The sequence below is a fragment of the Ziziphus jujuba genome, chromosome 9, assembly GCF_031755915.1.
Source record: "Ziziphus jujuba cultivar Dongzao chromosome 9, ASM3175591v1".
Classification (NCBI taxonomy): domain Eukaryota; kingdom Viridiplantae; phylum Streptophyta; class Magnoliopsida; order Rosales; family Rhamnaceae; genus Ziziphus; species Ziziphus jujuba.
The window spans coordinates 19,914,526-20,055,992 of NC_083387.1; the positions used below are offsets into that span (position 1 = coordinate 19,914,526).

The 141,467-nt window shown below is 31.7% G+C and overlaps 9 protein-coding genes and 1 pseudogene across 27 annotated transcripts; 6 read left to right on the forward strand and 4 right to left on the reverse strand.

Annotated features, from left to right (window-relative positions):
• Positions 1–1,898: 1,898 nt before the first annotated feature.
• LOC107427215 (EC protein I/II-like) lies at positions 1,899–3,071 on the forward strand. The gene is made up of 2 exons (XM_016037583.4): positions 1,899–2,073; positions 2,650–3,071. Exons 1-2 carry the CDS (start codon positions 1,991–1,993, stop codon positions 2,819–2,821), a joined length of 255 nt encoding a protein of 84 aa, XP_015893069.1. The 5' UTR covers positions 1,899–1,990; the 3' UTR covers positions 2,822–3,071.
• Positions 3,072–4,963: 1,892 nt separating this feature from the next.
• On the forward strand, positions 4,964–14,349 carry LOC125418334 (midasin-like). Of its 5 annotated transcripts, XR_009640784.1 has the most exons (6): positions 4,968–5,397; positions 5,470–5,529; positions 6,112–6,135; positions 6,472–6,564; positions 13,975–14,099; positions 14,214–14,334. XR_009640784.1 is itself a non-coding variant. In XM_060820174.1 (5 exons), the coding sequence occupies exons 1-5, from the start codon at positions 5,323–5,325 to the stop codon at positions 14,038–14,040; spliced, it is 318 nt and encodes a 105-aa protein (XP_060676157.1). In that variant the 5' UTR covers positions 4,969–5,322; the 3' UTR covers positions 14,041–14,349. The 5 variants fall into 5 exon arrangements, 3 of the variants coding, with proteins under 3 accessions (XP_060676157.1, XP_060676158.1, XP_060676159.1); XR_009640785.1 differs by lacking the exon at positions 6,112–6,135 and adding an exon at positions 6,680–12,766 and having other exon boundaries at positions 4,964–5,397; positions 13,975–14,349; XM_060820174.1 differs by having other exon boundaries at positions 4,969–5,397; positions 13,975–14,349.
• Positions 14,350–26,234: 11,885 nt separating this feature from the next.
• On the reverse strand, positions 26,235–30,472 carry LOC107427221 (pentatricopeptide repeat-containing protein At1g03100, mitochondrial). Of its 9 annotated transcripts, XM_025077804.3 has the most exons (5): positions 30,282–30,472; positions 27,440–29,983; positions 27,064–27,141; positions 26,590–26,882; positions 26,235–26,486 (listed from the first exon to the last, which is right to left on the reverse strand). In XM_025077804.3, exon 2 carries the CDS (start codon positions 29,889–29,891, stop codon positions 27,516–27,518), a length of 2,376 nt encoding a protein of 791 aa, XP_024933572.3. In that variant the 5' UTR covers positions 29,892–29,983; positions 30,282–30,472; the 3' UTR covers positions 26,235–26,486; positions 26,590–26,882; positions 27,064–27,141; positions 27,440–27,515. The 9 variants fall into 9 exon arrangements, with proteins under 9 accessions (XP_024933572.3, XP_048337247.2, XP_024933573.3 ...); XM_048481290.2 differs by lacking the exon at positions 27,064–27,141 and having other exon boundaries at positions 26,590–26,820; XM_025077805.3 differs by lacking the exon at positions 27,064–27,141.
• Positions 30,473–34,806: 4,334 nt separating this feature from the next.
• LOC107427220 (uncharacterized) lies at positions 34,807–39,539 on the reverse strand. The gene is made up of 6 exons (XM_016037589.4): positions 39,369–39,539; positions 39,158–39,283; positions 37,059–37,579; positions 36,729–36,954; positions 35,567–35,913; positions 34,807–35,484 (listed from the first exon to the last, which is right to left on the reverse strand). Exons 3-6 carry the CDS (start codon positions 37,575–37,577, stop codon positions 34,951–34,953), a joined length of 1,626 nt encoding a protein of 541 aa, XP_015893075.2. The 5' UTR covers positions 37,578–37,579; positions 39,158–39,283; positions 39,369–39,539; the 3' UTR covers positions 34,807–34,950.
• A 458-nt stretch (positions 39,540–39,997) lies between these two features.
• Positions 39,998–43,332, reverse strand: LOC107427218 (uncharacterized). Of its 3 annotated transcripts, XM_048480722.2 has the most exons (6): positions 43,052–43,330; positions 42,861–42,950; positions 42,461–42,644; positions 41,068–41,274; positions 40,465–40,659; positions 39,998–40,390 (listed from the first exon to the last, which is right to left on the reverse strand). In XM_048480722.2, exons 2-6 carry the CDS (start codon positions 42,941–42,943, stop codon positions 40,256–40,258), a joined length of 804 nt encoding a protein of 267 aa, XP_048336679.2. In that variant the 5' UTR covers positions 42,944–42,950; positions 43,052–43,330; the 3' UTR covers positions 39,998–40,255. The 3 variants fall into 3 exon arrangements, with proteins under 3 accessions (XP_048336679.2, XP_015893071.3, XP_048336680.2); XM_016037585.4 differs by having other exon boundaries at positions 42,861–43,329; XM_048480723.2 differs by having other exon boundaries at positions 40,265–40,408; positions 42,861–43,332.
• Positions 43,333–45,953: 2,621 nt separating this feature from the next.
• Positions 45,954–52,943, forward strand: LOC107427211 (uncharacterized). The gene is made up of 9 exons (XM_048480822.2): positions 45,954–46,543; positions 47,221–47,254; positions 47,376–47,457; positions 47,549–47,594; positions 47,697–47,795; positions 50,442–50,510; positions 50,599–50,956; positions 51,065–51,219; positions 51,587–52,943. The coding sequence occupies exons 1-9, from the start codon at positions 46,046–46,048 to the stop codon at positions 52,607–52,609; spliced, it is 2,364 nt and encodes a 787-aa protein (XP_048336779.2). The 5' UTR covers positions 45,954–46,045; the 3' UTR covers positions 52,610–52,943.
• A 23,542-nt stretch (positions 52,944–76,485) lies between these two features.
• LOC107427219 (probable serine/threonine-protein kinase PIX13) lies at positions 76,486–80,004 on the forward strand. Its single transcript, XM_048461732.2, has 6 exons — positions 76,486–76,991; positions 77,389–77,711; positions 78,368–78,503; positions 78,632–78,774; positions 78,993–79,116; positions 79,217–80,004. Exons 1-6 carry the CDS (start codon positions 76,922–76,924, stop codon positions 79,693–79,695), a joined length of 1,275 nt encoding a protein of 424 aa, XP_048317689.2. The 5' UTR covers positions 76,486–76,921; the 3' UTR covers positions 79,696–80,004.
• A 3,362-nt stretch (positions 80,005–83,366) lies between these two features.
• On the reverse strand, positions 83,367–84,171 carry LOC125424191 (uncharacterized protein At2g29880-like). The gene is made up of 2 exons (XM_048481002.2): positions 83,833–84,171; positions 83,367–83,651 (listed from the first exon to the last, which is right to left on the reverse strand). Exons 1-2 carry the CDS (start codon positions 84,169–84,171, stop codon positions 83,367–83,369), a joined length of 624 nt encoding a protein of 207 aa, XP_048336959.2.
• A 1,010-nt stretch (positions 84,172–85,181) lies between these two features.
• LOC107427213 (probable ribose-5-phosphate isomerase 3, chloroplastic) lies at positions 85,182–88,469 on the forward strand (annotated as a pseudogene).
• A 2,380-nt stretch (positions 88,470–90,849) lies between these two features.
• LOC107427228 (uncharacterized) lies at positions 90,850–116,405 on the forward strand. Of its 5 annotated transcripts, none has more exons than XM_048481328.2 (40): positions 90,851–91,357; positions 91,446–91,527; positions 92,171–92,247; positions 92,845–92,944; positions 93,039–93,146; positions 94,365–94,481; positions 95,226–95,376; positions 97,673–97,920; positions 98,097–98,285; positions 99,838–99,914; positions 100,005–100,122; positions 101,525–101,608; positions 102,123–102,218; positions 102,328–102,429; positions 102,671–102,739; positions 104,561–104,656; positions 104,782–104,889; positions 105,973–106,086; positions 106,240–106,323; positions 107,408–107,536; positions 108,503–108,701; positions 108,803–108,943; positions 109,076–109,119; positions 109,326–109,409; positions 109,533–109,601; positions 109,687–109,763; positions 110,005–110,074; positions 110,414–110,563; positions 111,910–111,975; positions 112,144–112,288; positions 112,407–112,471; positions 112,571–112,636; positions 113,352–113,445; positions 113,975–114,011; positions 114,130–114,187; positions 114,410–114,520; positions 114,859–114,926; positions 115,488–115,554; positions 115,693–115,761; positions 116,136–116,405. In XM_048481328.2, the coding sequence occupies exons 2-40, from the start codon at positions 91,483–91,485 to the stop codon at positions 116,214–116,216; spliced, it is 3,873 nt and encodes a 1,290-aa protein (XP_048337285.2). In that variant the 5' UTR covers positions 90,851–91,357; positions 91,446–91,482; the 3' UTR covers positions 116,217–116,405. The 5 variants fall into 5 exon arrangements, with proteins under 5 accessions (XP_060676138.1, XP_048337285.2, XP_060676137.1 ...); XM_060820154.1 differs by having other exon boundaries at positions 90,851–91,276; XM_060820155.1 differs by lacking the exon at positions 111,910–111,975 and having other exon boundaries at positions 90,850–91,357.
• The last annotated feature ends 25,062 nt before the right edge of the window (positions 116,406–141,467 follow it).

The window sequence follows — 141,467 nt, forward strand, 5'->3', positions numbered from 1 at the left end:
CTTTGAAGTTTTTTACAATCAAAAGATTTGCAAGTATTTTATTAAAAATGAAATCACTTTCCTTTCAGGAAAAAAAGAAAAAAAGAGAAAAAGAAAAAAAAAAAAAAGAAGAGAAAAAGTATGTACTTCAAAAGGTAGAGTAGTCATGCAACATATTCCTTAAAACTCAAATTAATATATTTTAAAAAATTATATTTTATTAACAATTTTTTAGTACTTGACAGATTTTAAAAAGAAAAATGTTTTCATTTCCATAACTTTTCAAATTTTTTTTTGGAAACTGTGTAGATTTTTATTATTTTTCCAAAGAAACAAATTGGCCACATTAGAAGTGTAAAATATTTAAGCTATTATAATTTTTGACAATTTATTTTAAAGAGTATATCTTATTAAAATAATATTGAAAGCATCAAGAAATAAGATAATTGGAATACTAGATGAAAGAAATAATTTTGACTATTGATTTACTTAGAAAGTTTCTAACAATAAATATAGATTGTTATCTATTGATATTATTTAAATTTTGATGGCATAAATATATAATCAATTTTAAAACTATTGTTTAATGATAATATATAAAATTATTTATATCTGTAATATAATTACATATATTTTATTAATTTTAAAAAAAAAAAACTTTAAAAAAATTTCATAATATCTCATAAACTCTCCAAAATATTTTCACATGTTTATTTTTTTTTACTACATCAACTTGATAGATTAGTTAGACAAATGATGGGATAATTTCTTTAAAGCGGCTGTTTATTTTCTAAGATGACTGTTTATTTTCTTATATGAAAAAAAAAAAAATGTTAAGAATGGACAAAATTATTGGTCATGCTATTACAATATCTCACTGGATTATAAAAAGCTTAGAAGGTTAGGTTAGAAGAAGATTTAGATCAAATTATATAATGCTATATTGTTTAGCTAACTATTTAATGCCCCTAACGTTATTGAAAAAATAAAAATAAAGTTAGAGACTCTAAAATAAATTCTGCAATTTCGCCCAAACAAAAGTATTCATGTTAAAGAGCATTTATCCTGTATTTTTAAGTTTGCTCTCTATCCATGTCCTTTTTCCGTTTGTTGTTTTTTTTTTTTTAACACTTGTGATTCCTTCATTTTTGTTTCATCTTGCTGTATATTTGGATTTCCAAATTATATACTATACTATTGTTTTATTCATGTAAGTTAATTATTATATTTTTTTAACCATTTACAATAATGTTCTTTATTTCAATGTTTCAAATCTATGAATTTTTTAAGCATGGATATAAATGACTTATTAACTAAGCTACTCACACTTGACAATAATATAATATCTAAATTGAGTTAGATCAACATAAAGGGTAATAATAATTAAATAATTTAGCTCAATTGGTATGCTTCTCAAATTTATATTTATAAATCAGTTTTAAATATCATAATGGAGAGAATTGTTGTAAATTATAAAAAACAAATATATATATATATATATAATACCAGTTTAATTTTTTCCGAATTGGGCAACCAAACTTTAGTTTCTGCTTTTAATATATTAGATATATTATATTATATTATATATATATATATATATATATATTTTATTTTGGTGGAAAAAAAAGAAAAAAAAAAGAAAAATTGTTTAGAATATATGCAAACAGGAAAATCTAACCCTTGACCCGATAAAAGCAAAACTAAAAAATCCAGGTCCCACCGATTTGAAAGCATACGTGGTGCAACAAAAATATTTGCATGAAAATCTATCGCCACCTGGCTTGAAACAAATTTCCAGCTGTTGATATCCTTAAAATCTAAGTGCCATTTGGCAGCACCAAAACTCTTTGAAGCTCTACTATTTAAAGATGAGAAGCGGTTTCCAAACTCTGTATCCATAAAAATACACATCAAAATTATTGTCTCCTTTCTTTTTTTTTAAAAAGAAAAAAAAAAAAAGGAAAGAAAGAAGAGAAAAGAGCACCAAAAAAAGGAAAAAAAAAGAAAGAAAATGACTGATAGATTGGGAGGTATCAAGACCTGCGACGACACTTGCGGTTGTCCTTCTCCTTGCCCCGGCGGCTTGGCTTGCAGGTCTATATATTTATCTATATCACATATATATATATATATATATATATATAAATATACACACACACACACACACACACACACATCTAACTCATTTCTCTTCCATTAATATTTTTCTTTGTTTTTGCTAAATTTGCTTTTAATAAATCCCTTAGTCTAGTCTTTCAGGATTTGGAAAAGTCACTTAAGCTATTATATATGATTTCCTAAGGGTCACTGCAATTCTCTTCCTTTATATAATTTCGTTATCCATCATATTTTTATCTATATATGTATAAGAGCTCAGTGGCTTGGCTAATTTATGGTAATAAAGCGATATATATTCCACCAATTTTGCTTAGACCCATGCATCCTGCAAATTTTTAATATTACATTTCAAAAAAATTAGATCCCTTAGTGGATGAATATTATATATATATATATATAAGTGTTTTTTCTCATCTGATTGATTTGATAACCAATCGTATTGATTTTTTTAACTATTGTCTTTTGAATATGCACACACACACACATATATACACCTATATATATATATATATATATATTTCTCTTTGATTACTTACAAGACTATGCATGCAGGTGCACCAGCAGCGATGTGACAGCGAGTGGAGAAGAGCACAGGAAGTGTTCGTGCGGTGAGCACTGTGGGTGCAACCCATGCACATGTTCAAAGAGTGCTACGACTGCTGGTGTTGGAAAAGCCCATTGCAAGTGTGGTAGTGGCTGCACCTGTGTTACCTGCGGAGCCTGAGCCTAAGCCTTAATGATCATAATCATGACCATAATAATGACCATGAAATAATTGAAGTAGAATACATATGTTCTAGTACTAGTACAACAAAACAACTACTACTAGTAGCTAGTGAAAGAAGAAATCTTTGTTTTTCGTTGATCGTTTGAGTTAATTACATATGTACGTAGTAGTTCTGTAAAAACCAAAGTGTGGTTTTTGCTTTCTTTGATATCCTAGTAAATAAATGACACATGGGCTTTTTTTTTTTTTTTTTTCTTTTCTTTTTTGTTATGTGGTCTTTTTCAATGAGATAATTTTTAAAGGCTTCCATCAGAAAATTATAATTATTATTATATGTATATATGTATGTTCGAGCTATCTCATAGCTAGCTTTAATTTAATAGAACTTGAAATTGCTAAGTTTCAATTTGTTGCATTTTTGGGTATCAACAAATTTTTGGTATTGTCGCAAACGGCATGAAATATCAATTTGTTGCATTTTTTGGTATCGTAGCAATCGGCATGAACTAAAATGTAAACTTTTTAAACTAAGTTTTAATTTGCATCAAACGAAAATTAAATTCCAACAAATAAAACCTGGATTTAATCCATATATTCTATTGAACAGAAGTTCCAAATTCTCCTGATTCTCCTGTTTCGGCAGGTGATATGAAGAAGATACGCTGTATTATCGTGTACAGTTTTCATCCCTTCCATCCCTTTATAAAACCTTTTTTGGTTTGGAGAAAAAATTGTTAGATATTTTTTGTGTGAACTAGCCATAATCATGTAAGTTACAATTAAGTAACTTACTTACAGATTTGTTTATATTAATAACCAATAATAAGACTAGTTTGTTTATTAACTTTTTTAGTCTCTCTATAATACTTTAGGTGGTCATTGGATTGAAAGACGTATTCTCTGTAGATCTATTATCTCTATAAGCCCAATTGATTTAACTACAAGAAAATGATCATTTAGCGATGAAATTTTTGCCGACGAAAATCAACTTTGTCACGAAAGAGATCATTTACCGGCAAAAAAACCATTTCTTGGTAAAAGTTATTCTTTTAGCGATGAAAAATAAAAATCATCGGCAAATGTTACATTTTTACCAACGAAAACACAAATTTGTCAGTAATGGACTAACTTTTACAGATAACCCCTTAATATTGTCGGCAAAAACATTAACTATTACCGATGAAATTACAATTCATCGGTAAAAGTTAAAAATTTTACCGACAACTTTAAATATTGTTGGTAAAAAGATAACATTTAGTTGGAAAAAGTGAACCTTAATTTTTTCATCTTTGTTTTGGGTTCTTGTTACATGTATGTGTAAATTTTTTATGTTGGAAAAAAAATTATATACACTGTTACCGGTTAGCATTATAATTATATATAACTATATATATATATACACATTTATAGTATTATTAGTAGTTAGTAGTGGTAGCATTATTAAAAAATGTGTAAGATTTAAATTCAATTGAATGTGCACAAGTATAAGCTACTTTCTATCTTAACTTGCAATTTAATTTATTAGTGTACTTTATACTTTTGCCAACAAGTGTATAAATTTCCTCCGCAAATGTTACTTTTGCCCACGAAATTTAATAATTTTGTCAACAAAAGTTGTGGATTTTTTTTTCCAAAAATTGTATCATTTGGAAAAATCTTGTATATTTAATTTGTCCATCTTCTCCATAGGATTTTTATGACATATGTGTACATTTTTATATTAAAAACAAATAAATACAATACTTAATAGTTAGTATCATAATAATATGTAACTATATATATAGTATTATTATTGTTATTATTAATAGCAATATTATTTTAGAATTCATAAGTTATAAATTAAATTGTCAACATGTTTATAAATTACTTTTTATCTTAGCTTACAATTAATTTTGTAAATTAGTTACATCCTATGCTACATGCTAGTGGTGGAGAGCACTATATTTGTTTCATTTTATGTATATAATTTTTTAAAACACTAGTAAACATTTGTTGATGAAATTTATAATTTATTTACTTGGCAAAGTATTGCTTTTTTTATGTTGTTATTTACATTTTTTTATTACAGAGAAATCCAACAAAGATGTTGTTGGTTCAAAGAGAGATGCAATAAAGGAAAAAAAAATAAAAATATATATATATATAGAACATAACTTCAGAAAAATAAAATAAAAGGGCTATGTTTGCCGACGAAATATGCCTGTCCTTGGTAAAATTACTATTTGCGATGAAACTAATTTCCTCGGTAAATAGGCTATACCAACAAAATTATAAAATTCCTCGGTAGATAGTGCAATTTTTGGGGAGAATTTGAACAAATTCGTCTGCACTAGTTTTGGTGCCCCCAATCCCACCACACGGTCCCGCCAGTCCTCAAATGGGAAAATAAATGAAAATACAATTATTTTTCTCCTTTCTCTTCATTTTTCATCTCTTTATTTTTCTTTTGCAATACTTTGGGGTTTTCGACTTTCTCGGTGACCTTTCTCTTCACCTTTATGGGTTTGCATATGCTTCACCTTTCTCTTTATTTCCACCGCAAGTCAAAACAGCAGCTCTTTGCATCTCCAAAGGTTGAAGCAAATCATTGCTCTCTTTAAATTTCTCTTCGAATTTCTCTTTGATTTTCTTTCTTTTTCCTACAGGTAGTCAATCTTCTGGACGTTTGTACCGTTCTGGTTGTTGCCGTTCGGGTCGCCTATCAGGTTGGTTTAATATTTTTTTTTTTTTGCCCTTCTGTTATTCTCTCTCAGTCTATCTTTGAATTTTTGCCGTTCTGTGTTGGTCATTGTCGTTGGAAAGAAATGTTGCATTGTTTTGTCAAAATGTGAGGATTTTGGAAACTTGGTGTTGCTTTAATATGTTCTTCATACACGTAGCCTGTGCTATGATTTTTCTAGGTGTTGATGATGTTATATTTTAATGACCATATACTGTTTGTTGAAATTACTATGTGAATGTTAGTCTTAGTAGTTTGGCTCGGATTAGATGGAGAGTGATAGTATTAGATTATTCATTTGAGAAACTGAAGAGGTTGAAGCATGCTGAAGAGGTTTGTTTATTAAGAATGCCAGCTTGCTGAGGTCACATCAAAACTACAATTTCGGTTGAAATAACATGACCACACCAATAATTGACCTCCATGCCTACAAAGCTCTTAGCTTGGTGACTAATAGGACCACTCACAACCTACAACTCGTTAAGACCCTTTCTAGCCTTTTCTTTTTATGCATATTCATCTCAGACCCTGCTAACATTGTAAGATCATGGATGGTTACGGCTGCTAGGATGCAAGAGAGGAGGAACAAATGGTGAGCCATTTTATGTAGTTTTTTTTTCCTTTTTTATTTATTTATTTTGGTGTGGATCCCTTCTACATTGAGAAAGGTAATTATGTTGTAGCTGATCTTAATAGATCTTAATAGAGTTTTCTGTTTGAGGATTTCTTATTCTCTCCTTTAGCTTTTGTATTGATTTGCTATCAATGAAAGGTTGTTTCTTTAAAAAAAAGAAAAGTAGTTTTAATTGATATGGGAGTACTCTACCTTTTTGACTTTTGCTTTATTGCGTAGATAGCTAGTAGTGATTTTGGCTATGTGTAGAGGTTGTGAAAATCGTTTTTGGTTACTTCGACTATGTCTTTGTAGGTTGTGAAAATTGCAAGGATGGAGAATTTTTTGCACCAACTACCTACAAAAATGCATTGCGGGTGCTGCATGCTATGCAGCTTCCAGAGCCTGGTATGCTTTCATGTTGTTGCTTCTTTTGTATGGTTTTAATTGGCTCAAAATTTTGCTGGTTATATATTCTTGAATCTCAATATTTGACTCCCTTAATTTTGCTCATGCATTCCAGTTCTATTGGAAGGTAGCCCAGGTGTTGGGAAAACTAGTTTAGTTGTTGCATTAGGCAAGTTTTCTGGTCATAAGGTTGTAAGGATAAACTTGTCTGAGCGGGTTTGTAATTTCCATTATTTGAACCATACAACATGAAATCTGGGTCCGACCGGGAGCTGGCTCAGAAGTTAGAGATGCAGAAAGAGAGTGAGAGTGAGGGATCACAAATGATGATGTAGTCTTCTTCACTTTCCTTTTGGGACTGGGATGCCTTTTGGGACTTGTGAAGCCAAGATCCTTCAACTGGGTTCAACCCAAATGGATGGTTCTTGGGATAACACTAACAATGCTTGGTGTAAGAGTCACACACACCTCTGCATTTTGATTGTAAATACCAAGCCAAATTCATCCAGGCTCAATAGTCAAGCCCATGGTCACTTGCTTGGATTTTTAGCTTTTGTTATACGAAATAGTACTATTATGATTCCTCGTATATTTTAATGTATTCTTGTCAGAATCAAAATGGCTAAATAAGCTCTTTAGAGGGGGTGGCTAGTCGGTGAGTTGTTGGGCTAGACCACTAGCATAGGTGAGAAATTTTAATAGTATACTTGTAAACCTCTCTTCTGTTCTCTCCATTGGGACTGAATAAAATGAACGCATTTCCATTCAATTGTGTTGTTGCCTAGTTTGCTTTTCCTTTTTCTAATCATTGTGATTACATGCTTTATTGCTTACTTGGTACTTGCACAATACTAATATCATGTGCGTTATTTGCTTATGAGGGACATTAATGGTTAGCTTACTACCTGCGAGGGGCGAGTAAGCACTGCACGGCCCCGTTGCACACCTAGAATGGTGGGACCGTGACAGTTGGTATTAGAGCAGGGTTGGGAGTCACTCGCACAAGATACCAAAGCTGACAAACGAAATGCGATTCGATACCATCAATCAGCAACTCGGGGAGCTTGCTGGCGTGGTAGATGCACATATCAAAGGCCACAACTAGCAGGAGGTCTTTGAAAAGATGGAGACAATCGATGACATAGCTAGTCGAGTGAGTGCACTCGAGAGGAAACAAACCCCATGGGGGAATACTGGCCCTTCGAGCTCTGCTGAGGGTGAGCGAGATGGAGTCGTGGAAGAGGCCATAGATAGCCTAATGGGTATGGTGAACGACTTGAAGGAGGACTTTCGAGCCACTGTGGAAGCATGAAAATGGAAATGGGGTGAATAAATACAAAGCTCGCCCTGACCATGCGGGCAGTAGAAAATCGACCACTGCCTCGATTGGGGGGGGGGGGGAATACGGGCAAATCAAAGTGCTTGAGCCTCGGGCGTACGGAGGGGCGCGCGATGCAAAGGAGCTTGGAAACTTTTTGTTTGAGATGGAGCAATATTTTCAAGCGATAAAACTGGATTCGGAGGAAATAAATGTGACCATGGCTACAAGGTATCTAATTAATGATGCAAAACTGTGGTGTCGATCCAAATACGAAGATATCAAAAACAACATATGCATCATTGACACATAGGATCAATTACAAAAGGAACTCAAAAATCAATTCATTCCCGAGAACGTAGACTACATTGCCCGTCGACAACTAAGAGAACTGAGACAAACTGGAAATGTAAGGGATTATGTGAAAGCATTCTCGGCCCTTATGCTTGATATCCGTGACATGTCAGAGAAGGATAAACTCTTTTATTTCCTGGAAGGTTTGAAACCTTGGGCCAGGACCGAGCTCCAACGCAAAGGGTGAAAGATCTAGCCTCAGCTCTAGGGGCAGCAAAGCACCTAATGCACTACTCAACAGAAAGCCCCAGCAATAGAAGGCCTTAACCACCTTCCCCGAATGACAATAGTGGTAGGTTCTTTAGGCCTACCAATCTCACAAGACTTGGGGGAGGTGACAACAAGAAATCTTCGAGCACAAGAGACCTTTCACCGTAGAACCCTAATGCATTCGGGTTTAGACCCGGACCTATGACATGTTTCTTATGTAATGGTCCCCACAGAGTTGCCAAATGCCCTCATAGGACTACTCTTAATGCTTTACAAGCATCTATTCGCTCCCAAGAGCAGGAGGGCGGGCGAGAAGAGGCAGTAAAAGAGCGAGAAGATTGCGCCTAAGTGGGGGCGTTGAGATTCTTGAATGCCCTTAATGGACAGGTCGTTCAGGCCAAGAAGACCAATTAGAAATGTCTTATGTTCGTGGACGTAGCAATAAATGGGAAGGCTGCAAAGAGTGTGATGGTGGACACGGGTGCCACCAATAACTTTTGCTTAGAAAATGAAGCTCGAAGGTTAAGCTTACGCTTGCAAGGGGATGCAGGGTAAATGAAAGCGGTAAACTCCAAAGCCTTACCTACGGTGGGCCTAGCGAAGCAAGTGCCTCTCAAGTTAGGAACTTGGGAGGACCGGGTGGATTTGATTGTAGTACCAATGGATGACTTTGATGTCATCTTGGGACTGGACTTCCTAGTGAAGAAGAAGGCAATCCCAACTCTCGCCGCTAACAGCCTGTTGATGATGGGGGAACAAACATGAGTAGTTCCCGTACAGAGGAAGCAATTGAATAACTCCAAATTTCTATCGGCTCTCTAATTCAAGAAAGAGGTGAGACGCAAAAAACCCTCTTACATAGCATTGGTGATGGCAAATGAGGGTGAAGATGATGAAACAACCCCATCTATGTTGCTAGATGCCTTGAAACCTTTTGAAGATGTGATGCCAGACAACTTACCGAAGAACCTACCTCCTCGAGATATCTACCATAAAATCAAACTAATACTGGGAGCAAAACCTCCAGCAAAAGCGCCCTATCCAATGGCCCCGCCTGAGCTGACAGAACTACGGAAGCAACTCATGGAGCTTTTGGAAGCAGGGTTCCTAAGACCCTCGAAGGCACTTTATGGCACTCCAATATTATTCCAAAAGAAGAAAGATGGAAATTTGCACCTATGCGTAGATTACTGAGCACTGAACAAGGTCACGGTGCGAAACAAATACCCGATCCCTTTAATAGCCGACTTGTTCGACCAGCTAAGTGGAACCAAATTCTTCACCAAATTCGATTTGAGATCAGGGTACTACCAGGTGAGGATTGCTGAGGGAGACAAAGAGAAAACCACCTGCCTCACGTGGTATGGAGCTTTCGAATTCCTAGTGATGCCTTTTAGGTTGAAGAATGCACCGGTAACATTTTGCACTTTTATGAAGCAGGTATTCCGAGACTTCCTTGACAAATTTATGGTGGTGTACCTAGATGACCTTGTAATCTTTAGCCCTACCTTGGAAGAACATGTTGAACACATTTTAATGGTATTTAAGAGACTTCGAGAAAATCAATTATTTGTGAAGAATGAAAAATGTGCATTTGGCAAGAGACGAATTAAATTTATAGGACATATCATCGAGGAGGGGAAGATCCGTATAGACATGGAGAAGGTAAAAGCCATCCAAGAATGAAAAACTCCCTCTAATGTGAAAGAACTTAGATCATTTCTGGGATTGGAAAATTACTATCGTCGCTTCGTCAAAGGGTACTCAAAGAAAGCAACTCCCTTAACAGAATTGCTAAAGAAGGATGTGCCTTGGGAGTGGAAGAAGGAATGCAAGGGCGCATTTAAGAGTCTAAAAGAAGCTATGATGAATGACCCGGTACTGACCCTTCTAGACATCATAAAACCCTTTGAAGTCCAAACCAATGCATCTGACTTCGCTTTAGGTGGAGTCCTACTACAAGATGGTCATCCTGTCGCCTACGAAAGCAGGAAGTTATCAGTGGCCGAAAGAAACTACAAGGCTCAAGAAAAGGAGATGCTTGCCGCGATGCATTGTCTAAGAACTTGGAGATACTATTTATTGGTGTCAAGTTTTGTAGTAAAGATTGCTAACTCAGTTGTCAGTCACTTTCTCACACAACCAAAACTAACCCCAAAACAAGCTCTTTGGCAGGAATTCATTGCGGAATTTGACCTTCATTTCGAGCACAAAGGAGGGGTAAAAAACCAGGCGACAGATGCCCTAAGTCGTAAGATGGAGCTCGCGGCATTAAGGGTGTTGGCCAACATGGCTGCGAGTACTATCACGACTACGATGCGAGAACTGATAAAGCAGCATCGAGGGGGAGCAATGTGCACAGAATATCCTCAAACTGTGCAAGGAGGGAAAAACCTGTTAATTTTGGGAGGAGGATGGCTTGCTGTGGACAAAAGGAAATAGGTTATTTGTTCCAAAGATCGGAGACCTAAGTAATATGTTAATGCGAGAATGCCATGACACGCTGTGGGCTGAACATCTGGGGTGGCAAAGGACATATGCCTTAATCAAACAGGGATACTATTGGCCATAGATGCGCGATGATATTATGGATTACATCCGAACCTGTCTTGTGTGCCAGCAGGACAAAGTTGAGAGGCAGAAACCACCAAGGTTGCTGGAACCTCTATTCATCCTGACCCACCCATGGTAGAGCGTGTCGATCGATTTCATCACCGATCTTCCAAACATAGGAGATCTCTCGAATATTTTGGTTATTATGGATTGATTCTCAAAATATGCAACCTTCATCCCAGTCTAGAAATATTGTACGGCCAAGGAGACTGCTCAGTTATTCTTCAAATTTATGGTGAAGTATTGGGGTGTGCCCCGACACATTATCAGCGATAGAGATGCAAAGTTTATAGGGTCTTTCTGGGTGGAACTATTCAAACTTTTTGGGTCCCAACTTAACATCTCCTCCAGTTATCATCCGTAAACGGTAGGGCAGACGGAAGGATTCAACAGCATGTTGGAGGAATACCTACGACATTTTTTTAGTGCAAACCAGAAGAATTGGGTGCAACTCCTTGATGTAGCTCAATTTTGTTTCAACGCCCAAAAAGGATCTCCCACGAGTAAGTGCCCATTTGAAATAGTTAATGGCCAGAGGCCCTTACTTCCACACACAGTCGATGAGTATCAAGGCAAGAACCCAAGGGCTTCCAACTTCACTAAGGAGTGGAAGAACAACATGGAGATAGTCAGGCCTACTTGGAGAAGGCGGCAAATCGAATGAAAAAATGGGTAGACAAAGAACAGAGACTCTTGGAGTTCAATGTGGGAGATATGGTGATGGTCAACCTAACGCGAGAGCAATTTCGCTAGCTGAGGGATAGAGAACCCAGATTGATGAAAAAGTATGAGGGACCAATGCCGATTATTGCCAAAGTAGGGAGGGCGTCATATAATGTGGTTACCCTAGGATGGATGAGAGTGCATCCAGTGTTCCACGTTAGCAATCTTAAGCCATACTACGCAGACAAGAAGGATCCAACGTGCAACATTCCACCAAAAGCCGAAGTCAAAACCAAACTGCCGAAGACAACGAAGGAAGTGGAGGAGATCCTTGCAGAAAGAACCAGACACATGCATCGATAGCCAGTACGAGAATACCTCATCAAGTGGAAGGGGCTAGGAGAAGAAGAAACAAGTTGGGAGAAGGAAGTCAACTTGGCACCCTACAAGCAGCAAATCAAGGAGTTCAAAGCAGTTGAGTCGTCGACGGCATCGATAAAATGACCGGGGGAGGATGTAAGAGTCACACATATACCTCTGCATTTTAATTGTAAATACCAAGCTAAGTTCATCCAGAGTCATTAGTCAAGCCCATGGTCGCTTGGATTTCTAGCTTTTGTTATACGAAATAGTGCCATTATAATTCCTCGCATATTTCGGTGTATATTCCTGTCAGAATCAAAATGACTAAATAAGCTCTTTATAAGGGGGTGGCTAGCTGGCGAGTTGTTGGGCTAGACCACTAGCATAGGTGAGAACTTTTAATAGCATGCTTGTAAACCTCTCTGCTGTTCTCTCCATCGAGACCGAATAAAACAAATGCATTTCCATTCAATTGTGTTGTTGCCTTGTTTGCTTTCCCTTTTTCTAATGATTGTGACTACATATTGTAATGCTTGCTTGGTGCTTGCACAATACTAATATCGTGTGGGTTATTTCCTTGCGAGGGACATTAACGGTTGGCTTACTAACCGCGAGGGGTGAGTAAGCACCACACGGCCCCGTTGCATACCTAGAATGGTGGGACCGTGACACTTGGCATGGGTATGACCCTTACTTTCAATGACCTTTGCGGTGCTTTAGCTATGCCTAAGGAATTAGCATCTAGTTCTTTTCTCCAGTATTCGATGAGTTTCATTTGTTGGGTCAAATTGTTCACTGATTTTGTTCTATCTCTTTACTGTTAATGCTAATTTTGATCATTTTAAAAGTCAAAACATGTTGGCTTTATGCCCATTGACATCTCTTTGACTATTTTGAACTTAAAGCATATGAAATTTGTGGACTTCACATTTAATTGCAATTAGAAATTGACTCAAGATTTAGTTTGTTGATCCTTCTTAGTTAGCCTCTGTATTGTAGGTTTCTGAAGCTTGATTTGGATTTTGTTATCTTTCCAGCTTTTATTTAGCAATTAGAAGAGTTTTTGTTTCCTTAAAGTAGAAGATAGGTTATATGAGCTACAATTTGGACATATTCATAGAAGGTGTCAAGTTGATAATTCACAATTTTGAACTCCTTTTCATATATTATATTTCTTCAAGCATTAGAATTTGGATAATGATAAATGGAGATTTGGATAATGATAAATGGAGATTTGGATAATGATAAATGGAGGCTATTCTTATTTTCCAATCCTCCTCAGCAATGTTATATTTCATCACACTTGGTGAATATGCTATCTATGATAGCCTTCTCTTGCTCATGCTCTTGAGTCTCTTCATAATGTTATTTGATAGCATCATATCCCTTAACTCTAGGTTGGACATCTATAGGCAACCACTACTTTATTTTTATGCATTTGCTACCATAGGTTCAAAAAGAAAAGAAAAGAAAAAAAAAAACTTTAACAGTTACTTGGCCAGTTAAGGAAGCCATACCTTTCTGAATGCTGAATGTTAAATGTTGATTATGTGTCATTACTATTGCTAATAAAAAGGAAAATGTTTATTTTCTTTTTTGGAAAATTTGCTTCTAATTAAAGTATAATAGTGATTTGGGTGCAAGTGATGCCAATATCAGGATTTCTTATTAGCAAGCTTCTAAATTTGCCATCCCATTATGCAGCTGGTTTAATATTGGTTGGGTGCTGCCCGAGCATTGGGTCTGCTAATCATTTTTGACATACCTTCTAATACATTTTTCAAGCCTCTTTATTTATTACTGTTTTGACTTGATGGCTGCAGGCACATCTAGTAACATCGTGACATATATTTTTTTGATCATAAGATCTGATGACTTTATTTTTTCAGTGGAAATGCAGCACTCTCAGTTTTAATGATGGCAGTAAGCACTTTAGCAGCTGCAAATGTGTGTGATTGCTAATGTTTGTCCAGATACTGTTGATGAAGCTTTTGCTCTAATCCCATCCTTGAAGGTCCGTATTGAAGTCTATCAAAATGGAATCAAATTACTTTGTTGCTTTCACATTATATAATTAAGACAACAACGATAGCATCTTAAAATGGTATGTATGTTTTCGATTGAACAGCAGAAGATAGGCTTTTTCACAAATCATAGCCTAGCAAAGTACTGGATACCTATCTTAATATGCTCTGCAAAATCTTCTAGTATATTTCATTTTCCTCCATCTCCATCAGCTGCTTGTTGATTGTTGACATTTTTTATTTTATTGTAGTAAATTTATAAAATTTAGTAACACATATGTTCATATTTACTATTAATGATATGGACTATCTCTTTTGTTTAATTATTTTTATACAATATGAATATTTTTATAATATTTGTATTAGTAAAAACAACTGAAAAAAATTACAGGGAAATACAATTAGAATAAAATTTACAAAATTAGATTATTTGCAATATTTTTAAGAAAATTAAAAAAAAAATTAAAATGACCTTTGCTGGAAAAACTTAGTTTTGTCGTAAAAATATAATTACCAACCAATAAATTCCTCGGTAAAAGCTTTGATATTTACCAAGAACTATTGTTGACAAGAAAATTTCATCGCTAAAAGTTGAACACTTTGTTGAAAAACTTGTTGCCGACAAAGCCATTTTGCTGCCAAAAAATCCTTTGCCGACAATTTTTACTTTTGACGGAAAAGTATTTATTACTGACAAGATACATTCATCGCTAATTAAATTTTTACCAACATAAAAAATAGTTTTCCAAATGCTCTATTTTGTCGCCAAAATCTTTTACTAACAATTTTGTATTTGATGGAAATAGGTTTTGGCAAGGAAATTAAATTTTTTGTTGGCAAAAGTATTAGCCGAGAAAAATTAAAAATTTATCGGTAAATACAATTGCAGGAGGCATAGGCGACGGAATTGCCGACAATTTTTTTTTTTGTCAGTAAGTGTCTTACCGACGAATTTTATTTTTTTCCAACAAAACAGTTTTGTCGGTAAAAGGTAAATTTCTTGTAGTCTTTTCTGTTTTATTATTATATTATATTATATTACTTTTATTATTTATTAATTATTTTATATATATATATATATATAGATATATATATATATATATATATATATATGTATAAATAAATTGGGAATGAGATACTAGTGATAATATATGATACACATATTGAATGATTAGGGTTTTGAGGTGTCTATGATACGTGAAAACCTAAGGGAGAAAGGCTAGAAAGGAGTGTGTTCATTTGGCACTAATCCTATGTTACTCCTGTGTTTTGTTTTGGAGTTAGATTTAAAGACTGATAAATCAATAGCTGTGCTTGAAGGTTAGTATATCATATTCTAAATACAGTTATAATTTATGTGTAGATCTATTGAATTTGGTAGTGTTTTAGTTGCTCATGCTATGATTGTACTAACAATTGGTATCAGAGCCAAGATACACAAATTCATAAACTGTATTTTTTTTATGTGTATTTTATGTGTTTTGTATTGTGGAAGCATTGGGACTCTATGTAACACCCCGTCCCAAAGTACAACGGAAGTTTTCCAACTTTGACCGAGGTTGACCGTTGACCGTTGACCAAAGGGGGTCAAAGTTGACTTTTTGACTCGGATGGAATTATAGGTTGACTGAGGTACCTTTACGAAGTACACGTTGGCACGAGTTCGTAGACTAGTAGCACGTTGAAAATGGAGCTACGGTTTGAAAGTTATGAGCAAAACAAGTTGGGGTCCAAATTGTCCAAGGGTGCCGGAGTTGACTTTTTATTCATGCAAAGTTGAGCTTTGACTCATGCATGGTTGTGAAGTACTCATCGATATGAATCTGTAGACTAGTGGCACATCCGATTTGGACATGTGGTTTGAAAGTTATGGACTTGTAGAGTTTTTCAAATACTGTATTATTTTAATATTATTTTTAAACGTGTAACGATGTGACACGTGTGACTTAATAAATGTGACCATGTGTCACCATGTTGAGATGCCACATGTCAACCATGCTTAATACCAAATTATTATTTTATTGTTATTTTATATAATAATATTAATTTTAATATTATTTAATTAATTTTAAATTTATTTCCTTTTATTTCTTTTTCTTTCTTTTTCTTTTTTTTCTTTTCCCCCACGTGGGAAAAAAGGGGACCCAGCCCGATTCCTCTTCTTCTTCCTTCTTCTTCTTCTTCTCTTTTCTTTTCTTCTCTCCCTCGGGTCCACCGGCCTTCACAAATTCCGGCCACCCATTGCCCACACGCGCCGGCCAGTGATGAGCGGAGGGAGGAGGCGAGCTCGGCCGTAAAATTTCACCGTCACCGCCCGCCGAACGAGCCCAGATCGAGTCGGAGAAGCCGCCGACCGAAAAATTTTCTCTCTCCTCTTTTTTTGTGTTTTCCGGCCAGCCCAGTCCAAATTGCCACCCCTCTCTCCCTATTTTGGGTCCTCTGAGTTCAAATATGGCTTCCAATTTTCAAAATTCGAAGCGGTTTGCGAGATACGAGGAGATCAAAATCGGCCAAAGCTTTCCGGCCAAATTCCGGCCATCACCGGCGGAATTGGGGTCAATGGAGACCGGTAATGCGTTCCTCATTCCACAAGCTTCGATTCGGTATATTATTCGACAATTTTGGTTAACGTTTGTGTTTGACCCCCCCCCCCCCCGGGTACCGGGTATTATTTATCCGAATAAAATATTAATTTATTTGACTGTGTGTGAATTGTGTTCTAGGAGCACGAGTGAGTTGTGGAATTGATCCCATGGTGGATCGTGGTTTAATTGCGTGCTCCAGGTGAGTGACCCACCTTCAAATTAATTTCGGGAATTAAATTTGTGAATATTTGGTGTGAATTGAATATTTGAAAATTATATTCTATGTGTCAAATATTTAATTCATTATTGTGGAAATTATTGGTGGATTTATTTTGATTAAAGAAAATATGCTTTATACAAATTTATGCCATGTGAAAATTATTTTATGGTATTGAGAATCTTGGAATTTAATTATATATGAAATTCTTGTGGTTTTAACATTATTTGGGTATGATTTGATTTTTAAATATTTCAAGGAAAATATTTGTTTATGTTGGTGACTTCAATTTTTATAAGTATGCCCCTGGAATATTATGTGATTTAATTTATGATATTTCAAAAATATTTATGCTATTGGGAAAAATTGAATATTTAAATTGGTGGATTTGAGAGCTGTTGGATTTGAAAATTATGGAATTTATGCGATGAATTTATGACGATGATTATAAAAGAATTGTGGAAAATTTACGGGGTTTAATTGGATGGAATAAGCCCGGTATGTTATGGAAAATTTGAGATTTTGAGATATAAAATAAATGTGTTGATTTATGATTTTTAGATGCACCATACACGTACTGGTGTTCTGTTTATATGTGATATGGTTAGTGTGCACACGGATGTGATTAGCGCGCGGGTGGGTGTGAGTAGTGCGCAGGTGATTTTATGGGGTTGTCCTGTGTTTGCCATTGGATGAGGGTAGGCCGCCCTTCCATGGCCGGGACACCTGTTTGCAGCGGCGCGGTGGGATGCCACGCGACCGTATGCCGGTTTCTCTCTATAACCTCCTGTCTGGCGGTACCGTGGGACGCTGGGGACTGTTGGCGCCACTGGTATATAGTGGGTGCATCAAGTGATTTTCAGAACTGGGATTTTAAAATAAATATTTTGGAATTAAAAATAATTAATATTGCTTTTGGTATTTGTTCGAGTGGGGATTTTAAATTGGTTTAATTTTTCCTTTACTTAATTATTCAATAAATTAATTTCTTTTAATTATAATTTTTGGATTCTTGACTTATTATATTTTATTTGATATTTAGTTGAATAAATTGATTCCTTGGTTTTCGGGGATTACGAATAAAGGGTTTTGTGAAAAGGTTTTAAAAGGGGAACTTTTCCAACCGAGAGAATTGTAAGGATTTTGAGAGAAATTATTATTTCCAATTAATTATCATTTATCTACTTTATTACCGTGGTATTATAATTGTATAGTAGATAGGGTTACTCACTGAGATGATTAGCATCTCACGTTTTTAAATTTCGTTCCCCTAGGTCCAGGTTGGGAGACGTTGATTGTCCTGGGCGAGCCCAACGTCTCAGTTCGTTGCCGAAAGTCCAAGAAGTATTTCTTCCCTTTTTCCTCTCCATCTTGTATTGTTTCCTTATCTGTCATTTTATTAATTCCACATGTAATTGTATAATGCTCTGTATACTGTATTGGACATGTAGTTATTATTTATGCACTGAGTTGCTGTTATTCTTTGAAGTGCTGTAAATTTGTGGAATCAATTTGTAGTATTGTGGGAGGAATAAGGGGATGAATATAGAAGTGTGTTTTCAGTGTAGGAAATTTTTGGTTAGTCCTACCCTTAGGGGAGGTGCTGCCGGATTTTCCGTTGGAAGGTTCGGTGGTATTTCCATGGGATCAGGGCTTGTCTAGGGTTCCGGGGAGGAATTCTGGACGGGTCTTGACATTTTATTTCTACATATATGATCGATATTGTTTGATCAAAATTAAATTTTTGATTTTATATACTTATTAATATTTAATTTGTGCGAAACTTGTGATTTGCTTTTAATTTTTTTTTGGTAAAACTTGTGCAAAATCTGATTCCGAGGCCAATATATTGTATTTTTGCAAAATTTTTGAAAAATTCTTTTGTGCATGAATTTATAACCTGGGCTGTGCTTGAAATTATTTTTTGAGTTGAATGGAGTGATTTAGAGGTTCCAATTTGGCTTGAAACCATGTGAAATACGACAACACTATGAAATTCTTGACCAAAGAATGGATGTGTTGAAGCATTGGCATACTGGCGATTATAGGCTGGTTTGACACTGAAATCCAACCATTGGAGCTTGGACGAACCGAACGATGCAAGAATCGCCATGAAAGGTTACCAGAATGTGGAGTATTCGGCAGGTCAAAGATGCGAGTCATGCAACCTATTTATCTGGAAAATGGGTCAAAACCGACCCAGCTGAAGAAAGAGGATGGCCTAAACAATAGGACGCTTTGTGTCGTTTGCTGATGTCAGTGTGATGACATCAGCACGAAGTGTCATATGCTGACAACATGCTGAGGTCGACAGCCAAATTAGAAAAAACCTAATTTATTTTTACTTATTTATCTTATGTATGGTTTTATTCATATATTTATTTATTGTTGTTTTATGTGAAATTATCCCTATTATTAGTTTATTAATTAAAATTTTCAAGATTTAAATTAAATATTGTTGGCCAACTTTCCCATTTAAAAAAAAAAAATTATGCTATGATTGACATAGTGGTGAGGATTGGCTAAGTGCTTGCCTATCGCAAGATTTGGTATATCCGAACCATGAATTATCATGAGGCTTAATGCCTATAATTTTATGCACTCACCTATAATGAGATTTTGTTTGTGTTATTTATGGGTGTCAACTTGGAGTTGGCATAGTGGATAGGATGGTGAGTATATACCTATCGTAAAACTTAGCTTACCCATTTCATAAAATTGTCAAATGTAATTATTTCTCTCCCACTTATGAACCAGTGTCCATACGAATGATTAGGCTACCCTGTCAGTGGTTTGATTACTTGGTAGGATGGTTGGAATGACAGTGGAAGTTGATTGAATACCATGAATCGCAAGTTCTGAGTTACCCTCTCGGTGACTTAGTTCAATATATTTGATTGTGGTGATTTGGTTGACTATACCTGATCTGTGTATGGGTATCCCTTATGCTACGAGGACCCTAGCGATATTATATGTGTTGGATAGTCTTTGTGATGTATTGCATTTTTGTTATTTGTTATTTCACAGCTGGGAGCACCCTTAATAGTCTGCATATGAATGCCATGATAGAATTGAACAGATTAATTATTAGAAGTAGCAAAAGATTTTGATAATATTTGACTCTTATAAAGCTAGATATGATTTTGGAAATTGCACTACCGAAGATACCAAATAGTTATAATACTGTCAAGGTTAAATGTTGTATAAGGACCTCAAGCACTTGTATAAGTGCTATGTGATAGTTATGGAGAATCATATGCATGATTCTATATATTTTATATATAATGTTATATAAATATTGCTCATAAGCTCTTTGAGATTAGTAGAAAATTTATCAATTTTAGTAAACTGAGAAACAGGACTATTTGGATTTCTTGAATTTTATTGTGTATGATGAAGTTAGTGGTGTGAATGAGCTTATCGTGAAACTTTCTATTTATTATATCGATCTCATGGACCTTAATAAGAATTTTTGGTAAGGAGTATCTCTTACCATAGTGAGGAGCTTTACATCTTTTTTGACAATATTGGATCAAACCTCATTACATTAAAAGTTTTGGATCTATTTTGAAGAAGTTAACTATTATTCCTTTAAATGAGAAGGATGACGTCAAACTAAATAAGTTTATGCTTTTTGTTATGGTAACTAATGAAACGGACTAATTCAAGAAGATTTTTGTAATGACAACAAATATCTAAAGGCTAATGAGAATAAGAGTTTTGTTGTCAAGTTTTTTATTGGTACAAAAGGTGCTTTATTATCGGTAGGTGGTAGGAAAGAATCTTTTCCTAAATGGTGCAACTTTTTATTACAATTTAGTCAACTGTTAAAAATTGATGGCTTAATAGGAAATGACAAGGAATGATAAGTTACTATAGACTTTATGTGGTGTTTTGTGGTAATTTGGCTTATAAGTTGTTGCTTGTATTAATTTCCTTGTTTTGTTGTTGTTACTCCTATAATCACACCAGTATGCGCCAGAATTCATGTATATGTATGCCATACGCTTTGAGAAGCTGTAGATATTTTATTACCTATATTAATAACTTCTCCTATTATGGATATGTGAAGATTATTGGTGAGAAGTTAGTCTTCTTGGTTATCTTTAAGTAGTTCAAGATGAAAATAAAGCTTTAAAAGAATAAGAAGTTAAAGGCTATAATGTCTAACAGGGTGATAAATATTATGGTAGACATAATGAGATTGGGTAGAACCCAATCTCTTTCGTAATTTATTTTTTTGAGTGTGGCATTGTGTGTAGTTTAGAACACTTGGCACTCTTTAGCAAATGACACAATTGAAAGAAGGAACTACACTTTTATGGATATAATGCGTTTTGTGTTGGCAAATTTTTAATTTGCCATTGTCTAGTAAGTGACAAGTTATGCCTAGTTAACACATATTCTTGTATACGAGATTGTATTGTTGATTTTATGATGTATAATTTCAATATTAAGAAGTTAGACCCTAAAACCTAAAACCTTTAATGGTTATTTTGTTGGTTCTTGTAAAAGGATATGGGGTTCTGGATTTCATTGTTCATCTTATACCATCAGGGTCATTGAGCCAAACATGGCTATTTATTTTGAGGAAGTTTCAATTTTGATGAGAGTAAAGGTTCAAAGGTGCTTGTTTCTTTAGAAAAGAAGTTGTATTGATTCCCACTATTGATGTTCCTGTCAAAAATTTTGTTATTCAATAATTAAGGAACTAGTAGTCAATCAGGATTGAACCCATTGAGATAAAATAAGATATTTTGATTGCAATTGATACTGATATGTGCCTTTTGAGAAGGTCACAGAGGGTTCAAAAATCTCTTATACCTGACGACTATGAGGTTTATTTGTAGGAACATGAGTTTAACAGAAGTGATGAATTTGATCTAGTCACTTATGAGGAAGCCAATAAGCAGTTCAATGTCTATTTTCGTTTAGTTGCAAACTTATTGCAATATAGCAAATTTATTGAATACAAATGGGTCTATAAGAGAAACTACAATGGTTAAGTAAACAAGTATAAGTTAGACTTGTTATCAAAGTTTAGTCAGAAGGAAAAAATTGACTATAAAGAGACATTCCCTCATGTATCCACAGAAGATTCTTTTAGAATCATTAAGGAAATTATGACTAATTTGTTTTGGAGTTATATTATATGGATGTTAGAACTGCTTTGTTAAATGGAATTTTGTAAATGTATATATATATATATATATATATGATCCAACCAGTTGGCTTCCAATCGGTGGGGAATGAAAATTTGCTTTGTAAACTTAAGATGTCTATTTATGAACTTAAATAAGCCTCATGGTAGTGGTATTTTAATTTTTGATGAAGTTGTCATCTAAAATGGTTTTCAAGAAGATGTTAATTTATGCACATATTTCGGGGTCAGTGTGAGTAATTTAATATTTATAGTATTGTATATTAAAAGTATACTATTAGATTTCATTGATATTGACTAAGATTAAATTGTTATTGTGTAACCATTTTAATGTGAAGGATCTTAAAGTGGTTTCATTGGTATTAGAAATAAAGATTTTTTGAGATAAAGCTAATTGTATATTGTAATTGTCTTAGTTAGAGCCTATATTGATAATATTGTATTGAGTTTTAATATGTGCAATATTCTTGTAATATGGTAACAGTGGTAAAGGTAATAAACTCTTTAGGGATTTGTGTCCTAAGAATGAGAGAATGATAAAAGGGACAAATTAAAATAGTTCTATATTCTTTTGCATTTATTAGTTTATTGTTCACTCAAGACTGCACACCATTGGATATTATGTTGTGGATATGTTTTGGTAAATGCTTGAGTATCCTGTGGATCATTATAATGTGATGTTTGTTACACATATTGTTGCTCCTTATGCTATAGTATGTCTGTTTGATATTTTAATCTCTATGTATATGTATACATTGATCCACAGGCACCATGGTGAGTCTCTACAGCTTAGTTTGAGTGTGTTGTTGTACCTTGTTGATATGCAATGTGCTTGAATGAAATAGTATCATGTGTTGGGGGATTACACGTGGTAAGGTAAATCCCTATTATCTAGATTGAGTTTATGGCATGCAAAATGCTCAGTTGAAATGGTATCTAGTTTTTTGAGAAATTTATTGAGAGAATTTCTACTATCTAGTTTGGTATATTGTTGTGTCCTATCAGCATGCCAAATGCTTGGATGAAATGGTATTTTGTTTTGAGAGATTTTGTAGTAAGTGAGTTCGTCATTATTTGTGATGATTATGCAGCCCAAGAAATAGACTGTTAGATATTCTTTATATGGATTAGCCATAATTATGTAACTCACTTACAGGGCTTGTCTATACCAGTAATGGAATTTACTTGTTTATTAACTTTTTTAGTAGAGTCCTTAGGCACACATTCTCTGTAATACTTCAGTTGATCTATTGGATTGAAGGATCTATTTTCTCTAGAATCCAATTGACTTATTCTCTATTTTATTATTATATTATTATTATTACTATTATTATTAATTAATTATTAATTATTTTGTATATATATATATATATATATAAATAAATTAGGAATGAGTCACTAATGATAATATACGATGCACATTCTAAATTATGTTGAAATGTACTACTAGTTTTCAAAACCATGTTAGTAAAAAATCAATGGGCATTTCCAAATATATTTGTCAAAAAAAGCAACATAATATGCCTGATCAATTGGAATTAAGAAAATTCTATCCCTTCTGTTATAAACATACGAGTCACAGTGAAATAAAGAAATAGCATGAACCGATCACTTTTGTGCCAGCTTTTCAATCCAAAGAAGGTGAAAAACAACATATTATATATAATATAACCATTTCTATAACATATATTAAATATATAAACAAATCCTATTGAAATGAATCCTACTTATTAATTAATTCTAAATTGTTTTTTATCTTTTTTGTTTTGATCCTATCGAAATAGGAGTAGGATTTTTGAGATAAGGAATAAACAAACCATGGATAAATCCAAGTGATCTTTGCATAGGGGTTTGCCCTCGATTCAACCAGGGGATCAAATTGATTATCAAAATATGGGTTTAATTAGTTAATTTATTACTGAACAAGGAAAAATATTATCTAGACAGGTGAATTAATTGACTTTAAAACAACAACAATTACCATCGCTATAAAACAACCTAGTATTTTATCTTTTTACCTTTTTTTAATAATGAGAAACAATTTGAAATAAGCGAGTCAACCACTCAAACTGCTAATCTGAGAACTAAAAATAAATAACTCTTCAATTGAATCAAAATCAAATTCCAATCCGCACTCAACGTGAATTTATGTTTTTTTGAAAACTTTGAAAATCTAGGTTTGATTATCGTATTGTAAGAAAAGAATAATTGGGAAAAAGAATAAATCTTTTTTTATTAACATTTTGAAAACTTTCTTATAGGATGATATTTTATCATACTAATTTCTCTACCTTCCCTAAGTTCATTATCTAAGGGACTCCATTTAAAACATTACAATGAATTCCTTCCAATCTCTTTATTTTATGATTTCATTAGAAATCATATAAAAATAATTCCCATTTAATATAGCTATTTATGCAAGTATTTTATGATTAAATAGCAACTGCCCTTCGTATAGATTGTATATTAGTCTACCGTAACTATGGTATACATTATTATCTTGACTTACTGCATTTATCTGAGTGACCCACAACCATCAGAAATCTCTCTTTTGCCTATCTCTATCCTAATGAGCTACAACTAAAGCTCTTATCTTCTGCTAAGTAATAGTCCGAGTAAGTCTTGAATGAGCTCCATGAAAGCTTGAAACAAATAAATGAATTTTCATTCTATGTCTTCGAGCAATATACCGCCTTCTAATTCTAGTCATTGAATAAATAAAACTTTAATGAATAACTAATTGATTTTTTATGTTTCTGTTATTTTCTTCCCCTTTCCTAGTTTATTAATAACAAAACGGATTCTTCCAATGTATAAAACAAAATTTCAATGGCTTTTGCTTCTATAACCTTCCCAACCATGATTTTTTTATAGGCTTTCATCTCAAAATAAGAAATTTTTTTGATACTAGATTATTAAAAAAAATAGTAAATTAAAAGCAATAAATATAAACAGATATAGTGGGTTCCATTGTTTCTATGGCTTCTTTGTAAACGGTGGAGCCCCCTCTATACATCAGAGCCCCTTCTTTCATTTAATGAATGTTGTTCTTCTTAACTTGTACAGTTCACACTCTTTGGCTCTATCCATAATTATCCAGTAAGAGGTCTTCAAAACAAAATCCAACCCAACAATACAGTGACAGTATTTAATTATGAAGATTAGTTGAGTGCATGACCCTATTAGTCCATTCTTACAAGAGTCAAGAATAAGGACGTAACCTTTTCACCTGTCAAATCGGATTTCCCTGCTTAATGGATACCATCTTCTACTAACGGGGAATTCTTTTACTTCGTAAATTAAAAATTGAAATAATTGGGCTTGGCACCAATGAAATCATGAATTTGATAACACAATAGAAAGATTTGATAGATCTTTTGTTATTTTTAGATTTACCTTTTTAGTTTTAGATAGTAAATGGGCTTCTTTTATTCTATCCTATTTCATTGGTCCAAATGGCCAATATTGGATCAATTGTTTTATTTCTTTTGGCGGACCACATTATCTGAACGAGTTGCATATACACCCTCCTCCATGTTTTTAAATCTAAAGGGTCTAAATTAAAACATGAGCGTTTTAACTACGGCAAATTTGATTTTTAATACTGGTATTGGTGATTGTCAAAAACAAAAAAGTGGTTGTGGAAAAAAAAAAAAAAATGCAATTGGACCTTGATTGTCTAAGTGCAACTATCCTGAACTAAAAATGTATTAAAGTGCAATTAATCCCTTAATGATTTTATCATCTACTAAAATGTAATTAGTCCTAATTACAATGCATTTTGATTTTACCATCTACTTTCACTAGGAGTTAAATAGTAATCTAGAGTCGAGCTGTAAACCATGAACATGTTTAATTGCTTAAATTAAAATTTTCCTTAAACAACAAACTGGCCCTGTTACAACAAACTGGCCCTGTTATCTTATTCCACAGAAATCCCTTGACAAATTTACCCAGTAGAACAGCTATAAAAGCACGTTAAGCCCAAATTCTCTTTGGATGCATAAAACATGTAACTCAGTTCCCTCAAACTTTGTTTTTCCTTCTTGAGACCTATAAAATTCCCAGACTACAAGAGGCCAATAGATTTCCTATGAACTGTGCTCAAATATAACGAGCATAGGAAAGGTTAGTACACACTAAACAAAAGGACAATTCAAAATGAAAACAATGCTATAGAGAAGTAACAGAATAACATTAGATAGCAGCAAAATGCACCCCACAGGTTTGGGACTAGTTCAGCAGTAAAAGATGTAGATTGATAACCATTTCATCCAAAACAACAAAAGGATAGCAACATCTTGAATCTATCTACAAAAGCTCTGAGACTACATGACATGGTGGGGATATCAACAAGAAAATTATCCTGCCTATGCAACAATTTTTGCTGGACAGTATCTCAGTACAGTAAGCCCTGGAATGACGTAAAAAAGTAATCAATAATTGATGTGAAAGTCAAATATACCAATAAAGTGGAAATGCCAAGCATATATTTATAGATTACATGAAATGTTTACCTGCTATGGCATCTCCACCACCTCTTTGATGCAGTGCATTACAAATTTCTTCAATCCATTCTGGAGGTAGTACTGAGTCTTTATCTATGCCATATAGTACATCATTCAAACATTTTCCTCCCACGTGAAACAATAACCTTAGGCCTTTGCCAGCTTGACTGGTTGCGACAAGAACATGTATTTATGCTAAATAATCAACATTAGGAACTCAAGAAACCTCTTCATATGCTCCTAAAACAATGAAAACCAAATCCTTAAGGCTTCGTTTTGGATCAAAGAAGCTCAGCTATATTCTGTGGCAAAAGGCAGGAATATTAAAATAAGTATAAATGCTATTCGAGTAAGCACCTTTATACTGAATGTCAAAACAAACATCATCAATCAACACAGGATTCTTGTCCCAAACCAAACAGAAAAGCCACAGCAACTTTTGAAACAGGCTTACAAGAACTTATCCTGAAATACGATCCTTACTTTGGGGTCTTTTGAACTTATGTCTTCATTATCTCCTTCCTAAACAGAGGAAGAGCCGTTGTTTCTTAAAGAATAAACCTAATTGCAGGGAGAAAAAAAAAATTTGTAATAATAAACCAAATGATGGAAGGTTTCCTAGTAAAGGCATAAGATCTTTTTAGCCGTTTACTTTTATAAGAATTTATGAAAAAAAGGGGGAAAAAAAATTGCAGAAGCTGCCCATTAAAAGCTCTCTCCAGAAGCACCAACTGAAACTACTAAAATATTGACACAACTGCCCATTGACAAACTAAAATGCATATTGAATAATAGTTGTTGAGCAACAAGAAGTTCAAATGATGCTCGGTAAAATGAACTGGAGGCCATCAAATCTTACCTCATCAATTAGAAAGGTAGCTAGCATGTTGGGTATTTTTCATATTGGGCAAGTGGCATTATATTCCTTCACTTTTTCAACTCAATCCTACCCATTTCTTAAAAGCCAATGCAGCTTCTCTCTTTTTCAGTTGGGCTTCTGTCTGGAATTTGGGAGCCTTGCCCTTATAAAGAGTTTTATGGTACTTCAAGAATAGGGTCCGGTATTTATACTTGTCAACAAACATTTTCCCTTTCTCCATCATCTCCACCACTTCATTTGCTCTATTGAAAAATGCACCCCTCACAAATGTGTAAAGTACAGAATCCAAGAGTTCCTGATCAAACTTCATAGAGGTGGAAGAAGCCAGAGATTTCATCTCACCCCATAGTTCTGTTACCTCTATATATTTTCCCCCAACAGCAGCATATCCAGTGACCATGGAATGAAAAGTTTGAGCATTTGGAGCATGCCCAAGACTTCTCATCTTCTTCAAAGCCTTCTCAGCATCATGCATCAACCTCTTCCTACAGAAAAAGTGGATTACATTGTTCCAATCATGAACTCCAGAATCCACCTTCTGCCCTTCCTTGATTTCCTGCAAGAGCTTCGCCATCAAACTGGCTTCACTACCCTCTCCACATCCTTTAACCAACTTCTCAAATACTGGATGGCCAGCTTTTGGTATCTTAGCCTCTTTCATTTCTTTGAACAGATGCAGGGCTCCCTGCGTATCTCTTTGCAGCACCTTTGATTGGATCAATGCCTCATAACTGCTTGAGTCAAGCTGGATACCTGCCCTACGAGCATCCCGTAAAAGTGATGCAATCTCTCCCGCTCGATTTGCTTGACAGTATGCTTTCAATAGCGAGGCATATACAGAAGAAGCAGTTTTAACACCAGCCAAACGCATCTCATCAAGAAGGTCATGTGCCTGATCTAACCAACCAAGTGATATGCACGCATTAATGACATGAACCAAGGCAGAATCATCGTTGGAAGCTGGAGAACCTTCTTTTTCGGCCTTGATGAGAAATTCTACCAAACTTTTGGTGTTGCCAGATTCCAGAAATGCCTTAACCAATTTCACAAAAAGTTTATCAGTTGGTTGGATAATACCGCGTTCAGTTGTTAACAATTCAACTTGGGACTGTATTTTAGCTAACAAATTACCAAACACATTCTTTGCCTCGGTCTCAAGTTTCAGGAAACTTTGGTCTCTGGAATATTCTTCATAAGATAACATAGGAATATTATTCATTGTGTTATTTTGTGCACCGTCAAATTTTCTATGGCTCGGTCCAGGCCCAGAACCCAGTGCAGGAAGGGACTTACTGTCCTTTCGAACTACATCAGCTACCAGTGTTTCTGCGGCAAGAGAATTTCTTGCTACTTTTGCTTTCCGAAGCATTTCCAGAACCATGTTCGATGCAGAATCCAGATCCCCAAACTTCAAATGGCATGCCAGTAGACAATTATAGAACTGCCGAAACTGAGTATCACTTAGGTTGTGGGCTTCATCTATATATCTTTGAAGTTTCTCAAGCTCTTCTTTTCTTCCATTTCTCTCATGTATATGTGCCATTATTATCAATAAGTTAGCATCAGATTTGACACCAACTCTTGGCATCATGTCAAGGAGCTGTTCAGCTTTCCTAGTCGTCCCAAACAATAAACACCCAGCCAGAGCAATATTAAAAGCAGTAGTATTAGGCTTCATAGCAATCAGAGGTGCATTACTCTTTTTCCGTGGATCCACCCTTCCATCTTGAAACAAATAACCTATCTCAAGAATCAACTCAGCGGCAAGGTATGCACCAGAAGCTGTATGTGAGATATGGGCCATAATTGCAGACCAAGCAGCAACAGGAGGAAATTGCTCCATAGCTACCAGCCTTCTTAGAGTAGTCGATGCAGGAACTGGAAAACCAGCTTTGGCTAGAGCAAATGAGAGATAAATAAGTGTCTCTTTCTGTAACAAGTTCTGTTTTCCCCCCTCAAAAATTTTTTCTACCAACCCATAAGCCTCCTGAAGCCACTGAACATCAAGACTTTCTGCAAAAGTTGAAAGAAGTTTATTCACAACAGATTTTCTAGGGAACCCATCCATCAGCATATGCTGCTCATACAACTTCCATGAATCATTAAGTCTATGCTCATCAAGTGCATCCTGTATTTCCACACTTAGTTTAGCAGGGTCTCGAGCCTGAGCCAAAATTGTTCCCGCCATAGTTGAGAAAAAAGAATTTTGCCATGTGATTTCATTTTGTAATCTCAAAAATACAGCTTGCTCATTTGAGTTTGTCAAACAAGAGCCAATAAACCCACAAGTCAACCTGTGACTCGAATATGCCCGAAGCTGGCATCCAGAAACCCGAACTACATTGTATTTACCATCACCAAGTATGACATACAGGAAGGATAAGGAAACTGCATTGAACCGATTGGCGAGTCTCCTCATAAAGTGCATCATCTAGTCAGAAGAGAAAATGCCCAACACTAAACGAATCAAGATCCGTGCAATTTAGAAACAACAGGATTCACCTCCAACCTAAAACTGAAAATCTGGGACCAAAAAAAGCCATGCTTAAACATCCAGAAAGTTTATTATCAAGACAAAATGATCTTCCCTTAAAAATAATGAGGAAAATAGTTTATCAGAACTCTTCTAACAGTAAGCAGTGGATTAATGGAAGGAGCAAAAGAATTTATGCAGCTTCTTTCTAACCAAAACAATTAATCAAGTGCAAAAAACTCGAATAATGGTCATAAGCTTTCGGTGAGACATTTTATCAAACGTCTGATAAGCAAACTGAGCTCAAGTGGAAGGAATGGATAGCAGAGGAAGAAAATTAGTGCTTACCACTAATTAGACAACGCTAATACCCAATGAACCATTGAGCCAATGAGCCATTGAAGTTCGTCGTCGTCAAACTCCCGCAGAAGACAGATCGTATAAAGGTTTCAGAGAAGCCAAAGGGAAATTTTCGAAAACGACGATTACTTGAAGACCGTTTTTACCAATGGAAAATTATAAATTGATCCCTTTCATTTTAAATTAATTTTGTAAAAAAAAAAATATATATATATATATATATATATTTTCTTAATTAGCAATGACTCGCATTTTTTAATTTTTATTTCTTTGGCTTTATTCTTTTTTTTCTTTTCTTTTTTTTTTTGGGGGTAAATGGCTTTATCCTTTTTCATTCAAAAAAAAAAAAAATTTGAATTAAAGTGTATAGTTTGTACTAAGAGAAAATGATAAATTGCAATGATCACTATATGTAATAAACTAAAATGGAATTAATAAATCTGCAAAAATTTAAAACTGTAAGGAAAGTTAACGCAATATTCTATTTTATTAGGCAAAAAAAAAGTTATCCATTTAAGTTTTTAATTAAAATGGGATTACCATTTTTATTTTATTTTAGTTTTTGAAATAGTAATAATTAAAACAAATTTTTTTTTTTTTTGTGGATAAAATTTTGTAATATTTTTATTTTTTTCAATAGTAATTTTATTAAAAAAAATAAATTGTATTTTGATGGTGGTTTGTTTTGCGCCAATAATAGGCTTTTTTTTTTTTTTTTTTTCTGTTCAAAGATACGAATAAGCAAGGACGTTTTAATGTTACTTAGTCCAGATTCTTTACAAGTCAGGGCTAAATGCTGGCTACTTTCAGGCTTTCAGCTCCAAGCGGCCCTTAATCGAAATATTAGAATAAATTACCAATCAAATCTGAACTTGAATCATTATACAAATAAGTTTCTTCTTACATCTGAGTGCTCAAACTGTTCATATTTGAAACTGAAAATGCAAACTACACCATCAAGGTTCTGCATAAATATTAATAATAAATAATAAAGAATCTGCTTAATTTGCTGAAAACATGGATAAGAAAAAGTTAGGCCTACAAATTGCAATCGAGCAAAGGACAAAAAGCAACCGAAACCCAAAAAAAAAAAAAGAAAAAAAAATTTGATGACAAAGAATTTGTTCCAATTGCTGATAGTGTTTGGGTTTTAGAAATTTCCTTAGAGTGCTCAGGCTGATTTGAATTGAATGCAAACGGCAATTCAGGTCTACCAATAACCATTAACCAAAAAAAGTTTACCCATAACCTGAAAAAAAAAAAAAAAAAAAAAGCCATTGAAATTTTAAATATTTTTAATATAATTAATATTAATTAATATATGTTTATAATATATACTTGAGGATGTTTTCCTTTCCATTAAAAACATTGTTTTGCTTTCTTCGATTATACATAGTAATGATGTTTTGCCTTAAATAAGCTCATCCGTGTTACTTTTATTCTTTTAGAGAAAAATCTCTCTTTGATTGCTTATAAGATTTTAATTACCAGAAAAAGAATAAACTAAAAAAAAATTATAGTGATTTATTCTCAACGTGAGAGCTACATTCACTTTGTTGCCAAATATGTTTTTTCACTATACAATCAAATGAGAAGATTACAGAATATTGTTTTTGTTTTTTTTTTTTTAAATAAAAAAATAAACCTTCTGATGGTTATCATCGATTTAGAAACTATTTGGATCAACATAATATTAGCTCGTTTTTACCATCTTATGGAAGTCAAGACTAACAATATGAAGCCTTTGTAGCCCCTCTCAACTGGCTGCGATTTGAGCATATTGGCATACACACGAGGCGCTTAGGGGACTTGTTAGAGATCAAACAAGCAGCTTTTCAAACTTGCAAGCCGATTAGTTGTTTGGGTTCCTTCCACTTACTCTACCACCCTGTGCTTACATGATCTTGTTTCTTGATTAACAAGCAACCAAGGAAAACTATATCTATAGTTCAATATATGTTTCTTGGAAACTTCGATCCAGCTTGATCATAGGCTGTTGTTGTTTCTTCAAATCTTTACTAGTGCGACGATGAAGAAGATGGTGTTGCGACTTGGAGAATACTTCCATAAAGTGGGACTTCAACATGGCAACCCAAGCAACCTGTCTTTGTAACAATAATGGAATATCATTGGCTTTTGTTTCAATATCGCTGCCATTATTGAGATCTTTGATGATAATTAATGTCTGAATAATTAAACTCATGCTTCAGAGACAAGCCTATTCGACTTAATAATGGATTTTGGTCACCAACATTTACATAGTAGCAAGGTGACCACACCACATGGCAACCTAATTTCCTTTCCAGGTTCAAGATTATGGTTGAACTCTACGCTTCTTTGCAGCTAATCTAAAGCACGTCTTGCAGCTTCTTTGTCTCTTTTTCTCCTCTTCTTCTTCCCAGCCCTCACACTTATCATGAACTTCTTCACTCTTCTTCTCCATACCTACTAGCTCAATGCAAAAATGCAAGAATACGTACCCTTCTATTATTTCTTTCCCCTTCTCTCTCTAGACACCAGATCAAGGGCACACTTGCTTTTTAATATTTATATTATTAAAAGAATTTTATTAGTGACATAAGTCTGGATTTTTCAAACAAATAGAATTATATATTAGCAATTAATTTTTGTTAAGATCTCTAATAATGTTTAGATTTCTTAGCTTATATAACATTTTTTTATTATTTAAGAATCAATTTAAATTTAATTTATTTTGTTCATCTTCCATATCCTTTGTTTTATATGGTAATTGTATCATAAGTGGGAAACTCTGTCATTTTTCATACATATTATTTCAGTTTCAGAGGCCCAGAAAAATTGAAAAATTATTATATTTAGAAAATTATATACTATGTAAATTTAAAAAAGAAATTAAAAAATCTAAGGTTTTAATTGTTGTAGAATTACCAGTAAAAAGAGGAACACACTGGCCTAACATGGTCGCATCTTGCAATACAGAGGAACCTTATTATAATTACTTTGGTAAATCATTTATTTTATCATTTTTGGCAAATCATTTAATGCTATTCTAATGTATGTCCCTTCTAGAACTATGACAAATTATTCATTTAAAAGGTTATTAATTTATCGATAAATAAATATTTATTAATTTAAAAAAAGTTATACTATTTTTGTGAAATAATTTTACTAATTATAATACATATATATAAATATATATATATATATATATATTTATTTAAAGGAAAAGGTCAATTTGATCAAATATCACTAGATTGATCAAGAATTTCATTATACAAAGAAGTATACAAATAGAAGGAATTCCACTAATAAATTTAAAGAAGACCATTATTGAGTTGGCTAATTAATGAAATGTCTACTTATGAAAAATTGTGGATCAATTGATCAATTTTTATTTCAAATCCCTTTTTTTTTTTTTTCCCCTATACATCATGAAAAATGTAAAAAAAAATTAGGTACATATTTTTTTTTTTTTGGGGGGGGGGGGGGTGGAAGAGCTAATTGAAAAAAAAATAAAAATAAAAGCTGATTAGAAAAAAAAAATTTATTATGTAAAGTAAATATTTATATATATTATTTATTTATTACAAGTTTAGTCAATTATTAATGTATATATTTAAAAAAAAATTATTATCTTATACATTTAACGAATTTATTTATTTAGTAGCAATTTCATTAATTTAGCGAGATTAGTCATCTATTGAGGTGTTACCATATTCGCAATTCCTTGCATAAAAAATAACAAATAAACTTGTTTGAATTTTTTTTTATTAAAGAAATGGACCTTTAACAAGATATGCACTTAAAATTAATAAATAAAATTGGGACTTTTTTATTAAGGAAAAAAAGAAAAAGAAAAAAAAGGGACCATTAACAACATATGCACTGAGTTATAAACTTGTAATTTATTAGTTTTATGTAATATGAGGTGTAAAATATGAAAACCATCATTTTAACTCTTGAAAAATTTTAGGTTAAGTTTTTTCCTTTCTAACCCAATGCTCGGAAGGAAAGCTTCTGTTTTTCTATACTTGCATATTCTCAAGCCTGTCTCCAGAATTTGCTGAATTTAAAGCTCTTGCTGGGGCTGTGGATTATGCTGAACGAACTGGCTCAAGATATTGACTCTAAGAAGCATCCCCGCGATGTTGACTCTGAGAAGGATCCCCTGCAAATGGGAAAGTTATAACCATGTCCCACCAAAGATAGATTGGCTAATACTCCTATAGTCAATCTTATCTTTATTCTAATGACTGTTTTGATTTTGAAACTTCTCAGTAAGGGCCAGTACCCTTGTCAATGCTAAACCAACTGCTGCTGGATAAAGATTCCCTGTAATGCCTCATGCTACTGAATTTTCTTTTCTTTTTCTTCTTTCCATTTTTTTTTTTTTTTTTTTTGGCTTTTATACACCCTTTATTACAAACCGTCAAACTAATATCCATGCACAATCCAAACATTTATGTAATATAATATATACATATATATACTCTTAACCACAAATCAATCCAAATTGAACTACCAATAAACAAAATTCACTATCAAGACACCAGAAACATAATTCATAACATTATAATCAACATACTACAAAGCGGACAAAGTTTAAACGTACCATTTATACCTACAACCTAACCTAGTACATAATTAAATTTCTAATGGGCATGGCTACACAATTCTCTCAATCACCCCTGATTTGTTTAAGTAGTTTCTTAACAAATCTCTCTTTAAGATCACCTTTAAGAGACTTGAATGTTGATACATATTGAGGTTTATCTATTATTGTTTGAAAAACATCAAGATGGTCATCTTCAGATAAACCCATCGTACTCAACTCAGCTGAAATGTCAGAGCGGTCTTCATTCCCTTTCACAAGCTTTTCAGTAATTACACTTAAGTGCTCGATACTTTTTTCAAACATTTGTTGAAATGATGCCATTGCAATGTCATCAATATTGTCAGCTGATCTATTTCTCTTCTTAGTATGAGACGAGGTGGCAGTTGACCTGTTTTGATTATGAACAGACACTGGTGAACTCTCATCACCATCATTCATATTTTCCTTCATATTTTCCTCTTCCCGGTCAAGCTCTTTAGCCATTTCAACCGGAGTTTCTGCTCCTCTACCGGTTGCTCTGTCTTTTCCAAGTATGTTAGCCAGCCGATCAAAGATAGGGAAAGGCTTCCCCCTCCATCCCCTAGCATCCTTATTGTGCTACAACAAAAATGAGAGACATTAACAATATTATTTGAATATTTAAAAAGAAACAAATAATTTCATTGGTAAAGTATTAAACCTGGACATAAGTTAGCCATGCCTCCTCACTGTCAACTTCAATACATTTTCTAACATCGTTCCATACAAAACCACTCCTGTTCATCATGTCACATATGAGTCCATAATATTTCTTCCATTTCCTCATCTTTGAATCTATGTGAGGAGTAGCTTTTAATCCAGAATTAGGACATGATTCTTGTAATGCTTTCTCTATCTGATTTATGGTTCCAGGTTTAAAAGAACCATTGTCACATTTACCACCACGTGACACTACATCTTCAAGAATTGTTAATAATGCCTCTTCTTCAATCTTGTTCCATGATCTCCTTGTTCCTTTCAATTGAGTATTTTGTTCAATATCCATTCCTAAATACGCATATTAACAAAAATAAATAAATAAATAAATATTTAAATACATAATAAAAAGATTAACAATAGAAATGCTTATTAATTAAAAAAATACTTAACCACATAATTAAGAGATTAACAATAGAACTGAAATTCAACCAGTAGCTCAACATACATTAACATAATAAAAGTTGTCAACAAATGACAGCAAATACTAAACTACATTGTCATGGTCAAAATACCAACAAACTAATACAAATAAAATGTCTCAAATTTATCAAACAATTCTAATGATGCCTATTGCGCTCGCCACTCATCATACATTTGGATTGCTAAATTATCCCTCCAAATAGCCCATTGGTCCGATGAATCAGTTGAGTCCATGAAATCAACTTCTTGGTTTATTTGATTATCATCCAAATTATCTACTTCATGCTCCAATGGATCAACATGCATTTCTTCTCTAATAAGGTTATGCAGTAAGCAACAAGCAGTAATAATTCGACAATGTGTTTTAATGGGATAAAAAGATGGACTTCTCAAAATAGCCCACCGCATCTTAAGCAATCCAAAACATCTTTCTATCACATTCCTTGCTGAAGCATGTTTCATATTAAAGTATTCCTCATGATTAGAAGGTTGACTTCCATCTCTCCACTCTGATAAGTGATATCGTGTTCCTCTATATGGTGCAAGAAATCCCTCCCCATTTGTGTACCCACCATCCACAAGGTAATAATTTCCTATAAATTCAAAAAACATTTTAAATTCTCATAAGTAGGATGATTTCCAAAAACCATTAATATAATTAGCATATAAAGTCTTTATATTACCTGTGGGAACTTTAAATCCATTTGGCCTAGTTATTGCATCTTGAAGTACTATAGAATCAGATGCAGACCCCTCCCACCCCGGTAACACAAATATAAACTTCATGTCACGTGAACAAACACCCAAGACATTGGTTGCAATTTCTCCATTACCAGTTCGATATCTTGGTTTGTCACTTTCAAACACACGGACCTTAATATAAGTACCATTCAATGCTCCTAAGCAATTCTACTTTGTTGAAAGTATAATAATTGAAAGAAAAAAAATTAGTGTATTGAAAATAAATAATGTAAGACTACATAAATCTATTTTCTAAATTTTTGTTGACTCACCTTAAAGCATTTCCATCTATCGTCAGTACAATTGTCTGAAACAGGTTCTGGCACAAGGAGTAGTCTACCATGCAGTCTTAGCACACCATGTAAAACAGAATTAAAATATCTACTAATTGTTTCTCCCGACCTCTTAAATCTAGAATTAATTGTACGATTTTTTACATGGTGGGTAAGAATATGCAAAAATATACATACTTGCTCCTCCAATCGTACTAAACCATCATTTTTCACTCTTCCATCCGTATGAAGTAGCTCACATAATATTCCAAAAGTTCTTCTATCCATTCCCAGTTGATTAATACATTCAACATCACTATTGCCTATTATATTATCTAAATAACTAAGTCGAGTCTCATGCCTATCAAAAGTTCGATTCCTAAGCAAATACCTTCTAGTATGCCTTCTCCTATTACGCTTTCTCCTAATCATCCACAACATCATCATCAAGAACAATCCCATCATATGCAAGTGCCAGGTCCTTATGATTATGTATGCCATAAGCTTTCTTTGATCCATATCTACTCATAAAAGATATCAACAAACAATATTAACAAACCAAAAATATACATGGAAAAAACCAATTAAAATAAAAGAAACAATCATGCCAAAATATTTATACAAAAAAGGAAAATAAAAGCATCCAAGTACTCCAAAACAAGACCAACAGACCAAATCAGAAGATGTATTCTCATAAACAATCTTAGATCAACAGAAAGGAAAGCATCCAAGTGCTCCAAAACAGCAGTTAGAAAGAACAGACCAAATAAGGACAAAATGTCTAACAAAAGAGGGAAGATCAAGAAAGCCACTCTGAAATTATTGTGCTGCCAAAAAATCCCTCTATTGCTCTAATAACTGTTTTTTTCTTACTAATTTTGAGTTTTAAGCTTCTAGTTACTTTAGCTAAATGCATTCTCTCCCACGTTAGCTTCTAGTCATGAATGAATCAATTTAGTACCAATCCAATTCATCTTTACAACAACAGGACATGAACGAATCAATTTAGTACCAATCCAATTCATCTTTACAACAACAGGACATGAACAACTCAATTTAGTACCAATCCAATCCATCTTTACAACTTTTTCTCCATAGTCAAGAAAAAGGTATATGTGGACAAGAATCACAAACCCAAAAGATAAATAAATAAATAAACAAAAATCAGTGAGGGTAGCAAGAAGCCATGGGCACGGTGACTAACCAAAGGCTAGTTGGATGCCCCTAACCCCTGTGAAATTGAATTGGCTTTGTTTGTTTTTGAATATACATATATATACACATATATATAAACCCTTGATGATTTCAACTATAATGAGAATTAGCTAAATGAGATTGATGAAAATACTAAAATAGGGATGGACAACCATCATATATCCTTGATGATTTCAACTGTAATGAGTATTAGCTAAATGGGATTGATGAAAATACTAAAACAGGGATGGACAGCAATCGTCCAATAAAAGCACTCAAGATAACATTGAAGAGAACTAAATTACTAATTCACCCAACACTGTAACATGAACTGAGGTAGCCATATCCAAATTTAAGTGCACATTTGTAATTTAAAAACCAATATCCCTCAGCGGCTTATATCTATACAACCCCAATACTAATTTCTTCAATGGCAGATAACAGAAAACATAATTCCCACTTCCAAACTAGTCAAGAAGAGCATTTGGTATAACTAAAGTTTAGCTTATGACTATAGAACAAATAGATAAACACTTCAATACCAATATAACAGAGAATATACAAGTTTCAGAAATATGAAACAGGAAAACAGAAAAACAAAATCAAGATCAAAAAGAAAAAACGAATTTTATATATATATACATATATATACATATATTACAAGCAAAAAAAAAAAGAAAGAAAAATGGTATAGACTTTGAACAGTGAATAATATATATATATATATATATATATATATATATAGATATATAAATAAAATAAAATAGAGACACAAAATAGTCAGTCCAGCAATTTTAAGTTACTCAGTCGACAAAATGATCAATATGTATACATATGGTATTTGATATAGCTCAGTTCTTAAGCAAAATCCAGCAATTTTCATGGAGTAAAGTTAGGGTAAATACCTGACAGCAGTGTCCAGAGCGTCCAGAGAAAGGTTTTTGCAGAAAGAGACTGTTGCTTTGGGGGTTGTAGTCCTCGGAGAAGAAGACGAATTGAGGGTGCGTGTGTGTGTGTTTGAAAAAGAAACCCTAGTTTGAAAGAAGAATGAGATAGATCTGTAAAAATGGAATGTAAAATACAAAAAAAAGAGAAAAAGATTGTGGTTGCTCAGACCTGTTTGGAGAAGACTTCCGCAGAAGATAGGGTCGTAAATGGTGGTTTCGGAGAAAAGGGGAAAGTTTAGAACACCACCATTGTTTCCATACCGCTTCACCGTATTCCCTTCTCGGGTTCCTACATTTTTTTTTCGAGGAAAGGGAATAAATTTTTTTTTTATTATTTATTATTATTATTTTTTGACGAGGGGAAAATTATAAATTGATTCTTCATTTTCAAATTAATTTGGGATAATTATTATAAAAATTCCCAAAAAAAAAAACCAACAAATATAATAAATAATAATAATAAAGATTTTTTTCTTTTTTATTGGTGATATTCTCTCATAAATTGGTAATGAATTGAATAACCTTTGAATTAAATTGTATATTTTGGGGTAGAGAGGGGTAAATTGCAATTGAAAATAATAATAATAATAATAATATATGTAATAAATAAAAGTTGAATGATAACTCTGCAAAAATTTAAAACTATAACGAAATTTAATGCAGTTATCTATTTAAGTTATTGAGGAAGAAAAATATTATCCATTTAAATTTTAATTAAAATGAGATCATCGTTTGAAAAAAGGTAAATCCAGAGTGAAAATATTTTTTTTATCAAAATTTAACATTTTAAAATTAATATATTTTGCAACATCAAGAGTTCATTATTGTCAAAAATATTTTCCTTATTATTATTATTATTTTGCGAACTATTTCTAAAAACAAAAATAAAAATATAGCCAAAAAGGCCCTCAGTTTCAGCAATAATACATATACATGCATGTTTTCAAGGTCCTAACATTTTAGGAAGTTTCTAATTTCCTTGTCTTGAGAGTATTCTATACAAATTATAGTGCTATAAATAAAAAATGCAAGGGCATTTTTTCCCACCATAACTGTTTAATTCCTCTCCTCTATCCTGTAAATGACAGTTTGTTCCTTCCACTCTTCATTCTCCAGATACTTCTCATAAAAGCTTACTTCACCGTTCGTTTTCACAGACACCGCAGAAGTGCTTCTGGTGCCATAATGTCCCTATGCATAAGAGAAAGCCTTGAGAAGCTTTAACAATGTAAATGATAATATAGAGATCAATAACACAAACTTACCAATGGATTTGTTTCTTCATCAACAAATATGGAACTTAAGTAATATTCCCGTGACGGTGAATAGATGTGAGGTAAAGGGCTTTCTTCATCTTTGGTTGTGTCTGTCATTAGTTTTTCAATCATCTCTTTTATGGGAAATTCGCCATCGCCATACTTATGCACTAGCTCTTTGAAATTGTCACGTAGTCGCTGAGCCTAAAAAAAAAAGAAAAAAGAAAAAAGATGATCCAATATTGTTTTGCAAGATGAATGGAAAGCGTAACAGATATTCTACCAGCAAATTTATACAGAATTTTGCAAGTGTTGACAACATAACAAACACTACCACATAGACAGCTTAAATGCCTAACTTTTTCTCCCAAAATAACTTTTAGAGGTAAAACAAATTCAATTAAATGATAAAAGTGCGTGTCTCAGCTATCATCTTTGATGCACCTTAATTAACTACCAAATTAGAAGCACCTCTATAGGTAATGAAATGAAATTGAAAAGTTTACCTCTGCATGTACATTGAGTAGTTATTTTTCGATGTACTTGAACCAGTTACGAAGTGTTGTTTACAAGATTATATGTATTTGTAAAGGGGAAAACATGTGTTCTCACCTTAGGCCAAGGAGAATCTAGCCTCGCATTTGTCAACACATGAATTCCAGGTAGAACATCAGCCACAAGCTTCTCACCTTCTTTTTGTCTATTGGTTGTATAAACCATGGTCTTCGCACATAGATCAGCTAAAATAAGGTTAAATCCGTTGTATTGATCTGCATCTTTCACAACTTCCTCAGCAAACTCCATAGGACTTTTTTTGCTCTGCAATCATCGAAAACTATAAGAATCAGCAAGGGCTTTTAAGATATTATTTCTAGTAAAAAGGAAGCCTTTAAAACTGAGAATTTTCATGTCTCAACACGCTACTAAAGCAAATGCGAAAACTTTATCACTTTGATTTTGTAAACAATGTTCAAAGAAGGCATTACAGAACCCATAGCCTTGGCAAACAAGTTATCCCCCTGTTTTCCCATAAAGGAAAAGAAAGAAGAAGATTTCCTCTCTCCAATTCCCTCCCTAACCCAGATAAAAAGAAAAAGAAAATAATTATAAGAAAACAGTAGCTACTAATAAACTGTTCTTTGATGACTGATGAATCAGTTAAAAGAACCAAGATAATAAAGGAGGAACTGCACATGAATCTGTGTGAGGATGAAACCACCCTTTTCCGATATAATTAAAGAGGTGGCTAACAATGGAACCATGATTAAGAAGTCAAGGTTTTAAATGACAAACTAATCTCGATCAGTCTAACGAAGCTACTAAATGACAAATTAGACTAATGAAGCTATTAAATGACAAATTACACATTATCTTTAGTAATTGATAGAATTCCTCTAGTAACTTCATTGTTAACTTGTATGGAAATTCAAGACCTTAGTTTACATAATATTCAGTGACAACTTAAGTGCATAAAAGTCCAGTGGAATCCAAACTCCCTTTACAGTAGCAAATTTTAGTCCCATGACTTGGATTCTGTGCCTGCGTTTCAAAGTTCCATTCTCATAGCCCTTGAAAGGCAAACCTATAGGAGAAAGCTATCAAAATTCCACCTTCCATATATTATTTTCTTTGACACTAAATTTCTGTACAAGCTAAATATTTTTCTAACTTATTAGACAATAACACAGTGGTCCATCTTCCATGTAGTTTCTTAACATAATTGGTAACTTTCTTGATGAGTCTCAAAGATTCTGAACATGCACACTAAATCATATGAGTAACATGCACTATAAAAATCTTCCATGTAGTTTCTTAGAAATTGCGGAATAGATAATATCACCAACTAAATTGATAACCCTATAATCAGTCAGGTGTTCCTAAGGCACAAAAACACTCCCAGAGGAAATTGTTTTAATGGTTTCAAATCAATCAAAATCCAAAAAGCCATTCAAGAAAAATAAATAAATAAGTGATTGATTTTTGCATCAAAGAAATCAAAATTTACCTTCAAGAAAAGGACTGGGATGTCCCCTCTGGTCTTAGCTTGTGGAATCAACTGAACTTCCCTGACATTTGTGAGAAAAGCCAACCTACCATCTCTACTACAAGCTAACCAAGTCCCACCTGCCAAGCCATCTCTTCCCCCCAATATTTCCCCTCCGTCCCACCATGCCAGTGGCTCAGTCGGACTTCCAAATTGCAAAACCAAAAAGAAAACGAAAACCCGACAAAGAAAAAAAAAGAAAAAAGAAAAAAGAAAAAACGTTATTCATTTCCATTTAGACAGTACCCAAAAACCCAACTCACATCCATTTTCAGCGCAAAAAAAGAAAACGTAAAAACAACAAAAACAGAGACAGAAACAAAAACAAAAACAAAAAGACCCAGGAAAGAATCAAGCTCACCGGCTGTGATATTCGTCCCTGTTGAGCAAGAGAAGAAAAGGGTATACTGGGTGAGCCCGCCATAGAAACACTGCTATACACATTGAATCTCTGTCCAAATGGGTCGCACAAAATTCCCTAAGTCTCTATCATTTCTTTAGGTCTCCAAAATCCGTGATTAATTAATTGACTACTTTATAAAGAAGACGAACCAAATTTACCGAACTTGTTTGTCAGTTTTGCATTGGGGTTTCGGTCGGTCGGAGGGTCTAATATTTTGGGAGTTGGTGAGGAGGAGGTAACGTGGTCGAAGACGACAACTGGGTCAACCAGTGCAGTAATGCAAACCAACTGCCCACCCACAAGAAATCAAATATGGCCCCAACAAATCCATGTTCCAAGTGCCTTTCTCTGACCGTTGTTTTCAGAAATCACAGAGAATGTTTCCCATTGTTCTATGGGAATGTTGATAATTTTCTTTGTTTTTTTTTTTTTTTTAATCGTTACAATAATTTATAATTAAATCAATATTTTGCTTTTTGCTTTTTTTTTTTCATTGTGATTAAGAAATTGAATTACAGATAAAAACAGAATAATTAAAAACCTACCTGATTATATTTAATTCCATTCAACTTTTTTTTTTTCTTTTGTAACTATTCACCAAAAACACTTACAATAATTTAAATCTTTTATGCGTGCAATTAAAGCTAATTCACTTGGTTTTTTGCTAAGTGAACCCTTTTGTGTAAATTAAATGGTAAAATGTAAAAAGTTCCCTTATAGTTATTATTAGCTAATTACAATTAAACTTAGACAAATGGAAGTAAAATGCAAAATATAAGGATTATTTCACATATGGATCTATTTGGATAAATTTTGTTTTTTTTGCTGTTGCTTTTTATATTATCTAAAAATCTTATATAAATAAATAAATAAAAAATTGTCAAATACTCTGATAATTTGATGTTAAACCTTAAAGGACATAGCAATAAGAGTCAAAAACAACATTTTAAAGGACATACCAATAAGAACGTTACCATTTTCAGCAAATTTTCAAATGGACAAATTTCTAAGAACTATCCAAAATAGAATTATGTTTGCAAATCCAACTAAATTATAGGTCATTCATTTTGCACTATCATACTAATTCCTTACACAATCGAAGATTTATTAGTGTTTGTGCTGGCTATTATCTTTAGATTAGTCAAAAAATTATGTGATCAAGCAATTTTAGAATATCTAACCATAATTTTTTCAAAAATCACTTTTTACAATGTATTTTATTTATCAATTTAAAAAAATATATTTATCATATTTAATATATATCTAGATATATATTTTCATCACTAATATACTGATATATTATTTAAAAGATAAATAAGGTGGTAAACAAATTTCATAAAGTTAGCATTACTCAAAAATCTAACCCATAATTTGATTTCATTTCACTTCATCAGTGCAAAAACTTAAAGATTTTCAGGGAAAAAAAAAAAAAAAAGGTACAAAAATATAAAAGAAACCCACTAAACAATCAATCTCATTCTCACACCAAGCGTGATCTTTGCCCAATTTCTTGTTCCTGTCACTCTTTGTCGTTCATGCTGGGGAGGGTCCCATTGGCTCGCCTGTCAAAGTAACCGATGTTGCTGCTCAATTTGTCTGATTGCCTCAATGGCTATGTGCTTCCCTTGGCACCAAGACAATCGTGAAGCAAATCCACTGTTCACTGCCAATGGGTTTTTATATGGCTATAATATTTTATTTTCCTTTACTTATATATATATATATATATATATATATATATATATATATATATATATATATATAGTAATTTTATAGTGGTGTATGATCCGTATGCGGATTTTCAAAATCGATATATTTTAAAAAAAACATCAATTTTACTGTATATATATACAGCATATATAGTAAAGCTGAACCAATATTTTTTTTTTAAATCATCAACTTTAAATACAGTATGCATATAGATAAATGTACCGTGCAGATCGTATTCAAAATTAACGTATTTTAAAAAAAATATTAATTTTACTATATATGTATACACAGTATACATAGTAAAGTTGAATCATTTATTTTTTTTTTTAAATATCAATTTTAAATGCGGTCTGGATACAGATGAATGCACCGTAAAATCTATATATATATATATGTTCATTTTATAGAAAACCATGCTAGTTTTTATTTTTATTTTTAGTTTTGATAAAACTATGCTCTTACCGTGTGTGTGCATGTAAAACATACACGATGTCCATGTTATATTTTGGTAAGAGCAACATTTATAATGTTTTTTACTAGGTCACTTCAATTATTTATTTTTAAAAAATGTTAAAATTCTTTTTCTTTTGAGTTTTATTTAGAAAAAGAAGAAGAAGCAATCTTGCAGTCATATTTTATTTTCATTTAAAACAAAAACATGTCTATTTGAATTAACCTTGTTATTAAGTCATTTTCAATCCTTGCATTGTGCTAGCCCTACTCTATTATTTAAATAATCGAAATATAAATAAATAAATAAAACAAAAAGTCAGCCAACTAAAAGTAAGAAAATAAAAAAGAAAAAAAAAATTCAAAGCGACCGTTTGAAAAACCAATCGGCAATTTTTGCAAATTATTCAAAAAAGTAAAAAAAAAATATATATATATATATATATATAAGATTTAATTTTAATGACAACAACAAACAAAAGAAAAAAGAAAAAGAAAAAGAAAACATAGATTTAAAAGATGAAAAATCTTTGCTCAAAAAAAAAAAAAAAAAAAAAGATGAAAAATCTTAAGATTTTCGAAGTGGGACGGAAAAATCGTACTTCTCAAGCTCCGAGATGCTGCCACGTAACTCGAATCAAGTAGAGACAAAAAAAAAGAAACCGTGTCTTTTTTTTGGTAATTAAAGAAACTGTGTCCGTTTTTCAGAAAAATGAAAAACTTGAACACGTGTCAACTTACCATGCGAAAATCGTGTAAAGATCACGTGCGTGGCATGCCGCTCCAAACCTAAAAGTCATAAAAACCCGTACGACGCTTGAAAATAAAAATAAGAATAAAAAATATATATAAATATTTTTTAAAATTTTAATTTTTTTTATTTTTTTTTTGAAAATTAACACCCTGTTTGTTTTTTTTGTCTCCCTAGAGAGAGAGAGAGAGAGAGAGAAGAGGGAGGGGGAGAGAGAGAGGGGGCACCAAAAATGGGTAAGGTAGTGGAGAAGAAGAAGAAGAAAGGAAGGCCCTCTCTTTTAGATCTCCAAAAACGGAACCTTAAACAACAACAACAGCAACAACAACAAAATCAACAACAAAAGCGAAACAGCAACTCTGCCCCTCATTCCACAGCTAATTACAAGACTGCCCCTGCATCTACCACCACTCACATCCGCCGATCTACTCGCCGGAACCCTAACCCCGATGCTTCCTCCTCGCCTCAAAAGCTACATGCCGAAGAGGATGATGTTGACGGTGATGGTGGTGAGGAGGAAGAGGAGGAATTGGATGGGAAACGACGTGAGAAGAAGTTTAAGCTCGTTCTCCGATTGCCTCCGAACCAGAAATCGTCTTTGAATTCTGGGTCGTTGAATTCGTACGGTTCGGATTCGAATGCCGAGGAAGATAACGCGGCGTCGGAGGGTAACAAGAAGAGGAAAATCAACGCGATCGGGGATGGATCTGGGGTCGGAGATTCGAAGAAGGTAAATTGAATTTTTTTTCTTTTTTGAGTGGAAAAAAAAAGTTTGCATTTTCATTTGGGGGTTTTCGATTTTCGCGGTTTTGGAAGCGCCAAATCGATTTTATTCTTTTTTCTGTTTTTTTTTGGATTTTTGGGGGTCATCATATACGTTGACATTATTTGAAAATTCCTTGAATTTCGCACCTTTTTGAACTGTGTCTTTTTCTTTTGGTTTTTTTTTTTTTCCACTAGATTTTTCAGTATATGGGTTGACTCAGTCCGGCTTTTGGAATTCCTGTATTGAATTTTGCAGAGCTGAGCATGCAACATATATAGACCTTTTTTATTTTTAAATTTTTTTTTTTAATTTCACAGAATTTGATAACAATTTTATTTTAGAATTATTTGCATTAAAACTGTCTCTTTTTTCATCAGCTAACAATGATTTGGCTGTCATATCTGATAAAAAAGTCTAAATTTGTCTTTTCTCTCTTTTTTTTTAAAAATAATTATTATTTCACAGTTCTGAACTGTATTTTCCCTTTTTTGGTGCTTTGAATGCCTGCCCACTTTCCTTTTCGTAGCTACTTTGGTTGTAGTTCTTCACTTATAATAGAAATAAATACTCATTTATAGTTGATGCTTGTTTCGTTGTCTGACCGTTTAATTCTTTTTTTTTTTTCTCTTTTTTTTTTTCAGGTTGACAAGTCCAGTTCTGGTACAATCCTCAAAGGTTTGTTATAAATTTCTTCCACCACTTGCTAATAAGAAAGAGAAAAGGAAAAAAAAAAAAATTCACTCTCTGATTAGGGAGTTGTATAGTTTAAAATTTTTAAGCATAAAATCATGTGCAGGAGCGACAAAGTTGGATTCTGGACCCTCAACGCCTTTACCGGACAAAAAGCTGCTACTGTTTATTCTCGACAGGCTACAAAAGTGTGTTATATTGGGTTCTTGGATTGTACTTTGATCTCTTTGCCGTTGCTTTTGTATCTCAGTTTGATGAGGTATTTTAATTTAATTTCAGGAAGGACACCTATAGTGTGTTTTCTGAACCTGTGGACCCCGAAGAGGTTAGTTTTTAAATAATGATAATGATGACCCATTTAGCTTCCGGGACTTTACATGAAAGGTTCTAATTCTTTCTATATCTTTAATATTTTTGGTATATGCAGCTCCCAGACTACCACGAAGTGATAGAGCATCCTATGGATTTCAGTACTGTCAGGAAGAAGCTTACTGGTGGAAGTTATACCTCTCTGGAGGAGTTTGAGGTTGTTTACCACTCTTTGGTTTGACATTATTAAAATCTTTTTCTCTTGCATGACATCAGCTATCTTTGATTTTAACATTCTGTATTTGAAATTAGCTTATTGTGTCAGACTGCTTTTCTTAAAGCTTGTGTTTTTGAAGTTGGCCATGCTGACTGAATGTTCTGTGCCGCTTCGGGAATAAATTTTCTTCTCTTTTCCAAGTATTGTGCTATACCTTACCATAGTGGCTCTATCCAAAACAAGAGGAAGAGTCTAACCATAACAGCTTATGTGTTAATGTCTTGTATATGCTAGTTATAGAGCTCATTTCATTTGCAATTAGGTGGATGTAATGGTCATTCATTCCTTTTTTGGCAGGATCTAGTAAGTCAGATCCACTTAGTACTTTTCTTCTCCACAATGATATCTTCTTTGCAAAGACCATAGATCTGGGCTTTTATTGTTGGTTTTGGGTTTTGTACGTATTGTGAAGAAAAGGTGTCTTTTTTTTTTCCCCACCTTATTGTCGTTTCTGCAACTTAATGGGAATTCATCTTTTGCATAATATGCAAATAAAGATGGGGGATTTATTCAATGCAACATATGGGCTGCATGCCACAGAGTATAATCAGTAAAAAAACGTTTGAGGATGGGGGGAGGTCTAGTAAGTTAGTTCCGCTTAGTACTTTGTGCTCTACACAATAATATCTATATTGCAAAGGTGACAGATCTCAGCTATGTTGTGGGTTTTGTCCTTTTGCAAAGTTATCGTTTCTGTGACTTAGCATAATATGCAAATAAAGGTGGGAGATTTATTTAATTCAACATATGGGCCACATACCACAAAGTATAATCAGTAAAAAGATGTTTGGGGATGGGGGGACGTCTAGTAAGTTAGTTCCACTTAGTACTTAGCTCTCTTAACAATAATATCTTTATTGCAAAGATGACAGATCTCAGCTATATTGTGGGTTTTGTCCTTTTGCAAAGAAATGCTTTTTCCCCATGGTTACTTTTTGCAACTTGCCAGGGCTTCATTTTTTGCATGCTATGTGAATACAGATTGGAACTTCAATTCAACATATAGGAAACCACTAATCCCATTGTAGAATTACTAATAAATCTAAAATTTGGGAAAAAATTAAGAAAGGAAGGGGAATGCTGGCAGGATTTTGATCTATGTTCGTTGGAATCGAGTATGAGCATCTGATTTGTGTACATGTTCAAGGGTTGCATCTGTCTGTTTTCAGAGTTTTTCCCTGTAATTGGAGTCTCCAACAGTCATACCCCTTATCAGTGTCTAGTATCCAACATGGGTATGGTGGGATAAAGTGAAGAGTCCAACTAATGCAGCTTAGTTGCTGTTATACATATCTTTAATTTTCTGAACTTAATGCCCTATTGAGGTATGCCAGAGCTTAATATTCCTATTCATTACTTAATGGATAGCAACAGTTAACATCACTGAAGGGACCTAACTAAGATTTGAATTTTAAATGCCAAATGTAGCTTGATGGATCATTGCTTTACATGTTTACATAATTATTCAAGGTAGTTCCACTGGCTTGGCTACTTAATGAATATTTTCCTTTTTCTGATAATTAATGAATATTTCCTTTTTCTAATTATTATTGGTCTTTGTTTGTATATTGTTATCTTCTCAATAGTTTAAGTTCTTAATGTATACATTATGTGAAAATGTGTCATGTGAGTTAGTATGAAGGAGCTTAAAGTGCTGGATTTGAATGAATTTGTGCAGTTCTGACTCATTGCTGGATTTGAATGAATTTGTGCAGGTCTGACTCGCTTCTAACTTTCCCTTTTAAAAGGTTTATGCTCTGATGACTGTATTAAGAAAAAAATCAACAAATTGACTTGCAGGTTCTAGTGATTTAATGCCCTATGGAGATGTTCCAGATATTTAATGCTTCTACTTTCATATACTTAACGAAAAAATTTAGTTGTTGAATTAAGTATCACTTGTGAGAGTTAATGTGGATTCTATTTTTAGGTGGCAACATTGCTTGGCATACTTACTTAATGCTAATTGACTAACTTTTACTGGGACCATTAATGATAGAACTAAAAGAACAATCAACACTGTAATTTTTTATATGGCTTGTGTGGTTTAGAAGGATATTCAGCAAGAAGGTTTTGTGGTTCTGGTTGTGCTTAGAATTATTATATACATGATCCACTTCCGCATATATTTTTGCATTAGCAATGAAATGTTTGTGACCTTTCTTTCTTTCTTTCTTTCCTTTTTCTTTTTTTTTTTTTGTTTTTTTTTTTGTTTTTGGGTTTTGGCTCTTGCACAAGAGCTTCTTGATGCACTTGAGGCCTTGTTAGTTCATATTGTAATAATTTGCTCATCTGAGTTTTTCTTTGTGATCACTTGAGGCCTCGTTTATGCTGCACTTAAGCACTTTAAGACTTCACTTGGAATTTTATTGGTTTACATATAATTTCTTAGGCAGTTTCTTGTTTGAGATGGCCACCATTTATATACGTTGATGAAGAAGTAAATTCGTGATTCATTTACTTCATCTCTTAATATTCAAGAAAATAACTTTGGTTGGATAGACCATTGACATAATGAATTGATGTTCTAATTTTGGAAGTGAACTTTGGTTCATGAGATTGAAATTTGATTTTCTCATATTGCAGAAAGATGTTTTCTTAATATGCTCAAATGCAATGCAGTATAATGCTCCAGACACTATATATTTTCGACAGGTAGAGTACAATCTCAATCCTCAAGTCCTTATGACCCCATTTCTTGCCATCTTTATGTGTAAAAAAAATTTATAATTTTTTTTCCCAGGCACGCTCCATACAAGAGCTGGCAAAAAAGAATTTTGAAAATTTGAGGCAAGATAGTGATGATAATGAACCAGAACCAAAGGTAGTAAGAAGAGGTAGACCGCCAACAAAAAATTTGAAAAAACCGCTGGGCAGACCTTCATTGGAGCGTGCTGGGTCAGAATTTTCCTCAGATGCCACTCTTGCTACTGCAGGAGAAAACACCGCATGGACTAATTATGATTTGAGAAAAGGTTCTCATGCCTCTGATAGATCTGGTTTGGCAGATTCATCTGGACGCTGCCATGTTTCACGCAATATGGATGCCCATGCTAGCTGGTTGGCTGATAGCAAATTTGAGAAGAACGATGATTTTACAGGTCTGGAACAAGAATTAGTTTGCTCTTTTTTTTTTCCCATCAACTGTAATCGTCTGAAATTGTTAGATATATCTACTTGTATAGGACTGATGGATTTTAATATCACAGGTTCCTTATCGAAAGGTAACTCAAAACAAGGGAAGAAGCAATTTGTTCATGAAGAAAATAGGCGTAATACTTATATGCAATCAAATCCCTCTGCTGGTGGACGAGAGCCATCTGTGTTTACTACATTTGATGGAGAAAGGAAGCAGCTAATGCCTGTATGTGTTTGGTAGATTTTCTATTATAGAAGGTTACTCTTGAAAGAGAAAACTAATATTAGTTTCTACTGTGTTGGATCTGATAGTATTAAATCCGTACATTAGATAGTTGTTTGAGTGGATGTTTTCTGTTTTCTAGTAAAGATTGCTGCGAATGACAAATGAATTGTGGTTTATTGATTGGATCCTTGTGATTTTTGAATATGTTGGTTGTCCTTGAATACTAATTTCTGATTTGATAATTTTTTATTTATTATTATTATTATTATTATTATTATTATTATTATTTTTTGTAGTGGCACCTTTCCATGCTTTTGGTGATCTTTACTCTGGTTTGTTAGTTTAACTTGGTTTCCATATGGATCAGGTCGGAATTCAGTCTGAGTATGGTTATGCAAGAAGCCTGGCTCGGTTTGCTGCAAATCTGGGATCTGTAGCTTGGAAAATTGCTTCCAAGAAGATAGAAAGGTCTTTGCCAGCTGGTGTTAAGTATGGCCCTGGATGGGTTGCAGAAAATGATCTAATACAAAATAGGCCATTGCTACCAGCCTCACAATTACCAGGTCAACCATCACCATCACAGCCCATTCCAGATCTAGTAAATTCATCTTCAGCTGCAACAACTAGCCCTGTTGAATCAAACCGAGATAAATTAGCAGACAGGCCTGAAGGAGAAAATTCTTCACACAAGCGTGTGCCTTCTGCTACCTCAACATTGGATGGCCATCTAAGCAAGCCTCTTACACTGTCTGCCACCACTTCTTCATCCCCATCGGTTGCTAATAAACCTTGCGAACCTCATACAGCAAAAGCAGAGCCTGTTGAAGGATTGAAGCCCCAGACTGGGTTTAATTTACTCAACAGCAATGTTGGTGCACTCAGACCAAGGCCTCCATTTCAGGTTCGTCAGGGACCTATGGTTTACCCCGGCATGAATGGATATAATGGTGCATATGGTCTTAACGTTGCGGCTCAGATGGGAAAATTAATAAGAGCAGCGAGGCCTGCTGGTTTAAACTTCCAGTCATCTCCAATGATTGACCCAAAATCTAGAACTAATACCAACGTCATCAATCCAGCAAAAGCAAATGCAAATGCAAACAGCATAGATACAGAGGACTCCAAGTTTTCTGACAACCGAAGCACAATAAATCCTGGCAATTCATTGTCAAATCCAGGGAATGAGGCACCAGCAGCCCACATACCGGGGCCCCATCCACGCCCATCTTGGTCAGGTTTGTCACCACATCAGAAATCAGATTCAGGATTGTCACCACAACAGAAACAAGCTTCAGTTCCACCAGACTTGAATATCATGTTTCAGTCTCCAGGGTCTCCTAGTTCTAGCAAGGTTGATTCAACACAACCAGATTTAGCATTGCAGCTCTGAGAATAATTGAGCTTTTTTTCTTTTTTTTTGGCCTTATTGTTGATTTAGTTGACCATAGAGTGGTGGGACCTGGATGAGCTGCTTCAGGTGATGAGACTAGTAGAGAGGGTCTTTAGAACGTGGAGCTGAGTAGAGCTCCACCTAACTATATTGTAAAAGAGTAGGTCTTCGTGTACAGATTAATGTATCCTAATCTTTAGATCCGTAAGTAGAAAACGAAAAAAAAGAAAAAAGAAAAGAAAAAAGAAAAAAGTATCTCATTTGTATCATTGAAAACTATGATTTAGCAACAATTTATTTTCTTATAATGTAAGAATGCTTATATTTATATTTACATTGGGAATCCCAGTATGAAGAAACATAATTTGGTTGGGATTCAATGAATTAGATGATTGCAATATGTGGTGTCCTTAGGCAAGATGGTTCAAATCTTGTAGATCTGTTATGACTGATTGCCATGATGTGGAGTTGGTCGATTGATGAACTTTTAATATATATGATAAAAATATAACGCGACTAGTAAGATAATAATAGTTTAAATAAAAATGTCAATAATGAAAAGAATAAACTAAAAAAATAATAATTTATATACAACTTTTTTATGTTATCTTAAAACCAAAAAAAAAAAAAAAAAAAAAATTGAAATTATTTATTTTTTCAAAGATATGTATTTATTTTTTTCACTTATATAATATAGAAAAACGTTTAAAACGTGTTTTAATTTTTTTTTCCTTAAAAAAAAAACTTATTTTTCCATAGATATATAATCAATATGAAAAATAATTTTTTTTAAAAAATACATATGTACATATATTGTAGGCATATTATTCGTGAATTTATTAATTAAGCTTATAATAACAATACCATCATATGTATTGATTTTTCATTTATTTAAAGATATGGATTACTTTCTTTCTCTCTCAAAAAAAAAAAAAAAAAAAGAATGGTTCTCTTTCTTTTGTAGGGACTAAACACCAATTATTGATTTGGAATAAAATTTTCGTATTTCAAATTTTTCTTCCTCTCTCTTATCTTTCTCTCTTTTCCTAATAAGACACTTCCATGTTCCAATCCTGCGTGGGGGTTTGGGAGAGAATGAACAGATAAATTATGTTTCAAAATGAAATAAAAAGAGAAATAATAATAATAACTATAATGTTAAAATTATTAAAATATTTATTAAATTTATTTACTAAATTATATGATAAATGGCATAATAATATTTATTTTATTTATTTTTTTAATTTATTTATACATTTAAAGATTAACTAATTTATATTTAAATTATATAAATATGCTAATCAATACTAATTTAATATATATTATTTCATAATAAATTTGATAAGTATTTTGATAGGAGATCCATGATAATTCTTTTTCTTTTGTTAGGACTAAACACCAACTAATGATGTGGGACGAAATTTTCGTATTTCAATTTTTTCTTCCACTCTCTCTATCTCTCTCTCTCTCTCTTCCTCATAAGACGCTTCCAAATTCTAATCCTGCCTGGGGTTGGGGAGAGAATGATCAAATAAGGTATATTTTAAAATGAAATAAAAAGAGAAATAATAATATTAATAACTATAATGTTAAAATTATTAGAATATTTACTAAATTTGGTTACCAACTGATGTGACAAAATATATGATAATAGTTATTTTATTTATTTTTTTAATTTACTCATACATATAAAGATTTTGATACATGTAGTATTATTGTAATAATAATAATAATAAATCAGCTTAGTCAAATATTCTGGTCATGCAGATTTGCAAATATTGAATGCAAAAATAATGCTATAAACATAATAATAATAATAATAAACAACCAACCTAGAATTGCATATTTGATTTATTTTATTTTAATTTCACCAGTTGAGTCATTTGCAAATATCAGCCACAAAATTGCTAGCTTCTTAGATATGAAGGAAAATATCAATAAAACCCGCATCCCTATGAATTGTTTTTGCATTGAAATTGTGTAGACAAAAACAAGCAGTGACAAAATCTATTTGAAGCAATCGTTGTTATAAAATCCGCATCCAACTTGACAATTCAATTTGTAGAATGCTACAGAAAGCTAATTTTTTTTTTATATAGATTTTTAATTCTAAAAATTCAATTTATATTTTCATAAAATCAATTAATAATCACCATATCTGCAATCCATTATAATGGTAGAGATTATTGGTGAATATTAATAATTATCATTATTTAAGTTTAACATGAAAATAGTAATAAAATTCTAAATCAGGAAATTCCCTGACCCATATATATATATATATATCATGTATATATTGACTGAAAAAACGAAAATCATGACAAGAATAATTGCTATTGGTGATCTATCAGCACCAGTCATGACATACAACAAGTTAATTTTTGTTGTGAAAAACAATTCATTTATGTTTGGGAGAGACTTTCCAAGCTTCTTTTTTTTCAGTCCATATTCAGTTATTCATTAACCAAAACCAATTTTTCCTCTTCTATTCACATCATAAGCATTTAAAGTCCTTCCTACGAGGCATGTTGGTCAAGATAAGCATGCAAATACTTTTATTTATTTACTGACTTTTTTATCATTGTCATCATCATCATTATTATTATTATTATTATTTTAAATATGTTGCCACACATGGTTGGCGTGTCTCACATCACATTCATCCGTGTAGGGTCGATGATTTGCCCTGCGCTCAATCCGTGCGGTGCCGTGCCCCATTTAAACAAGGTGGCCACTTGGAAACTAGGCAATTCTTGGGGTGCCGTGCCCCATTTAAACAAGGTGGCCAGATGGAAACGAGGCAATTCTTGTTGCCCCAGATTGAGTTTGAGACAGGTCCATGATATAGTCTTCGTCCTATTTACACATATATTATACTAATAATAATAATAATAAAAAATATTAATTATTGGTTATTTTTTTAAAAAAATTAAAATATGAATATATATATATATATGAAGTTTTCTATGATCAGGTTGGATTTAATTAAAATAGTACGGTAAAAAAAAAAATGATTAGTTATTTGATTTCAACTTATCACTTGAACGGTTTATATTCTTCTTTACCAAACGCAAAAAAAAATTATTGGACAAAAAACTTTTCTTTATCTTTCCCACTTTAAGTTGAAATCATTTCCCGCTCGCACCACTCTTTCATACATATTTTATCGTTTTAAAATTCTCAAATAAAATCTATCATCTCCTGCTCACACCACCGGTCCAGCCCCAGATATTATTCTATTGCTTCCACAAGCCAGATACTTTCCTTGACAATCCTAAATCTATTTAGGCTTGGGTTAAAAGTTAGTATTTGTGAGCCATTGTCTTTTTTTTTTTTTTTTCCCTCTTTTGTGTGAATCAATGGCTAATTAGATCCCACATTGTCTTCTTCATAAATCATAACTGGAGATTAATTGTGTAAGCATGTCAACAAATACTAATGAAGTTCAACCGATTCGGATGTACTTATGTGGGCAATATATGCATTTATTTATGTCAATTACGGATAATAACCCAAATTTTTAATTTTGAAAATGCTTAGATAGAGAACAGGTCAAACAGAATTATTAATTTTTTGAATTTTTATTTGTTTTCGCTTATAAAATACTTAAATTATATATTTTTAATTGACATAGGAAAAAAGATGTAATAAATTTATTGGGCAAAAGATGGAGAACCTAAACTTGACAAAATGGATATACTTATTAGTGAAATTCATCGTTTGTCTTTACAAATGGAGAAGGCTAATAATATTCTTAAGTAATTAAGAAGAATATCAAGAGGAGCCACCAATATGACCTTAAGATTGTTATAGTTGTTGTAATTTTATTATTTCCTTTGTTTAAAATGTTTGCCTAGTGACCTAGTGACCATATAAATGTCTGTTGGTAAACTAATTATGTACTAAATTCTGCTATGTCTTTGTTAAGTACCATATATATCCCACAAAAATATGACTCATTTTGTTGAAACTGTCTGTTAAATATGACTTTTTATGGCCAACTGTTTGGTGAATTTAATCTCCATTTGTTGTCAAATCTAAATAAATCACAGAAAATGATAGTAATGGATACACTTGATAAATTTCAGTGCAAGCTAGTGTTCAACTTATGGATGAATGATTCTCTGACACAATGGATGGGTTATCAGAGGTAGCAAAGTTTTTTATATACGGAAATTGATTGGAGGTTTAAACAGTTATATCTGATTCTGAGTCTTCTTTAATTTGTTAAAGAGGGCAAGTTATCATGGATGGGCTCCTTATCTGAGGAAGGTAGATTTGAGAACTTATTCTGCATATCAAGAATTGTCATATGCTCTTGAGAAGATGTTTCACTGCTTCAGCATAGGTAAGCTACTATGTGGGTCTTAATTTATTCTTATATTTTGGCTGGTTAGGGTTCTTTAAAGCCTAATGTTATTATGTTCGAATATGGAATATACCAAATTTTTGCATGGACCCAACTACTACACCTTTATTTCGCTTTCAGGCCAATGTGGATCCCATGGAGCTCCAGGGATGGGAACACTGAGTGAGAGTAAGCTCAGAGATCTTCTTCATGTATTAGAATATGTGCTTACATATGAGGATATAGATAGTGACTGGATGCTTGTTGGGGATTTATGTTGATTTTTTTATGTTAGAATGTAGCTGTGGAATAAAATAACTTACTTTTCGTTCTTAAGTTTTTATTTAGTAATTTTTATGTTTTTCTTGATTAGCATAATTTAAGATGTAATTGAAGACTATGAATTACATCTGTTCAAGTTGATTCTTCTAGAATAGGAAGACAAATCTTCAATTGTCAATAATAAGTATGCATACTGCAAAAGGTTCTTAGTCATTGGTGCAGATTTGTTATGTTGGAAAATTTAGCAAATTATCAACAAACTTTTACACAAAGGATTAGATGGGTGCTTGAAATGTACTTGATAGTTGTTCTATAATTCTATTGCCTTGAATGTTAAGTAGAGTTGGTGCTCATACATTTAAAAAAAATGGTATCACCAGTTCATAACAAATTTCTAAATATTAATTACTATTTAGAAGTTGGATAGGTTATATTGCAATGCAAAAGCGTCGGTTTTTCCCCACAATTTTTTTTTTTGTGCCTTTTTCTTTGCAAGCAAAACAAATATATAAATTTTTTTTTAAAATTTTGATGTATTTTAAAATTTCCCAATTTCAAAGTTAAATATGCTATTTTTATTTTATTTTTCTTGGTACTCATTCAACCATACTAATTTAGCAATTTGAAATTAGACATCAAAATAAATTATTTTTTTATTATTCCAAACAACAAAGTCGAAGCTTTTATGCTTAAAAGCCTTAACTTTTCCCCATAATTTTTTTTCTTTATTTTGTCGTTTTCTTTGTATGCAAAACAAATAAAATAAAATCTTTTAAAATTTTGATGTATTTTAAAATTTCTTAATTTCAAAATTAAATATGCTATTTTCATTTTTACATGATACTCATTCAAGTATACTAATTTAACAACTTGAAATAAGATATCAAAATGATTTTTGGACTTTTTCATTGTAAGCAAAACAAAGAACATAAAAAAAATTTTAAAATTTTGATGGATTTTTAAATTCCTCATTTACAAAGTTAAATATGCTTTTTTTTTTTTTTTTTACTTGGTATTCATTTAAGTATACTAATTTAGCAACTCGAAATTATACATCAAAATGAATCTTTTTATTATTATTATTCCAAGCACCAAAGCTGAAGTTAAATATGTTTTTTATTTTTATTTTTTTTATTACTTGGTACTTATTCAAGTATACTAATTAGCAAATCGAAATTAGACATCAAAATGATTTTTGGACCTTTTCCTTGTAAGCAAAAGAAGGAACATAAAAACTTTTAAAATTTTGATGTATTTTAAAATTTTTCATTTATAAAGATAAATATGCTGTTTGTTTTTTACTTTGGACGACCTAAGCCGACACTTTTATGCTTAAAAGAGTCGGCGTTGCCCCACCAATTTTTTTTTTTTTTTTTTTTTGCCTTTTACTTTGTAAGCAAAACAAATAAAATAAGAGCTTTTAAAATTTTAATATATTTTAAAATTTCTCATTTACAAAGTTAAATATGCTATATCTATATTTTTTTACTTGATACTTATTCAACTATACTAATTTATTAACTCAAAATTAGACGTCAAATGAATTATTCTTTTTTATTATTCCACGAACCAAAGACGACGCTTTTATGTTTAAAACCATTGGCTTTTCCCCACAAATTTTTTCTTCTTCTTTATTTTGCCTTTTTCTTTGTATGCAAAATAAATAAAATAAAAGCTTTTAAAATTTTGATTTATCTTAAAATTTCTCATTTTTAAAGTTAAATATGCTTTTTTTTTTTTTTTACTTGTTACTCATTCAAATGTACTAATTTAGCAACTCGAAATTAGACATCAAAATGATTTTTTTTTTTTAATATTCCAAGCAACAAAGTCGATGCTTTTATGCTTAAAAACATCGGCTTTTTCACACCAATTTTTATTTATTTATTTATTTTTTTTGCTTTTTTCTTTGTAAGCAAAACTAATAAATTAAAAAATTTTAAAATTTTGATATCTTTTAAAATTTATCAATTTCAAAGTTAAATATGCTGTTTTTTTTTTTTTTCTTTTTTTACTTAGTACTCATTCAAGTATACTAATTCAGCAACTCGAAATAAAATATCAAAATGATTTTTGGACTTAAGATATCAAAATGATTTTTGGACTTTTTCTTTGTAAGCAAAACAAATAACATAAAAACTTTTAAAATTTTGATGTATTTTAAAATTCCTTATTTACAAAGTTAAATATGCTGTTTTTTTTCTTACTTGGTACTCATTCAAATATATTAATTTAGTAATTCAAAATTAAAGATCAAAATAAATTATTTTTTTTATTATTCCATGCACCAAAGCTGACGCTTTTATGCTTAAAAGCATCGGCTTTTTCACACCAGTTTTTTTTTTTTTTTTTTTTTTGGGCTTGTTTCTTAGTAAGCAAAAGGTATAAATTAAAAACTATTAAAATTTTGATATATTTGAAAATTTTGAAATTTCAAAGTTAAAAATGCTTTTTTTTTTTTTTTTTTTTTTTACTTGGTACTCATTAAAGTATACTAATTTAGTAATTCGAAATAAGACATCAAAATGATTTTTGGACTTTTTCTTTGTAAGCAAAACAAAGAATGTAAAAACTTTTAAAATTTTGACGTATTTTAAACTCCTCATATACAAAGTTAAATATTCCCCCCCCCCCCCCCCCCCCCTCTCCCTTACTTAATACTCATTCGAGTATACTAATTTGGCCCCCTTACTTAATACTCATTCGGATATACTAATTTGGCAATTCGAAATTAGGCATCAAAATGAATTATTATTTTTTATTATTCCAAGCACTAAAGCCGACACTTTTATGCTTAAAAGCGTCTTCTTTTTCACGCCAATTTTTGTTTTTGGTTTTTTTTTGCTTTTTTCTTTGTAAGAAAAATCAATAAATTAATTTTTTTTTAAATTTTGATGTATTAAAAATTTTTTCAATTTCAAAGTAAAATATGCTATATTTTTTTTTAATTGGTACTCATTCAAGTATACCAATTGAGCAATTCGAAATAAAACATCAAAATGATTTTTGGACTTTTTCTTTGTAAGCAAAACAAAGAGCATATGAACTTTTAAAATTTTGATGTATCTTAAAATTCATCTTCTACAAAGTTAAATATGCTGTTTTTTCCTTTTTACTCAAAATGAATATATATATATATATATATATTTTTTTTTAAATTTAGGAAGACCTAAGCCTACTCTTTTATGCTTAAAAGCATCAGCTTTGCTCTACCAAATATTTTGTTTTGCCTTTTTCGCTGTGAGCAAAAAAAATAAAATAAGAACTTTTAAAATTTTGATGTATTTTAAAATTTCTCATTTATAAAGTTAAATAAATAAATATATATATATATATATCTATATGTTTTTAACTTAGTACTCATTCAAGCGTACTAATTTAGCAATTTAAAATTAGATATCAAAATGATTTTTGAACTTTTTCTTTGTAAACAAAACAAAGGATATAAAAACTTTTTCAATTTTGATGTATTTTAAAATTTCTCACTTACAAAGTTAAATATATATATATATATATATTTTACTCAAATTGATTTTTTTTTTCTAATAAATTTGAAAGACCTACGCCTACGACGCTTAGCTTTGCCCTACCAAATTTTATTTTTTTTTGCCTTTTACTTTGTAAGAAAAACAAATAAAATAAGAATTTCTAAAATTTCTCATTTACAAAGTTAAATATGCTTTTTTTATATGATACTCATTCAAGTATACTAATTTAATAACTCGAAATTAAACATCAAAATGAATTATTTTTTTATTGTTCCGCAAACCAAAGCTGACGCTTTTATGTTTAAAAGTAGTGGCTTTCCCCCACAAATTTTTTTTCTTTCTTTATTTGGCCTTTTTCTTTGTATGCAAAACAAATACAATAAAAGTTTTTAAAATATTGATGTATTTTAAAATTTTTCAATTTCAAAGTTAAATATATCTATATATATATATATATATATTTTACTTGGTACTCATTCAAGTATATTAATTTAACAATTCGAAATTAGACATCAAAATGAATTAATTTTTTTTTTATTATTCCAAGCACCAAATCCGATGCTTTTATGCTTAAAAGCATTGGTTTTTTCACACCAATTTTAATTTTTTTCTTTTTTCTTTTTTGTTTATAAGTAAAAGGAACAAATTAAAAACTTTGAAAATTTCGATGTACTTTAACATTTCTCAATTTCAAAGTCAAATATATATATATATATATATATATATTTTAATTTGATATTCATTCAAGTGTACTAATTTAGCAACTCAAAATAAAATATAAAAATGATTTTTGAACTTTTCTTTGTAAGCAAAACAAGGAATATACAAACTTTTAAAATTTTGATGCATTTTAAGATTTCTCATTTACAAACTTAAATATGTTTTTTTTTTTAACTCAAAATGATTTTTTTTAAAAAAAAAAAAAATTTGAAAGACCTAAGCCGACACTTTTATGCTTAAAAGCATCGGCTTTGCCTCCCCAATTTTTTTTCTTTTGCCTTTTACTTTGTTAGCAAAACAAATAAAATAAGAACTTTTAAAATTTTGATGTATTTTAAAATTTCTTATTTACAAAGTTAAATATGCTTCTTCTTTTTTACTTGGTACTCATTCAAATATACTAATTTAGCAACTCGAAATTAGACATTAAAATGAATTATTTTTTTATTATTCCGCGAACCAAAGCCAACGTTTTTATATTTGAAAGCGTCGGCTTTTCCCCATAATTTTTTTTTCTTTATTTGGCTTTTTTCTTTGTATGCAAAACAAAAAAAATAAAAACTTTTAAAATTTTGATGCATTTTAAAATTTCACAATTTCAAAGTTAAATATGCAATTTTTTTTTTTTACTTGGTACTCATTCAAATATAGTAGACACCAAAATGAATTATTATTATTTTTTTTATTATTCCAAGCACCAAAGCAAATGCTTTTATGCTTAAAAGTGTCAGCTTTTTCACACTAATTTTTGTTTTTTTCTTTGTAAACAAAAGGAATAAATTAAAAATTTTTAAAATTTTGATGTATTTTAAAGTTTCTCAATTTCAAAGTCAAATATGTTTTTTTCTTTATTTATTTATTTATTTATTTCTTTTTACACTTGATACGCATTCAAGTATACTAATTTAGTAACTCAAAATAAGACATCAAAATGATTTTTGAACTTTTTCTTTGTAAGCAAAACAAAGAACATAAAAAATTTTAAAATTTTGATGTATTTTAAAATTCCTTATTTACAAAGTTAAATATGATGTTTTTTTTTCTTACTTGGTATTCAGTCAAGTATACTAATTTAGTAATTCAAAATTAGACATCAAAATGAATTTTTTTTTTTATTATTCCAAGCACCAAAGCTGGTGCTTTTATGCTTAAAAACGTTGGCTTTTTCACACCAATTTCTTTTTTTTTTTTGGGGCTTGTTTCTTAGTAAGCAAAAAGTATAAATTAAAAATTATTAAAATTTTGATATATTTAAAAAGTTTTCAATTTCAAAGTTAAAAATGCTTTTTTTTTTTTTTTTTAACTTGGTACTCATTCAAGTATACTAATTTAGTAACTCGAAATAAGACATTAAAATGATTTTTGGACTTTTTCTTTGTAAGTGAAACAAATAATGTAAAAACTTTTAAAATTTTGATGTATTTTAAACTCCTCATTTACAAAGTTAAATATATTATTTTTTCTGTTACTTGATACTCATTCAGGTATACTAATTTGACAACTCGAAATTAGATATCAAAATGAATTATTCTTTTTATTATTCCAAGCACTAAAGCTGACGCTTTTATGCTTAGAAGCTTCTACTTTTTCACACCAATTTTTGTTTTTGCTTTTTTTTTGCTTTTTTCTTTGTAAGCAAAACCAATAAATTAAAGATTTTTAAAATTTTGATGTATTTTAAAAATTTTCAATTTCAAAGTTAAATATGTTATTTTTTTTTAATTGGTACTCATTCAAGTATAGTGATTGAGCAATTCAAAATAAATTCTATATTTACTTTAGACACAATAAATTGTGACAAATTCTAAACATCATGCACCAAAAAAAAAAAAAAACATATTTTTTTATCGAAGCCGATGCTTTTGACATGTGAAAGCGTCGACTTTGGTCATATATATAAAATTTTTAAAAAGGTAATAGTGTTTTACTTGGAGTTGCTAAATTAATATATTTAAATGACAAGCAAGATGTTCAACCATTGTATTCAACTTTTTAAAAGCAATATTGCATCAATATGCCTTGCAAAATTAAATAAACAATCAATCTATATCTAGTTTAGACATAATAAATTATGACAAATTTTAAATAAACTATCAATATATAGCTAGGTTTAAAACAATGAGTTTCAATATAGATATTTTTAAATGGTCCAATTTTGGCAAGGTTTAAAAAACAAATTAAGAAGGAAAAATAATATAGTTTCTTTTCTTACTAATTGTTAAGGACAGGACAGTTTCTTTTGTTGTGCGATTGTTCAATTTTTCCACACCCATTGCAACGTCAACCTATATACTTAGCAGCATTTATTGTCCTGTTTTTCCCTCCTTTTAATCTTCTTCCACATCCCTTTGCCCTCACTTGAGATGGATCTTTCAAAGTTGTGTTATGAACATTACTACCATTTTCAGAAATGCCTCCACTCTTCATGCTACCAACTACAGATTTAATCTTATCAAGCAAACTTTGCAGACAATCATTCACAATTACAGTTGCCTATTCATTTGTTATGGCTTTATTAATGACTTCTGAAGCAAATTTGAATAGTTTGCTTCGCCAGATGAACATTAAACCACTTTTCCACTCATCTCTACACCTTTTTTATCGGTTATTATTTGAGATTTTGCAACTCTAGTCCACCTTCTTATTATATATTGATTTGGCAAAGGAATATTACAAAATGGTCGCAAAAATGCCAAAATATGTCTACATGGAATTCCTTCACTCTTAAACTTTTTACAATTACAAGATGCATAATCCAAAACTTTATCATAAGCAATTTCTTAAACCCTTGAAACACCTTCATTTGGACAACACTAGACCGTATATATTTTATGTGTATTATTTTCACTAATAATCTGTAGCATTGTTATTAAGCTATGCCATAACTTATTTTGAAACTTATAAAAAATCTTGCATATGTAAATCTCAACAATTTGTTTTTCCACTTCCAATAGCAGTTTCAAAAGAGGCTTCTTATTAATATCAACATGATCAGCACCTAACTCTTTGCGACGTTGATCTGTAAGTGGCCTATTAAATCGAAGTATAAAATCCATCAATAAGTTTTCTTGGAAACATACTTCTTGAAAAATGTATGAAAGCTTTCTGCACGTTGGCTACTTGACATTCTAGCTAAGAATACATGATTAACATATGTCGGCATCTATCTTGAACGTATTTCAAATATTAATTTTAACTAGTCATTGTCATATAGGTTCGCCTTTTCGATAATAGTCACCCATTTTCTTTTAAGCTCTTCTAGACATTCTGATTCTCAAATGTATTGTTGGAAGTCCTTGTAAAAATCCCTGCAAGTGATTGCATTTAAATATATAGAAAACTTATCAAGTACGTTCCAACTACAATACCTATTAAATGTATTTGGTAAGCTCTGAGTCATAGCCTTTGTCATTGCAAAATCTTGATTAGTGATAATCATCTTTGGGTTGTTTGTAGGCATGCTCTTCTTTAATAGCTCAAATAACTAAATAAATGATTCAGTCATTTCATCACTTAAGATTGCACATGCAAATATCATTATTTGACCATGATTGTTAACCCTAACCAAAAGTGCAAATATCATACCATACTAATTAGTGTTGTAAGTTATATCAAATACCATTACACCACCAAAATATCCATAAGCTCTTCTACAAACCGAATCAGCCCAAAAACAATGTTTCAATTTACAATCATCATCCACATCTTATTCAAAAAAGAATGATGGATCTCTTTCTTGCACTGTTGGAAAATATTCCTTCAATAGCTCTGCATTTTGTCCTCGCATCTCATTACGCAACTTAGCTTCATGGTTATAGATATGCTTCTTCATACACCCAGTATTCTCTATACCTCCAGCTTCAAATTCAAAAATACGTATTTGTTGGTAAGTTGGCACGTTTGCTGCTGAAAACTTCTGGGTTAGTGATTTTTTGGCTTCAGACATATTACAATGTAACCTCAATAAATGCACTTTTCAACGGGTTGACAATGAATGACTATATTCTTCAACAAATACACTAACGACATATTTCCCCATGTTTTACCTAACCGCTGAATGTTTTGCCTTACAATTTTACTTGTTATCCCCCGACTTCTTTTTTTCTTATCATCCTTTTTATAAGATACTCCTTTTTTATAACACATAAATTCTTTCATTATAACTTCATTGGCATCTTTACGTCTGTTATTGCAATTGCTACAAACACCAAACCCTGCCTCTTTTGAATATTTAATGTAAAACTCATGTGCCTTATCTATCGATTGAAACTCTTGTCTAACCTTTGGTTTGCAATTTTCCAAAACCTGGGAAATGTAAACATCATCAATGGAATTTGAACATGACAGTAGGGATATTTCTACAATTCTTAGATGATGATTATTTGCTTCTAACTGTAAATCATTCATGTTGCCATCGAAGATAATAAAATCAACATATGAGCATTATAAATTTCTATATAATGCATTTCAATCCACTTCAAAATCACAATTAATGATTACTTATAATATATAGAAGATGCTATTAATCATTTGTCAGAAAGCATAGAATACCAAATTGCAAAGTTATAAGAATCACAGCCAAATTTCTGCTGCAACTAATTTTTATGTTCTTACGTCACCATGTTAACACTGTAGCGAAATATATACATCCACGGAATCAATCTTGTGTTATATACAGCCACTGCATCAATTAAGTATTGTTATCTTTATATCTATTGTCACACTTATTCATATTGTCAAACTCACAACACTTGGTCATATACTGAAAAAAATAAAAATTTAAATAAATCCAGCTCACAACAAAGGGATGGAAGCAATAAAAATTATAAGATGCATAATAAAAACATGTATAAAAAAGGGGTGAAACCTTTACTTCTTGGAATTGGAGCTTCCTCTTCTCCTCTTTCAATGTTTCTTTTTTTTTTTTAATATGAACAAAATAGCACGTTCATTAATACACATTATGATAATATAAAATTTTTATCTTAAAATCTAACCTGATTGTTTTATCTTCAAAATTAATACACATTGTAAGTAAAGTTTCAAAGTAAGATGTGATGCCAACTTTTCCTGAATGGTGTACAGTGCAGATTGATTATGCTATGAAGCTTTTCTGAAAATACAATCTTTTGTTGCTTAATGTTGTTGATTACAATACAAAGAACGAAAAAAAAAAAAATCAATGGCTCACAAATACTAATCTTTAATCCAAGCTGTAAATAGATTTGGGATTGTTAATGAGAAGGCCTGGGTAGTGGAAACCCCTAAGTATGGTACTCATGGCAGTGGTTTGCCACTTACGACAATGACTCTTTCTAGTTTTGAACGATGACTGGTTGGGCTGGATTTGAGATTTTTTAAATGGTGAAGTCAGTCCTCACGTTGGGCTGGAATGATGGTGTTAGCGGGAGATGGTGGATTTGGGAAATTTGAAATCGTCTGTGCGAAATAGTAGTGCAAGTAGGAAGGAAATGAATAGCGGAAAGGTTAAAGGAATGTTTTTTGTCATGCAAATTTTTTTTCCATGTGTGACAAGGAAGAATTTGAGCTGCTCAACTAATAAGATGGAATCCAATGGTTGGCCATTTTCCTATGTTTTGGACCACACCATATTAGTCAGGTCCGACTTGACCATAGAAGGACCTATATATATATTGTTGGCTTAAAAAATATAGGAAAATACTAGCAAGTTTTAAATATATTATTTAAAAACACATAATATTTTAAAATATAAAATAAGAAGGTAATTAAATGGGGCAATTAAGAAAATTCCTACTCCGCCTTAACTCCCTATTAAGTGGGGAATGAGGATGGGAAATCCTTGTGGGGTGGAAATCAGGGACGGCTACCCCCAACCCTCTCTCATATTGTCCCTTTGTCATCTTTAGACCAGTGGATCTTATTGGCCAATTATAAATAAAGAAAAAATTTATTTAGATTCCCTCACTTTTGTCCTAATTACCATTAAATTTTATATTTTTGTAAAATCATTATTTAAACCTTATTTGCTAATAATTGATGGCTATAGTTGTATTTGTACATATTATTCAATCATAAAAAATTGATTCTTAACCATTTTTTTTCGCTTTACATGTAAAAATTAATTGAAAAAAACTGAAAAATAGATTCATTTTTATATATGTGGAAAATTAAAGAGAGATTTAATGATAATTTTTCAAAATTGTTGGATCTATGTATAATTATTTATAAAATTGATAACGTCTAAATAGAATTTGCCTTTATAAATGATTAGGGAAGAATTTCATTGGATATTAGACACAAAACAAGAAAAAGAATATATATATATATATATGTGTGTGTGTGTGTGTGTGTGTATGTGTGGAGCAAAGCTCCTATCCAAGATTTTTGGATTCTAATGAAATCTAAAACTTTAATCTTAATCATTGAATTTATCAAAGATTAAATTTGGAATTAAAATGTCATGTGACTTATATTTTTCCTTCTCTCACTCCACCTCAAACCGTCTTAACCACTTCGTCTTCCTCATGGCTTCTAGTAGTAAGGGGTGGGCTCGGTTCGGATTGGTTCGGTTTTGTGGACTTTTTAAAACCGAACCGACTAATTTGGTTTGAGTTGGATACAAAACTGAACCGAACCGACTGTCACATTCAACCCGAACCAAACCGAACCGACGATCATTGTTCGGTTTGGGTTGGGTTCACGGTTTGGGCCGGTTTGGGCTTTATGATGGGCTTCGGCCCAATTTTTTTTATTTTTGGTTTAGGCCGGTTTGGGCCTCATGATGAGCTTCAACCCAAATTTTTTTATTTTTGGTTTGGGCCAGTTTGGACCTCATGATGGGTTTCGGCCCAAATTTTTTTATTTTTACTATTTTGAGATATGAATTTTGATACATTGAGCCAAAATTGTTTAAAATATTTTTTAGGCCTTTTTAATTATCAATCTTTAATTATATTATTATTCATGCATTATATTTTAAATTAAACATCTTTTTCAAACTATTATCTAACTTAAATAATTTTAACATACATTCACCTAAGTAAAAATACTAAATAAACTAACTATTAAGCATCAAACATGTGAAATAATACAACATAAAACTATACAACTACAATACAAGTTTATAGCTATCACCTAATTATACAAATACATCATACAACAACAAATAAATTCTCCAACAAGTTTACAACCAATATTAGTTATAAAATAGAATACAACCATATTTGATATTTTAAACTTCAAAATTAACTTAGAATTTAATAAACTAACAATACATAAAAATAAAAATTATTTTAAATAGTCTTCTTCCACACACTTCATTCCACGAGCAACCACCATCAACCACAATCCCATTATCACAATATGCCATGCAAAGCCATATTCCATTCATCCTTCAACAAGCATTAAAATTACACATTAAATATTAAATGTAACTAGCAATCAATAAACTTAAGTGCAATTTAGTATATTACTAAAATAGTATCTAATTTAAAAAATAATTGGAATTAACAACAAACTTACCAAGCAATCATAGATCAATTAGATGGAGGTAGATTTTGTTTTGTAACACAAGATGCTCCTAAACAAATTAAAATATAATATTAAATTAATCAATAAATACTAAAAAGACGTTGTAAATATTACTAAAAAAAATTAAAAAGCTCTAAAAAACATGATAAAAATAAAATTACAAATAATTAAAAAAAATCGTACCTGATTCAATAGAATCATTATATGTAACATCCTCAATTGGTACTTCAACTCTATAATCATATCTCATAGGATTTGATTTCAACCAATTTTGTGAACAAATCAAAGCCTCCACCATTTTTGGACCCAATGAACTGCGAAATGCATCAAGAATACGTATTCCGGTACTAAATGCAGATTCAGATGCTACTGTAGAAACTGGAATGACATATACATCTCTTGCAATTTGAGATAAAATTCGATATTTTGTGCAATTATTTTTCCACCAAGCCAAAATATCAAATTTCTCACTCTCCACATCCTCACATGGATCAAACAAAAATTTATCAACCTCATTTTTTATTTCCAATACATTTTTCTCCATTTTTCTTTTTTTAAATTGTGATTCTTTCAAACGCCGACGATCATCTATACTTCCATCATCCATTGAATCCACCATCATCCCACTTTGTTGTGCTTGTATTGATTGATTATCATTAGGATTAGACACTTTAGAACTCTCATCCATAGAATCAACTTCTTTATAAAAGTCATAAAGATTATATAAAGTATCTTTCACATCCTTAGTCAAAGATTTAACCATACTACTTTCATAAGCATCCTCAAAAAGATATGATACATATTCTAGCTTATATCGTGGATCAAGCACAACGGCAATAAGTAACAACTTGTTGACATTTCCAAGTAAACCCCAATATTTCTCGAACTTTGTCAATATTTTCTTTGCCATATCGGCCATCAAATGGTTTTGACTATTACTTCATTCAACAAGTGCATTATACATCAAACTCAATTCATGAAAACATATATTAGAAGTAACAGTAAAAAATGCACTAAATTTTAAGGTAATCTCATAAAAAGTAGCAAGAAATTTCACAAAAACCCTTGCACTATCCCAGTCTTTACTTTGAGGTGGCCCAGCTCTCTTCCTTCCAACTTCATCCTCCTCAAAATATCCAAGAAAAAACCATCATCATCTACCATCCTATCAAAAGCTTTTTGATACTTCAAAGCCGAATTCAACATCAAATAGGTAGAATTCCACCTAGTAGACACATCCAAAACCACGGTTTCTCTAAATTCCATCTTCTCCTTTTCTACACATTCTTTAAATTTGGTTAACCTTGAAGGCGATGATCGAACATATCTAATAGCATTACGAATTCCAGCAATACTATCATGAATTTCCCTTAATCCAAATGTCACAATCAAATTTACAATATGTGCAGCACAACGAACATGCAAAAACTCACCATCCAAAACATTTTCTTTCCAATAATCTAATCTTTTTTTCACAAAATTAATAGCCACATCATTTGAAGAAGCATTATCAACCGTTATTGTGAAAACCCTTTTAATACCCCATTCAATTAAACAATTTTCTATAACCTTACCAATTGTCTCACCCTTGTGATTTTGGACAATACAAAAATTTATAATTCTCTTATGCAACTTCCAATCATCATCAATGAAATGAGCGGTAAGAGTCATATAATTGTTATTTTGAATGGAAGTCCATGTATCCGTCATAAGACAAACCCTTTGCTTCCTCAATGAAAACACACTTTTCAAAATTTTTTTCTCATCTAAGTACAATTGAAACACATCTCTAGAAATTGTTCTACGAGATGGAGGTTCATACTTAGGGTTCAAAGTATTACAAAACTTTCTAAACCCTTCCCCTTCAACATGGCTAAATGGCAACTCGTCTATGATGATCATTTGAGCACATGCAAGCCTACATGCCTCTTTACTAAATGTTGTACTTGTACACACCAAATTACTACTACTACTATCGAAAGAAAGAACTTGTTGGCTTTTTTCCACTGTCCTATTAGGGTATTTCTTGCATTGGTTCATCAAATGATTCCGTAACGTACTAGTTCCACACCTCTTAGTATCACATGCATAATCTACCCCACAATATTTACATTTGCATCTAGGATTACTTGGATCACTATCTGGAATTTTTTCAAAATGTTCCCAAACCCAAGATGGAGCCCTAGAAGGTTTTCTCTTTTGTGTCTTATAAGATTTATCCGATTTTGAAGGTTGAGACTCAGCTTTCTCTGATTCATTTAGATATTCTTCCAATTCATTAATATCATACAAATCATTGTGGTACTCATCCATCTATAACCTATTAAAAACAAAAAAATATATTGAAAAACATATAAAAAGAAACAAGAAAACAAAAAGTATAATAAGATTTCATGCACATCCATGTGAAAAGAATTAGTTTTAATTAATTTACTACATTAAGGTGCTTGCTGTTTTTTTTTTTTTTTTTTTTTTTTTTTGGTTATCGGTTTACTCAAAAAAAGAAAAAAAAATCTGTTGACACATTAGAATCAAATCCTATCGGAAAAAATAGAAAAAAATGAAAAATAAATTTAGGATCAGTTTTAAAAGATTTAGGAGTAAAGTCCATATTAAAGGGAAGAAAAATGTGAAGGGTTTTTAGATGCATATCCGATGACACATTTAATGGCTTGATGTTTTGATGTTGTGGATGCAATCAATATGAGATTCACACATTGTTCATAATAACTTCATAGCAATCAAATAACACAAATTTCACTTCACAATCTCCAAACTTCACAGCAAACAATTTCACAGCCTAAGCTTCACTACACTTTCCAAAACTAATTTTCACCTTCCCACTTCTAATGAACTTCAAATTTCACAAATTGATGCAAAAATAATGAGAAAAAAGTCTAATAACTTTCCTCCAAATTTCTCAACCAAAATCAAACGAAGCTTGGAATCCTATCCTTCTTGTTCCTCTCAGGATGCTTTCTAGTTGAGGCCAACAGTGAGTAGCTCAGTTAGCTAACAAACCAACCTATGTTGTAAATCTGGATAATTATACAAATAATTAAAATCTAAAATGAATTCATATGAAATTAAAGGAGAAAGTTCTCACAATGCATAGATATATATATATATATATATATATATATATATATATATTTAATCTTTCCTCATATCAAATTAGTTAATTACCAATGAATGTAATCAAAGAGCAAAAATCAAAATTTAAATGACAGCCATTTTCTTATTTAGAACCCAAGTAAGGAAGAAAAACAACAAATGAAGTTGTTCCTCTGTGCAAAAAACATGTGCAAACCATTTTATATCTGAATTTCCCTTACATATTTACTTTAAAAGAAAGAAATATAAAACTTTTTATGTCTTTTCTTTCCCTACTAAGTAGAAAACAGCATATATATACATATAATCTAAACAAATGTTTAATGATTTGTTGAACTGTATAGACATCCACGGATTGATTGTGTAGGCAGGTGTCGTATAATCATTTTGCCCAAAATTGAAATTGAAATGATACATAAGACTCATTAATCGAACAGTGCTCATACAGGTTAACAGAAAATCAGCTAGAAAGTATGCCAATTTAATTGATTTGCGAGACATTAATACAAAATTTATGCACTAGATGCTATGGTTTATATTAGGCTAACAAATAATTGCACTCGAAATGCATTGCAATAGGAAAACTTTCGGAAAGGGCATCGAATGCAGAACAACAACTGCATGATGCCCATAAGTTGAGGAAACAAAGTTCTACATGGAAGTCCAATATCTTAAGGTTAAAGAAACATAATATGCTTAATCTAAGAAATCAAATCACCCCAGACTAGACTAAGGCACAAGAAAAACAAATATTTGGTAATTGTATGACTGGGAAAGAATCAGGGGCATGATAAACTAATGATAGAAAGTGATTAATAAGGAATTCAAACACAGCAAAACTTGGTAACATCCTATAATTTGTCTAAATTGTGGTTTTAAGAAAAAAAAATAATAACAAATTAAAGGAGAAAGTCTTATTGCCTACTTTACAAACTGAAAAAAAATTTGATTGGTTCGGATATGCTACACAAAAAGAAATAAAATTAGGGGTTTTTAGAGAGAGAGAGAGAGAGAGAGAAACTCACAGTGATGTTAAGAAACTACCATTGAAGCTCGAATGGTATCCTTCTCTTCAAATACCACTGGCTAGATCTGTGAGAAAGAGAGAGAAACAAATGAGAAAAAAAAGCATGAAAACAAAACCCTAACAGAGAAGCTGAACCCTAATCTGTCCGATTAGTTGTCGATGCCCGACGGTGCCACACCATACACAGAGAGAGAGAGAGAGAGAGAGAGAGAGAGAGAGAAGCAATAATACAATCTGAGAAATGACTAACCTTAGAAAAGTTCCTGGAGAGGTGGAAAGAGACGAGAGACGAAGGCAGACTGGTAGAGAGCAAGAGATTTCCTTTTTAATTTTCAAGCATCAAATTCCTGGAGAGGTGGAAAGAGACGAGAGACGAAGGCAGACTGGCAGAGAATAAGAGATTTCCTGAAGGCAGACTGGCAGAGAGCAGATTTCCTTTTTAATTTTCAAGCATCAAATTCCTGGAGAGGTGGAAAGAGACGAGAGACGATTGGTATGGGTCGGTTTGGTTTGGGTTGGGTAAATTTTCTACCCACCCGTAACCCAAACCGAAAACCACGGATCCAATGAATCTGTAACCGAACCGACCTGATTAAGACTTAAAAACCAACCCAAACCGACCCAAATAGTTCGATTCGGACGGGTTGGTTGGTCCTAGTCGGGTTTTGCCCAGTCTTACATAGTAAAGCCAATGCTTTTTGGAAAAAAAAAAAAAATCGGCTTTTGGTGCGGTTTGCACCATAAAGTACTCCCATATGCCAGTATATATATATATATATATATATATGGCCGTATAGATCTTTAAAAAAATCTTCTTCTTCTTTTTTTTTCCTTTTTTTGGGTGGAACCTTTTTTATTTTTTTTTGGATGAATTTTTTTTTTTAAATTTTTGGGTTAAATAATAAATGATGCTCATAATATATTTGATATTTATCATAAGATGTTCACTATAGCAAAAATTTTTGAACGAGTAACTTTTACAAAAAGATATTTAGATGAAACAAATCAAGTAAATACTTTAGTGTCTTAGGGAAGTAAATAGTAAATATTTAATAAAATTCTTTATTATTAAGAATTAGTTGTTTGTCCCTGCAAAATATACTATTGATAAAAATTATTATTTTCTTATACAATGATTTTGAGTTTATAATTTTCATTTTCAATAGAAAAAAAAATATCCATTCATCATTTATTAGCCATGAAATATATATTTAAAAAAGAATTATTAATTTTTTCCTTCCTCACTTACCATTACCAAACAACGTAATAGACATATACCCTTTAAAATCTTCATCCCTATACACCATCTCCATCACTCATGTCCAAATACACAGCGCCAAAGGTACTTTTTTTTTTTTTTTTTTTTGGTGGTAATGAACCAATAAAGGTGTTATAGTGGAATGGTCCATGATACACATTCTACTATTTTTTTTCTTTTTTCTTTTTTTTTTTTCTGTTGTTATGTGACGAGATGAGTTGTATCATAAATTTAACAAAACAGTTGTTCTCGTCAATGACAAAATTCAATATGAAAGGTCTATATTTATGCCTATATTGAATTTTGGATTTAGAATTATACTTTCAATGGTTCAACTATTGGCTAAGTCTATGAATATTACATACATGATGGTTAATGCCACCTAATATATAATCATTTTTCTGGGTGTTTGTTTTGATATCTTCATGGAGTGGGGCGGCTTCACTCTTAGATTCCAAAGAAAATGTGCATCCAGATCAAGTTGCAGAAACTCTTATGTATACTTTGCACTCAAATGGCAAGCCACCGAAGCGATTACATATTTTGATTCCGCCATCATGAATCTCATATTGTAGGCTTTCATTTTCCACTGAACCCCATTGTCCCTCTGTTAGTGTCCTTCACGACAAAAACGGTTCCACAAAGTCAGCACTAAAAGGACAAATTACATTTAAAATTTAAAAAATAATTATTATTTTTCAATATAAATAAATAATAATTTTGAATTCAACTCCAAATAAATAAATATAGCATATAAATACTTCCATGTAAACAGTGTTTATCAGTGTTTATTTGATTATTATGACATGGTCCGTATAAAGATTGTATATAGATAATTTTTATTTTATCTCTTTCCCTCTATAGCCAAAAAAATAAATAAATAAATAAAATTCAATATCAAATATAGCATGGACCTAGCTGTCCGTACAATCACATAAGTAATAGAGCAATATTATAGGTATTAAATATTTTTATCAAAATTTTGATAATCAATTATTTGATAGTTTTTTAATGATGTTAAATTAATATTACTTTATATATATATATATATATATATATGAGAGAATTGAACTATTTAAAATATATCAAATCATGGATATCAAAATTTTAATAAAAAGATTTGATCATTTTAAATTTATTCTAATTAGTAATTATAAAATTATTGCTATTTCCAAACCATTTTGACCAGGATCATGCTTGAGGTTCCCATTATTTTCCCCAAAGTTTGTGTACTATATATATATATTTTTTTTCCGTAATCAGTATCTGTAGTGAATAAAACAAGCATTCTCTTTTTCTTTTTTCCCTCAAAGTTTGTATCTTTTATTTTTATTTATTTTTTCCTCACTCAGTATTTATAGTGAAGAAAATAAAGCAATCATATACTTTTTGTTTGTTTTTTACTCAAATAGTAAACTTTCTTACGTATACAGGGGTCACTAATAGTTTTCAACCTTGTTCATTTTTTAATTTTTGAAGAAAAAAAAAAAACAAAAAGTAAGAATAGTCAACTAAAAAAGTAAGTATTAATGGAGATTGAACCCACCAATAAAAAATAATCAGATTTTCACAAGACGCGTCCAATTTTTCTCCAATCATATATAACTAGTCTAAAGGCAAATACAAAAAGCAAGATTAAAATATTCCATTGCACATACAAAAACTCCCATTTTGTCTGAATCATATATATTGTTTTAAATTTAAATTCTTTATAGACAACCAGTTTTAAATTTGCTCCAAAGACAAGATTCTTGGCAGTCTAGAGAGTAAGAACTAAAAAGAGAAGTTGTAAAGATCAAGATTCATTACATTCAGTCTAACAAAAGCAAATAAATTAGAGATGGGTTTGATTCCTGAAAGCTGAGAGTCACCCTTAAATTTGGTATATTTGGTCAAACAGGCTTTTTGGACATCCTTGCAAAGTCGCTTTCTTCAATTTTCAAAATTTTCCTTTTTCTTGAAGTTTGAATTGAATATGTTCATATAAATGACTAACCGGTCCTTAACCACGAGCCACGGCAGTTGACTTAGAACAAATGTTGTGGCCCTGCATTTGCGTGAGAGGTTCTCAGTTTTACCACCTACCCTTTTTTATTCTTTGTTAGACTCAGTCTTTACATAAAAAAACCTTCTGTTTATTGGTTTTGCATTTGCATTGTCTGGTTTTTTACCGCTAACTTAAAATGCTGTAACACGGCTAGAAGTTTGTCGTACAGTGGATCGAGGAAAAGGAATTCAAGGTCAAGAAAGATAAACAAAAGAGCAATTTTTTTTTTTCTTTATATTTTTCGTTCTTTTCTTGCAACAAAGAAAGAGAGGGAGAGACCAACTTGAGGGTGGTGTTGAATTAGACAGATTGGTTAAAAGCAAAGGAGTTGAAAAGCATTGATCTTTCTGTCTGTTTAGATTATAAGCATTATACGCGCTTATCCCCTACGAGAGTCTCCTCTGCTCTTTCTCTGACTGCTGCTGTTTCTTCCTATTGAATCCTGGAAAGAACAAAATCCATACCCTTCTCTTTGTCTGTGTTGGATTCAACAGGAAGAGCAAGAGAGAGATACATATGGGGATTTGCTGGGGTTCTCCAACTGAGAAAAATTCATCTCCAATTACTACTGGTCAACTCAGCTCAGGTAACCCATAATTTGGTTTTTTCATTTTTTTCATTTCATTTTTTAATAGTGTTCTTGTTTATTCGTCAAAGTCCATCCATTACCTCAATTTCTCTTCTGGGTTTTGTTGTCTTGGCAGATGTCTGTGATCAGTTTAATTCAGTTTCATATTATTCATGTCTACGCATTTTCTGTTCCACAATTGTCAATCTTGAATTTCATGCATTGTTATTGGAATTGTGTTGTTGACCTCTAATCAGATGACAGATGGGCGATACTGTTATGTTCAGAAAATTTTCTTCTTAGGAATTTCTTAGCTTTGTGATGAACTTGATTCTCATGAGGTTTACTGCACGAAGAATACCAAAAAACAATGTTATTGATTGTCACTTCTAATTTTGACTGTGCATCTATACAGGGATATCTCAGACCACCAGCAATACCACATCTTCAGGGGAAAGTAATATCTCTAGGAATAGTCGGTTCTCGGTGTCCAGCGGCGATGAGAATTATCCAAATGGGCAGATCTTACCCACCCCAAACTTGAGGGTTTTCTCTTTTGCAGAATTGAAGGCTGCAACCAAAAACTTTAGAGCTGATACAGTGCTTGGTGAAGGAGGATTTGGAAAAGTCTACAAAGGATGGCTTGATGAGAAATATCCAACAAAGAGCGGAAGTAGTACTGTGATTGCAGTCAAAAAATTAAATTCTGAGAGCTTGCAAGGATTTGAGGAATGGCAGGTAATTCTACCGAATTTGACAGAGAATGATATAGTTAAATGATATTCCTTTGATCTCTTTCAAATACTTTCAGTTGCACGTCTTATGCCATAAGTTTGTACCTAAATTTCCTTTTTCTTTCATGGCTTCATAAATATGGTAAGTAAGAGTTTCATAATTCCATGTGAATTGTGATTTTATCTGTAATTGTGAAGCCCTGTTTATAGAAATGAATATTTGTTATGAAACTAAGCGTGAATTAGTTAACTATGTTTGGAACTTGGAATGCTACGATACTGAACTCGGTTTTTATTCCGAAGTGCAAAGATGTGGTTGGATCATGGGTTAGCCGTTGGCATCCAAACATGACTACTTTCAGGGCCATATGGAGTTTTGTAGATAATGGCAATCTTCTACAATGTGTAATGTTTCTAGATATCTGTTTTTTCATATTATGATTACACAATATTGTGATATTCAGTTCAATATGAAAAAAGTTAAGAGTTGCTTTTAGTTTTAAATCCTTTACTGTGTCTCTCTCTTTCGCTCTTCATGTACACAAACATCCTGTGGCTTTAGGAACTGCTTGCAAATTTCACCAAGTTTCAATATTATTTTCAGAGCTAGTCATTTTTATTTGCATGTTCTATGCTCATTTCATTATTCATTTTCTGTAGTCAGAGGTTAACTTCTTGGGGCGACTCTCTCATCCTAACCTTGTAAAGCTGTTGGGATACTCATGGGAGGATACTGAGCTGCTGCTTGTGTATGAGTTCATGCAAAAGGGCAGCTTGGAAAATCATCTATTTGGAAGTAAGAGCAGACAAGCATAATTGAGTTTTTACAATACCATCTATTGACAGATACTAGCATTTGCCTATGCACAGACTCATGCTTTTTCAAGTAAATTGAGTTCATTTTTCCGTTTTTTGCTACTGCAGGAGGTGCAGCTGTTCAACCACTTCCATGGGACATACGGCTTAAAATTGCAATTGGAGCCGCTCGAGGCCTGGCATTCTTACACACATCAGAGAAGCAAGTAATTTACCGGGATTTCAAAGCCTCAAATATACTACTTGATGGGGTAAATTTCTATTGCATTGAAAACTTTGAATGTTGTTTTTCGTCTTACCATATTTTTCACCAAGTGCCCCCTTGTCATCATGGTGAAAATAAAGGCTACAGATTTTATTGTTGAATAAATTATGTCTCATTCACAATATGAGATGGATGGGGTGTGGTCTTGTTAAGCAAGAGAATATAAATGCGATAGACTTGTTCTAACTTCTAATCATAATGCAGTCCTATACGGCCAAGCTTTCTGACTTTGGCTTGGCTAAATTGGGTCCTTCAGCTAGTCGGTCCCATGTGACAACACGGGTTATGGGAACATATGGTTATGCTGCTCCTGAATATGTTGCCACAGGTAAAATCCACATAATTTTTCAAACTCGTGCATTTTCAAAGGCCAACTGGCTGTCAAGCTCAAGCTTTTGATCTTGCTTTGATAAATTCTGATTGAACAGGGCATCTGTATGTAAAGAGTGATGTGTACGGGTTTGGTGTCGTATTGATAGAGATACTAACAGGGTTGCGGGCACTTGATACTAATCGGCCAAATGGCAAACATAATTTGGTAGACTGGATAAAACCATATTTATCAGATAAAAGAAAGTTGAAAAACATTATAGACTCCAGGTTGGAAGGAAGATATCCATCCAAAGCTGCGTTCAACTTAGCTAGTCTTTCTCTAAAATGTATTGAAGCTGAGCAAAAGCACAGGCCATCTATGAAAGATGTCGTGGAAACATTGGAATGGATTGAAACAGCTGCTGAAAGACCAAGGGAGCCTAGGAATCGTTCAACTAACCGTGAGGCTCATCGTCAGGGACAGCAACCTTTGCATCATCGTTCTCCACTTCATCCTAGGCAGGAGTACGGTGGTCGAGCACACCAATCCTCATCCTCCTCAAAAGTATACTCACAAAGAGTAAGGTCTCTTTGATACATCTGTTGTCTGCAAATGCAGGGTTTTGTGGTATGGCCGCTGTTGGTAAATCACTTTGCTCTTATGATCTCATATCAGATGGTTTCAATTACTACAATGTGTTTGGTGTCATTGTAGTTATCTTCTGTACTAAACATGTATTTTAGATGTGAAGCTGTAATTATTTCAGTAGGTCTATTGAACTGTGCTTAGCAAGCAGTTGGCAGACTCACTACTTTGTTTTTGTAGAGCAATTTATTATTGCATTATATCGCATTACCCTTTGACCAACCAAATCTATCATAAGGCAAATTCAAACTTTTATTCTGCTAGGTCTAGATGCCTTTTGCTATATGTAGAAGGTGGAAGGAGGATGAAGAAGAGGGGACTATTTTCGAAAATTTATGTTTCTGTGGCCTATGGGGCTTAAAGATTTGGTCCGCTCTTGGTAATGAGTAATGTTACATTTATTTACCAATGGACAATTGACCCTGTGGAACTAATTAATATTACAATAAAGAAAAGGAAAAACAAGATGGAAATTAAATTCTTATATGAAAAATAAAAATAGAAGTTTTAGTAACACTAACAAATGAACCACATATAGTCCTATTATAAATTGTTCCTATTTAAAATTATTATTAAATATACTTACTCATTAAACCTATTTAAAATTATATGCAACATATAACTCTCTCTATCTAACTTTACCATAAATGAAGATTGTAAACACAGTTGTCATACAAATCATGAAAGTTAAAAAGCATGAACTTGTAAGTTGTATTTAGTTTTTCTTTTGTATTTTGCAATGATAAGTTTTGTCTTGTAATTTTTATTTCTATTTTTATTTGTCATTTACCAACAAATGAAACATATATACATTTTAAACTATTCATTGGATTGCACATTATCCAGGGATGTTCTATTTGATTATTCAAATTTGAACAATTTTAAAGATGTTCATAAATACAACATCGTAGTTTTCAGAGATATATAAAAATTTGTCACCATATAATCCTAAAAAATGTTTGGAAGTACAAAATTAAAAAAATTCAAATATGTTTAAAAATACACAATTGAATATATTCAAAGTTGTTCAAAAGTTCATGATTCTTCAAAAGTTTAGAAATTTTCATCTAAATACTCCAAAAAAATATGTTGTCAAAAAGTAAAAAAACATTAAGAAATACAAGATTAAAAGGCTTTCAAAATGGATTTCGGAGTGCAGGTTTCCACTTGGTAGAGTGAGTCTTTGAGTTAATTTTCAGTCCATTGGTAACCTTCAGTCTATTAGGTTTTTGTCTTTGATTTGTGGTAAAAAATACATGATTTTGTTAGATTTTTGGATTGTATAAATTACTTTAGATATTAAAAATAGTGTATATAGTTGTTATATATTTTTTGTTTTATTTAAATGGTTTGTATATAAAAAATAAGCCTTTATAAAATTTATTTGGAATTTTGAAAAGAACTTCTTCAAAAGTTCTAGGGTTAACTACATTTAGCAATATAGTTTGCTCTCAATTTCAATCTAGACTTTTTATTTTCAATTTTTTTATAAATTGAGTATATCAATTTTTTTATTTCAATTGTTTCAATTAAGATTGTCAGTTTTTGTTTTTGTTTTAATATAAGTTAAAAAATAATAAAAATTTCGGAAGTAATTAATGTTTTATTATAAACAAAAAAATATTATTAATTTTAAAAAATCAAAATTTTAAGTTACGAAAATAAAGTTCACTACTATAAGAGTTAACTATGTAATGCTTATGATGATATAAAAATTAAAATTTTGGATCTCAAGTGAAAAAATTGAAACCCACGATACACAAATTTAAAGGATCAAAAATGTTAAACACACCAAATCAAACATAATTTGAAGTTGCATTGATTTTCTTTATTTCTTTCTTTCGAATTTTATAACTATTTGAGATGCCTAAAAGTCTCTAGAGACCACTAATATATTCTTACAAAACATTTGAAAATATTTGAAGTAAACAAATTATAAATAATTAAGTAAAATATAATGAAAAACCAACACAATACCAAGCTGCATTTTGTCCTTTTTTTTTTTTTTCTTTTTCTTTTTCATCTTGCTTTATGCATCCAAACACCAAACAGTGCCTAAAGGACTGAAGAAATTCCTTAGACTCCAACGGGGGATCTGAAGTAGCTTTTAGACTTAATGACAATGGCACAAATGCTTCAATATTGTGAAATAATACGTGAAATCAATCCCTTTAGATAGACCACATTATCCATGTAACAATCGATTATTACACATATTGTATACGAACCTAACAATAAAAGGGGTGTATTCAATTAGGAATTTAATGGATTTTAAAAGAATTAAAATGCTTGATGGAATTCATAGATTTATTTAGAATTCAACAAACTCCATATGGATTTTGTCACAATTCTATATGAAATTTAATGAAGTTTATGGGACTTATATTATAGACTTTAATAAATTTTGATGGAATTCTAATGATTTTAAATATTTTTATATAATTTATTTTACTATTTTGGTGAATAATATCATTTATTCTATACTATAAGCATAGTTTTTTATTTATTTATTTATTTATTTTTATCATACTATTAGCATTGTTGAACATTTATGATATCGAACAAATTAACAAATATTAACAAATAGGTAAAGAACATATACATGAATATTAAACTTTAATAATATTATCCTTAAAATATTTTTAAAAAAATGAAAAAAAAAACATTGTCAAGATAAATTAAAATAAAATTAGATGAATATATCAAATAGTCTTATATCATCTCTATTATTATTGTCATTATATGCCAAAAAAAAAAAAAAAAAAACTCATTGCTCATTACTTTGATTTCTTGCATTTTGGGCATCCATCCACATATTTGAAGCCATTGTAGTTCTCCATTCATTAGTATTCTCTCGTTGTTGCTCCTGACTTTCAAGCAGCTCTTCAAAATTATTTTCTTCAATTTCTTGTGTTAATAACAATGATGGAGATTCATCATTTGGCTCTACAGGAAACTCATCAGAATGACATTCCTTGCGAAAAAAATTGTGCAATCTTGCACAAGCTAAAACTAACTCTGCTTGTATTTTAAATGGAAGTGAAGGTGCAGACTTAAAAATTGTGAATCTAGATTTGAATATACCGAATATCCTTTTAATTACATTTCTTAAAGAAGAGTGACAGAGATTGAACAATTCAGCTGTAGTTTCGGAATGACGACTTGGACTAGAAAAATCTTGCAAATGGTATCGAACCCCTCAAAATGGAGCTAAAAATTGTTGATGATTTTGAAATCCACAATCCACGAGAAAATATTTACCTAAAAATATAAGATATTTATTATTAATTCATAAATATTAATTTTGTAAAAATTAGTACATATTGAAAAATATCATTCTTTTTCTGAATCAATGCAAGTGCTTTATAGCAACCTTGATTATCTAAATTTGGAGTTTCCTTAATACCATTCCAAATATCATTCTTTTTCTCCTTTTCACTAATTGCCTTTTCCATTTTCTCCATTAGGTTATACATATCCCGAATTTCAGTGGCAATTTTTCCAATCGAGTCCAAACCATGAGAAAGTTTTTCTAGAAGATCAACTCGAGTGGCATTATGATCAAATGAATGAGTATTCCCTTCATATTCATTTCTAGTTCGTTTTCTTTGAACAACATTTTACATAAGAACTTCTAAATTTGGATTGAACTCTGATATTGATGGTTCATTATGTCCAGGTGAAGGTGCTTGGCATGATGGATCGAGTTGAGTTGGAACATATACCTCGTTAATCTCATCATATACATAGTCATCTATCCTACCATTTGTACTTTCATCTTGTCTATAAATTCTTGCATCTGTATCGTCTCCCAATCCAATAGAGCTTTTTCCAATAGTAGTTCCATCTCCAATAGCAATTTTTAAATCCTCAAAGTCAGCAAAAGTGTCTGTTCGAAGGTGTTTCTAGGTTGGATGAGATTGTACAAAAAATAAAACAAAATAAAATAAATATAATATTTTGTTAACATATAAAAATACATCTATATATAGATATATATATATATATATATATATATATATATATATATATATATATAAGATATAATAACATAAAATACATTCTTATGAAAATTTATAACTTCACCTTAAAGTAATTATCCCATATTTCATCTATGGCAATGAATCTTTGTGTGGCTGCATTCCATCCAAAACCAGAGTTGAAACCCATGAGTTGAGAAAATGTTTGATAACGCGTTTTAAACCATTTCAAGAAACTCTGATACTGAGTATAATTTTTATTACATCCAAGTTCTTCATTTAGCTTAGGAAGTATCTTACTTTCCATAGTTAGTTTGCTAAATGCACCATTGTTATCACGCCATCTATGATTAGCAGCATCAACCATCAATTCCAACAACTGATTACTCTCTTGTGAGGTCCATGTGTTATATGCAGTTTTACCTTTTCGTTGTAAATCTCCCATTGTAATAATGAATATCTAAATATAAAGCCCATAAATAGTTGAATCACATTTATATATATATATATATATATATTATAGATTAAACATATAACAAACAAGATCAAAATATTCACATTCCAACTCATCAAACTATAAAATCAAATTAAAAATATTTAATAAATCATATTAGATTCATAATGCATTTTAAAAGACTATTAACTGCAACAAAAAAATAATGTATTTTTCTAATTTTTTCTAAAATCATATATATATATATATATATATATGCATGAACATGTAGTACTATAGTGTAGTATATATTTTTTAAGTACAAGTAGGCAGTAATATTTTCGAAACACATAATAATAATGATAGAACACTAAACACAGTCAGCCATTCACAATGAAACATAAACCAAAACACAACTTTTTGGAGAAGTGTGTTAAATTAGTATAAAAGTTATATATATATATATAACAATAATAATGATGGAACACCAAATTAGTCACTCACAGTGGAAACAGTAACCAAAGCATAAATTCTTGGGGAAGCGTGTTTAATTAAGTACAAGAAACTATATATATATATATATATATATATTATAATATAAATTTATTAATTGATAGAAAATTGCGTGGCTAGCTTTTGACGTGCACACTCATTGTGTCTAATCTACCAACTCTTTTTTTTTTTTTTTCAAAGCTATATAAATTTATTAATTGATGAAAAATTGTGATGCTAGCTTCTGATATGCACATTCATTATGCCTAATCTACCAACTATTTATTTTCTTTTTTCAGAGGCGGTGATCATCACTATCCATCTGTTTCCTTTTTTTACTTTTTTTTTTTTGGGTACAAAGAAAATACATTGATCATTGATCTGAGATGATCTTTGCCCTCCTGAAAACTAACCCCTCAAAGTTTTTGTCACCTGGCAGTTGTTTCTATGCTCCTGCTTTCGTTTGTGTGTTTATGGCTCAAGAAGGGGCTCCCGGGGGGGGGGGGGGGGGGGTGTGCTGGAAGAGATTGATGGAGACTTTGTATAAAGATGGTGGACATGTACTGTTAATAATGCTTCAAACGAACAAGTTAATTGGTACTAAGTACGGCTGCACCACCTTCTATTTCTTTTTACACTAGGGCTAAACATATATACAACATATATGAATATATTTACAATAGCAGATAACAGATACGCTCCTTAGAAACTTAAAACTTCTCACTCTTTTTTTTTTTTTTTTTAACTCAAAACTTCTCACTCGAAATTCAAAACTTTCACAACATTGATTTGGGTTTTTATCAAACAATGGCAGGATAATGCGAAAAAAGCAGAAAAATTGAATCATACCCAAAAAATCAAATCAAGCAAGGAAGTACGAGGAGAGAGCCCACAGGAAAGACCATTGTTTTGGTTGCTGTCAGTTCACCGGTTTTGTTCGACCGTTCATCCAGCGGGTTGGGTTCGTTCGTCTGTTCTTCGTTCTGTCTCAAAGCAGGGTCCCACTCAATGTTTTGTGTTTTACAATCCGATGAAATCTTTGGGGTGGAGACTGGATTTGTGAAAGGCTTGAGTATTTATACCTAATGTCTCAAGATCCAATCAAATCCATCAACTTGTAAAATCCTTCTAAGTCAATAACTTTTTGAATACCAACATACTTGTATAGATTTTTAAAAAGTCATAATTGAATAACATCATATTTAAATAGATTCTATAGAATTCTAAATTGAATATCTTAATATTTTAATGGATTCTATAGAAATCTTAATTGAATACCTTTGAACTTTTAAAATCTTTTAAAATCCATTAAATTTTTAATTGAATACACCTTCCTAAACTTGTGAAACATCAAAATAAAACATATAAATTTTATAAAATAATTGTTAAATGGGCGAAACTTAGATTTCAATTTTTATAGCTTATGGATTGAAAGAAAGTAGAGAAGTAATATAAAAGTGGTTAAAATTTGTTTTATATATATATATATATATAATTGACTCTTTTCCTAAAAAGTTTGATCCTAAAATGATGGTTTTTATTTTTTGCTTCAACAAATGGTTTTATATTATTTTGCAGTAGAATATTTCTAATAATTTCGGAGTATTTGCTTCCCTTTTAAGACGTGATAGATCCCATACCTGTGGAATTCATTCTATATTAAAGGGAATTATGTGCTCTCAAAGTATTATAAGTTCTTAATATCATAATTAAAGTTAGGAATTTCTTTTTAAAACTATTATTTGATTATTAAATCACATTAAAAATTAAAAATTAAAAATATATTTATTAATCAATAGGTTTCGAAAATGTTTATTTTTTTAAATTGGATTTAATATATTATTAAACATATATTTTTTACTACTTTTTAAAGGTAGTAAATATATGTTTATCTTATGAAATGCTAGAAAAATCAAACTCTTTTATAGTTTTTTTTTAACAAATGACAAATAATATAGTAATATTTTTTTGGTTTCTATATCAAAAATATTTATTTTTTTATGATATGTATAAATCAAATCACAAGTGGGTATTAGCAATCTCATTATTATTAAAAATTTGGATTTATATGAAAGAATTATATGTAATTGAGTACCACCTTCATCTGAATTTTGACGGCGGTCACATTTAAACTATTTATAATTTATTTTTTAGTTTGATTTTTATTTTATATTTTATAAGTTATAAAAAATTGATAATTTATCAAAGTTAAAATAATTAAAATAATAAAAAGAATAATTTATATTCTTTAATGGTTTGATCCGATCAATAGTAATATTAAATAAATTGAAGTTATTTTGATTTTATAGTCGCATAAGAATTTTATGTTGATTGAATTTGAAAATCTAAAAAAGGTGAGTGGCATACCTTACATGACTGACAAATAAGCCAATGTTAATAGCAGATATAATTCCATGATAAAAGAGCTTTGTTTTTTAATAGATTTGTCCATCAATAATGGAGATTACATTTGTAGAAATTTAGGCTGATACATCTCCGGCTTGTATTTTAACAACGAGTAGGACGATCAAGCTACTTGCACCTGTCCGGTCCAATCATTTATCAAAAATACATATATGCATATACATATATACACACACACATAATTTTTCCAAATTGGATGAGATTGCCCATTACTCATGGACAAAGCATCTCTTTAAAGACATGTTTGGTAGGACGTATTAAAAAGTATTAGGATGGATTGTATTATATAATACGATATTTGATAGTAGATAACACGTGAAGGGTATTGTATTATATAATACCCTTGCGTGTTTTCTAATACAATTCACGGTGCATTACTAATACACTAGATTTCTTTTGTATTACCTAATACGACTTCAATCGTGATCTCCAAGCTCCACAATGTCTCCTCCACTACTCGCCTTATCATGCACACCACTATGCCCCTCAACCTGCGCACCCACCCTTGGTGATCCATGTCCATTTTTGCTTACTCAGCCCCTGCTTTCACTCAAGACGACCTTAAAAAACTTGCTGTCGATAAAGTTGTCGAGTACGTCAAAAGCGATATGGTACTCGGCCTCGGCACTGATCCCACCGCTGCCTTCATTGTAGCTAAGCTCGCCGAGTTGCTCAGCTCCAACCAATTGATTGACTTTGTGGGGATACCAACTTCAAAATGAATAGAGGAACAAGCTCGCCAACTGGTTATCCCTCTATCGGTCCTCGACGATCATCCCCATTTGGATTTGGCTATTGATGGCACATACGAGGTGGACCTAGATCTTAATTTGGTCAAAGGGTGTGGTGGGGTGCTTCTCAAAGAGAAAATGGTGGAAGAGGCATCAGATAAGTTTGTAGTTGTGGTGGACAATACCAAATTGGTTTCGGTTCTCTGTGGTAGTGGGTTGGCAATGCCTGTGGAGGTTGTTCTGTTCTGCTGTAAGTATAATTTGGTGAGGCTTCCAGAGCTATTTAAGGAAGAAGGAGTAGAAGCCAAATTGAGATTGGATGGTGATAAGTCTTATGTGACTGATAATTCCAACTATATTGTGGACTTGTACTTCAAGACCTCAATCAAAGATGTATTGGGAGTAGGGAAGGAGATTTCGGCATTGGAAGGAGTTGTGAAACATGGGTTGTTCTTGGACATGGCTACTTCTACTATAATAGCTGGAAAAAATGGGTTGACGCTAAGAACAAGTGATTGCTTTTTTGCACTTATGAGAAATGGTGGTGAGAAATTTCACTTGTGCTCTTTGTTCTTTTTCCATATCTATGAGGGATTTATGTGCTTCTTGTTGTTCAATACTTTATTGGTAGCTTCGAATCGTATCTTTTGGTGTAACTTTTAGATGGGTGGTATGGGGAACTTGTTACAAGTGTTGTATTTTGGTACTCTACTAGTCTATAGTCGATTGGTGAGCAATTCAGCATAGGAATAATACTAAAGGCGGATGTGGAATTGTGAAATACTTGAAAATCACACTAGTTTCATTCTTATATTAGTTATATACGCTTTTGATATTGATGCAAAGATTTTTTTTTTTTTAATATTTTTGATCATATGCAAAGATCTTAGATGATGGGCTTTTGATGAAGTTGATATTTTTACACTACGGTCTCATGATCATCCCCTTTGAGATTGTATATTTATGTACTAGTTTGGAATATTGCAAGCCATATTCTTAGAATATGCCTTTAAATCTTGATTAAGCTTTGTTAGTCCGCACCTCCATTACCATCATTCTAAAATAAAAGGCATGATTGAAGTACGATATTTTAGAAAGTCAATAACATCAAACTCAAAAATATTCTTAAAGTCAGTTATTTGGTTATGAAATATCAACTTAATTACCCTGCCAATGCAATAATTTATAAAATAAAAAAAAATAAAAAATAATACAGTAAAATACACTATTATACCAAACAAGATATTATTTTAAATAATCCTACACCAAACATAACATAGGTACAATATAATACATTTTAGTACAATCTAATTCAACATAACTTATACCAATACAATCCAATATTGTATACTAAACAAACCCTAAATGTGAAGAGGCCTATATAAGTCATGAATGGTGGACAATCTTGTCTACCTAAGCGCCACTTATAATATATATATATATATATATATATGGTCATATTATTATCAAAACATTCAAATAAAATTGTTATACGAACTTAAGTGTAGCTAAGGATATGTAGCTATTTTAAAATTCATGTATCTTTTTAATTAGATTTCTTTTAGATCTATATGAAAATTTTCAGTAGGATATTTTAATTATAAAATTATTTTATATATATATATATATAACAAGCATAAGTCCCATTGGATGAATCCCATCTAATAACTTAGAAGATTAGTTGAGAAAAGTTCATCATATCCTTTTGTATAGGTAAAAGACTTTAAATTTTTTTTTTCTTCATAATTTATATAGGGATATAAAGTTTCCAATTCATATTTTTGTAAAAAGGAAAAAAAATCCTTGGATTATTGTCAAATATAAAAAGCAAAAGAGTACTGATTTAGCTAATATGCTATATCCCCTATAAACCCTTAAAATAAAACGGTGACATGACTAATTTTAATGACATTAAAATATTGTTTTTTGGGTAACAAAATTAGATTTTTGATTTGGTAATATTATTATACAAAGTTTTTATCTTATTAGATACGAAATTAGATATACCTAAATAATTATTTATATTAAAAAGGTGTAGAAATATTAGGTGTCTTTTTACTTTTATATTAAAAAAAATAAAATTATTAGGTTGTTGGCACCATTAATTAGTTTTGGATTGTTCAATGGTTAGATAGGGAATATGATACTATACTTTCAAATTTAATACATAAAATTTTTCTTTTAGTGTTAAAATATGATAACTCAAACTCATAATTATTATTTGAAGAAAGCTTTTCACATAACCTTATAGACAATTTAATAGCAAAATAATTTAATCTATGTTTTTTGTTTGAAGGAATTTTTGTTATGATATTATATGGTTCATATATTAATTTCTATTTAATCTTTTATTTTTTTAATTACATCTTGTGAGTCGTAGCTTTTTTTTTTCTTTTTTTTTTTTGAAACAGCTTTAGATATGTGTGAAGTTTATTATATGAATGAACAGTAAAAGATAACAAGATGAGAATCTCTCTACTCTTTCTTGTTTTATTGTAATTTATATCTTCTGATCTATAGTTTTGATATATATTTTAGTTATATTTATATAAAAAAAAAACTTTCTAAATTAAAAATGTTAGTTGTCTTTGATATTATGAGCAAAAAGACAAAAAAAATAAATAATAATTATATCAAATTATTAGCATAGGTCACAACAGCATTTACGATCTACATACAAAAAGTCTCCAATCTTATTTTAAAAATATAACTATTTAATGCTCTATAATATGGATCCATAAAAATTATGCTTGTTATATTAAACTTTATCCCACTAGCTTATTAATCCAATAATTTACTCTTAGCCCCCAAAAAAAAAAAAAAAATAATAATAATAATTATTAAGTCAAAATATCCCCTTTACAACACTTTTAATATTGGCTTCAAAAAAAAAAAAAAAAACTTTTAATATTAATTAATTTATTTATTTTAATAAAACATTGGGATCACTTTGCTCCCGCATACTACTTTGTATTATCCGGATGGCCAAGATGTGAATTTGTGATTTTCAGGACACATTACCTGAAAAAAAAAAGAGAGAAAAAAAAAAAAAAAAAAAAACAAAAAGAGTTGGCTTCTGTTTTCAGCTAGCCTTTGGTTTCTGTTTTGTGCAGCATAAAAACCCTAGGTGAGAGAAAACATAAAGATTCAAATCGCTCTCTTCCTTCATTCCATTTTAGTAATTTGGAAAAGACTGAGTTAAAAAGAGTTTGGAAGATTGCTTCTTCAATATACGTTCTCGCCGGAATTTCTAAGTCCCCGGCATTTCGCGGGCGAGAATTTCGTCGGTTCCCGATGACCGGCGACACGATTTCCGATGGAGCATCATGGTTCTAAATAACGCTGCCGTTTTGAATTAAAAAAAAAGGGGGAAAAAAAATTGACGTTGCGTGTCGGCTTCTAAATAAATTTCAACATTTAGTTAATGAAGTAGGTGTGCGGTGGTTATGAGCTGCAGGGGATCATAGCCAGTAAGTAAATATCTTTGTTTGACTTTTTGGTCATTATTTGTGCCTCTGCGAGAAGAGACTTCGCGCAAAGACTAATACTACGTATGATTCTCACTGTTCTCTTTTCGTTTTTACAATTTTTTTTTTAAGGAAATTTCTCACAAACTCTTCTCTGGTTCCCAAAATCCAGATTGCCCATCGGGGCTGTTTTGATCCGGAAAGTGAAAATGGCGTCCTTGCTGGGTTTTCTTCCTGCTATATATTTATTACAGGCAAAAATTCGTTCTCTTTTTTCATTTTGTTTGCGCTTTTTGTTTTTTGTTTTTTTGTTTCTCGTCACCCTTTGCAAGTAGCTAAGAGTTGCTCAAAGATTTTTGTGTTTCGATGATCAGAAGAATGAGAATCGGCAAGCGTATTAATTTGTAATGGGTTTTGGTGGATGGTATTAAGTAGTTGAATCAAAGGGACATAGTTCAGAAATATTGTAATTTTCTTTTTTCTTTTTATCATTTATTGGCTATTAGATGAATTACTTGGTTTGTGGACTAGTTTAATATAATAATCTTGTTAGTTAAGCTGTTAAGGAGGATGAACATGCTTATAGGTAAATTTAAATACAAATTGTGAAGTATCTATTTAAATTCACATACAAGTTGTGAAGTATTTTTCTTTTCTTTTTTTCCTGCAAAACAGATACTTTACGACTCGTATCTGAATTTTACGTATAAATTTACAGGGAGATAGAGATCGGTTCGAGTTGTAAAACTGTTAATAGTTATTGAATATTGTCCTAAATCTTAGCTGCTTTGATGATAATTTATATTTGGTTATTCAAATGATGTTCATTAAGGTTATCGGTGGTTTCCATGTTCTGCACTTCGGTTTTGTTTAACTTTGGTAATTTTTCTGCTGTAGGTTATTTTCTTCGCATCTTTGCTGGTTGCAGAGAAGACAAATCCACCAGTTTCTTTGAATTCTGATGCCCCATTAGGGTATGGTCAATACGCATCATCACCTTTTTTTTTTTTTTTTTTTTTGGTTGTCTTGGTTCTAACTTTTATTACAATGTAAACCAATAATAGCTTTTGGTAAGTTTTAAGTAAATCTTGATTTCTACTTTATCTTCAGTGAGTCATGTTTACTATGGTTTTCATTTTTGGTAAGCTGACTTGATTGAAACGGAGGAGTTCTTTACTCTCAGCTCACTGCAAGAGCTGGTTAATTTTATATTATTTTTTTGTTTTTCGTTTCAGGATTGGTCTTTTAGTAGCTCTACCATCGTATTAATTTAGAAGGTGTCTCATATGTTTATAATAATTACAACATCTGTGTACTGCACTAAAAAAACCATACACATTGAACTCCCCTCCTCCTTTGTCATGCTCAATAGTGACATTACTATCTATTGTCTGCTCCATAACAGTGTTAGTATCCATCACCCTTATTTCTCATTTTTTTGTGAATATGTGTTGCTTTATCAATGGCAATCTGGCCAAAGCCCTAAAGATGATTATTTTTTCATGTGATTGCTGATTTGATTTGCTCTTCTTTCTCATATACAATGAATAACATAGTTTGTCTGCTGTCAGGGAAAGGCACTCAGAAGAATATTGTGCAATGTATGATATATGTGGAGCACGAAGCGATGGAAAACCTCTGAACTGCCCGGATGGTTCCCCTTCTGTCAAGGTATATAGCTTGTGAATAGATATGGTTTCATGTGCATCTAAAATTTCTACTTCATTGTTTGTTTGATTGGTTTTATGAACTATATGCTTTGTAGCCGGATGAGCTATTTTCTGCGAAAATCCAAAGTTTGTGTCCGACATTGAGTGGAAATGTCTGTTGCTCAGAGGCACAATTTGAGACGCTGAGGTCGCAGGTTCAGCAAGTAAGCACTCATTTACCATGTTCTAATTAAATATAGATACTGGCATTTAATCCTGTAGATTTGTGCACATAAGATTATATCCCTCTGTCAAAACATGAGTGTTATTTTTTCTTTTTTCTTCTTAGATTTTGTGAGAAAAATATAAGGATACAGGGATCCACATAACTTGTATCCTTCATGCATGAAAGAACATTGATTGACATATTGTGAGAAAAATATAGGTTTGCTTTGCTTGGTTTATTGAAATTCGCTTTGCTATAGTTATATGCTTCTCTTAAGTAAAAAATTTGTATGGCTTTTAGGCTTTGTTATGTGATTGAGTACCTCAAGAAACTGCTTTTATTTTGGGTCCATATTTGCATATTAATGTTCAGGTAAGTTAATGTACTATCTCAAAGAAGTTAAAAAAGATGTATTGGTATTAGGATTTGCTGCTTTTTTCAAGTCAATTATAGTTCTAAAGTTATGGTATAAATAGTTATTTTTATTGGCATATCGTACTTATGGGTGATAGTGGTAGTATGTGGAGCTGGAGTTCCTTTTAGTTTCCAGTTTGATTAGATACGTGCTTCCTGGATCACAGAAATGTATTGCAATTCAATTTCCAATATATGCTACATAAGTGGGAAGGATGGTAACTTTTGTTTGAAAACTTTTCTTAGAGTTCATAATCTACAGAAATTAATAAAATAATTTTGATAAAGTCAGGATATGCTAACTTTGATGAATTCCTGATGCATTGCTATCCACATTTAGTAAGGTGTATAATCCAAACTATATGCCTCACCACACGTGGATAGGCATGCATCTGGATTTTATTGAAGTTAGGATATCTTGATGTAAAAATGATTGAATAATAAAATGCAGGATGGACAATCTTCTTGATATTGCAGCTTGTGAAAAAAAAAAAAAAGAAAAAAAAAAAAAAAGAAGAAGAAAGAAGTGAGTACTCATTTGACATATTATTATGTTATCCTTTCTGCCTGCATTTTATGAGCTCTTTTTAGGACAGCTTTTTTTGGGTATTTCATTTTTTAATTTTGTAATTGAATGTCAATTGCTATTAGTTGATGTACTTTGTTTCATGTTGTTGGTAAAGGATTCCATGATTTGCACTTTATATCAGTGACATCCTATTGCTTGTTTAAAGAAGCCTGAAGTGCCTCATCCGGTAAATATTCATATAGCCAACTTGTAATGTATGCAAATCTATTGCAGGCAATTCCTTTTCTTGTGGGCTGTCCAGCGTGTTTGAGGAACTTCCTAAATCTTTTTTGTGAGCTTTCATGTTCTCCAAATCAGAGTCTGTTTATCAATGTGACTTCTACCTCCCAGGTCAGATTTACTATTTATTGCTATTTAAGGCTTGTGTTCCGTCATGGGTGATTTGTGGTGCATTTAGATTTTATTCTTGTTGTTAAGATCCTGTTTGTTTGAATACAGGTTTACTGGGGATAGGGCTTGCATATTTCTTTCAAGTAGTTGAGACTTATAGTCTTCTTTGGAATTTTGCAAGTTTTGTTTGAAATTTTGCACTCTCTGATTTCACGGATCTGTTTCCACCTTTTCCTGGATACAGCAATCACTCTTAACTTAATTTTGAAACTGAACATAATGAACTTGTTTATTAATAGTTTCTTCTCCTCAAGACCTGAGGTTCAAAACCAATTTTTATAATATATGCATATATATTTCCCATGTAACTTGTTTTATTAATTGCTTTGTATAACTTTCTTTGATGATGCAAATAGCCTGAATATGCTGTTGTTATTTGTGAAATGGTGTTGTACCATTTTGGCAATTTTGTATCTGGTTATGTTATTGCATACTTGAGACAGGAGACAATTTGCTTTTAGCGGGTCATCGCTTTCTTCCATATTTAAGTTATGTTGTTTGTAACAAAATGATTTTTTTAAATTTTTTTTTTTTTTGATTTTTGCTTTTTCAATGATTATTAAATCTTCGAACTGTGATTTAGTTTCTTATTTGATATGGTGAGTTATAATTTGTGACTTACATTTTTAGTATTCTCATTATCTTTATTACTGTCACTATCATCATCATTATCGTAATTTTCAGGTCGAGGGAAATACAACTGTGGATGGTGTTGATTATTACATAACTGATACTTTTGTTCAAGGACTGTATGACTCCTGCAAGGATGTAAAGTTTGGGACTATGAACACGCGGGCCATGGAATTTGTTGGTGGTGGTGCTAACAGTTTTAAAGGTGACTTCAATAACATGGATGTGGTTTATAAATATAAAATTTAACTATTACGTTGCCTTAGAAATCATTTGCTGGTACAAGTCCAATCTGACTCATTACAGGTCTTGGAGCCATTTATCAAATTGGGTAGACAAAGTACTAAGTTTAGTGATTTCCATCCATGTGATTACTCTATGTAGGAACCAATTTAGGTGATGAAGCATAGGCACTGGCTCTGGCCTACATTTGTTCTGACTCAGCATCATTTCCAAGACATTTTACTTCCGATCACAGTCTTCATTATCAACTTGTCAAATAAGTATTCTGTCATTGTTTTGCTTCTTTCCTTTCGGTTTATTCACTGTTTTAGTTGCATTTGAGTGGATATTCCCATTATTACATATCAAACATTAACATTGTGATGTTAAATTGTCACTATTCCCAAAATTTTAAATTATTAGGAAGTGGCTTGATGTTGGACCCTGATGCAATAGAAGAAGAGGACGAATGATTTTGATGAATGGGGCGAGAAATAGAAGAAGGATGGAGAAATAGATGAAGGGGATAAAATTTAATTAAGTGGGAGAGAAAAAGTTGAAAATTAGAGAGGGAAAATAGAGAATCCCCTTTGTTTAATAATCTATAATCTCAATAATCTGTCTAATAGAGCCCTAGGAAGTTCTATTTATTACTAAGTCACCAATTTGAAGAGGGAAACTTAAGTAAACATGAACTTAATTCTACTAGAAAACTAAATCAAACTATTTTTAGTCGAATATTTAATGAAGCATAATTATTAATAAAACTCCTATCATAGTTTGTTTTCATGATTCCCCTTGGATATAGGAATTTGGTTTTGACGTGTTAAAAAGCTGAGGCTGTAACTTCAATCTTTATCATAAATCAACAATTGGAACATTAAGATTGACTTTATTTGTCTATGCTTACCCTTGATGGAAGAAATGTAACAATCTGATAATTGTGCATTTCATCAATAGATAGAATAACTTAACTGACACTCTAGGAATTTCATACAGAGAATGGTATGGAGATACCACTGTTGAAGATGACAAATGGCTCAACAAAGTCAAAAAAAGAATCTTCAAACTTGGTCTGACCAATGTCAAAACGGGAATGCATCAAGGTATACTACCTGAAAAATTATTCACAACCAAAAGGGGATCCAGGAGGCCTAGATAACAACAAATGTCCACCACACTGAAGATTCATCTATAGTTAAAATTTGTAGACAATTGCAGTACAGATTATTAGATGGGAATTCAAATGGTTTAGCAATTGGACCAATGGCTAGGGCAACTGATTAAAAGGACAAATGGTTCGGGTATGTAGTTTCCTTGTTCAGGTGGTAAGACAATAAGGAACAAATCGAGGCATGACATGCACAAGTTTATTATCTTTATTGACAGGTTGAACTTCAATGTAACAAACATTAAGATTATGAAAGTGAAGTTGTTGAATTAACTTCAATGGGTTTAGGAAATTAGGACTCAAAAAATGAATATGAATGAAGTCGTGAAACAAAAAGATCAATGAACTGTCTTGTAAAATTCTTAGAAGGAAATTGAAGTGAAATTAAAGTGTTGGAACAAAGAGGTGACAGAACTTTGTTTGGTGGAATAATGGAGTGGCAGGTCAAAATAGTGGGCTTAAGTATATATGTCAAGCTGACACAGTAGACTGTTTTATTACTCAGTGGAGCTATGGCCTTTCATGTGAAAAACAATTAATTAAATGAAATAGAGAAAATTAATTAACAGAAATTGGGAGAGAAATTGGGCCTACATGAAATGTGTAAAGCAGCTAATTAATAAAAGCAGAGTTTAATAGGATTCAAACACAGGCTAGAGATAATTAGGTTATGATAGCATGTTTATTTAACATTGTTTCCAAAAGCTTTGAGCTATTGGTACATGATCTGACATTGTATATCAAGCTAACAAATATACAGTTTTGATGGAGGTCCTTGACCGTCTCTTCAATAATTTTGATCTCAGTGTTGATCTGTATACTCCTATCTGTTACGCATGTGTAACCTTCTTCTCTAGTGGGCTTGTGGTACTCAAATGTGCGAGCAATTTGTATTGGTGTTGCCAGTTAAGTAGAACTAACTTGTTTCTTTCTGCTTATGCTGTAACTTTTAGGTTACGATCCAAAAGCTTAACTCTTCGAAATGGGCCTAATTATGTATGTCAAGCTAGCATAATAGATAGTTGACAGTTTTAACAGTAAAGTAGCAATTTTTATGCTTGGTAATATATTTTTTTCTAAGATCTAGTGCTCGTATTTTCATTTACAGAATGGTTGGCATTTATTGGTGCAAGAGCAGACCCTGGCCTTCCTGGTTCACCTTTTCCCATCAGCTTCAAGAGAAGTGTTTCTGAGTCATCTCCAATGGAGCTAATGAATGTGTCCGTTTATTCATGTTCTGACACTTCATTGGGCTGTTCATGTGGTGATTGCCCATTATCTCCTGCATGTTCTAATCCTGAACCTCCATCTCCATCTGAAAAAGAGTCTTGCTCAATCAGAATTGGATCTCTTAAGGTTGGAGTTGATGCGATATAGATAAGTTTAAATGATCTTTTTAATCAGTTCATAGGTTTGAGTATATTTCACCTGTTTGGTTCTTAATTGATGTCACAAAGCTATCAGTTTTCTGTTGAGGCATAAGCCTTTTGGTACTTGTTAACAACCTTGGTGCTCCTGATTGATGAATGCAGATTAGATGCATTGAATTAGCAGTGGCCATTCTGTATATAATTCTGGTCTCTGCATTCTTTGGATGGGGTTTGTTTCATCGGACATCAGAAAGGAGGAGACCCACGGCTAGCATGGAACCACTTTTGAATGTCATGCATGATGACTTCGACTCTGATAATCTGCAGAAGGATGAGAGCCATATCACAGAAGTAAATTAACTTTCTACTTTTATTTTCAGGATACCATCATCATCATCATTATTATTACTACTATTATTATTATTAGTAATCCCTTCCAGATATGGTCAATTAGGATTATAAATTATGTGGTGTCTTTTTGTAGCAATTCATGATTTCAAGATGGTATTTGTGCTTTATTTTTCTTCTCAAATCACATATCATATGAAACTCTTGCAAACTTCATGGGCCTTCCCACCTCCACTTATGTGCTATATATTTCTTGTTTAATTCTGTTTTTCATTAACTTACTCCTATATAGGTATAATTGTGCCTTCTATATTTTATTTGCTGTTCTTTAGGCCTCTAGTGTATGATTTTGCTTCTGAAATTTTGTTGTAGTTGGGTATTTCATGTCCCATCTTGGGTATTTAGTCTATAATTTCTAAATTTTATGACCTATACTGTAGTTAAAACTTTTGAAACTTATGAATGAATAGCCAGTGAATTCAACATGGTGGTAAATTACTTGAGTTCAAATGTTTGGTGAGCTAAAACATCCTGTATAAGGCTCTAGGTTGTACGAATTTGTATAAACTTGGGATTGGGATGCTAAAATATAGTGCCACACTTTAGGTTGCATGTGGTTTGTCTATGGTTGTTGAAATTCCGTATTGGCTATAAACTGCACTTTGGTATGTTATATAAGTAAGCTTGGAATCTGAAAGGTTACCTTTTGCTAGGCTTTTGGGTGAAGCTTGGTGGGTAGTAATACAAGCTTAATATGAGCTAATACATTCAATTCTTTTAGTACATTGGTGCTGTGTAACTTAATCTCAGCAAATACATGGATTGATAATAATGGCTAAATTAAAATTAATGATTACAATAGGACCTGTAGTATTAGCAGTATTACAGACATTAATAATTATATCAATAATAGTAATATTAAATTTCATCATTATTATGTGAGATTTTTATTTTTAATATAATAACTTAAATAATATCATATAAACTTTAAAAAAATAAATAAATAAAAAAAATATTTATTGTATAGTATGTTTATGTAACAAGCACAATATAGCTAATCTGGAGTCTTAATCTGATCCAGTATTGTACATAGCATGATTGATGGTACAAGATACTATAAAACAGCGTTGTACCATATGGTATGGCCCAATAGAAGCAATAAAGTATAACCAACATGCCAAACAAACCCTGAGATTATGTCGATATAGAGGACAGAATCATGGCTTTTGCCTTATTTCTATTGACCCTATTTTAAGGATTTGGGTTCAAGTCGTAGGTGTCTGGGTGGTTTTGTACCAATTCATCATGAAACACAATTGTCAAAACATCAAGCATCTGGTATAGCAATATAAGTAGGCAGCTGCTTTGTTTGGTGACTGTATTAATTATTTGCTGAAGGCTTTTAAATTACATGAAGGAGTTATTTTAAGTCCAGCATAACTGACTCAAGATATGTTTATGTTGGTAAATACTCTAAATATTTGCTTATGTTCATTTCTGGAATAGTTTCTAAGTTATTTTTAAGTCTTTCCCTTTTTTGTTTTAATTATTACAGGTGCCTGATTTGCTACCTTCATTTAATAAATGGATCCAACTGTCTGTAGTTCAAGGATACATTTCAAACTTTTTCAGGTTAGAAACTGTCAAGTTGCTTTACTTTGTATCCTGTATAAACTTTATAAATTATTACTTATTTATTTGTTTATTTTTATTTTGCATCAGGACTTATGGGAAGTGGGTTGCTAGAAATCCCACTCTCGTGCTTTGTTCCTCGTTGGCGATTGTTCTTGTGCTTTGTCTAGGTCTAGTTTTTTTCAAGGTGGAGACACGGCCTGAAAAGGTATCATAATCTCTGATACTTTCTTGCGGCATGGAAAAAGTTTTTGTTGTAACAAACTGGCAAATGTTTTCATTTGGATCAGAACAAGATTTGTTCTTGTGATCTCTTTTTCCTTGTTTTGGCAACACTTGTCGGTAGTTTGTTAAATGAAATTCATCAATTCTATGTTCTTCTCTTCTCAGTCTCTCTCATGAGTCCATGACAGTTCATTATGCTTGCACATTTTGAGCCAAAAGATTCTAAGACCCAATCTAGTTGGTACTGTTGGATTAAATGTGTGGTTTTCACCTCCAAAAATGAAATCTTTTATTTCCTTCCCATCTATTTGCTCCCTGAAATAGTTTTCCTTGTCGTAAAATATAATAATTCAAGCTTAGAAACATTCATATTGTTTGGTTTATAATTTGCATCATCTACATTTTATGCTATATGCCTACACCGTACACTTATATATGTGCATGCATGTTCCCATGCACATGCCCAAGGTTGGATGAAAGGTCTTTCAATAGTTTTATGTAATATATAGGGAGGTAGAAGCATAACCAAACAAGGATACTGCGATATTTTTCTTAAATCTTTATCTTTTTTATTTTCTTGTTTTGCCCTCTTGGTTATTGTAATGAAATTTTCTTAATAAAGAAGCTTTGATTGATTGAGGACTATGGTGCCTACTAAATTATAGATGTTTAGTTATTATCAATCCTAAAAGCTTAAGCAATTAGGAAGTGGAACAAGTATGTCTATTAAGCTAATGTATCACATACTAATATCTCTCTCATGAGTAGGCTTGCAGGATTGGTAGAAACGAGTTGGCGCCTTATAGATGTTTATTACTATAGATTCCAAAAGCTTAAGCTATTAGGAAGTGGGATCAACTACGGCTATCAAGATAAAATACAGATATCCTAATATTCTCTTGCATGTGAACCCCCACATAATAACCATAACAATTTTTTGTCTTACGAACTTCACAAAGAGTAAGTGGAAATGGAGTCACCAGGGTTTGAACACAGGAGACAGGACCATAAAGACAACTTGAACTCATACCATTTTGTGTCACCATCACTCCCAGAGCTTAAGCTATTAGGAAGTTGACACAGCTACGCATGTCAACTTAATATGAGGATGCACATACTAATAATAGAATTGAGTGAAAAATTGATATACTAAAGGGTATCTCAAGAAACTTATATTGTGAAATTTATTTATGATAATCTGTACTACTATATGTTGATAACTTGTTGTTTATACAAGTTTTGCTCCTTTAACAGAAAAAAAACAGCAACTTCTATGTTATGTGGGCTTGCTAAGTTACAGAATGCTGGTTGATTCTAACTTTCATGTCTTTTTGCTGCTCATTTGGAGAAATGAATTTGCTGAGGTTTTATCTATACTGTTGCAGCTGTGGGTAGGTCAAGGGAGTAGGGCAGCGGAAGAGAAACATTTTTTTGACAGTCATCTTGCCCCCTTCTATAGAATTGAACAGGTATCAGTATTATTTTTAACTTTTAAGGTGTTAGTTTCTTAACCTATGATCTTATGGGACTCTCCCTGTATAACTAGCTGATATCTATGTTTTTCCAAGGGGAAAGAGTTCTTTTCTTTATCTTTTCTTTCGTGGTTAAATAACTAATTCGCTTTTGATTGTTTTTAATTAGAAATATGTCATTGGTTGCTGATAAATTCATAAGTTTTATAAATGTCCCTTTTTTTTTTTCTCTCTCCTCTATATGTGTTTTTGAGGATTCCTTGTCCTCTCATATACCCCTTCATCGACTTCCTTTCAATAAAAGGTTGTTTCTTAGATATTTGAATGTTTCCATGATTTGGGGAAATATGGATATTGAATCTTGGTTTTCTGTGTGATTTGCAATTATTCTGTTCTTTTTTTTTATTTTTTATTTTTTCTTTTTCAAAATCATTCACACTCGTCTTCATGTGATATGTGTTCTTGAAATTTTATGAAAATTTATGACATATCAATTGGTATTTTCTTTCAGCTCATAGTAGCAACCATTCCTGATTCTAAGAATGGCAATCGGCCCGGTATTCTTACAGATGATAATATTCTGTTACTTTTTGATATGCAGAAGAAGGTATCATCAAGTGCATGGTGTTGCTTCTCAATAATCATCTAGTTCTTATCTAAATTCTTGTTTTTAGTATCTTGTATCTGTATTTACACAATTTACTCAATCATGACAGGTTGATAAAATTAGGGCAAATTATTCTGGCTCAGTGGTATCTCTAACTGACATTTGCTTAAAACCTCTTGGGGAGGATTGTGCTACTCAAAGCATTTTGCAGGTTTGTGTTATTCTTTTTGTAACTTTGTACATGGTGGAATGTATTTTTGTTTGTCGTGTTAAATGTTAAACACGGTTGGATAACAGACAAGGCTTAGAGCAATACTTTTCCTACTGGTTTTGCTAATGTGATTTTGGAAATAACATGTAATGCCCTCAAAATTAAGTCATTAGGTTCAAATTATAGTATCTACTTTTTAAGTTTTGACACATTCATTTTGTTTACCTTCTCTTGTTGATAGTATTTTCAAATGGACCCTGATAATTTAGACAACTATGGAGGAGTAGAACATGCAGAGTATTGTTTTCAGGTAATTCTGCTAACCACATTGTTTTTACTATCTAGATGCTGGTTGTTTGAAAACTAATAGATTCTTTTTCGATTTTTTCATATCTAATATCTATACATCCAACTCATTCTGCAGTTCAGTTTTCAAAGAAGGCATTTTCTTATAGTGGTAAATTATGTATTAAAAGATGACACAATTCTTTAGACGTCATTGACTGCAATTGTAATGACTGACCAACTTGGCATGTGCCTGTGTACGTGGAGAAATATAAGGAGAATAAAACAACATCCCTAACAAAAGTAGGAGCATATGCCTATCAGAAACTTCTTCCCTAAGCAAAACCACACATACCTTCATAACTCTTTGATGATCGATTGTTGATGCATAGTTTCATAAATAGTTAGAAACCTCCAAAAAGAAATTAGAAAAGGACTAGAACTGTGCAAGCTTGAGGACTATAGTATACAGGAGAATTTGTATCAGCTACTCGAACTATTTAGGGCTAATCACTGTCTTCTGCAGCTGTCATCAGGATAGGATAACTAGGTGAGAGCAGACTTATTGAGGTTTACAATGGAAAAAAATGCTAAAGTTGCTGTCTGGATGTAAAAGAAAGTAGGTTTATCTTGTAGACCACGTTGGTCACAGACTAGGCGTTAGTATGGTACTAAACTTCTGCTTAAGAGAGCCTAAGAATCTAATAACATTTAGCTAGCACACTTTTGGGTGAGTCTTTGTGGGTCGTTATATAGGATTTGGTTAGATGTGGTGGCAGCAAGTGAAGGAGCAGGATTTGACCTTGGGTTTGTGGACTGCAGATCAGGTTGCAGCAGGATGGATATATAATATTATCAAAAAAGTTACCAGGTTTGCACAAAATAGACTAGCTGTAGAAACCAGGATGGATTCTGCAGAACATAACACAGCTCCGGATGCAGTCCACTTGCAGAAATATAGATGAACTTTGGTTCTGTCCACAGATCTAGAGATAGGATAGGAAGTAGGTGAAGAATCAAATATGCAACTATGAGGTACAGGATGTTAGGATTAAGTTGATAGGTTAGGAAAGTTGGCTGGAGGTTGGTGGGCAGCTGAAACCTACAGAAATAATGCATCATGCTGTGTTTTTTCAGAATGGAGGATTTTTATAAACATCAAGCACTAGACACAGAATCAGGTAGAGCGGTCATATGAACATCAAAATTTCACCATCCCAGCAGTGTGAAGAAATTGTGAAATTTGGGCATAAACAGGAGCAGGGACGATGGCTGGCAGCTAGGTTCTTTATTTATTTAGTTGTTTTATTTTTATATTTATTTATTTGTTTATTTTTTTCTTTTGGAAGCTAGGGCTTTTTAGGATGGCTGCAAAGGCATGAAAACAGATCCTAGTTTCTATTGCTTTGTACCAAATTCTAGAACAAAGGGAGAAAAAATCGAAGAAAGAGACCAGTACTCCATTAGCGGTTTCACAGATTTATACTTATAGGTTTGACAATAAAATTACAAATATGCAGCTTATAAATAGTAGTAACACAATTAATGCTTTTAATGTATACAAATGGAAGCATGCTTGTGCTTTTGTTTCCACATGTTTTCCTTTAGGAAAATTATAATGTTTGAACAGCAAAAAGGCAAAAAGGGGAGGGGGGGAAGAAAAAAAAAGAAAAAAAAAAAAGGCATTTTTAAAGAATATTTTCTAAAAACAATAGGAAGCACACTGTAAAATGTGTACTTATCTGTGGTGTGTCTAAATCTTATTATTGTTGCATTATCATTTTATTTTAGTTTTTACTTGAGTATTGAATAATTATTTGGGTGCCCTGCATATTCCTACCTACAGCATTATAGTACTGCAGAGACATGTATGAGTGCATCTAAGGCTCCGCTTGAACCAGTCACTGCCTTGGGAGGATTTTCTGGAAGCAATTATTCAGAGGTAAAATAATCATCCCTTGTCCAGTTTTTTTTTTTTTTTTTTTTTTTTTAAATTTTTTATTTTTTTATTTTTTTCTCCTCTCTTTGTATGTATATATTAATGCTATGATGATTCTTGAATTTCAGGCTTCAGCATTTATTATCACCTACCCAGTTAATAATGCGGTAGACGAAGGAGGCAATGAGAATGGGAAGTCACTGGCTTGGGAAATGGAATTTATCAAGTTAGCAAAGGTTTGAACACTGTACATCTTTTCTTATTTATGATTGTTTTTGTACATCTTGTCCATGACCATTTTTCGATTATATACAATACTTGATGCAGTTTGTGTCGTCCAATTCCTTTTGGTTATGCCTTTGAACTCCCTTGTCATTGTCTACTTGATGAATATTGTGTTGCTGATTGTGTATTGTTAAGTTACCCCTATTCTCTAAAGCTTAAAATGTTAGGGTGTGGGTTCAATTATGTATGTTAAGCTTACATAATAGAGAATAAATAGTTTTAAGATTCCCCTCATGTGTAGGCCTGCCCACTAACAGAAAGAAAATAATTCGGCAATTAACAGAGGGCAAAAGTTCGGTTACATGTGTGGAATCATGATTAATAGAAATGGGGCCCTTTATGTATGATGTTAAGTTCATACAGATGTAGTAGACTGTTGGTAATTTGTATAAGTTTCTTGGATGTACGTCGAGCCAATTAATTTCTTTATTTTGTACAAGTATATTGGATACTGCAGAGTCTTAAGAAATATTTTGGAAATTAGTTTGTAAATTGAAAAATTCCTTAGGATCAGTTTTATTTCCATTTTGTGTAATCTTCAAATTCTATATATCTATATATATGTTCATTCATTAATCAAGAACTTGGGGAAGGTTTCTCCCATATGTTTCTACTTCTTATTAAGATGATAACCCTCTTTGGTAAATTTGATTGGTCAAAGATGCCTGCAATTAGCGTGGAAGAGACTTCAAGGATCTCAATGGAGCAATATAGTTGTTTGGTTAATATTTCATTTAAAATTATAAATATTATCTTGCATTTTGAAGCAATGGTATTCTAAGATTTCCCCATCTTTCTCTGTCAAAACACTTCATGCTCCTTTACATGTATCATAATAATTTATGAGTATGATTCTTTGCATACATGCTTGTCTTTTGCACATTTTTATATTGTTTGCAAATTGTGACTACATGCTTTGCATATGATCATGCTTCGTCTTTTATTTATCGAAGACTATAAATAAATAATTAATTATTTAATTCTTTAATTGTTCAGTTGTTGTAAAAATTTATGCACTTTGAAATTGATGACAGGAGGAGCTGCTGCCTATGGTGCAATCTAGCAATCTTACTCTTTCATTTTCATCGGAGAGCTCGATTGAGGAAGAGTTGAAAAGAGAGAGTACTGCAGATGTTATAACAATAGTTGTATGTCAGTTAGACATTTGAACGCATATGAATAGCATATTAATCATTTGCTTTCCACTAGCGAACTAAACTGCTTGACCGTTTTAACACATGTTATCGATACTAGTGTATCTCTTTACTTATATTCCTCTTTCATGTTTGACACTATATCAGGTAAGCTACCTGGTGATGTTTGCTTATGTATCAGTTACCTTGGGAGATGCACCTCAGTTATCTTCTTTCTACCTGTCATCCAAGGTACGATGTTATTCTGACTTTAAGTTAATGCTTAACTTGTATGTGTGACAATCTTTTAAAAAAAGTGCCTCTCAAGGAGTGTCACAGGTTAGTTGTTAAAATGTAGGCTTAGAACCAGAAAGCCGAGACATAACCCTTGGGAACTTTGGATGCCTTCTGTACTGAAGCATAAGCTTCTTCTTCTTCTTCTTCTGCTTCTCTTATTATTTTATATTTATTTTTTTATAAGAGTTACTGGCCTTCCTCACTACCCTTCCTCACTACATCGTACATTGCACATTGAACTGCTACTGTCATGAGGTACATGGTGTACAGTGGGTGAAGAGAAAAAGGAAAGCAGTGTGAAAAGGAATCTGCGAGTGAAGTGGAAGAGCAAAAGTGATTGAGAAGTGTAGAATAGGTGTGTGGATTAAATTGGAAGGAAAAGAAGTTGTGCACCCTAAAAATATGTTACAGGATAATTTCACCATGGTCCTAGATGTTTTTAGATCATCTGTAAAGTTCCAGATAATTTCATGCATGTATGAAGTCTAGGTATGTAATAGTATGAATCCTAATATGTAGCTAATTATCTAAGCATCAATGGAATTTGTAGTTACCTTTGTTGTCCAATTGAAAAACCATGAGGAGAGTGGAAGGATGTTGATAGCTGGTTTGTATGGAAAATAAAAAGACGAACTTGTAAAGGCTTCGACAAAACAACTGGATATGTGATAAACACAACTAGTTATCTTAGCAACTGTTTCGCTAGAAAATTTCGTGCTTATGAATCTTAATCTCCCTGATACTTCTCCATTAATATCAGCTTATGATGTGATGAATACTTTGTTTAACACCTTACTGTCTTGTTGAGTTATGTCCTTTTCTCATTTTAGAGAATGAGTTATGATGAAGTTAGTATAGAACACATACATGTATGCTGGTATTTATTTATTTTCATGTATGCAAGCGTATATGCCATATTTATCTATGTCCCTCCCTTATTTCGTTCTATTAGTGTGTTTTGTTTTATTGCTATTTTAGGTTTTCAGATGCTTAGACATGAGTACTTTGTGCTACTCATTTTTTTTTTAATGGTTTCCAGGTGCTGCTTGGTCTTTCAGGAGTTGTACTTGTCATACTTTCGGTCCTTGGATCTGCAGGATTTTTCAGTGCCATTGGAGTTAAATCTACATTAATCATAATGGAAGTTATTCCTTTCCTGGTTCTGGCTGTAAGTTAATTTAAGTTTTGAATGCTAGTGTTACCAATGTTTTAATTGGGTTGTTCACTTGTTGAATTTAGGTGGCATCATTGTACAATGAGATGTATCCCAAGTTCCTATTTTCTCTTAATTTGCTACTTGAGTTATATTTTGATGAATGAATCAGAGCAAACTGGTTCTAGCTAAATATTAACCTTTATAGCTTTATACACAATTAATAATATGAATGTGCATAAGCTATTTTATTTTACATGCATCTCATTAATAAATTGATGCTATGCGTCAAATGTTTCCAAATTCACTCATATTCGTTGCGCACCATACTTATCTACTCTGGAATTAATAACTGTTATTGTCCTCCTTGTAAGAATTGTCACTTATCTAGAAATGATAAAATACAGCAATGAAAATGTATAATTACTGCTGAGCCATATATCTCTGATTAGAGTTGTACACTTGAAGATTTGTTTTTTACTTATTTAATTTATTTATTTTTTAAAGTTCTTGGTAAAGTAAGGAAACTTCTCTGTCTTTCCTTATCCATTTTTCCTATCATATTTACTTTTAATAACTTCCATTTTCTTTCTTTTTTCCCCTAAACCTAGAGTTGGTAGTTTCTCCACTTCATGATTCTTTGGAACTAAAATGTATTTGTATATTATTTTATTTTTTCAGTTTCCCTTTTCAATATATTTTCATATATGTCCTTTTAATTGATAAAATTAAAAAAAAAAAAAAAATTGCTAAGTGGAATGCACATTTGCGGTTAATTCTTCTCCATCTAAACACTATTCAGAGTTATGTTCAACCTCAGTCCATGTCTTTTGAATGGGAGTACAGATTTTGTCCCGTGCTTTGTGATAATTGTTTTTTCTTATTTCTTTGCCATCAGCAACACATGATTGTTTTATTGTTTATTTACGCAATATATATATATATATACACGTATATATTTTAATATTTTTGGTTATTTAGGTTGGTGTAGATAATATGTGTATACTGGTACATGCTGTGAAAAGACAATCCTTGGAGTTACCTATAGAAGAAAAAATAAGCAATGCACTAGTTGAAGTTGGGCCATCCATAACACTAGCTAGTTTGTCTGAGATTCTGGCATTTGCAGTTGGAAGCTTCATTCCTATGCCAGCTTGCCGAGTCTTCTCCATGTTTGCAGGTCAATAAATGCTTTCACTTCAGATACAATTTATGTTGGAATTCTGCTTTGCTTTAATGTTTTTCGGTCTTTTTACTTGTTGGGTGTTTTTTTATTGATAGCTTTGGCTGTGCTATTGGACTTCATTCTACAAGTTACTGCTTTTGTTGCGCTTATAGTTTTTGACCTTTTAAGAGCTGAGGATAACAGGATTGATTGTTTTCCGTGCATAAAAATTCCTATATCTACGGAGCCAAATGAAGGTATTCTTAAACATAATGTGCATACATAATTCCTTACACTATGGTATACATTTTGGTATCCAGTTTATATATAAATACATTTCTTATCTTATCTGTATATTGGTATGATTTCTTATTAAAATCGAATTGTAGGAATCAATCAGAGAAGAGCTGGATTGCTGGCCCGATACATGAAGGTAGGTTTTTGAATTGAATGGAAAATTATGTTTTAGGAGACATCTCTAAATTTGTTGATGTTGCCAAAACCCGACTGTTTATCAATTGGATGGCAACTGTATAGTCTTTTTTAATATCTTGCATGCTGATAATTTCGTAAGAATAAACTTGGATATCTTCAATATCTGTTGCCTCCAAATAACTCTCTTTTGGTGCTTCATTTTAGGAGGTTCATGCACCCGTTCTTGGGATTTGGGCAGTAAAAATGGTTGTCCTTGCTGTCTTTTCTGCTTTTACTCTAGCAAGCATTGTGAGTTGCTCATTGGCTACATACTTCCCTCTTTACAATCTAGTTTTCTAGTTTTCTATTATTATTATTAAAAGAAAGAATCTAGTTTACAAATTTCCAGCATTTATTTAAAATTCTTTACAGGCATTATGTACTAGGATTGAACCTGGTTTGGAGCAAAAGATTGCTCTTCCGAGGGACTCTTACCTCCAGGTTCCCCATTGTTTTATTGTAATTTTGTACTATTAAGTTCTAAATTCTTTTCTTACTTTCCTATCACTAACATTTTCTGTGTCAGGGATATTTCAATAATATCTCAGACTATCTCAGAATTGGACCACCATTATATTTTGTGGTTAAGGATTACAACTACAGGTATCTGCTGAAATGATGTTTATTGCCATTTATTTATTTGGTTATATGATATATGAAATTCTACTGTTAATAAAATTCCACATGTTGACAGTTAAGCTTTTCACTTCACTATAGGTGTTAATATTATATGTCAAATTCTGTTGTAAATAAAGTTGCCATCTTGACTTTTAAGCTTTTCACTTTGTTATTAGTTTATTTGGAGTAATAATTTGCGTTGCCATCTGGTTTGGCGGTTTTGTAGCTTGGAATCAAGACATACGAACAAGTTATGCTCCATCAGCCAATGTGATTCTAACTCTCTCTTAAATGAGGTAATAGATTGGATCAGTTCCACTTCTTGCTTTTAGATGAAAACTTTTCACTATAACCTGTTAAAACATAAAATAATCTTGCATTTAAGTTACATGTAGATTATACTAGAGATCCATAATTGCTGCATCTCTGTAGTATGATTTCTTCTACCTTGTATTGTTTGATTGCTTATTTGGCATGTGTATACTGTTCTGTCAGTTTGTCTTTATGATTGATGTGCTGTTAATGTGAAACGTGCCTGCGGAGCTGAATTAAAATTTTCATGTACGTCACAGGCTGGAACTATTTTTTACCCCCTCAATATGTGTTATTTCATATATTTTTATGTTCTGCTGCAGATATCAAGAGCATCGTTAACACCAGAATCAAGCCATATTGCTAAGCCAGCTGCCTCTTGGCTCGATGATTTTCTTGTATGGCTGTCACCAGAGGCTTTTGGTTGCTGTCGAAAGTTTATAAATGGCTCTTACTGTCCACCTGATGATCAGGTTGTTTCAATGACCTTCTCTTTTATTTTTATTTTTTCTGCATTTGGAATTTGGAACTTGAGGGATCTTTCTTACATTGAGTGCCTGTTGCATTGGCCTAGTATAAATAGCTGCTTTTACTTACTAAATATTTAAGTTTTCAGTTTGATGGAAACTTAATATGGCATAAAAGCTCTGGTTATCTTCTTTTTCTTCTTGTTTTTTTTTTAACTGCACAATAGAAAAGTTTATTTATTTGTTTATTATTATTATTTTTTTTGCAGAGTTTCCATGTATTTTCCATTTTTTATACAAACTTTCCTTAAGTTTTCACTTTCTTTGCAACTTTCTCCCTTTTTAGCATAAAATATAAAAGTTGATTCATTTTTTAAGAAAGAAAAAAAGTAGCCAAACTAATAATATGCACCATTTCAAGGATTTAAACTAAAGTAACTAGCGTTTCCAGTGATAAAATTTCTGGCATTGGGTTGTTGATGTCAAATTTTCTAAGTCTCCAATTATATTATGTTAATACAGAATGAAATCAAGCATCTTATTACTTGGATTTTTTCATCTTCTCGGTTATAAATTTTGTCTCAATCTTATATTTTATGTAAAAGGGAGAATTTGCCAAAAAAAGGCAAAAAAAAAAAAAAAAAAAAAAAAAAAAAAAAAAAAAAAAAAAGAGAAGAAGAAAAGGAAAGAAGAAATTCAAAGGGAATTGTGTAAAAGGTGAAAATACAATGGTGAGTCTGAATGGTCCATTCCTATCTATATAGGGTGAACTTATATGTAGGAGGGGAAGTATTAAGTTTTTTTGTGTTGGGTGTATATATATATATATATATACACACACACATTGTCAGAACCTGGATTTAATTTATAAAAGTTGGGTTTATTGGTAACTTAATTATGGTGGACATTGTAAACTTCCTAGGTTATGAACTACATATGCAAATGCTAATGCTCATAAACACTTATCTTATGCACTTTTATATCGTTAGATTCCTATGCACATAGATATATTTTTATATGCACATCTATTAAGTGCCTTCTTACTTCTCGCTGAAAATAGTTTATGGATGGACTATAGAGAAAAATATGTTTGCATGTAGATTTAACTTGCAAAAATCTCTTTCAGCATTTTTACATTGATCATTTATGTGTGAATGCACGAGTTACAATTTCATATGAAAGGTTATAAATGTCATGCTTGCATTGATCTGCCATAAGTTCTTGATGTATGTTTCTTACATTAACTGGTGAGATGCTTTGATATTTTCTTTCATTTTCCATTTACTATATATATATATATATATATATATATATTCTTAGATTACTGAAGGAGATTCTTTCTTTTTCTCTAGCCACCTTGCTGTGAACCTGATGAGGGATCTTGTGGCTTAGGTGGAGTATGTGCAGATTGTACAACTGTAATGCCCTTATTCTCTATTCAACGGAAATGTTTTAAAGCTCTGTTTTTACCATATGCAATTTGTTACATTCTATTTTGTGTGCTAAATAGTACTTAAGGCAATTAGGACTTTTTTTCTTTTGGTCTAGAAAGAGGACCTGCTTCTAACATTTTAAATTGGTAGCAGTGCTTTCGCCACTCAGATTTGGTTAATGATCGCCCATCTACAACCCAGTTTATGGAGAAGCTTCCATGGTTCCTCAATGCATTGCCATCAGCTGATTGTGCAAAAGCTGGCCATGGGGCTTATACCAATAGTGTCGATCTGAATGGTCTGTAAGATTAGCAGTCTCCTCTTTATATCTATGTGCAAAATAAGACCGATCTTATATTTGTCATTGTGCATGCTGTGATTAAAATTCTATGAGCTTCCAAAATTTGCTTCCTCAGGTTATGAGAGTGGAGTTATAAAAGCATCTGAATTCCGTACTTATCACACACCACTAAATGAACAGGTATGGAAATGTATTAACTGATACTAGAATTCTATTGATAATTTCTGAGCACAAATTATGCTGAGATTCTTGTGTTTTTTTTGACTTTCATATTGTCAGGGTGACTATGTCAACTCATTGCGAGCTGCAAGGGAGTTCAGCTCAAGAGTTTCTGATTCTTTGAAGGTTTATTTCGTCAACCAGTGCTATTGCCGTCATTTTTAACTGGGATTTTAACCTTCCAAAGTGCTCAGGCTGTGTAGGCATAACATGTTTTTGCTTGGGTGACTAGTTAGTGTTCAAATGATATATAAGTTGCAACTGAATTTTTACAAATCAAGCCGTAGAGTGGTTGAGCCAATTTCTTTTCAATTGAGTTGAGACTTGAAAATTCCATTTCGAATGCACTAGAGCTAGTCACTTCTCTTATCTTGTGCACGAACTTTAACTGCATACTCCCTGCTTAGACTGGAAGAAACTAGGACCAGTGTAGATCCGTTTTTCTTCTTTGACAATTTATCCTGTGATGTTTCTTAACCATTTGAGCATGTTGGTGAAGAGAAATTCTCATTAACGTAAAGAAATACAACCCTAATATTTATGCTAGAGTAGCCAGTCCACTATTCTAGGAAATAAGAGGAGAATCCCACAAAGATAGGAATCTCAACAAACTAGGAAAGTAACTAATTAGTAATCAGTCAATAACTGATCCTATTTATTAGGAAACTAAATAATAAATCCTAATCTACCAGACTACAAAATAAACACTTTCCTGTTGTATACAAACTATTCAGCTCCTTTCTACACATTTCTTAACTAGTTTGTTCATCATGTTTCTCAGTTACAAACAACATTCTGATATAGATCCATATATTATACTTACAGTGTTTCTGTGGTGCAGATGGATGTCTTTCCATACTCGGTATTCTATATATTTTTTGAGCAATATCTAGATATATGGAGGGTTGCCTTGGTCAACATTGCCTTAGCACTGGGTTGGTATTCTTAAACATCAAACTAACAGTACTTTATAAGTGTACGTATGTATATATATATATATATATATAGATTTGGAGATGTGTGCATATCCAAGCTATATGTACATGTGGGTGTGGGACAATGGCTATGTACTATGAAGCTATCCTTCATACCTTAACGCTGTTTTCCATTTGTCATTCTTGTTGGACATGCTAGTTCTGTTTTAAAATGATCATGTTGTCTTTTAGGCAGGTTACTTCTTGAATGATAGTGATGGTCAAGTTGTGCGCATTCTAGTAGTTAAGTTACTTTGATCTATTGGAAGTCATCTGGTGGTTGTTTTATTCCCATGAAAGGCAACGCCTTAATGTCAGTTACATTTTCAGGAATTTTTGTGTTCTCTAGTTGTGCAAGTTTTATTACTTGTGACAGAAGAACTGGTATTGTGATGGGTGGCACTTTCTTTGTTAACATTCTTTGTTATATTATTAATAACTCGTTGACATTTATTTATTTTCTTTTTTTGGTGGCTCTCCTGTGTTTCAGGTGCTATATTTATTGTTTGCCTGCTTATAACTTCCAGGTGTGAATTCTTGTTGAACTTGGCTTTTATACCTGCCTGTTTAGACTAAGTATCTATATTGGAAGTCGGTATTTTTTCCCCTTCTGAAAGTTGTATTGTATTTATTTGTTTGTGGCAGTTTATGGAGTACAGCAATCATTTTACTCAATCTGGCAATGATTGTTGTGGATCTCATGGTATAAGTTTTGTTTTTATTTATATATGTACAATGGATAAATCTTTCATTCCTGTCATATTTATTATGTGACTTTATGTGCCTTCTTTTGTTGTTAATTATTCTATAAAATTGCTTATTTTTTGTTTCAACCATTTATTAACCTTTCTCACCTGTTCAAAGAGGAACTAACTTGCTTAATTGGATTCAAAGAGGAACTAACTTGCTTAATTGGACTTTTCAGGGTGTAATGGCGATTCTGGACATCCAGCTGAACGCAGTCTCTGTTGTGAACCTTATAATGTCTATAGGGATTGCTGTTGAGTTCTGTGTGCATATCACTCATGCTTATTTGGTTCGTATTAACACAATTTGTACTGTTTTTTGACGCTCAATTTCATTGATTTTGTTCTTGGAGGAGGCAATGGTCATTTTCTGGTGGGGTGGTGCATTCTTTTCTGGAAAAGGAATAAGTAAATAAATAATTTAACTCTATATTGTTGATCATGCCTATCAAACTGGTTGTGTTGTTGATCTCATTAATTATATTGGGGGAAAACATTCTCTATTTAAGCTTGAGATATCCTGTGAAGTCCTTTAATGTCATTTGGCCATTGGCAACATCCTAGTAGCAAATTGTACTGGGTTCTCATAATTTGTTACTATTTAACTGACTACGTGACACTCTTGTAGGTAACTCATGGGGATAGAAGCCATCGTGTGAAAGAAGCTCTAAGTACCATGGGAGCATCTGTCTTCAGGTTAACTATGATAATCATTGTTTCTTCTAACTTTTAGTTGTGAATGGTGATAATATTCGAACTTGGTAGAACTTCATGGTGGAGCTGAATCTGCTTCTGAGTGGGAAGTGCCTTATATTGATAAAGAATGCAAAATGAATAAAAAAAATGTTTCATTCATTTTGAGTATAATAATCATGCCTGAAGAAAGAATGCAAATGATAAGACGAATTACATGTGTAAAGTAATATGTATGGACATGTATACAACTGGTCACTTAAAAAGAATTATATATACAGTTCAGCATTCATCAAGTATGGATGATGCTCAGGGAAGAACTGGGTCTTAGCATGGATTCGTTAGTGATCGGAAAGGTGTTTAGGATTGAAATTTTCTTGTCAGTTGTTACACAACCAGTTATCCTAAAATTAAGCTTAAGATGTTAAGAGAACTTTGGCTTTCATTTCTGGAAACATTGTTAATTTCTTTGGGTAGAGCAGTGAATGTCATCATGAATGCTTTAGTAACAATTTCTACCTTGTTCTTGGTATTTTTTAATCTATATTTCACTTGTTTTGGCAGTGGAATCACTCTTACAAAGCTAGTTGGTGTGATCGTCCTTTTCTTCTCAAGATCAGAACTTTTTGTGGTCTCTGACCTCTCTTTCTCTCTCTCTCTCTCTCTCTCTCTCTCTTTTGTATTTTATTTTATTTTTTATTTTTAATTTTTTTTTTAAATGCTTCTGATATTAAGATCAAGGATTAAAAATAGTTCTTTGGCCTTGCAGGTTTATTATTTCCAAATGTACCTGGCTTTGGTTCTTATTGGGTTCTTGCATGGACTTGTATTCTTACCTGTAAGTTTATTGAATTTCCTCCAACACAACCCTTACATGACACCCTTGTATCTTTATCATGCTCCTTTAAAAACCCTGTTTTGGGGAGCTTGCTGCAAAGTTCACTTTCTATTTTTACACAATAGTTCCATTATTATTTGCTTATGTAAGATAAAACTATGGTTAATGAGGCAAAAGACTTGCTGCTAACCTCAATGGTTGTGACCTGTTACCTGTAATGGTTGCTTAATTTTTTAAGGCTATTGGATGGGAAATTTTACCATCCACTAGGGCATGGTGAAATAATCATGCAACACCTTGCTGGATGTAAACATTCCTCAAATGAATCTTATTAATTTTGTAAAATGCATGGGTTTTGTTTTTGTGGTTTGTAGGTGGTGTTGAGTTTGTTCGGTCCGCCGCCGAGAAGTGCAATAATCGTGAAAGAAGATGAATCTTCATTTCAAATGAGCTGATCGTTAGAGAGGTATGGCCATCGTTCCAGCGCAAAAAGAGTGTTTACTCTCACATTATGTACGGACACAAAAATAAAAATTGAAATGTGATTCACCACACAACACAGAAAGTTGTATGACCATGATATCTGTCCTAATTTGATATTGTACAGTCTGATAAATTTTATGTACATATTTGTCTCACTTTTACTTTTTTTTTTTTTTTATTGTTGGGTAAAGATTGTCTCACTTGTTGAATATACATATGTTTTGTTTATTTGCGTTTGTCTTAGTATGGACAAATTGAATTAAAACAAAGGTGGTTGAGATGGTAAAAAATAGAACCCTCAAAACAGTATATGAGTTTTTAAAGCAAAGCTTTTCTATAATGCTGGATTTTGATGAAGGATCTTGCCCATCTTAGTGGCAAATATTACAGTTTAATAAACTTTCTGTTTAAAAGTGTACACATGGATATGCAAAATTTTTTTTACTAATCAATGGAATCTAATTAAGTGTAGATAATAGTATTTTGTCATTCCAAATTGTAATACTCCAACGTAGGGTGTGTTGCGCAAATTATTATACATTTTACTGACTTGGAAAAAAAAAAAAAATCATTGCCACTTTGATCTATCTAAATTAGTCATGACATGTTATATGACTTAACAAATTTCTGTAAAGAACGTGTCAATTTTATAGAAAGTCCTATAAATGGCCTAGTTTGTAAAGTAATAGTAGACAATGGTATGGGGAAGTAATGTGTAAATTAGACGATTAAAATCAGGGTTTAATACATTTTCGTTCTTTGAAATATTATATATTTTATACTTTTTACGTTTTTAAATTACACTCTTCTAGCTATTGTTTTCTGTTACTATACATTTTCCCTAATTATTTTAATACTATTGTGTGAAAAATAACCAATACTCAATTTAATATAATGTAGATAATCTAAATAAAACCCTATAGTGATAATCTAGTGATAATGTCCATTCAAATAAGGTTTTGAACCTTAATTACATGAGCAATAATATAGATCATAACAATTTGGAAAAAAGTTGTAATTTTTTAATCAAATATAATAATATTCATTAAATGATCTTTAAGAATTTTTCAAATATAATTAAGTTTAAATTCTTTCTCTTAAACTTTTTCTTAATTCTTTTACTATTATATAACTAGATATAATGTAACCATTATTATAAATAATAATCAAAACTCTATTTGATATAATAATAATTACGTATTTATTTTTAAATGCTAAAGTAATTATTAATAAAAAAGTAAGATGAATAATATTAAAAATCAATTATATTTTGATAAAAATATTTTTAAAAATTTATAATATAGTATAATAGTGCATCAAATTATTATTAAATTACCAATTATAATACAATATAATTAATTAATCTCTATTATTATTTAATTGAGGTGTCCAAAAAGTGTTTGCAACTAATAATTCAATATATCATTGATTTTGTACGAAACACATGTATTTTTATTTTTCGGATATTAATATTATTGAATGAATGAATAAATAAATATGAATATGATAAGTACACGACACAAACATGGTGTATAATAAATTTAAATTATAAGATCGTCGAATCTTCATTCATGATAGATAAACTAATTAATTAATTTAAATTATATATATGCTACTTGAATCTTGATACATCATGTCGGTATTTGAAAATTGCAAAATGAGGTTAGCATGCATATGGTTGATGAATTAAAGTAATATAGGTTTGGTTTGGCATGAGGTTTTGCATATATATATATATATATATATATAATAAATACTCCAAGATAATCTTCATCACTCTCTGTAAGTTAAAATTTAGAATTTGATCATCTAATTAAGATCATGACCATCAGCTGCCAGCACAGAGAAAGGGCACAAAACGACAACGAAAAAAGTTGGATGTTATGAAAAATATGGGAAAGTCAGTAAAATAATTAGTTTTAAATTTTATGTACTAGAAGTTTAGAATTATCTAATAATTTCCATAATATAAAATTTAAATATAATTATAGTTCAACTTTTTATCGAATTTTAATTTATTTCATTTTGAAAATGTGCAGTTTGATGTTTATACTTCTTTTTTCTTTTGAAAAGGTGAATTGTGAAATGCAAGGCCAAATATATATATATATATATATATACATATATTGCTTTTTTAACACTAATTTTTCTTTTATCATTTTTTTCTAATTTCTTATAAATTCATTTTTTAACTTTTTTTTTTCTAAAAAGACTTAATTTATTAAAAAAAAAATTGATCAAAAAGTCTCTTACCTTACGATGCCAAGGTGAGCATTAGGTGGTCAACAAAACCTTGCTCCCAAGCAAAGCGTGTTATTTCCAAACCTAGAGCTTAGGCGAACCTTCTAGAACACTAAACTTTTGTTTTGTTACGTATAGTAAAATTCGTTCAAATTTTTTTTTAAAATTTCAAATATAATTGCTTTAAAATTTTTTAACTCTTAAACTTTGTCTTAATTCATTTAGTATTATATAACTCTACATAATGTAAACATTATCATAAATGAAAACTAAAACTCTGTTTAATATACTACAAATTATTGATATATTTTTTGGACAGCGTAATTATTAATAAAAAGTAAGATCAATAATATTAAAAATCAATTTTATTTTGAAAAAAATTGTAGTATAGTTTGATCTTGTATCAAATTATTAATAGGGTAAGAAATAAAATACGACATAATTAATACATTACGTTCTTATATACTAAACTTGCCAAATGTTTAAAAAAAAAAATGTTTCAAAAATGTTTCTTTAAATAAGTAAGGCAACAAGACACATACAGGTGCAAAGTTAGTTTTTCATTATTTATTCATTTATTTATATTTTTGAATAATATAATATTATAAGAATGATGGATAGAGATAAAAAAGGGATAAAAAATCCGGATCTCCACTTATATACTGGTCCTTCTGTGTCAACTGGATTTCCATAATCTTTGGCTTATATAGTTTCTCTGTGTTACAAATATGCTTAGTATTTGTTTTTTTTGGAAATAAAAACTAACTTTGAGCCACAATGGAGCTATTTCCATCCAAACACAAGTTTCACCTAATATATAATGGCCTCACAGGCTCAAGTTTCAATATATGCTTAGTTAGTGATCATGACGTGATCAACATTACTATTAATTAATCTCTATATTACTAAATTGGGGTGTCCAAAAAGTTATCGCAATTAATTCAATATATTATTCATGATTTCTAGGAAACATATAAAGAGGATGTTCTTTTTTTTTTTTTTTTTTGTGTGTTTTTTTTAAAGACATTAATATTCTTGAATGAAATAAATAAATGTGAGTCTGCTATGTATACAATGCAAATTAACAGGTTGTATAGTGAAATTGAATTAAAGGATCGCCAAATCTCCATTCATGAGATAAACTAATTATTTAATTTAAATTATATATATACATATATGCCACTTGAATATATCTTGATATATCATATCAGGGATTTGAAAATTGCAAAATGAGATTAGCATGCATATAGAGGAATTAATGGTTGATGAATTAAAGTAATATTGGTATGGCTTGCATGAGGTTTATATAATAATTAATTCGTGTGAACGTGCATATTTGAAGGAAATATAATATATGCATATATATATATATATATATAGTACATATATGCTTGAGGATCATCTTCATCCATATATCAGTCTGTGCGTGAGTAGAATATAGAATTCGATCATCTAAGATCATGACCATCAGCAACGAGCGCAAAGCAAAGGCAAAAGAGGCCCTTGCTAACTATGAGAAAACGAAGTCGAAAGCTATCGAATATGTGGATGGCCTCAAGAATAGATGTAATTGTTCAGTGACGACGCGGTGCATTATTTACAATGCTACTGGAGACAAAATAAAATATAGTAGCTTTCAGAGCTTTATTGGTAGGCTTTACCCAGATCAACCCAAAGCACGTGGAACTGGTAATACATACATTGAAAATGGCCAATGGGATTGTTTTCTCCACATGCGCAGCAATGATACTGAAGGAACGGCCGGGGCTATTAGCTATGATATCGAGAACAAGGATGCAGCAAGATCAACAGATTTTGGATACCATGTTTGTGACGCGGTGCTTGGTTGGTCCTCTCCCATTGGACTTTACAAAAACAAGGTATATATACATTGGGTTCAGATCTTTTGCTTTTGTTTTTTTCTTTTTTTACTTCCTTCTTTTTTAACTATTATTATGACATCATTTTATTTAAAATCGTTATAAAAAAATAAAATAAACCAGTTGAAAATAAATAAACTCCTTATTATGATTATATGTAAGATTCTATCGTTGATAACACAAGAACGATGATAGAAAAATGGAGACACAAACATTCCCATCCATATACATTAATATACAGCTTATAATTATATATATAGTGATAGTCTTAATCCTAACTAACTATATAATCATATATATATATATATATGTAATATATATAGTATTAATTAATTAGCTAGCTAATTAGTTTTTGAAATTTCTAATATTATTATATAAATTATATATATATAATATTAGTTCTATTTACATGCAGGCCTATACTGAGATCACCAAGCCCTACCACATTAATGATAAGGATGCTTGGGATAAATTCGCGAACAGAGTGTATAATTCTTGGTACGATAAGACTGCCCATGGTCACGGATTCAAGTCCATTGTAGGAACTGGGAGGGGCTATTCTCCTCTCTTTATAGGAGTAATTACTTTGGAAGGTCTTCATTTCGATAAAGTGTAAAAGGATTAATAAACTAAGCTCCGATAGCAATGCTCGATTTGCTGCATCTTTTCGATCATGATCTTATATAATAAGGCTTCCACATAGCCAGTCATTCCTCATGGTGTGCTTGGAGGAATATTGTCCTTTTTTAATCGATTAAACTTTATCCTACCTTTGTTGTACTGTGTGAATTGTGTGTTATATTTAATAATGCTTGTTTTACAACATTCTTGTGATCTTCCTGGGTATCCTCTGTTTCTTTATGGTATGTATCTTATATGACAAGGCTTCCAAATAGCCAACCATTGCTCATGGTGTGCTTGGAGGAATATTGTCACTTTTTAATCAATTCAACTTTTCCCTTTCCATATATATCATTGTATTACATATTCTGAACTGTGTGATCAATTGTGCGTTATATTTAATATTATGTTTTACAAATTTTTATTCATCGTCCCCGGATACCCTCTTTTTCTTTTATGGTATGTGATAAATATATAATTTTGCTAAAGATTAAGAGTTAAATGTATTCTTAAAAAAAAAAAAAATAACCAAAACAAAACAAAAACAAGAAAAAAAAATGCATAAGAAGAGAATAAATGCGTAATCTGCCTAATCCAACAACTCCAAAATCCAACAACTCCATCACATATATAAATGTGTAATCTGCCTAATTACTCTCCCCCTTAATGAACCCTTTGGCATTATAGTGGAATATTTCATCTAGATTGATGAGAATCCGACTACACCCGCACAACCTACAACACGCCGGGGTGTTGGTCTTCTGCAATTGAAGACCGGACCAATTATAAGGGCACAAGCTAAGAGATTTAAGGATAAATTGGTTAGCTTCATACAATGTGTGATTAAGTCTCAAGAAGACATGACTATACCCGAAGATTTTAAGCCCGTGCTAAGCATTCAAGTTATGAAGGCAGATATGGACCTGAGAAGCTGTTTTAGTACATTTGTGGACTCCGGGCAGCAAATGATGGATTTGTTGGGCTATGATTGTGATTAAGCACACCAAGAGGCCATGAAATCATGCTAAGGTAGAAGCAAGGCTGACCAAATACATCATTTGCTTGTTTTGGCTGGTTTTGCTTGTTATGGCGCTGCAAAGGTGGTTTCTTGTAATCTAAGCGAGCTTTGATCATTCCAAAGATTGGACCAACCCATGAGTGTACAGTGGCACCCACGAGTGTTGTTTTGATTGGGCGAGAAGGGAAGAAGGAAGAGAGAGAAGGAGAATCGGCCACCATCGATTCATCATTTTCTGGCCACCACCTAGCCACATGCGCCATACCCTCAAAAAGCCCACCTGAAAACCGGCCGGCCACTCAAATTTCAAGGGCCAAATGGCCAGTGATGCACCAAGATCAAGGCATTTTTTGACGATGGTGCCGTTTGCTTCCACCGTTGATTTCTCCCAAATCAACCACCCATTTTTAACATTGTTGATCTCATTGGATTACCCATCCTCCGATCTACCTCCCCACCAAAAACCAAGGCCATTGGCCACCTGACAAGCCATCGACGGTGAGTCTCTCCAGTGGGCATGATGGCTCATCATGAAACCTCATTCTGGTGAGTTCCCGGTGATCCCACCTACCCTTTCTCGCTAATTTGACCTCCCTAAATCCAAAACCGTGGTTGGTTTCCTTCAATTAGTAATGGTTTGTGAGATCTGAGGACATTAAGTCTGAGAGCTTTCCGATGAGATTCCAGCCACCACAAACTGATCTCCTGAAGATAAGACTCAATTCTTAATCCTCATGTTGTAAGTTTCATTTTGTTATATCATTTGTGAATTTTGGATACCATTTGTATTAGCTTTCCCGAGTAACCGTGTATAATTTATCCAATTAAAATATTAATTTAATCGGTCTTGTGTGGCATTAATATTTTAAGAGCACATGTGAGTTGTGAGACAGATCCCGTTGAGGATCTTGATTGATACGCGGGCTCGAGATGAGTGACTAACCTTCAAAATTTTTTTGGAATGTTAAATTATATATATATTGTGTTAATTGATTATTTAGAAAAATACGTTTCATGTGTTGGACTTTCGATAAAAATTCTATTGAACTTATAATGCCAATTTGGGATGAAACAAAATATATGTTGCATAAAAATCATATCTTGACTTTTAAGAAATTATGGTTTAAGATTTTTAATAAGTTATTATTAAGTTTAATGTTGAATTTATGATGCATAATAAATGTGTTTATATGATTTTAAGAATATATGAATTTTATGAGGTTTTAATATTATTTTTGGTATGGATTGGTTTTACGAATTTGAAGAAAAATAATTATTTAAATTTATTATGCATTGAAATAATTGTAAAAGTTATTTTATGGTATTGATGAGTTGTGGAATTTAATTATGCATGCAAGTTTACATGGTTTTAACGGTATGTTTGATTTAAATTGGATTTTGAGGAATTGAGAAAAAAATTGTTTTAAATTATTATATTTATGTATTTCAATATTATGGATTTGATTTTTATGCCGTTGGAAATTTGGTATATTTGTATCAATGAAATTATGAGGATGGATTTCATGAAATGTGGATTACATGGATTTGAAAAAAGATATTAAATCCAGTGGTAATGATGAGATTTCAGTACTTGAAAATTATATGATTTTATTGGATTTAGATGTACCATACACTACTGGTGTTTTGTATTATATATGTGATTATAATAAGCGCGCAAATTGTATGCTCTCCTGTGAGATGCTATGGATCCAAGGGTAGGCACATTTGATATATTGGTCGTAGCCACCCGCTTCTATAGCCGGGATGGTAGCTATAAGCATCGGTGCTGTTGGGACGCCAAAGTAGTAAGATGCAAGTTTTTCTCTTTAACCTCTCGGTCAGGCGGTACTTGGGATGCTGGGTACCGTCGGACATCATTGGTATACAGTTTGGTGCATTAAGTGGTTTTCTCGATATGATTTTCAAAATAACAATGTTTTAACAATCGGTGCTATTGGGACACCAAAGTAGTAAGATGGAAGTTTCTCTCTTTAACTTCTCGGTCAGCCGGTGCTTGGGATGCTGGGTACCGTCGGACATCATTGGTATACAGTTTGGTGCATTAAATGGTTTTCTCGATATGATTTTCAAAATAACAATGTTTTAAAAGAGTATTTAAAAGTAAAATATATTTAATGGTGTTTTTATCATTTATTCATATTAATGTTTTAAAAATGTATTTTACCATGGTTTTATTATTTAAATTGATTTGATGAATTAAAATGGATTTTATTCATATTTTTACCATTCATTTCAAATTAATGCTTTAAGATTTTATTTATCTTTAAAATATATTCAATTGTGTTTTTATCATTATTTCAATTGATGCTTTAAATTGTATTTTTCATATTTTATCTTTTATTTAAATTAATGTGTACAATGCGTTTTATCATGATTTTAATATTTATTTTAAATTGGTGTTTAGAATTTCATTTTACCATGTTGGTATTATTTATTTACATTTGAGATTTTAACATGAATTTTATTGTATTCTATTAGCTGTTTTAAAGTGAGGCTTTAAATTAATTAAATAATTCTTTGATTATTTCATTGATTTAATTAATAAATTTTATAATTTATCTATTAAGTTTATTTTTGTTTTTATGCCAAATTTCTCTAAACAAGTTTATTTATGATTTTATTTTACCTTAGGATATTTTATTCTAAATTTAATAAATTGATCTTAAAGTATTTCTAACGTAAATTTTAAATTCCAAATTATTTGTATTCTATTTACATTTTGTTTATTTATGGATTTTCCTTGATTTTTTGGGGTATACAAATATTGAGTTGTGCGAAAATGTTTTAGAAGGGGAACTTTTCCAATTGAGTGGAATGGTGAGGGTTTTGAGAGAAAACGTAAATTTTACTTATTTAAATTATATAATTATATATATATATATATATTTATTTATTTATTATTAATTAATCAAGTTTATTGTATTATTATTATTATTATTACTGTATAGTAGTGTATAGTAGATCGGATCACTCACTGAGATGATTAGCATCTTACGTTTTAAAATTTGTTCCCCTAATCCCAAGTTGTAGGTGTTGATTGTTCGAGGCGAGTTTGGCATCTCGTGATAGTTGTAGATTTCAGAGAGTTCTTCATTTGTTTTCTTTCTATCTTGTATTATTTCTTTCCAGCTCTTTGTTGTATTAAATTCATACTTATTGTAATATTTAATACTCTGTATACTACATTAGATAACTATTTAATTTATATTGCATGGATTTCTTGTTTATTATTTGAAGTGCTGTAAATTTGTGAAAATAAACTATTGTAAGGTGGGAGGAATAAGGAGATATTATTAGAAGTGTTTTCTGTGCAGGAAATTTTGTGGTAAGTTTAACTTTTAGGGGAAATGCTACCGGATTTTCCATTGGAGGGTCCGGTAGGGTTTTCCTAGGATCAGAGCTTGTCTAGAGTTCCAGTAAGGGATCTTGGATGGTTGACATTAGGGATCAAGACAACCATTAGAATCTGAACTTAATTTCGATCCAGGCTAGTATAAATGGGTTTAAGAGCAAGTCGATCTAGATTCGTATCATAGATCTTTTAACGTTTGCACTAATTATAATTTAATACTTTAAATCGGGGCTAGCTTTTTGCAGCCAATTTGGAATTGAACTAATATGAAACAAATTATAAATTAAGGGCTCAATGTGGAATATAAAAAATTTAAAAACACAATGTGCAATTTGGCTATATTACAAGTTACTAAAGTGCAATTAACCATAAATTTAATAATTTGTAATCATGTGCCAGTGCACCGAATCCACCCATATTAACCGTCACTATCCACCCCTTTAGGGCTTAGCATTCTTGTTGGCACACTTCCGGCCGGGTACAGACCATGATACCATTTGTAACACCCCATCTTTACTGGTGGACCTGTCACACTCTGCTGATATTGTTCTCAATTTAACCACTACACTTGGTATGAGTTTTTTGTTCGAAGCTTTCAAGGAGATAACCCATTCTTAAATGACCCTCGCTTGAACACACTTAACTTTAGAGTTCTTTCGAATCCTGAAACGAACAGTTCTAAAAAGAGCTCAATGTTATAAGAGTGACTATTATTACATTTGAAACATCCCTTGATCTGCACCCGGAAAATATGGGATTGGCCACCAGGTAGCCTGCTAGTGCCCCGCACCTGCCCACATTGGTCAACACAAAAAATTATCAACACCCACCCAGAGTTGTCTATCATAATTGTAAGATACTTCCAACTTGGGGAATACCCTAGCAGAAATTCTACAGAAATTTGATAGCATCTCCCCTGTAATTTGGACTTTTCCAATATTCCTTGCATAGAAAACTCACTCTAAAGTTATACATCTGCCCTATTCCTCCCCTCTTTACTACAAGTTTCCATAAATTTACAAGACTTCGATAACAACAGCATAAAAATAAAAATACAAATAATAGATCATAAATCATAAATAATTTTTTATATGCCAGGACCCCTCTCAGAATTTCATACCTGAACCCTAGAATGGCCTCGACTTTTCCCCAAATTTTAAATCAACATAGAACAAACATAACCCCATAAATTCAAAGCCTCCCACACCTTTTACTCACTACTGTTATAATATTTTTCAGCACTTCATAAATATACCAGCACATAAATGTAAATAAAAAGATAATAATAACAATACGTGCTATCTCAGGTCCATAACATATCTAGCAATAAGGTATACAACTACATTAATATTCATAATAATAATAATAATAATGATGATAAATAAATACAACTTGGGTCCCAGACCCTAAATCCTACAACTTAAAATTTAACATTTAGAAAATATACAGATATGAGTTTCCACTAGTATGAAACAATAAATTATATGATATCCTTTAATAAATTAAATTATATTAAAATACACATATAAAAATAATACTTTAAATTGAATAACGAATGTCATGACAATAGTTCCGATAAATCACCACTATTCAAAATCAACTAAATACATATTTATATATATATACATAAATGTGAGTATGTGTATAGTCTTTCAAAAGATTTGAATAGCCTGTCTATAGGCTAATACACCTATCTGAAGGCTAGTATACATGTCCAAAAGCTAATATACTCGTAACAAGATTGAAATACCTACCAAAAGGCTGATACCTACTAGAAGGCTGAAAGACATGCCCCAAGGCTAATACATCTGTTTGATGGCTAAAATAACTGACTAGATTGTTGATTTCAGTATTATACGAACCTTCTTACTAAGGGGAGGGTGGTCAATGTTATAACGACAAAGATATCTACCTACCTTCACTTACCTTAACACCCATAGGATGGCTAAATATAACTTGTCATCCTTTGACTATAGGTAGGTGGCTAATGCTATCAATGCAAAATACCTGCCTATTCTTTCTCACCACAGAACACAAATGATGACTTCATATAACCTGCGTGCTAATATCAATCATGTGTATATTAAGTACACCGATATTATATGGTACATTTATAGACTAACTAATCACGCATAGATATACAAATACCAAAGCATTGACTTCTTATAATTACACTTTAAAAACGTAAGGAAAAGTTTTAAATAAATAAATGAATAAATAAATAAATAACTAATAAACAAATAAAAATAAAAATATTCAAATTTAAACATATCGAATAATCTTAAAAATTCCATAAAATCAATATAGCTCTAACCATTTAAATATCACCCAAGATTCATTAATCAAAAATAAAAATTTTTGAAACCAAAAATATAATTTTAAGAAAATATATCACATTAACGTCATTTTAATATTAAATATTTTTATAATTCCCAATTCTCTTAAATTAACCTAAATAAAATATATATATATATATATATAAAATTAAATAATTAAATAAATAATAACAAATAGCCTTACAAGATCGTATACACATATTTATTTATATACGTATATATATATATATATATATATATATATAGATACATGTATGATTATATTTTGACAATATATTCACTTTACCACAACTAAAATTAATGGTAACTATTTTTCCAACTTAAACATAATTTAGAAAATGACATACCATTTATATTTATATGCCTTACACATATATGCACATAGACATCTTTATAAGCAAAATCTAGGCACTAAACCATTTAAAAACAAACTGTACTTATAATATCTTTTTAATTCTACAAATGATCCAGATAGATAATTTAATATTCAATTATTTCCAATTCACTTTTTGAAAGAAAAAAAAAATCTCATAAAATAATCGTTGTTATACATAATACATATAAGAATACATGAAATTATTTTAATTAAACAATAGCCTCTAAACCTTTTAGAAACTTATAAAATACCCAATTAAAACTAATTTGTTAAATAATACGTTAAATTCAAATTTAATGATAAAGATACATATATATACATATATACATATTATCCGAAAACATAATTTAGAAAAAAAAATATATATTAGTCATAGTACTGTTGTTCACTCATCCTTACTCTACTTCAGGGTTAACTGCAAGTTTTGTTCCGGTGCCTAACATACACCATGAATATTATTTAGATATTAAATATGTTAACCAAGGATATTGGAATGCTTCAAGTATTATAAGATTACTTTTTAATATTTTAGGTTCTCGAAGTTGTGAGTCTAGCTATACAGTGACTACGAATGACCTATCGCCCAAAAATTTTGGAGTCTTCCTATTTATGCTCAATTTCATGAAATTGAGTATTTCATTGATTTCTATTTACCACTAGGAACCTAAATGAAATACGAATTCCTACGAAAGACTTCCAACATAAACCAATTTTTAAAGCAATTACTAAACTTCTGTTAAAAATGGTAAAATATTAAATATTCAACCATGATTAGCAAACTATATGCCAAATGAAAGCTTGTAAGATAGTGATTTAGGATACGTTGCTCAACTTAATAAAACCACTGTTGGTGGTCGAAAATGGGCCAAAATTGTTTGGTTAACTTCAAATTGATATAACTGTCAAACGACTTGGAATTTGGAAGAATAGAGGACATATTCAGAATGAGGGCGTCAAAAATAAGGGGGATAGAGGTATGAATCAATTAGTGTAACATCCCGTCCCAAATTATACCGAAATTTTTGCACGTTGATCGAGGTTGATCAGGTTTGACTGATGTTGTCCGAGAAGATCCAACTTTGACTTTTTGATTCGGATAAAATTCCAGGTTGACCGAGGTACCGTTGCGAAGTTCACGTCAACATGAGTCTGTAGACTAGTAGCATGTCAAAAACAGATCTACGGTTTGAAAGTTATGAGCAAAACAAGTTGAGGTCCAAACTATTTGAAGGTGCCGAAGTTGACTTTTTATTCAGACTAGTGGCATGGCTAACTTGGACATGTGGTTTAAAAGTTACGGACCTGAGAATTTTCTCTGAGATAGTGGTACTATTTATTGATTTGTGTGTATATGAATAGTATCACCATGTGTCAAGTTTTCAGCCAATCCCGTGAGTGCAAGTGGCACCCACGGTTGCATTTTAATTGGCCAAAATGGGTGGTGGGGCATGGGAGGGAGGCGAGTGAAAGAGGAGAGAGAGTGAGGTGAGAGATACCACCACTGGCCACCACCATCCGATCGTCGTCCGACCACCAGAACAGTACACGCTCCAGACCACCTTCAAGCCCACCTGAAAATTGGCCAACCCCCAAAATATCATGGCTAACCGACCGCCGATGCGTCCGGATTGGGGTGATTCTGGCAGCGGCGCCGCTACCTTCCACCATAGATTCACCCCAAACCAGACCTCTGTTTGTCTCACCGCCTGTCCCATTCAATTATCCATCACCAGATCTACCTTTCCACCAATTTTCACGGCCAGTGGAGGTCGGACGCGCCACGGGAGGTGCAGAGTCCGGTGACCACCGCGGCTCTCCAGAAAGCCCATCTCTGGTGAGTTTCCGACAACACCTCCTATCCTTCTCCACTAATTCTGACCCCCTGAACCCAAATCCGGTGTCCACTTTCCTCAATTCTTGACGGATTGTGAGAATCGAGGGCCTAAAATCCGAGAGCTTTTTGACGAGATTCCGGCCACCACGGGTCCGATCTCCAGAAGTAAGATCAAATCCATAATCCTCATTTCATAAGCTTCGATTTGGTATATCATTCGTAAATTTTGGTTGTCATTTGTGTTCACTCCCCTGGAACCCATTTGGGAGTTATCCGATTAAAATATTAATATAATTAGTTTTGTGTATTGTGGATATTTTAGGTGCATGTGTGGGTAGTGGAGTTGATCCTGCAGAGGATCGCGATTGATACACGTGCTTGAGGTGAGTGACCCACCTTAAAAATTATTTTGGGATGTTAAAATATATATATTTTGTGTTAATTGGTTATTTGAAGATTATGTTTTATGTGTCGAATATTTAGTAAATTTATATTTGGAATTTTGATGCCAAAATTGAATGAATTATAATTATTTGTGCATCAAGAAATATTTTGATTTCAAGAACTTTATGGATATGGGATTTTATTAATAATTGTTAAATTTTATTGTTGGAATATGGTGTAATTAGAAATGCTTTCATGTGAATTTTAATACACATTTCATATTTGAAGGATTTTCATTTAATTTTACAATGCCAATTTATGATGGTTTTAATATATGTGTTGTGGCCATAAATATATTTAAGGTTTTAAAGGAATTATAGTTTAAGGTTTTTAATAAATTATTGTTGAGTTTGATGTTGATTTTATGATGCATGATAAATGCGTTTACATGATTTTAAGAATATATGAATTTCATGTGGTTTTAATATTATTTTTGGCATGATTTGATTTTAAAGATTTCAAGAAAAATATTTGTTTAAGTTATGGTGCTCTGAAAATATATATTTATTCGTTTGAAATATTATCTGGTTAATTTTATGATATGGGAAAAATTATATATTATCGATGGATTTATACTGGTGATATTAAAGAAAAATGTGGGATTGTGAATTTGAAGAGTGGTATAATTCTCACGGTGAGTTTTGGAAAAACTTGTTATTTTAAAAATAATTTAGTTATTTGTTTTAGACGCACTCATACAGTATTGGTGTTCTGTACTATATATGTGGATAAGCGCACAAGTTGTAATGTCTCCCGTGAGTTGCCATCGGACCGAAGGCAGACAAGTTTGATATTGGCTATAGCTGCCCTCCTCCATGGTTGGGATGACGGTTTAAGCAGCGGGGCTGTCGGGATGCCGAAGCGACCATATGCAATTTTCTCTCTTTAACCTCCCGCCGGACGGTGCTTGGGACGCTGGGTATCGTAGGGCATCACTAGTATATAGTGTGGTCAAGTAGTTTTCAAATATCAATTTCAAAACCTAAAGTTTTAAAGTTGTATTTAAATTAAACAAATTTAATTTGTTTTATCACCTATTTTCAATTAGTATTTTTCTAAAATGTATTTATTCATATTTTATATCAATTATTTTAAATCAATGTTTTTAAAATGCATCTTGCCATATTTTTATTATATAGATTGAATGAATATTTCAAAATAAATTTTATAATATTTTTACCACTTATTTTACATGGTTTGTTTATAATTATTTAAATTCTGTTATTGACTCTATTTATATTGAATTATTAAATCAAATTTTATGAATTATATATTGAATTTCACTTTTATGTTACATTTCTCTAATGCAAGTATTTTAAATTTATTTTATTGTATTTTATTCGTATTTGGATTATTTAATTATTTATTCAATTGATTATTTCTCGATTTTTGGGGTATATAGTTATTGGGTTTTGTGAAAATGTTTTAAAAAGGGAAACATTTCCAACGGAGTGAATGGTGAGGGTTTTGAGGGAAAATATTATTTTCAATGAATTATTATTTATTTATTAGTAATTAATCAAGTGTACTATGATTATTATTACTATTATAATTATATAATAGATAGGGTCACTTACTGAGATAATTAGCATCTCATATTTTTAAATCCGTTTCCTTAGATACAAGAATTGATAGATGTTCGTCCGGAGCGAGCTTGGCCTTTGTTGTTGTCGTGTTTTGAGTTCTTTTCTTTTCATTTATTTCTATTTGTAATATTTCTTTTCATCCTTTGTTGTATAACTTTCATATTTAATTGTATCGTAGTAAAGCTCTGTATATTGTCTTGGATGTTTATTATTCATTATGCACTGATTTTCTGTTACTCATTTGAAGTGCTGCAAATTTGTGGAATTAAATTGTAGTAAGGTGGGAGGAATAGGATGGTGTATATAAAAGTGTGTTTTCAATGCCAGCGACTAGCCGGTGTATGTCAGAATTGGGTGACCGAAAAATGGTCAATTTTGGCCAAACTCAAAAGAGAGAGAAAGAGAGAGAGAGAGAGAGAGAGAGAGAGAGAGAGAGAGAGAGAGGGAGAGAGAGAGAGAGAGGAACTTGTCATGGGAGAGAAGAGAGAGAAAGCAAAAGAAAAGAGAAGAAAAAGAAAAGGAAAAGAAGTTGGCCACATGTTACTTGTAGATTATGACACCTAGCACTCATCAAGGATATTTTCAAATATTCCTTCACACGTTGGTTGATAAGGACTACGGGATAAATTCATTTTCAAAAAAGTAAGTAAAATTTTACAAATTTATAACTTCAACCATTAGTCCAAATTAAGAGCGTCACTAGTCTACGGACTCATATCACAAGCACTATTTTAGGGTATACAAGTCAAGGATAGAATATATGAGGATAAAAAGTTAACCTTATCCTTGCTTGATCTGTCTAGGTCTCATCTTGATCTAAACATAACTTTCTGATCTCAACTTCAATTTTGGTGTGCTATTAGTCTATGGACCGTGTTGATGCATACTTTGCGATGATGTCCTGGTCAAATCGAAACTCTAGCCGTGCCAACCTGAGTCCTTAAATCTTGGTGGTTGGCACATAAACACACCCTCTTTTAGAATGCCATTGAGAAAGGCATTGTTTATATCCCTTTGATGCACAAGTGACCTTTAAGAAACTATAACAGACACTTGACACAACTGATGGTAAAAGATTTAATTATAGGCCTAAATGTTTCACCAAAATCAATTCTCGGATTTTGATGAAATCCTTTTGCAACTAACCTTGCTTTGTATCTTTGTGTGAGCCATTTGAGTTTCTTCTCACTTTGAACACCCATTTATTACATACCACATTTTTTGTTGGGTCTGGAGGTACTAAAATCCACGTTTGATTCTTGATGAAAGCCATTATTTCATCTTTCATAACTTGTACCCAGCGTGATGATGAGAAGGCTTCTGTCAAATCTTTTTGTTCTTTGTTGTGGAGGTCACTGACATCGAACGTATAAACATTTTTCTTTAAAGAAACTATTTTTGATCGTGTAACCATTGGCATGGTTGGTGCAATACACGGGTCATATATTTGTGAAGGACGTGGCTTCTGATCTGAATATATTGGGAAAGGACAACTTGTTGAAAACCACATTTGAGCTAACATATATTTTTCCTGTAGACAAATTGAGACACTGATTCCACTTATGAACCGAGCTATATCTAATTAAGATATATTTCTTTTTTTCGTGTGTGAAAAATCAAATTTCTTTCTCTATAAGGATGTAAAAATGGGTAGCACTCACACCTAAAATATTTTTAAAAAATTAAAATCAAATTTTTTTTTTGGTATAGTTTTTTGAAATGGTGATTTTAAATTAAGAATTTTCATAGGCAGCCTCTTAATAAAAAAAAAAAGTAGCTGTTGGGCATAGGCATGCCGCCAAAATTTGAGACAAATAGAACTATGTGCAAGTAAAGTGGGTGCTATTTCAGCGATGTGTCTATACTTTCTTTCTATTATACTATTTTGATTATGTGTGTGGGCATGTTTGTTGAAAATGAATTCCAAATTGATCACAAATATTTTGAAGTGGATGATAGTTCAAAATGAATTCCAAATTGATCACAAATATTTTGAAGTGGCTTATATTCTTCTCCACCCCAATCTAATTGAAAAAAAATTATTTTAGTTTGAAATTGATTTTCAACCATCATTTTAAGTTAAAATATTTTTGGTACTTGAGATTTTAGCTTTGTTGAATATATCCAGGTAAATCTGGAATAATCATCCTCAGTACTTATATCCATCATTCGATAAAAAAGAGCGAGCCCAAACATCTGAATGAATAAATTGAAAGGTGATGGACTTATAGAATTGGATATAGGTGCAAAATGATGATGATTTTTGCCCAATTGACAAGATTCACAAAAATTATCAGAAATATTAAAAAGAGACCTTATTATATAATTTGGATATTGTTTTCAACTCTGATGAAGCTGAATATCCTAATCTAAAATTCAACAATTTATTAGAAGATAAATTAGAAGAAAATAAAAAACTAGTACGCCTGTGTGACATGGTCTCTTGGTCAACACTTAGAGAATGCAGGTTGCTTCTTTGCCAGGAAAGTGAATCCTATATAATCCATCTTCAAGGTTGCTTTTAAATCTCAATCTCCTTGAATCGTTGTCCTTCACATAAACAGAATAATTATCGAATTCTACATTACTATCAATAGGTTTGAAAATTGAGTATGCTATCAATTTACGAACTTGTATTAATGAGCACTACGCAATGGTATGCTGGTCAACACTAAACCTTAATCCATAAAAAAGTCAACCTTGGGTCCTTCTTAGTCAAATTTTAAATCTTGTTCCAACCATAATTTTTCGATCCTAACTATGATTCATACGTGCCACTAGTATATAAACTTGTGTAGATGAGCCCTTCACAACTATACAAAGGATTAAGTCAACTACGAGTGCACACCCGATCAATCCCAGTCAAAATCGATCAAAAAATCAAATTTTGAGCGTTTTTCTCTAATCAGGATGTTACAATTCAGTTTAGCAAGTTGAATTGCAATCAATTCAAAAATAGTTTTACTTATCGCAGCACAATTGGAGCTTTATAGTACATTACAGTAACAAGACTTGAGCTAGATTTCATCATAAACAAATTAAGTCTATATATGCAAAAGCCCACTAATTGCATTGGAAAGCATGCAAAATAGATTATCCATTACCTAAAAGGAACAACAACACTCAGTTTCAACATCTACCCATCGGTTCACACCACATTTCAAGGCTACATAAATGCCGATTAGGCCTCTAATCATGATGATTGCCGCTCCAGAAGTGGGTATTGTATTTTCTTAGGCGAGAATCTCATCTTTTAGTCCTCCAAGAAACAAAACCTTGTTAGTCTATAGCAAATGGTACCACTGAGATAATTTAGTTGCAATATTTACTTCATGAATTAAAGGTTTCTTTGTCTAAAATTCTAGTTTTATGGTGTCATAATTTAGGAGTTAAATATCTTGCCAATAATCCAGTTCAACACTAGTAGGCCAAACACAGAGAAAATGACATTCATTTTTTCAGAGACCGTGTAGCTCAAAAGAAGCATCGTGTACGGTATATGCCTAGTTCGGACCATATTGCAGATTTGTTGACAAGAGTCTTACCACCCACATATTTTCTCCATTTACGAGCCAAGCTTAATGTCAAAGACTCCCCGTTTCGCTTGAGGGGAGATGATAGAGCAGCTTAACCATATACGGTTGTGATAGAGTGATAAGGTTAATATACCCTGATACATGTGAATAACCTGTCCATATCATCATTGTATATTCAATGGTTATGACTTTGTAAAGCTTATCATTAGAGCCTTTACATTTGTATTAGTCTTCATTATATGCAATATGAACACAGTGTCTTCAAACCATATATTCTTGTGTTTTCGTTATCATGGTATCATAGCCTATTAAAATGTCTCAAATCGTTGTTTCATCACTAAAACTATTTTTGTCAAAATAAAAAGTAAGATGAATAATACTAAAAATCAATTTTATTTTGGTAAAAATATTTTTAAAAAAAACTTATAGTATAGTACATCAAATTGTTAATAAATTATCAAACATTTCCATAATTTGTATATTACGATACTGTGTACCAAACTTGTCCAATGTAAAAAAAATTATATTTTTCAATAAGTAATGCAACATCAAACATATGGCGCAAAGTTAGTTAATTTTATTTATTTATTAATGTTTTTAAAAGATATCATATCATATCAATGATGGACAAAATGAAAAAGGAGATAAAAGATTCCACTTGTATGCTAGACTTTATGTAAAAATTGGATTTCCATAATTTTTGGCATGTGTGATTTCCTTGTTCTTACTATTCGTTGATAATTAGTAGTTTTTATTTATTAATCTGTTGTGCTACAAACATGCTTAATCAAGTAAACAAAAAATCATTCCTTGAGGATCATGAGGGATCAACATTACGATTAATTAATCTCTATTAGTTTTTAAGTTGGGTTTTCCAAAAAGTGTTTGGAATTAATAATTCAATACATGATTGATTTTTTAGGAAAGACAAGAGGATTTTATTTTCAGATATTAATATTATTGAATGAATAAATTAATAAATATGACTTTGCTATCCATACAATGCAAAACATGGTGTATAATGAATTTAAATTATAGAGATACTTAAACTAATTAGTTAATTTAAATTATATATATGCTACTTGAATCTTGATATATCATGTGGGTGGTTTGAAAATTGCAAAATGAGGTTAACATGCATATATTGTAATGGTTGATGAATTAAAGTAATTTTCGTTGGGCATGAGGTTTTGAATATATATATATATATATATATATATAAATTTTCCTATCAAGATATCTTAATATCCTGATGATTTTTTCATTAAAATTTTATTTATCAGTTTTTAAATTATTTTAAGAATTGAAATTTAAAGTTATAATTGGATTTAAATAATAGTCAGATAGGTTTACTTTGCTATAAGGTTTTAATATGTTATTAAACTCATTCAATCCATCAAAATATCTTTAAATCTAAACTCTTAAAACAGTTCAATGGCTAATAATAAAAGTTTTAATGGGAAAACGAGCAGGTTACCCTGATAGAAGACTTAATTGTATAGAAATAAGAGCATTTTAAACCTTTGCCTGCTAAATTTTTAGAGGATTTGCAATTTGAACTAATAATATTTTTTTATTTTTATTTTTTTGCAACAATGCTCCCTCGCCTTGATTATGTCCACTTTTGCACGTTAATCTATCATGTGACTTGCACATATGCCATTAGCTCTAGGCTTTGTAAAATCTCATACAACACGATAACACAATATGAATGCATACGCTAATTTATGGGTTTGGGTTGACGATATCGTGCTGGGTCTGTATCAGTATCACCCAATAAGATCCAATAAATTTATGGATTTTAATGGTGAAACACTACAATACACGACAAACCCATTAAATATGGATATTTTTGTAATCACATAAGCTATATAATATTAAAATTATTTAATTTATTGTTAAGCTTGTATTAATTTGTTCTTTTTAAGTTTAATTTTTAAAAAATCTAAAAATAAACAAAAATTTTTGTAAGTTTTTTTTTTTTTTTGAAAAAAAGTATTTTATTAGTTGAAAGCTAAGTTAAATTCAAATTTTTAAATTAATATTCGTTGTTAATGAGTTAACAGATCGGGTGACGGATTACACGATAATTTATCAAATGAGTTTGGGTTTCTCTATTTTCATACGAAAGTTTAACAGGTTATGTTTGGGTTTACTAAATTTCACACGAACAAGACACAATACGACACGAACACGATTTAACATGACACGTTGCCAGGTCTAGTTAGCTCAAAGATGGAATCGGAAATGTTTATAAATTCTAGGGATATAGATGGTAAATGTTAAATATGGGGAACAATTTGCAAATTTTCTTGAAGTTCAAGAAGTATAAGTGTAAAAAACCCTTAAAAATATTTAATCATGTCTCTTTTTTTTTTTTTTTTGAATAATATGTGTTTAGTAAAATAAAATTATGTAACAAATTTTTAATTGATACTGAAAATTATAGAAACTCATTTAATTTTATTTAAGACCATTTTATACGAAAAAAAATATTTTTACAAAAAAAATAATTAAATTAATAATTATCAATAATTTAAATAATATCTTAACTAGTATCGAAACTCTATTTAACATATTTTATGAATAATTTTTAAATTTTGAATAATTTAATTATTATTAAAAAAATGAATAATATTAACACTCAATTTTTTATTGATAAAAATATATTTTAATAAAAAAATTATAATAATGGACCATCCTGTATCTAATTATTAATAAGGTACCCAATAAAATACAAATAATTAATACATTACGATCTTGCATACCAAACAAATGTAATGCAAAAAAATTGTCTTTCAATAAGTAAGGCAATATGACACATACAGGTGCAAAGTTAGTTTATTTACTTTAGTTATTTATTTTTGTTTTTAAATAATATGATATCATATCAAATATGGACAAAAATGAAAAATGGAATATAAAATTCAAATCACAAATCGAATGCTAGACTTTCTATAATAACCACATTTCCATAATCTTTGGCTTGTGTAGTTTCTGTGTGCATAAGATTCTTTGATAGTCAGTAATTTATATTGTTAATTTGTGTTGTTCTACAAATATATATGCTTAGTTCTTTTTTTTTTTTTTTTTTGGTTAGGCTGAAATAAAAGATGAATATATCATTAAGAACTAGAAAGAACATCATTAGCCAGTACATCTTTGAACCACAATGGAGGCTATTTCTTTCTAATCACGAATTATCTGCACAAGTTTCACTAGATGTAATGGCCTCACGGCTCAAGTTTCAATATACGCTCAGTTAAATAAACAAAAAATCATTCCGTGATGATCATGACGCGATCAACATTACTATTAATTAATCTCTATATTATTAATTAAGTTGGGGTGTCCAAAAAGCTTTTGCAATTGATAATTCAATACATTATTGATTGTGTAGGAAACAGAGGCCAGATTTTTTTTGTTCAGATATTAATATTATTGAAAGAATAAATAAATATATAAATGAATATGAGTTTGCTATGCATACAATGCAAATTAACATGGCGTATAATAATATTAAATTATAGGATAGACAAATCTTCACTCATGCTATAGATAAACTAGTTAATTAATTTAACATATATATATATATATATACTACTTGAATATATCTTGATATAAGATATGTCGGTGATTTGAAAATTGCAAAACGAGGTTAGCATGTACATATAGTAATTAATGGTTGATTATAAAGTAATATTGGTATGGCATGCATGAGGTTTATACATAGTAATTAATTGGTGCGAACGTTCATATTTGAAGGAAATTATATATATATATATATATAGAGTACATATATAGAGTACATATATACTTGAGGATCATCTTCATCCATATATCAGTCTGTGCGTGAGTAGAATATAGAATTCGATCATCTAAGATCATGACCATCTGTAAGGAGCGCAAAGCAAAGGCAAAAGAGGCCCTTGCTAACTATGAGAAAACGAAGTCGAAAGCTATCGAATATGTGGATGGCCTCAAGTATAGATATCATTGTTCAGTGACGACGCGGTGCATTATTTACAATGCTACTGGAGACAAAATAAAATATAGTGGCTTTCAGAGCTTTCTTTGTAGGCTTTACCCAGATCAACCCAAAGCACGTGGAACTGGTAATACATACATTGAAAATGGCCAATGGGATTGTTTTCTCCACATGCGCGGAAATGATGCTCAAGGAACGGCCGGGGCTATTAGCTATGATATCGAAAACAAGGATGCAGCGAGATCAACAGATTTTGGATACCATATTTGTGACGCGGTGCTTGGTTGGTCCTCTCCCATTGGGATTTTGAAATAAAAACATGGTATAGACATCGGGTCCAGATCTCTTTTCTTTTATTCTTTTAACCATTATTATGATGTCAACCCATTTAAAATCATTATTGAAGAAGTAAATTAAAATAAACCAGTTGAAAATAAATAACTGTTTATTAAAATTATATATGGGATTCTATCATTGGTAATCATAGATAGAAATGATATTAGAAAAACGGAGACACAAACATTCCAATCCATATAAATTATACAGTTTATAATTATTTATATGTTGATAGAGTCTTAATCCTAACTAACTATATGCTCGTGTTTTTATATAAATACATCTATCTATATATATATATATATATTAATTCTACTTACCTGCAGGCCCATACTGAGATCACTAAACCGTACCACATTAATGATGACAATGCTTGGAAGCAATTCAAGAATAAAGTGTATCATTCTGGATACAATAGTTCTGCCGTTGGTCACGGATTCAAGTCCAAGGAAGAAACTCACAAGGGTTATTCTCCTCTCTTTATAAGGTTAATTACTTTGGAAGGTCTTCAGGAAATCCCGTCTGTACTGTAAAAATATTAATTAAACTAAGCTCCGATAGCAATGCCCGATTGCTGCACTCTTTTCGCTCATGATCTTATATAATAAGGTTCCCACATTGCCAGCCAACCATTCCTCATGGTGTGCTTGGAGGAATATCGCCACTGTTTAATCAATTAAACTTTTTCATATATATTATGTACTGTGTGAATTGTGTGTTATATATTTAATAATGTTTTACAATTTTCTTGTTGATATTCCCCAGTACCCTCTCTTTCTTTATGGTATGTATCTAATATAATAAGGCTTCCACATAGCCAGCCATTCCCCATGGTGTGCTTCGAGGAATATTGTCACTTTTTAATCAATTAAACTTTATCATACCTTTGTTGTACTGTGTGAATTGTGTGTTATATTTAATAATGAATGTTTTAAAACATTCTTGTTGATCTTCCCGGGTATCCTCTGTTTCTTTATGGTATGCATCTTATATGATAAGGCTTCCAAATAGCCAACCATTGCTCATTGTGTGCTTGGAGGAACATTCTCACTTTTTAATAAATTCAATTTTTTCCTTTCCACATATATCATTGTATTTTGTATTCTGTACTGTGTGATCAATTGTGTGTTAATTACAATATTCTTGTTCATATTCCCGGGTACTCTCTCTTTCTTTATGGTATGTAAATATATAATTTGGCTAATGAATAAGAGTTAAATGCAGTCTTCAAAAAACAAAACAAAACAAAAAACAAAAACAAGAAAAAAAAAAAAAAAAAGGAAGAAAGAAAGAAAGAAGAAGAAGCTAAATGATAAAATTGAAAACTCCAAAATCCAACGACTCCATCACAAATATAAAAGCGTAATCTGCCTAATTGATCTACCCCTCAATGTTCCTTGGCCATTAAAGGAGGAATATTTCATTTAAATTTCTTAACATTTACACTAATTATAATTTAATACTTCAAATGTTGAAAATTATGATAAACATCTTAATAAGGAGAAAATATTATATGTAATTTTTATCATTTTTTATCATCATATACAACGTAAATTTAAAAGTTAATTACATTTTAATATCATGTTCTTTGGCTAATCTATACTTTAGCCATCGAATTTAAAATGGTTTTCATGCGGTCCTAAAGTTCTCAAAT

What these genes read in the sequence shown, in the direction of transcription:
- LOC107427215 (XM_016037583.4), top strand. Translation starts at nt 1,991, where the DNA reads ATGACTGATAGATTGGGAGGTATCAAGACCTGCGACGACACTTGCGGT. An exon ending in CCCGGCGGCTTGGCTTGCAG is followed by an intron (nt 2,074 to 2,649) that starts GTCTATATATTT and finishes CTATGCATGCAG; the next exon opens with GTGCACCAGCAGCGATGTGA.
- LOC125418334 (XM_060820174.1), top strand. Translation starts at nt 5,323, where the DNA reads ATGGGTTTGCATATGCTTCACCTTTCTCTTTATTTCCACCGCAAGTCA. An exon ending in CCGTTCGGGTCGCCTATCAG is followed by an intron (nt 5,530 to 6,111) that starts GTTGGTTTAATA and finishes TACGGCTGCTAG; the next exon opens with GATGCAAGAGAGGAGGAACA. An exon ending in CAAGAGAGGAGGAACAAATG is followed by an intron (nt 6,136 to 6,471) that starts GTGAGCCATTTT and finishes ATGTCTTTGTAG; the next exon opens with GTTGTGAAAATTGCAAGGAT.
- LOC107427221 (XM_048481289.2), bottom strand. Translation starts at nt 29,891, where the DNA reads ATGATGCACTTTATGAGGAGACTCGCCAATCGGTTCAATGCAGTTTCC.
- LOC107427220 (XM_016037589.4), bottom strand. Translation starts at nt 37,577, where the DNA reads ATGGATCAAAGAAAGCTTATGGCATACATAATCATAAGGACCTGGCAC. An exon ending in ATAGATGGAAATGCTTTAAG is followed by an intron (nt 36,955 to 37,058) that starts GTGAGTCAACAA and finishes TCAACAAAGTAG; the next exon opens with AATTGCTTAGGAGCATTGAA. An exon ending in CATGGCTAACTTATGTCCAG is followed by an intron (nt 35,485 to 35,566) that starts GTTTAATACTTT and finishes TTTTTGTTGTAG; the next exon opens with CACAATAAGGATGCTAGGGG.
- LOC107427218 (XM_048480722.2), bottom strand. Translation starts at nt 42,943, where the DNA reads ATGTGTATAGCAGTGTTTCTATGGCGGGCTCACCCAGTATACCCTTTT. An exon ending in TCCCAGTCCTTTTCTTGAAG is followed by an intron (nt 41,275 to 42,460) that starts GTAAATTTTGAT and finishes CGATGATTGCAG; the next exon opens with AGCAAAAAAAGTCCTATGGA. An exon ending in TAGATTCTCCTTGGCCTAAG is followed by an intron (nt 40,660 to 41,067) that starts GTGAGAACACAT and finishes TTTTTTTTTTAG; the next exon opens with GCTCAGCGACTACGTGACAA.
- LOC107427211 (XM_048480822.2), top strand. Translation starts at nt 46,046, where the DNA reads ATGGGTAAGGTAGTGGAGAAGAAGAAGAAGAAAGGAAGGCCCTCTCTT. An exon ending in CCTCTCTGGAGGAGTTTGAG is followed by an intron (nt 47,796 to 50,441) that starts GTTGTTTACCAC and finishes CTCATATTGCAG; the next exon opens with AAAGATGTTTTCTTAATATG. An exon ending in AAAGGAAGCAGCTAATGCCT is followed by an intron (nt 51,220 to 51,586) that starts GTATGTGTTTGG and finishes CATATGGATCAG; the next exon opens with GTCGGAATTCAGTCTGAGTA.
- LOC107427219 (XM_048461732.2), top strand. Translation starts at nt 76,922, where the DNA reads ATGGGGATTTGCTGGGGTTCTCCAACTGAGAAAAATTCATCTCCAATT. An exon ending in TACTGGTCAACTCAGCTCAG is followed by an intron (nt 76,992 to 77,388) that starts GTAACCCATAAT and finishes GCATCTATACAG; the next exon opens with GGATATCTCAGACCACCAGC. An exon ending in CAAATATACTACTTGATGGG is followed by an intron (nt 78,775 to 78,992) that starts GTAAATTTCTAT and finishes ATCATAATGCAG; the next exon opens with TCCTATACGGCCAAGCTTTC.
- LOC125424191 (XM_048481002.2), bottom strand. Translation starts at nt 84,171, where the DNA reads ATGGGAGATTTACAACGAAAAGGTAAAACTGCATATAACACATGGACC. An exon ending in TATGGGATAATTACTTTAAG is followed by an intron (nt 83,652 to 83,832) that starts GTGAAGTTATAA and finishes CATCCAACCTAG; the next exon opens with AAACACCTTCGAACAGACAC.
- LOC107427228 (XM_048481328.2), top strand. Translation starts at nt 91,483, where the DNA reads ATGGCGTCCTTGCTGGGTTTTCTTCCTGCTATATATTTATTACAG. An exon ending in ATGTGACTTCTACCTCCCAG is followed by an intron (nt 94,482 to 95,225) that starts GTCAGATTTACT and finishes CGTAATTTTCAG; the next exon opens with GTCGAGGGAAATACAACTGT. An exon ending in CTAACTCTCTCTTAAATGAG is followed by an intron (nt 110,075 to 110,413) that starts GTAATAGATTGG and finishes GTTCTGCTGCAG; the next exon opens with ATATCAAGAGCATCGTTAAC.